Consider the following 139513-nt stretch of genomic DNA (forward strand, 5'->3'; position numbering starts at 1 on the left):
TGGCGCCTATATGGGATGCTGGTGCTGCAAGCAGCAGCTCTATCTGCTATGTCACAGTGCCAGCCCCCAAAAGATCTTTAAAAAGTTTGTTGAATATGCTTATTAAGAAAAAATCCTAAGGTGCAAAAAAAAAAAAAAACATATCTTCTAATTTGACTTTTTCCACTACTTGAAGTTCCCTCCTAGTTGACACAGATTATTAATCAGATCAGTCCTATCATTTGGAAGTCATGTGTTGATGTCCAGAAATTACTGGCGTGACTTCCTGTTTGCCACACTCCGCCTAATCGAATCCGTGGTGTCCTCGGATCTGAAACTGTCCTCTCTCCTGTCTCGGGAGTTCCCACCGCTCCAGCTGAGCCCCAGCTGCCCGGCTGAGCTCTAGGTCAGGGCCCCCGGGGAAGTCTCTCCCTGGCTCTCCGGATTGAGATCCCAGGAAGGTGGTAATGCCCACAGGCAGGTGCAGGGCTGCTGGACAGTACAGGGCAGCCACGGCTGGCTGCCTAGGCATCAGCTGACCCACCAGGGGTCCCTCCGCCCTTCCCTGGAAGGCTGGAGCCAGCTGCAGTGGCCAGGGGAGGCCTGGTGTTAAACAAAGGATAGTGGCTGTCTGGGTGCACTGGAGGGGGTGTCAGCAGCCCTGGGGGCCTAGGCGACCTCCTGCAGCAGTGGGGCCTCGTCCAGCCTCTGCCCTGGAGGCCGGGTCTCTGCCTCTCAGGTGTTACCCTCAGGCCGTCCTGGGTCCCCTTTGTTCCTCAAACACTCCTGCTGGGCCCTGCCTCAGGGCCTTTTCATCTCCCTAGGACCTAGGTGCCCACATTCTTGTGTGACTCACCCCATTCCCATCTCTGCTCAGCCAGGTCTACCTGGCAGCCCCATAACAACTCTCTCCAGGGGCCGAGGCATGGTGGGTAAAGCCGCTGCCTGCAATGCCAGCATCCCATTTGGGCCCCAGTCCTGGCTGCTCCTCTTCCAGTCCAGATCTCTGCTGTGGCCTGGGAGAGCAGTGGAGGATGGCCCAAGTGCTTGGGCCCTGGCAACCACAGGGGAGACCGGAAGAAGCTCCTGGCTCCTGGCTTTGGATGGGTGCGGCTCTGGCTGTTGCAGCCTTTGGGGGATTGAACCAGTGGATGGAAGACCTCTGTCTCTCTGTCTCTCCCTCTCTCTGTCTGTAACTCTGCCTCTCAAATAGATAAAGAAAACCCTTTAAAAAAATCCTCTCCACTTCCCCCACGCCAGTCACCCGATATCCACAGGCTGCTGAATCTCTGACAGCATTCATCTCTCCGGAAAGGTGTATTTTATCCAGAAAGGTATATTTTATGTTTACCTATGTCCTGTCATCCTGCCAGGGCTAACATGGCTGAAATACCAGAAGACAAACACTGTGGAAAGATAGAGAAAACTCCGCTTGAAAATTTGGAAGGAACAAGTCCTAGGACAAACGGCACAGGTTTGCTGTGTGGAATGTCGCTGTACAGTGGGATAAAAAATATCAAAGTTCCCAATGCGTCTCCGTGCCTGACAGCGTGGGATTCTGTGTCAATCGGGGGACGCTGAAAGAACGCATGGAGCCACCAGCGGCAGGAGGCGCCGGGAACCTGCATCCTGGACAGCAACTCATTCCTTCTACAAACACCGTGTTCGGGGGTAAAACTGTGTCCCTGTGACCACGGGAGGAGTTGCTAATGCGCCTGGGAAGACAGCCCAAGTGCTTGGGGCCCTGCCACCCAGGAGGGAGACCCGGATGGAGCTGCTGGCTCCTGGCTTCGGCCTGGCTCAGTCTTGGCTTCTATGGAGAGTGAATCAGTGGAAGAAAGATCTCTCTGTGTCTCTCTGTCCCTCCCTCTCTCACTCTGCCTTTCAAATAAATAAATCCTTAAAGGAAGGGAGGGAGGGAGGGACGGGGAGAGGGAGAGGGAGAGGGAGAGGCAGAGGCAGAGGCAGAGGCAGAGGCAGAGGCAGAGGGAGAGAGAAGAGAGGAAGGAAGAAGGAATGAACACAACAGGAAGGCTCCAGGAGTTGGAGACAGGAGGCCGCTGGCGCCAGGTGGCTCCATCCTCCACCTCCTACGCCAGCAGGAAGTGGGGCGGCAGTGCTAATGCAGTTGTAGACGTCGTGGGCGTAGTCATCTCATCAACACCAGTCGGTGCTATGGAGGGGGGTCATTATTGTCCTGGGGAGGGCAGGCGCGCAGGGCCTTTGTTCCCCCTAGGAGGCTGTTGCCCATCTGATAGAAAACGCTTCAAAGCCCTGTGGGCCTGCGGATGGGCTGGTTTCCTTTTAAACCAGGAGGGGAGTACTTCTGCGCTGACGTGGCTGCCAGTGGCAGCTGAGACTGACCGCTGCGTTTGTCCCTGGGGAGAAGGGCATCGCAGGAGGGCAGGGAGTGCTGGCTGCCTCCTCCTCGGATTTATGACGGCAGATGTCAAGTGGGCCCCTCAGGCTGGTGATTCAACGCTCTGGGTTCCAAGAGATGTCACACCTCCGACCTCTCCCCAAGCCTCCCACAGCCCTGCCCGCACCCCACTCTCAGCTGGAGACTTGCTCCCCACTTCCCTGGAGGCACTCAGAAGAAATCTTCCTCACGTCCCCACCCACACCCTCCCACCTGCTCTCCCTTCTTTCCTGGTTCTGCCACGGGTGCACTGTCTGCTTAGGGCCCATCCCACCGCCTCCCGCCAGCGCATGACAACCCGACGTTCTTCCCTCTCTCTGAGCGTTCATTTCCACCAGCTTGCAAACATCCCAAGCTGCAAGCTAAGGAACAAACCCAGACCAAGCAATGAAAGTCTCTCTTAACTTGACAACGCCTACCAGCACGGGGCCTCTGCTTCTGCTTGCAACAGGTCCATCCGTACTCTTCCAGCCTCCAGTCTCCTAGGCGTTCCGCCCCAACTGCCCACTGGGACCACTGGTGTCAAGGGCACTGGTGCCCCCGACGTCCACATCCCATGATCTTCCATTTGTTCCCAGGAGCACCCAAGTGGCTGGCGGTATCTTTGTCTGGCTTCTGGCACGCCAAGTGCACTGGTCCTCCTTCTACTTCAGGACAGCCATTCCTGGCCTCCTTTACTGCACCCTTCTCATTGGCTCCTACCCCTAGGTGCTGGTCTCAGTCCCCAGACCTTTTTCTTGATTGTCAGCCACACCCTTGGGGATCTTACCCAGACTCCTGACTCCCAAACTTATACCTCCTTACACAGATCTATTCAGCCCTAGGCAATACGCTCAGCATCTCCACTGGGATGTGCATCACTAATCTAAACGTAGCCCACACTGAACTCTTGCTTTCTTCCTCCGAATTCTATCAGACACCCACAACCGGATCTTCCAGTGTCAGCAAATGCCAGCTGCATTCTTTTTTTTCAAAGATTTATTTATTTGAAAGGCAGAGCCACAGAGAGAGAGAGAGTTCTCCCATCCACTGGCTCACTCCCAAATGACTGCAACAGCCAGAGATGCACCAATCCAAAGCCAGGAGCCAGAAGCTTCTTCAGGTCTCTCACTCAAGGGCCCAAGCACTTGGGCCATCTTCTACCGCTTTCCCGGGCCATAGCAGAGAGCTGGATCGGCAGTGGACCAGCTGGGACTTGAACCAGTGCCCATATAGGATGCCGGCACTGCAGGCAGCAGCTCTACCCGCTACGCCACAGCGCCAGCCCCGCCAGCTGCGTTCTTACAGCGGGTCAGACCCAAAGCTTCGCGATCATCTTTCACACCTCTCTTCCTGTATCAGCAAAGATCTTTGCATAAACGTATCCAGAAGCTGCCTCTCACCAGCAGCACCGCCACCACCCCAGCCCTGGACACGTCACTGCCCTCTGTGGGACAGCCCTGCTGCCCCTCGTGCTCCCTTCCACTTGTCACCCTCACACCCAGAGGCACCCTTCCAAATCCAAGCCGGATCCCGCCGCCCAACTCTGCGTCCCGCTCAGCAGATTACCTGCCATTCTTACCATCGTCTCCCGACCTGCCTCACGATCCGGCCCAGCTCCTCTCGGAGCTCAACTGCACTCCCTGCTACAGCTGCAACAGGACTGGGCATCCCAACTCAAGCTGACATTTAAACCCCAAAGTCATGGATTGATGGCACTCACAAGGTGGAGACTTGATCCAATTGTTTGGGGGTGGGTCTAGCGGGCGGTCCGCGGGTTGCTGGGGCCGTGCCTTTGCGAGGGGGTTCTTGCCAGCTGAGTCTGGCCCAGCTGCTCTCTGTCTGCTCAGTGTCCTCTGTGGAATCCTCCTTGTGCGTGGATTCCACCACCCACTCCTCGCACCAGACACCAGCCCAGCTCCGACTGTGAACCCACGAGACACGCGTGGAGACAAACTTTGTTCCTCCAAAACGGGCTCCTCTCAGACACTCGTAGCAGCAATGAGAAGCTGACCAACACGCTCCTCCCTGCTCAGGAAGGGAGGGCCACCTTCGCACTGGGAGTGCTGATCCCCCTGCATCGCAAGACGAACCCACTGCTCCGAACTCCTCTCGAACGTGAGAGGTGAATATCAGAGAGGTGACAGGATGCCACCCCACAACCTCCTAACCCATCTACTCGCTTCCTTTCTGTCCCGCTTTATTTTTCCAATCTCCTTCCCACCTGACATGTTTTATAATTATTTATTTACGGGCAGGTAAAGCAGAGCCGGGCCGGGCTCTGCTCCCAATTCTGGCTTCCTGACAATGTGCACCCTAGGGGGCAGCAGGTAATGGCTCACCTCACGTAGCTCTGTCCCTGCCACCCATGTGGGAGATCTGGGTGGAGTTCCTGCTTCCTGGCTTCAGCTTTGTCTAGCTTTTTGACGGAATAAAGCTCTTCATTTTAATCGAGTTCAACTTAATGATCTTTTCTTTCATGGGAAAACTTTTTATGCTTGTTTACAAAATCTATTCTCCCCAAGTCATAAAGATATTTATTTATGCTCCCCCCACCCAGACGCGCCATGGTTTTACCTATCACATGGAGGTCTATGATCCATTTGATTTAATTTTTGAGGATGGAGTGAGAAAGAGGTCAATAATCCTTTCACATGGATCTTCAATTACCCAGAATCAGTTACCGAAAAACTATCATTTCCCCACTCAATTTTAGTAGCATCTTGGTTGCTGAGCAGGTTATCTTACAGGTATTTGTGGGTCAATTTCTGGACTTTCTATTCAGCCCCATTGATTTTTTATTTGACAGATAGAGCTATAGACGTGAGAGAGACAAAGGTCTTCCTTCCATTGGTTCACCCCCCAAATGGTCGCTACGGCCAGCACACTGCACTGATCCGAAGCCAGGAGCCAGGTGCTTCCTCCTGGTCTCCCATGTGGGTGCAGGGCCCAAGGACTTGGGCCATCCTCCACTGCCCTCCCGGGCCACAGCAGAGAGCTGGCCTGGAAGAGGGGCAACTGGGACTAGAACCCGGCACTCACTTGGTTAATCCTCCACCTGCAGCACTGGCATCCCATATGGGTGCCAGGTTCTAGTCCCGGTTGCTCCTCTTCCAGTCCAGCTCTCTGCTGTGGCCCGAGAGGGCAGTGGAGGATGGCCCAAGTTCTTGGGCCCCTGCACCCGCATGGGAGACAGGAGGAAGCACCCGGCTCCTGGTTTCAGATCAGCACAGCACCGGCCGTGGTGGCCATTTGGGGGGTGAACCAGCGGAGGGAAGGCCTTTCTCTCTGTCTCTCTCTCACTGTCTATAACTCTACCTGTCAAAAAAAAAAAAAAAAGTCTATGTAGGATGGGTGTCACTTCTTTCGGCAGAAATTACAGCTCTGCCATTTGAGCTGGGGGGTTTCTTTCTGAGAATTTTTAATTCACGGAGGCAATGTTTTAAATAAAGGATTGTTCGGCTTTTCTGGTTCTTCTTGCATACCTTTTGATAACTTTTTTTTTTTTAAAGGAATGTCCCATTTCCTCTTTCCCAAACGTATTGGCCTAGGGTCGTTCACGACTTCCTCTTGCGATCTTTTACATAAATGTGCACGGTGTTTGTAGAGATCCACTGTCCTGATTCTGATGAACCTCGCTTTTCTCCTGCTCCGTCTCCAGCGGTTGCTGAATTTCTGAGCCTTTTCAAAGACCTAGTGTCAGTGTGTGGAGCCTCTCCACAGAATGTCATGTTGCTCTTTTCATTCCCTCCCTCCTGTTAGGTTCCCAGTTGAACCGTTCTCATTTTTCTGGGTCAAAGGTCCTCCCGGGACACCTGTCCTCAGCACCCACCCACACGGAAGCCCTCTCGCTCCCACTGGCCCGGCCATGCATCACCACTCCGCGTCCCGAGCGCGTCTTCTCCTTCCTTGTTTTTACCTTTTCCCTCCGCACCAGAACACAGTTTCCCCGAAGGCGGGGGCGCTGGTGGACCTCGGGCACCGCCGACTCCCCGGACTCAGCGTCCGCTCCCGAGTCACAGGGCAGGCGCGGTCAGCACCCAACACCTGAGGTGCTCCCTGGTAACGTCTGATGCTTACAGAGGGACACTGAGGCCAAGGCAGCAGGCGAGCCACGACTGGAAACCCAGGTCTCGTGGTCCCTCCGCAGAAGACGGAAGGGGGCGGCCGGCCAACCGGAAGGGCCAGAATCGTCCATCTTGAGCAGCGAGGGCCCTGCTGCACCGCCTTCCTCGCACCCGAACAAGCACGTGGGGCTGCCAGGGTCGGGCCGTGGGGCACGAGCGTGAACGAACACCCCGGCACTGGCGTCGCCCCATTGCTCTTCGGTTGGTTTCAGGGACCCAGACCAGGCAAGGCCGCTCGCTGGGACGGGCACGCGGGATCTGCGGCACGCGGCGGCTTCCGGCCGCGGGTGCCCGGAACCTAAAGTCGGAGGCGCGCGCTTCCGGGCGGAAGGTTCATCCCGACGGTCCCGGAAGCTGCGCTCGCTGCCTGGGTAACGGGCCCCGGCGGCGGCGGCGTGATGGACCTGGAGGAGGCGGTAAGGAGGCGGAGCGCCTGCCTGGCGGCCCCTGGAGCGCCGTGGCCGGAGGGCAGTGAGGCCGAGGAGGGCGGCGGGAGGACGGGGCCGGCTGCGCGGCCGGTGTGGGCCGGAGGGCGGGGCCGGCGCGCGGCTGGGGCAGCGGCTGGAGTCGGGATGGGGCCGCCGGGGGAGGAGGGTAGGCCGCTCCGGTTTGCGGGGCGGCCCCAGCCTGGCTCCTCGCTGCTGGACGGGGCCGCCCCCGGGGCCCCCTGGGTGCTGCAGGGCGGCGGGCAGAGCCCCGGGGCGCCCGGTCCAGGCGCCAGCACGGCGTCGCCGGAGACGTTGCCAAGTCGTCGACATAAATAGGGCCAAATCTGTCTGTCGTCTGACGCGCTCCTCGGAACGCCGGGTCGTTTGAGCGTGTGAAGGAGTGCTGGGTGTCCGGTCCGCGACACCTGGCGACAGGCTTTCTGGGAGGAGCGCGGGAGGTGCCCGCCGGCTGCCGGGGTCCCTTCTGTGCCGCCCCCAGCGCCCAGCGCCCACGGAAGCGCCCGCCGCGCCCAGAGCTGATACCGTTATACGGCCCGGTGAATAGGCAGAAACGTGAACGAGCTCGCACACAAACGTCTGGTTCCTGGGGCTGGCCTTGAGCACCGCCGAGACGTTGGTCCCCCTGCCGCCTGCACCCTGGGGACAGCGCGGTGGCACCCCTGCCACCCAGTGGGAGACCCAGGTTAAGTTCCGGGCTCCTGGCTTTGGCCGGGCCGAGCTTTTCTTCTTGTGGCCATTTGGGACGTGGACCAGGGGATGGGAGAATTCTGTCAGTCTATCTGCCGCGCAAATAAACATCTTTTACGAAATCTGGTTCCAGAGCTGGCGCTGTGGGTAGAGGGTTAAGTTTAAGCTTTCCCTGCGGTGTCAGTGCTGGGACAACGGTTCGAGTCCCGGCTGCTCCACTTCCGATCCAGCTCTCTGCCTGGGAAAGCCACGGAAGATGGCCCAAGTGCGTGGACCCCTGCACCTTGTGGGAGACCTGAAGAAGCTTCTGGCTCCTGGCTTTGGCCTGGCCCAGCCCTGGCTGTTGTAACCATTTGGGGAATAAACCAGCTCATGGAAGCTCTTTGTCTTCTTTCTGTATCTCTGCCTTTGAAATAAACAGATACATCTTAAGAAAGAAAGAAATCTGGTTCCTTGCGGTGAACGTGTGCTTTTAGTTTCCAGAGGAACTGTAAGTGGTATTTCTATACTAATGTGTTCTTACATTTGGTCATTTTTTTCTCACAGCACTGTTTCAAGGTGTTTTGTTTTGTTTTTAAATAATTATTTGAAAGACAGTTACAGAAAGAGGTAGAGAGAGAGAGAGATCTTCCATCTGCTGGTTCACTCCCCACATGGCCACAACGGCCGGAGCTACGCCCAGCCGAAGCCAGGAGCTAGGAACCTCCTCTGGGTCTCCCACGTGGATGCAGGGGCCCAAGCACTTGGGCCATCTTCTACTGCTTTCCCAGGCCACAGCAGAGAGCTGGATCAGCAGTGGAGCAGCCGGGACTAGAACCGGCTGTGGCATGTGGGCACTGCAGGGGTAGGTTTTTCCTGCAATGCCACCATGTCAGGCCCCTCAAGGGATTTTTTTTTTTTTAATAAAAACTCATCTTTTTTCCAGTTTACCACCACTACCTTTTTAACTTTTTTTCTTTCCCCTAACAGACTGTGTTTTAGTAATTGTTAACACTTTAATGCAGTTTCTCATACTCAGAAGACTGAATTGTCCTTGTTTGCAGTTATCTCCCCGATAGCTTTTCAGTGTCCCATACTTTTTATTTATCGGGTGAGATTGCCAGGGAAGCTCTGTGCGGAACCGCGCAGAAATGCAGGGTTTGCAGTGTTGGGTGTGTTTGCCGGTAATGCCTTTTCTCTCCTCTTGTGCAGAGAGAGTTTAAGGAGCGCTGTACTCAGTGTGCTGCTGTCTCGTGGGGTCTTACTGATGAGGGCAAATATTACTGCACGTCTTGCCACAATGTTACAGAGGTAAGTAACATATCCTTTATGAATGTGCTTGGGATTTAAAAATTGCTATTTTAGCCTGGCATGTACCCTGGCTTCCAAAGAACGATGTGTTTTTATCACTCGTGCAGTGCGCCCAGTTCCCAGAGGGATGACGGGAAGTCATCCAGTGCTCACACATGAGCCAAGGGTCTGTGAGTTAGACTGAGGATCGGTTTTTGAAATTACGTTGAGCTACATTTATCAGTGACTTCCTGATTCAGGGCTTACGGGAACGGAATTAGAATTGTACTGAGAAAGTGGTACATTTCTTTTTATTAGTTAATTCTTGACGGTTTTTAATGTGTGTGTCAGCTTAGAGATTTGGAAGATGGACTATTAGATCGGCGACTGTTGAGAGTATCAGAAATAAGTGTTACTAACATTTTCTCTTTCTGTAGTGCTTTACAGATCACCAGGCTTTCTTATTATTTATCTTGTTTTCTCATAACTGGCAGAGAAACACCGTTAGACCTATTTATGGGTGCAACAAGTGGGGCTCACCAGTTGAATGGGCTTGCCACAGTCGCTCAGTTATAAGGTGGAACCAGGACTTGAACCTGAGGCTTCTAACTCCAGTGTTCGTTTTATCCCGTCCGCTTGCTGCTGCTGCCAATGCCGCTTCTTCCTCTCCCCCTGCCCCCTCTTGGTTTACTTCCGTTTTATTGATGAGGAAACTACAACGCGGAGATTCCAATTATCAGTCCTTTAGGGCTTGATAGATTGGGGGCCCAGGATTCTTTTCAGATTGTAAGATTTCCACATGGGCTCCAAGACATCTCCTAACTAAGAGGCAGGTACATCTCTTCTGACCCAGAGCTGCCTTGCTGCTCTGGGCTGACAGCACTGAACGCCCCCCTCCTAAGGAGAGAAAGTCTCCATCCTAGATAAGCTGCCAGTGCTCTCGCTGGATAGCGTCTCCTGTTTCGTGTCTGCCTGGTAGATGGGAAGCATTGGCTGGCGCTTTCTGTGCAGCCCAGTGGAGGTGTTTCCAACGTGTGCCGGGACTTCTCCACACACCCATCCTTTCACAGGGTCACCTCCATTGAGATACAATGGTTTCCCTTTAAATCTGCCCTGGGTCTCTTCCTTTAATTAAAAGGATTTTTTTTTTAAATTAAGATAGAAGAGATTTCATGTATCCCAACATACCTGCTTCTTAAGATAGAGACTGTCACACTGTCCCAGTGAACCTGGGAGCGATGCTGCCTGCACACTGGGAGTGTCAGGCGGTAGTTCCTTATCAGGGACCACATCTTCAGAGCCGTGTGACCAAAGTAACGCAGGATGTGGACCGTCTGCTGCAGGACAGGCGCACCCTTCTCTGTAGGAAAGGGGTTCACTCGAAGTCTGCAGAGCCAGGAGGGAATAGTCCTTTCACCATACGGGATTAACAAGGCAGATTTGCAAATGAGAAAAGTGGTTGTGTAGATGTCTACTTCTGGACAAGGTAGAGGAGCAGGGAGCCTAATGCCACTGCCTCACTTCACGTTTGGAAGGCTGTCGGCCCACATGGAACAGCCTGTGAAGAATGTGGGCTTCTAGAAGGTGGGCAGCGTCTTTGTAAAGGCCCAGAGCGTAGCTCCCTGCCTGCCCTCTGTAGTAGGCAGGGCTGTGTGTTGAGTGTTTTCAGTGTTTCCTGTTGTGTCTGTGGCTGTCCACACATACTATTCACCTAGACTGCGACATAGTTGGTGTTCCCTTGAGTTGTGCAGTGTGGTGGTGGTGAAACCCAGTGGGAGGGGAGTGGCCAGTGAGACGGCAGTCCCACCAGAAGTGGAAGCCAGGGTGCAGCTTGTCTGGCTTTCCCGCCCCTTTCCTTGCCTACAGCCGACTCTGCAGTTCTCCAGGCCTTCCACTCTGCTTGGAGTCTAGTCAGTTTAGATAACAAATATTTTTGGTCAGTTTTTTATGGGCATTTAATAAAAGTATAGATTAGAATTGTGTGAGTTTAATAGTTTATAAAAGCAATGCATGTTTATTATAGAAAATTTGGGAATTGTGAAGATGAAAGGCAATATCATCGACAATACTCAACACACATTTCAGTAACTTCCTTTTAGTCTCTGTCTTTTTTTTTTTTTTTTTTTTAATTGTAGCACTAGTTTTGGATGTTTAGCTACTTCTAGTGTTTTACTGTTTCACATTTTATCAAGTCCAGATTTTACCTTTTTTTCTTGGCCACTTTTATAAGTTTTGCCTGTCTATACTAGATGAATGATTTAGTATTTATTTTGACATGTCTGTGTTCTCAGCGTGCAAACCTAGTACCCCAGAATTGCTTTGAATATGATGGTTGTCACTAGAGAGACTGCATTTCAAAAGTCTTGTTAGACACGTCTTTTTTTCTGTTCTAAATGAGAGTTGATAAATTTCATTCTAAATATCCAAATGCAGAAAATATGTATTAATGCCGTTTGTTGATTAAAAGCAGTCACTGTCTTCCAGCAGTAAGAGTCAATATTTTACTTTCGGTAAGTCAGAATCCTAGATGTCTGCCCTGAAGAACACTTGTAATTGAAGACTTGGTGTCAATTACACTAACCATTTAGTTATTCTAATTCTGTAAGTTTGATTAAAAATAGTACTTTTATAATTCAGAAATGAAAGTGATTTTAGAGTGTTATTCAGACATAGAAAAGTCGGGTGAAGCTAACCTGTATGTAGGTTAGACATTACCTGTTAACAGCAAATACAGAAATTGTTTTAATAGTTATGTATGTTTTGGCCGGCACCGTGGCTCAACAGGCTAATCCTCTGCCTTGCGGCGCCAGCACACCGGGTTCTAGTCCCAGTCGGGGCACCGGATTCTGTCCTGGTTGCCCCTCTTCCAGGCCAGCTCTCTGCCGTGGCCAGGGAGTGCAGTGGAGGATGGCCCAAGTGCTTGGGCCCTGCACCCCATGGGAGACCAGGAGAAGCACCTGGCTCCTGGCTTTGGATCAGCGCGGTGCGCCGGCCGCAGCGCGCTGGCTGCAGCGGCCATTGGAGGGTGAACCAACGGCAAAAGGAAGACCTTTCTCTCTGTCTCTCTCTCACTGTCCACTCTGCCTGTCAAAAATATAAAAAATAAAATTAAAAAAAAATTATGTATGTTTTACCTGGAGGAAAAAAGTGAGTAAATTTGACTCTTTGGTTTGGTTTGACTTGATTTGAAAAATTTACTTAAAAGTGTGACTTAAAAGTTTATTCATTTAACAGACAGTTAGTGGTTGCTGTGTTGCAGGCACTGTTTCAGGTACTCAGGTATGTGGAATGGAGAAGCAACAAAGATTCGCTTGAATGTACAGTTTATATCGTGTTCCTGAGATGCTACCATCATTGATCTTGGCACTGTTTCCTCACTAGACTTCCCAGAGCACACTCAGAGGCAGGGAAGGGAGATGTCGGCCCACCTTCCTAATTCCGAAGGCTTTTTCTTTCCTGCAGAGATCCAAGGAGGTAATAAATGCCGAGTCCATCCCTCATACCAAGATAAAAGCCATCGGCCGGGGGCTTAAAAGAAAAAGCAAGCTGGGTAAGCTCTTTCATCCCAGGTGCTTGACGTTATCCATTCACATCTTTCACCTTTGTGATTTGGGGCCATGGAATGGAATATAAATGGATTCTGGAGACAACGCCAGAGTGTCAGTCATATACCTGCGATGGAATCAAAGCTGGTGACTGCTGATGATAGATTGGAGGCAGATGTCTTGACGTCCGCCCTGTTCCTAGCCTGGTTATTGTCAGTGAGTTGTTTTTCCAGTGGAGCAACTCTTAGGCAGAAAACAGCCCTAGCGGGGGGCATGTGTTCTGTGCTATATCTGCTGTGGATTATGAATGTGTTATAGAAAATCTTGGCTCCTGAAATGATTCGGTGGTGGAACTGTCAGGTTAAGCTACTTAAGCACAGTGTTCAACCTTCAGCAATTCATTTCTCACAGTGAATTTTGAACACACCCTTTTAAAATAAGGAAGATTATTTTCCTTTAAAGTAGCCTCAGCATGGGTGTGCTTTGCAAGATAATCTATTTCGTTTATCCAGGGAGTACATATAATTAACCATGATTGACAAGGATCTGAGGTAAAGTCTACCTGATGCTTTTTATTTTTGTAACTAATTACCTAGGACCAGATTTTCAAGTTTGAAACCAGGCTAGTGATAACGGTTGACTTTTACATGAGGTAGCTCTAAGGATACATACACATGAAAAGTATGTACTTATACGTGTACACACATACATATACTGATATATGTTGATGAAATACTTTTGTGAGCCGGCGCCGTGGCTTAACAGGCTGATCCTCCGCCTTGCAGCGCTGGCACACCGGGTTCTAGTCCCGGTTGGGGTGCTGGATTCTATCCCGGTTGCCCCTCTTCCAGGCCAGCTCTCTGCTATGGCCTGGGAAGGCAATGGAGGATGGCCCAAGTCCTTGGGCCCTGCACCCCATGGGAGACCAGGAGAAGCACCTGGCTCCTGGCTTCGGATCAGCGCAATGCGCCGGCCACAGCGGCCATTGGAGGGTGAACCAACAGTAAAGGAAGACCTTTCTCTGTCTCTCTCTCTCACTATCCACTCTGCCTGTCAAAAATAATAAAATTAAAAAAAAAAATACTTTTGTGAAACACATTGACAATTACAGATGCATTACAGAGAGAAAGCCTAAGGTGCTAGCTTATGCTTCTATTTAACCTTTAATAGTGACTTTTTATTGGGCTAAAACCTGATTAATTTTCATTAAACTTAAGGACTGGCATCTTGACTGCCAGCATCCCCATCAGAGTGCTGGTCTGAGTCTTGGCTGCTTTGCCTCTGATCTGGTTCCCTGCTGATGTTCCTGGGTTCGCAGGGGAATGGGGCACGTGCTTGGGTCCCTGCCACCCACATGGGAGACCAAGATGGAGTTTCTGGCTCCAGGCTTCAACCTGGCCCAGCCGTAGCTGTTGTAGCCTTCTGGGGAATGAACCAGCGGATGGAAGATTGATCCATCTCACTCTTTCTCTCTCTGTCTTTCAAATAAATGTTGTTGTTAAAAAAAACTCACTAGGCTAATCCTCCGCCTTGCGGCGCCGGCACACCGGGTTCTGTCCTGGTTGCCCCTCTTCCAGGCCAGCTCTCTGCTGTGGCCAGGGAGTGCAGTGGAGGATAGCCCAAGTGCTTGGGCCCTGCACCCCATGGGAGACCAGGATAAGTACCTGGCTCCTGCCATCGGATCAACGCGGTGTGCTGGCCGCAGCGCACCGGCCGCGGCGGCCATTGGAGGGTGAACCAACGGCAAAAGGAAGACCTTTCTCTCTGTCTCTCTCTCTCACTGTCCACTCTGCCTGTCAAAAAAAAAAAAAAAAAAAAAAAAACAGTAAAACCTGATTTAGTCTTATTTAAATAAATATGCAGTTTAAACTTAAACTTTGGGTATTTCATTAGGTATTAGGTATCTTAGAGGCAAACATATCATCTTAGTTTCTTCAGCTATAAAATGAGAACAGTAATACTATTTATTACATGAAATAAAAACACTCGGGATTTATTTATTTATTTAGTAAAGATTTTATTTATTTATTTGAGAGGTAGAGTTACAGACAGGGGAGAGACAGAGAGAGAGGTTTCCCATCCGCTGGTTCACTCCTCACATGTCCACAGTGGCCAGAGCTGGGCCAGTCCTAAGCCAGGAGCCAGGAGCTTCTTCCGGGCCTCCCACACATTGCAGAGGCACAAGCATTTGGGCCATCTTCCACTACTTTCCCTGGCCGTAGGCAGAGAGCTAGATCAGAAGAGGAGTAGCCGGGACACTAACTGGCGTGGGGTGTCGGCACCACAGGCAGAGGCTTAGCCCATTATGCCACAGGGCCAGCCCCTCAGCATGTATTTTTGATTTATATTTCTCAGATGGACAGAGATGCACTCCTGTCTGCGGGTTCACTCTAAAGCCTGTAACGACCGAGGCTAGGCCGAGAGTGAGGCTGAAGCTGCGAACGCAATTCAGGTCTTCCACCTGGGTGTCAAGAACCTAATTCCTTAAGCCATGCCTGCTGCCTGCCAGGGTCTACATTAGTGGAAATTGGAGTCAGGAGCTGAATGCAGGCATTGAACCCAGACACCCTGATATGGGATGTGGGCATCCTAACCGGCCAAACTTCTGCCTCCGACTTTGAATTTAAAATACACCTCTACCAGTTTCTGAGAACACTGTGCAGGAGGAGGAGAGAGCACGTGTGTACGGCATGAGGAGCTTAAAGTGCTTCAACCTCTGGATCCAGTGGAACCCAGGCTCTCTCTGAGTGCCACTCGGGGAGGGTGCTGGGTTAGTGAGCAGGCTGGGGAAACTCTGTGACCGTCCAGTGTCCCTGCCATGTGCAGGGGAGGAGTTTCCTATAAACCGTGCTTGTAACATGCTTGTCGTCACGTTGTGACCGTGCTGTAACCAGTCCAGTGGTGAAGGCGAAACCCAGGCATCTGCAGAGTGTTTCCTTTTCTGTGCTGGTAGTGACAGGTGGACAGTGGCTCTGCTCTCACGGTGGCGGATTTCTTCCAGCCTCCCAGGGTGTTTTGGGGATTGGAGAAAGTAGCCTCCTGCAGTCCCCAGCGCATTGCTGGTGCCCGCAGGCAGGGAGTAGCAGTTTCCTTACTTGCAGTTCGTCCCTGAACCTGGAAGCCTCTCCAGAGAAGCACAACGCAGGGCCCGCTTTCTGCTTGAATGTTCTTACCGCCCCTGCTGCACTCCTGGGCTGTCAGGCTCACCAATCGCCATGTTTGCTTTGTGAACCGAAACAGAAAAGTGGAGGGAGCAGTGACTGCGTGTTTGCATTTGGGATTCTTCTTGGCATTGTTCAGTAAAATTTATGTCTGTATTTTAAAGCTTATCTCACTTCAATAAGTTCAATCCCCCCCCCCCCCCATTTGTGAGACAGAGAAAGAGAGGGAAAAAGAAAGAAGGCGCTCCCATCCTCTGGTTCACTCCCCAGATGTTCCCAACAGCTGCTGGCTGGGACCAAAGCTGGAAGCCAGGAACTCAGTCTGGGTCTCCCATGTGAGTGCCTGCTCCCTCCCAGGGTGAGCATTAGCAGGGAGCTGCAGTCGGAGTGGAGGTTGAACTCAGACCCAGGCACCCCGCTATGGGACGTGGACATCCCAAGCAGCCTCTTAACTGTTAGGCCAAATGCCCACCTCTTGCTTTTGTGTTTTCTTTCTTTCTTTCTTTCTTTCTTTTTTTTTTTTCACATGGTGACTTCATTTTTCTGCTTTTTAGGTTACTAATTCAGAAAAATGATAGGTAATTGATAATGTGTTAACTCTGATAAATTATACATAGTGTTTAGCTTTAGCATTTATTTATACATTTGCTTGATTGGAATGGAAACCCTATTTAGAGGTACAAAAAATTCAAGTTGCAACGTATAAAACATGAATTTTAGCTGTGTGGCAGCATCGCTGTTGGTGAGTTAGAAAGGTGAGTGTCTGAAACGTGTTATTTTTCGTTTAGAAAAAGGCTGGGATTGGTACGTGTGTGAAGGCTTTCAGTATATACTCTGTCAGCAAGCAGAAGCTCTGAAGACCCTTGGAGTAGGCCCGGAGCTAAAGGTGAGCCCGGCTGTGCTGCACGTTTGTCGGACGCTGAACTGCAAGAGTGCAGGTCGCCAGGGTTAGTGATAACACTAGGACTGCTGGAGGGATCGAGTTTCTCTTGTTTCTGCCTCAAACCATTTAGGAGGCCGCCAGTTCTCAGAGCGTGTTTTACAAGCTGGAAATAAGCAATACATCCAAAAGAAAATTTTTAGAAAGGTGTAGGTTTCAGATATTTAGGAAATGCTGGGTTAATAAGTAAAACAAGCAGCTTTGCAGACTTATTGATGCCTTCTGTTGGTTAATTTTTGTTGCTTAATAATTTCCAGGGACATGTGGTGTTCACCATGTAGAATGAAATGCTTTGGTGTGTGTTTGTGGCAGCTGTCAGGACTTGTGTTCCAGGGAATGCCGTCTGGGGGTGAACCATGACACCAGTGCTTCTCAGACTGAGAGTGCGTCTGCATCCCCCGAAGGTCTTGTGGAAGCACAGGTCGCCAGGCCCCACCCCAGAGTTTCTGAGCAGCAGGTCCAGGGGGGGGCCCACGAGTTTTCACTTAATTTTAAATTTGCAAAGCAAAAATTGTGAGGTAGTACTACAATGAATTCCCATACATCCCTCACCCCCTTTTCCCTGTTACCATTTCATGTTAGTGTATTTGTCATGATTAATGAACCACATCCAGCTTCTCCAGTTTATCCTTCTCCACTCCACCCAGCTTCTAGTAATCAACGTTCTGTGTTCAGATCGAGGGTTTTTGGTTTGTGTTTTAACTTTCAGCTCACACACAGAAGTGAGAATATGTAATGTTTGTCTTTCTGTGTCTGCCTTATTTTACTCAACATGATGCCCTCTAGTTATTTTGTTGCAGACGACAGGATTTCATTCATTTTATCGCTGAGTAATGTTCCATTACTTTATCCATTCATCTAATGATGGGCAGCTTGGTTGGTTCCGTATTTTGGCTATTGTGGACAATGCTGCTATAAACGTGGTGGAGCAGGTATCTCTGATACAATGGTGCTGGCAAGACTCCATGTATATGTAGAAGAATGAAATTAGATCCCTACCTCTCAAGGTGGATCAAAGACCTGAATTTAAGACCTGAAACTAGGAAGTTGCTGGGCTGAGTGGTGGACCTGACAACAGCTTTGCCCCTAGCCAGGAGTGTAGTCTTGTGTAAGTTTTCTTTTTCTGATGCTTCATCTACTTAATATGTCAAAGAGAGAGATTCAGCCAGGTGAGCTTCCGTGTCCTTTCCTCCTTGAAAGTCTTAGCTTACGAAGCGTTTGCTCAGTGTTTCTCCTGTTCCTCACACTACGGTTGTCCTCTTTAAGGGAATGTAGGTAGAAATATATGTGGATGGAAGGCAGTATGTGTGGTGTAGATGTGCCCACATATTTGTCATTGTAACCTGCGTTACCACTCATTTCTCTTTACCCTAGAATGAAGTTTTACATAATTTTTGGAAGCGCTATCTTCAGAAGAGCAAGCAGGCGTATTGTAAAAACCCGGTCTACACCAGTGGAAGGAAAGTTACAGTAAGTCTCAGTACCCCAGGGGGGAACTAAAGCCACGTCTTGAGAGACACAGTGATGAAGATGCTCGGAAGGACCAGGTCACTGACATAGACATGGGAACGAATTTTGGCTTCTTATTAGACTACTGGAAACATGAAGGAATTTGTAATGGTTAGTTTTCTAGATAGAAGCTTAAGAAATTTTTATCATTGCACTATTAGTGGCTTTTTGCATATATATATATATATATTTTAAAGATCTATTTATTTATTTGAAAGTCAGAATTACACAGGGGTGGGGGGGAGAGAGAGAGAGAGGTCTTCCATCCCCCAGTTCACTTCCCCAATTGGCCGCAATGGCTGGAGCTGCACCGATCTGAAGCCAGGAGCTTCCTTCGGATCTCCCATGCGGGTGCAGGGGCCCAAGGACTTGGGCCATCTTCTACTGCCTTCCCAGGCCATAGCAGAGAGCTGGATCAGAAGTGGAGCAGCCAGGCCCTGAACTGACGCCCATATGGGATGCTGGCGTTGCGTGTGGCGGCCTCCCCTGCTATGCCACAGCGCCGGCCCCTTTTTGCATTTATTAGTACCTACTCAAGATTCAGCTTAGTTGTCATTTCTTCTCAGAAGCCTTGATGTGAAGAAAAACACATCAGAGTGCCCTGTGCCTGCACATTCACCAGGGCGGCTGTGTGTCCTTTTAGCAGCTGGTTTACTGCTTCATCCGTGTGCCACGGCACGTTTCATCTGAGCTGAGGGTCAGTTCCGCTGCCAGTAACAGCAGGGTGGATCAGCGTTGATGTGGTCGACATGTGATCCTCTCCAGAGCTGAGAAGAGATTGTGAATCTGTCCAGTGTAGATTTGTGAAAAGCTTGGGAACTCAGCCCGGTGTTTCCGTGTTTGGCTGGGTCTTCATAGCTTCTCATACAGAGTTCAGTGACCCAGGACTGAGGATTGAAGTCTGGGGAAGGAAGAGGTGACAGGTGAGCCCGAGTGTCCTCACGTGGTGCTCCTCCTTGGAGTGAGACGTTCAGGGCAGTAATCATGCAAAATGCAGGGCTCAGAAATTCACTTGGGAAATGACAATTTAAGTAAACTCAATGGAAATAGTCTAAAAGATAATATTTACAATCACTGAATTAGGAAAAGCTATCCTATCTTGACATAGGAAACAGATAGTTCGCAAGAAAAGAAAAAGATGCTGTATAGTTTTTAGATGACACTTTGAAAAAAGAGAGAATTATCCAAACTAAGAACTTGATCTTAAATTTCACAGCTAAGATCATTGTTGGTTATATTTATGCACTGGGACTTTGCCTAGCATGTAGAAAATACGCATCAGAACCTGGGATGCTCTGTGGCATTTTAATATTTTTGGGTCAACTTAAGATTTTTTTAAAAATTTATTTGACAGGTAGAGATATAGAGAGAGACAGAGAGAAAGGTCTTCCTTTCGTTGGTTCACCCCCCAAAATGGCTGCTACGGCCGGCGCTGCACCTATCTGAAGCCAGGAGCCAGGCGCTTCCTCCCGGTCTCCCATGCGGGTGCCGGGCCCAAGCACCTGGGCCATCCTCCACTGCCTTCCCGGGCCACAGCAGAGAGCTGGACTGGAAGAGGAGCAACTGGGACTAGAACCTGGCGCCCATATGGGATGCCGGTGCTGCAGGCAGAGGATTAACCAAGTGAGCCATGGCGCCGACCCTGTTAACTTAAGATTTTTAAAGAAAGGTTTTGGTGTCTTTAGTAAATACCTGTGTAAAGCAGCATTAGTATCACCCTAAAGTGTGGTGAATAAAGAAGCAGTAAGTAAAATTCGTAGCTGACACATACATGGGTGATCTGTCATCAGTGCAGCTGTACTTCCATCTCTAATTCACTCTCCAAATACCTGCGGCAGCTAGGGCTGAGGCCAGGCCTAACCCAGGAGCCTGGAGTTCCGTCTGGGTCAGGGAGACAAGTAACTGAGCCATTACTTGCTACCTCAAGGATGTGCATTAGCGGGAAGCTGGATTTGAAGAGCAGGAGCTGGGACTTGAACCAGGCACTGCAAAATGAGATATGTGCCTGCCTCCGCTAGTAAACTTGGAGGCTGGAGCCCACAGGATAACCTGATGAACGGGTACAGATGTAGAGGCAGGAGTCAGCGATGACGCCAGGGTTGAAGGAGCTGCCGCCAGCTAAATCGGCAGGTGGAACAGGAAGACTGAACGTTTGGTTTTGGATGTGTCAAGGTCGAGACAGCTGTTAGACACCCTAGAGGGGATGTCAGGTGTGCAGTTAGGTATACACGGCTGTGGTTAAGGAGAGAGGCTGGCTGGAGATGTACATCTGAGAGCTGTCAGTCCACACTGTGCTCATTAGTCTAAAATGCCATTGTTGGTTCACACCATTATTGTAAGTACTCCCAGGCAAGAAAAGAGAGCTGCGAATTAAACTGTGATATGCCCCTGACTGTAAGATATATCCTGGTTTCAGGCATGTTACAATATCAGTGGTTGGGGGGAGGACTACATTTTAGAATTAAAATGTAGTAGCTAGTATTTAAAACCACAAGGCCATGGGATGGGTGTTGTGGTGCACGGATTGAAGCCATTGCTTGGGATGCCCACCTCAGTGTTGGTGCAAGTCCCAGCACCACCACCAGTCCAGCTTCCTGTGAATGCTCTGTGGGAGGCAGCAGGTGACGGCTCAAGTGCTTGGGCCTCTGCCACCCATGTGGGACACACAAGTAGTTCTGGGCTCCTGGCATCGCCCTGGTCCAGTCCTGGCTGTTGGGGGCATTTGGGGAGTGAGCCGTTGGATAGAAGATCTGTCTCGGTCTCTGCCTCTATCTCTTGCTCTACCTCTCAAGTAGATGAAAATAAATAAAATATTTTAAAAGGCCAGGTGACATCAGCAAGCTGTGAAGTCAGAGAAGAGAAGCGAGAATGAGCTCTGGGCCTCTCCAGGTTGATGTTACCAGCAAGGCAGTGTGAGGAACAGTGGTGTCGGGGGAGGACAGCTGAGAGCCATGGGTGGGGGTGCCTGGACACCAGGGCACGGTGTTCCAGAGGAGGAGTCAGCTCAGGAAGAGGGAGGGCTACGGGTGGAGACAGCAGCAGTGTGTCCCATACTATGGAGACTGAGGAGGGACTGGAGGCTGCGGGTCTGCATGGATCTGAAGTGGAGCAGCCAGGACTCGAACTGGTGCCCATATGGATGTCGTCACTGCAGGCGGTGGCTTTACCTGCCACCCCACAGCACCAGCCCTTGTTTTTTGTTTTTATGGTATTCATAATGGTCAGGATGGAAGTTTTCAGAAGTTGCATTTACAGCATCCGTGCGATCATTTTATTTGTGTTATTTCTCAAGCAGGTGTTAGAAGACCATCTGAGTCATTCAGACTGGACCAGTGATCCTGAGCTAAGTGATGCTCACTGTCTGTCCTTGGTCGAAAGCTGGGCAGAATCTCAGTCTGACGTCCAAAGTCGGAAGCCTTCCTCCAGTACCAGAGCATCGCATTCAGGTAGGGATGAGGATTTTAAAGCTGCTACTGCATCTTAGAAAATTTAGTTCAGTCTCCTGATAAGCTAGGAGGGGAACTTGGCTTAGCAAGGAGAATGACTTGCTGACTCCTACGGCTAAAAGAAGGGAAAACTAGGGACCAGCACTGTGGCGGAGCAGGTAAAGCCACTACATGCAGGGCTGGCATCCCACATGGGTGCCAGTTCGAGTCCAGGCTGCTCCACTGCTCCACTTCCGATCCAGCTCTCTGCTGTGGCCTGGGAAGGCAGTAGAAGATGGCCCAAGCGTTTGGGCCCCTGCACCCATGTGGGGGACTCGGGAAGAAACTCCTGGCTTCGGATCAGTTCAGCTCTGGCCGTTGCAGCCATGGGGAGTAAACCAATGGCTAGACCTCTGTCTTTCTTCCTATCCCTCCCTGTAACTGTGCCTTTCAAATAAAGAAAGAAAGAAAGGAAAACTAAATGAAATCTTAGCATAGTTGTTTTTTTAAAAAAGATTTATTTAGTTTTTGGGAGGCAGAGAATTATAGACAGAGAGGGAGAGACAGAGAGAGAGAGGTCTTGCATCTGCTGGTTCACTCTCCAGTGGCCGCAACGGCTGCAGCTGAGCCCATCTGAAGCGAGGAGCTTCTTCCAGTTCTCCCATGTGGGAGGAAGAGGAGCAGGGACATGAACCAGGGCCCATACGAGATTCTGGCACCCCAGGAGGAGGCTTAGCCCACTACACCACGGCACCAGCCCCTTAGCACAATTCTTAAAAAGGCACGTTGTCTCCGGGTGAGTATTTTTGTGTGATTTTAAACAGAGACAAGATTAAGTGGATTTAGGAAGATGGAGGTTAGACCCATATATAAGGGGTCTTCAAAAAGTTCCTGGGAGATGCACAATGTAAAAAAACTGCAAAGAATTCAAAGTTTTTGTACCAAAATAAACTTATTTTTAATTCCATTTTTTCACGAAGTTTTTGATGTTTGTGTGGGTTTAGAATTTTCAAAGAGAAACTGCGGTCGTAAAATGTTATAACTTAGCCAGGGGATTAGACACAATTCAGAGATGAGAGATAGGTCCAGTTTCTAAGCCTAAAGCTGAGTAAAATTTACCATATTACAGCTGTGTGTTTTCCTTTACCATTTAATGCCATTCACTTACAATAGATAATGGGTATCCTTAATCTTATATAGACCTTCTCTCTAAAGCATTTATTCATTGTAGTTGTTCCAACTCTGCATTTTTTTTTTTTTTTAAGATTTATTTATTTGGTAAAGTTACAGAAAGAGATAGAGAAATGGGTCTTCTATCCACTGGTTCACTCCCCAGATTGCCATAACGGCTGGAGCTGAGCCGATCAAAAGCCAGGAGCCAGGAGCTTCTTCTGAGTTTCTCACATGGGTGCAGGGGCCCAAGGACTTGGGCCACCCTCCGCTGCTTTCCCAGACACATTAACAGGGAGCTGGGTCGAAGTGGAGCAGCTGGGACTCCAGCTGACACCCATATGGATGCCAGTGCTGCAGGCTTGGGCTTCAACCCGCTGTGCCACAGTACCGGTCCCTACATTATTTTTTAAATCATGGTAGAGAACAGACCTTGAGAAAACAGACCAGGCTTTTATTATGGATTACAAGACTTGTGTGCTGATAGACTTACTTGGGAAAGAGCTTTTAAACCCTCTGGTGGTAAGGATCGTTTATTGAAATAAAGGTTAAGTGTGGTTATATAAAATTTTAAACAAAACGTTTTTTGTGTGGACTGTTTCTTTGCGAGCTCCTTGCCCTGCAAAGATTAAAACTTCTTTTTATCAGCATATCCGCATTTCTTGCTGGACTGCACAATGACACAGATGCCAGATAAGTTACGTTTTGTGTCCAGGGAAGCCCGATATTAGAATGACTGGGCAGCAACAAATTTCTGGAGTTTTCTCTTTTGTATTCTTGGGCAAATATGAACGCAAACACAATCTTAGGAGACTATGATTGTGAAACCATCCGGCGTTTTTAAAAAAAAGATGTTAATGCTTTTTAAAGTGTCATTATTGTTTACCTACATGAAGGGTTTTTGTTTTGCTTTTGTGTATTATTTCTAGAGCTTTCTTTTAGTTTTTACATTAAAAGTAATTGTTAATACAACTCAATATGAAACTGTAAAATGTAGATAGTCACAGAGAAAATAACTGGTTCATTGTGTCACCCAAAAATGAGCACTGTTGCTATAGTAGATCATTCCTGAAAGGTTTTTTTCATGTATGTGGAAAAAAGGAAAGGTTTATTGTTTTGTAAAATTTTTTTCATTCTTTAAATTTTTATTACATACATGTAATTCAGATAGTTCTGTAGTTTGTTTATGAAAAATTGTAAAAATGAAGTTGTAGTCCTTGAATGTCCTATTGCCAGTACATTTTGTAATTTCTATATGTTTATCTCAAGTGTCTGGTATTACACCTGGTTCCAGGTGGGAGGCATTAGCTGTTGATTTCCACTGTGGAAGGTGCACTGTCCCTGCATACGTCCCCCTGGCCTCCTCCCTGCATGGTCACCAGTACATGATTGTGTATTAACCATCTTCTGTCTTCCCAGTTTCTTTTTTGCTAGATGAATATTCAATGCTTAGCTCTTGTAAGTGTGTAAAGGCTGTTCAGAACTGAGCCATGCAAATTACTGTGGTTATTTCTGCTGTATATCTTTGGTTTTCTCAGAGTTGGTTTTTTTAGTATTTGTTTAGTTTTCTCTCTCTTTATTACTGATCTATAATTTATTATTCCTGTTTCTTCCCCATTTCCTCTTAGTTCCTAAAGCCTCCTGCCAGTACTGGGTGCTCTGCCTGTCTCATCAGAAGTGGTCTCTGGAGCTTCTGGCTTGCTCTGATCTTCGCTGACGTTTCTGGATCCATGGTCCAGCTCACTTTGAGGTCTTTTTTCACCACCATGCTGAGGTTCATCACCTTTCTTTTGGTGGATTTCTTTTTTTTTTTTTTTTAAGAGAATGTTCTTTTTTAAAAAGATTTATTTTTATTTGAAAGGCAAAGCTCCAGAGAGAGAGAAAAAGAGAGGGGTTGAGAGATATCTTCCATCCACTCATTCATTCCCCACGTGGCTGCAGTAGGCAAGGCTGGGCCAAGCTGAGGCCAGGAACCAGGTCTCCCAGAGGGATGGCAGGGGTGCAGGCACATGGGCCGTCAACCACTGCTTTTTCCAGGCCGTTAGTAGGGAGCTGAATCAGAGAAGTGGAGCAGCCAGCAGCCAGGACTCGAACTGGTGCCCATGTGAGATGGCAGCATCACAGGTGGAAGCTTTACCCACTATGCCACAATGCTGGCCCCAATGATAACGTCCTTTAACCCTCAAATATGGTGACTAGTTTTTCCCAATACCCTTAACTTTCTTTCTTTTTATTTAATTATTTGACAGGTAGAGTTACAGACAGAGAGAGAGAGAGACAGAGAGAAAGGTCTTCCTTCCGTTGGTTCACCCCCAAATGGCCACTATGGCTGGCTCTGCGCCAGTCCGAAGCCAGGAGCCAGGTGCTTCCTCCTGGTCTCCTATGTGGGTGCAGGGGCCCAAGCACCTGGGCCATCCTCCACTGCCCTCCCAGGCCATAGCAGAGAGCTGGACCAAAAGGAGCAGCCAGGACTAGAACCTGGCACCCATATGGGATGCTGGCGCCACAGGCGGAGGATCAACCAAGTGAGCCACGGCACTGGCCCCTCAATTGTTTTTAGTAGCTTTAGAAGAATTGGAATTAGTTCTTCTTTAAATGTCTGGTAGAGTTTAACAGTGAAGCCATCCAGTGCTGGGCTTTTCTTTTCTGGGAGGGTCTTTATTACTGATTGAATTTCTGTCATGGTTATTGGCCTATTTAGTTTTCTATGTCTTTATGGCTCATTTAGGTAGGTTGTATGTGTCCAGGAATCTATCCATTTTTTTCTAGGTTTCTTGTTTTGTTGGATATAGCTCTTTGTAATAATTTCTGATGGTTCTTTTTATTTCTGTGGTGTCTGTTGTTACATTTGCTTTTTTTTTTTGACAGGCAGAGTGGACAGTGAGAGAGAGAGAGATAGAGAGAAAGGTCTTCCTTTTTTTGCCGTTGGTTCACCCTCCAATGGCCGCCGCGGCTGGCGCGCTGCTGCCGGTGCACCGCGCTGATCCAATGGCAGGAGCCAGGTGCTTCTCCTGGTCTCCCATGGGATGCAGGGCCCAAGCACTTGGGCCATCCTCCCCTGCACTCCCTGGCCACAGCAGAGAGCTGGCCTGGAAGAGAGGCAACCGGGACAGGATCGGTGCCCTGACCGGGACTAGAACCCGGTGTGCCGGCGCCGCAAGTTCTCTGATTTTATTGATTTGGATCTTCTCCCTATTTATTTATTTATTTATTTATTTGAAAGACAGAGTTACATAGAGAGGTAGAGCCAGAGAGAGAGAGGTCTTCCATCCGCTGGTTCACTCCTCAAATGGCTGCAATGGCCAGAGCTGAGCTGATACAAAGCCAGGAGCCAGGAGCTTCTTCCAGGTCTACCACATGGGAGCAGAGGCCCAAGCACTTGGGCCATTATTCCACTGCTTTCCCAGGACATAGCCGAGAGCTAAATTGGAAGTGGAGCAGCCAGGACTCGAACCGGTGCCCATATGGGATGCTGGAGCCGCAGGCCAGGGCTTTAACCCACTTCACCACTGTGCTGGCCTCATCACTTTTGTTTATGTTTTCAAAAAACCCACTCTTCATTTCAGTGATCTTTTGTATTTTTTTTTCAATTGTGTTTATTTCTTCTCTAATTTTAATTATTTCTTTTCTCCTACTAGTTTTGGGTTTGGTTTGCTGTTGTTTTGCTAGGTTCTTGCAATGCATTGGTAGCTCATTTATTTGCTGTTTTTCCAATTTCTTGGTGCAGGCAACAATTGGTATAAACTTTCTTCTTAACACTTCTTTTGCTGTATCCCATAAGTTTTGATATGTTGCATTTCATTTGTTTTCAGAAATTTTTTGATTTCTCCAGTGACCCATTGTTCATTCAGGAGCATGTTGTTCAGTCTCCATGTGTTTGCATGTTTTAGAGATTCTTGATTTGTTGATTTCCAGCTTCATTCCTTGTGGTCCGAGAAGATGCATGTAGGATTTTACTTTTTCTTTATTAATTTGCTGGGACTTGCTCTATGGTCTCCCATGTGGTCTGTCCTAGGGAAAGGACCATGCACAGGTGAGGAGAATGCGCACTCTGCATCTGTAGGATGACAAGTTCTGTAGACAGCCGCTAGGTCCATTTGGTCAGTGGTGTCGATTACCTCTGTTGTTTCCTTGCTGATTTTCTGGCTCCTTGATCTGTCCGTTACTGAAGTGGAGTATTGAAGTCCCCCATTACTGTTGTATTGGAGTCTATGTCTCCTTTTAGATCCCTTAACATTTTTTTTTTAAGATTTATTTATTTAGGGGCCGGCACTGTGGCATAGCAAGTTAAAAGCTCTGGCCTGAGGCACTGGCATCCTACATGGGCCCGGTTCTAGTCCTGGCTGCTCGCTTTTCCAATCCAGCTCTCTGCTGTAGCCTGGGAAAGCAGTGGAAGATGACTCGAGTCCTTGGGCCCCTGCACCTGTGTGGGAGACCCAGAAGAAGCTCCTGGCTCCTGGCTTCGGATCGGCGCAGCTCCGGCTGTTGCAGCCAGCTGGGGAGTGAACCAGCAGATGGAAGCCCTTTCTCTCTCTGTCTCTACCTCAATCTGTAACACTGTTTTTCAAATAAATAAAAATTAAAAAAAAAAAAAAAAAAGATTTATTTATTTGAAAGTTAGGGTTACACAGAGAGAGGCAGAGGCGGAGAGAGATGAGAGGTCTTCCATCCGATGGTTCACTCCCCAGGTTCACTCTGAAGGCAGAAAATCTCCCAGTAAAAGCACAAGGGGATTCCAAAGGAAACAACAGGAATATTTATGGAAAAATGGCAGGGCCAAGTCGTTACTTATCAGTAGTCACCTTGAATATAAATGTAACTCTCCAGTTAAAAGACTGGCTGAATGGATTTAAAAAGAAAACCCATCTATTTGCTGCCTACAAGAAACACATCTCACCAACAAAGGTACACTTAGACAGAAACTGAACGGATGAAAAAAGATATTCCATGCTAACAGAAACCAAAAATGGGCAGGTGTATCCATCCTAATATCAGACAAGATAGACTTTAACACAAAAACTGTTGAGATGAAGAAGAGCACTATGTAAGGATTAAGGGATCAATTCAACAAGATGATGTATTATAAATGTATATGCACCTAATTAAGGGCATCTGGCTATTTAAAAGAAATGCTTGTATAGTGATGACCATGTTCCTGTGTGCAGCATATCCTTAAGCATCTTTTATAAGGCTGCATGAGTGGTGACAAATTCTTCCTTCGATTTCTGTTTGTTATGGAAGGTTGTGATTTCACCTTCATTCATATGTGAGAGTTTGCAGGGTACAGTATTCTGGGCTGACAATTTTTTTCTCTTAAGACTTCATTCTCTCCTAGCCTATAGGGGTTTCTTTCCTTTCCTTTTCTTTTTTTTTTTTTTTTCTTTTTTAAGATTTATTTATTTATTTGAAAGCCAGAGTTACAGAGTGAAGGAGAGGCAGAGAGAGGTCTTTCATCTGCTGGTTCACTCCCCTATTGGCCACAATGGCCAGAGTTGTGCCGATCCGAAGTTAGGAGCCAGGAGCTTCTTCTAGGTCTCCCATGTGGGGCCCAAGCACTTGGGCCATCTTCCACTGCTTTCCCAAGCCATAGCAGAGAACTGGATTAGAAGAGGAGCAGCCGGATCTTGAACTGGTGCCCTCATGGGATGCTGGCACTGCAGGCCATGGCTTATCCGCTATGTCACAGCGCTGGCCCCTGTAGGGTTTCTGATGAGACGTCTTCTCTGGGTCTAATTGGAGATCCTCTGAAAGTAATCTGGCGTTTCTGTGATTCACATTATACAATCTTTACTGTGGAGAGTCTGACCACAGTGTGTTTGCTGAAGATCTTTTCTGGTCATATCTGCTAGGAGTTCTGTGTGCTTCCTGTACTGGGATGTCCCTGTCTTTCTCCATATTAGGGAAATTTTCTGTAATTATTTCACTAGAAAGGTGTTCTAGGCCGCCGCCGTGGCTTAACAGGCTAATCCTCCACCTTGCAGCACCGGCACACCGGGTTCTAGTCCCGGTCAGGGCTCCGGATTCTATCCCGGTTGCCCCTCTTCCAGGCCAGCTCTCTGCTATGGCCCGGGAAGGCAGTGGAGGATGGCCCAAGTCCTTGGGCCCTGCACACGCATGGGAGACCAGGAGAAGCACCTGGCTCCTGGCTTTGGATCAGCACAATGCGCTGGCTGCAGCGGCCATTGGAGGGTGAACCAACGGCAAAAAGGAAGACCTTTCTCTCTGTCTCTCTCACACTGTCCACTCTGCCAGTCAAAAAAAAAAAAAAAAAAAAAAGAAAGGTGTTCTAATCCATTCTCTCTTTCCATGCCTTTAGGAACTCCTAAGACCTGTATGTTGGCTCATTTGATAGTATCCCATAAATCTCTGTTTTTTAATTTTATTTCTTCTTTTTTTTGTTCTGACTGTAAAATTTCAAGAGATTTATCTTCTAACTCGAATATTCTTTCTTTTACTTCACTGAGTCTGTAATTAAAGGCTTTCCACCATACTTTTTGTTTAACTGAATTCTTCATTTCCAATATTTCATTTTGATTTCTGTTTAAAATCTCAATTTTGTGGGAAAAATTTTCTTTCATGTCATGTATAGATTTCTTTAGTTCATGGATTTGCTTCTTATTTGGGCATTTCATCTGTCCATCTTTACATTCGAGTATTGAAGTGTTGTGTTCTTTTGAGGTGTTGTCTTCTTTATTTTTGTTTTGTGAATTGCTGTGTTTATTGTTAAAAACTTATTGGTTTGGGGCTGATGCTATGACGCAGCAGGTTAACGCCCTGGCCTGAAGTGCCGACATCCCATATGGGCACTGGTTCGAGACCTGGCTGCTCCATTCTGATCCAGCTCTCTGCTATGGCCTGGGAAATCAGTGGAAGATGGCCCAAGTGCTTGGGCCCCTGCACCCACGTGGGAGACACGGAAGAGGCTCCTGGCTCCTGGCTTTGGATCAGCACAGCTACGGCCGTTGCGGCTAATTGGGGAGTGAACCATTGGATGGAAGACCTCTCTCTCTGTCTGCCCTCCCTCTCTTTCTGCCTATCCTCTCTCTATGTAGCTCTGACTTTTAAATAAATAAATAAAATATATAATACATAAATTTTTAAATACATAAAATATAATAAAAATTCAAAAATAAATGAATAAAATCTAAAAAAATCACTTTTTTTTTTTTCCACTCTATGATGGCTTTTATCTTTAGGCTGTGCCTCTGTGCTTTCTGGGAGTTTCGGCTCTTCTTGCAAATGCCCAGAGGCGTGTGCTGGGTGTGGTCATGGTCATGGGGCTCTATGCAGTGCTCCAGGGTGAGCTGAATGTCTAAGGTGACACCCAAGTTGGGTGTGGTAAATCGCCTTTTTTTTTTTCTTTTATCAGAGGGGAGGTTGGTTTAGTTGGTGTAGCAGCTTTGTTGGTATAGTGTCACGCTCACCTCCTCTCCTCCAGGGAGACCAGTGCCTGGGTGCTATCCCCAGTGGGTACAGTTTTCACGAGAACCACATGAAGCATCCATGCAGTCCATGGTGTGAACATGGATCCTGAAGCAATGACCCTCACCAGGGAATCAGGGAGCCCCAAGTGTGTGGAGCCGCCCACAGTGACTGCCCAAAGTCCCAGCCACACCCTGCACCCTCCCATGAAGCCACAGTGCTTTCACAGTCCTGGCACACAAGGCTCCCACAGTCACGAGCTCCCAGCCCCCTGTCAGTTCTCCCAGCCAGACTCGGGCATCTCTTCTTGGCTGGTTGCTCGGAGCACAGATGTGAGCCGGCACAGCTGTTGCCTAGTTCCAGGATGCCGGTGCCAGGTGGTCTGGGAGAGAGAAATGTGCCCCCCACCTTTTCCCCCTAGATTGGTAGGTGCCCTGTCTCCCACAGGACTCCAGGCCTGTCTTCCTCAGGCTCTCCCCACAGCTTTATTGCCAGGGGCTCGGGCTGCTGCGGTGTGGTCTCTCACTCCAGAGCTGGTGCTGAGGCTCTTGGCTGCTGGGTCCTGAGCTGCATGTGTCCACACGCTGCACGTAGGTCCACGGCGTCCCTCGAAGTGTGCGGAGTTTCCTCTGCCATTTTTTCCCTAACCCCTCCCTGAGTGCACGCTGTCCACTTTTCTGGGTAGATTTCTTATTTCTTTTCCTATTTCATCTTCTTTCCTGATTTACTTCCTCATTTTTTTTGGAACATCTGATTGCAGAGGATGTTAGTAATATTTTTCCCCAATTTGCTTGGTTTGGCCTCTACTTTTTGTTTTATTATTTTATTTATTTGAAAGCCAGAGACAGATCTCTCATCCACTGTCCACTCTCCAAACACCTGTAACAGCTGGGGCTGAGCCAGGCTGAAGCCAGAAGCCGGGTACTCAGTATGGGTCTCCCACTGCGCAGAGGCCCAAGGACTGTCCAGGGTGTGCATTAGCAGGAGGCTGGAATTGGAGCGGAGCTGGGACTCAAACCCAGGCGCTTCTGTGTGGGATCCCGCATCTTACCTGTGTGCCGAACTACTGCTCCTGCTTTTTATTTTATTTCTTTTTTTTTTTTTTTTTTTTTTTTGACAGGCAGAGTTAGAGAGAGAGAGAGCCAGAGAGAAAGGTCTTCCTTTTTCCATTGGTTCACCCCCTAAATGGCTGCCATGGCCGGCGCACTGCGCCAATCCAAAGCCAAGAGCCAGGTGCTTCCTCCTGGTCTCCCATGGGGTGCAGGGCCCAAGCACTTGGGCCATCCTCCACTGCATTCCCGGGCCATAGCAGAGAGCTGGCCTGGAAGAGGGGCAACCAGGACAGAATCTGGTGCCCCAACTGGGACTAGAACTTGGGGTGCCGGTGCCACACGCGGAGGATTAGCCAAGTGAGCCGCGGTGCCGGACATTTTATTTCATTTTTAAAAAAGATTGGCCGGCGCCGCGGCTCACTAGGCTAATCCTCCACCTTGCGGCGCCGGCACACCGGGTTCTAGTCCCGGTCGGGGCACCGATCCTGTCCCGGTTGCCCCTCTTCCAGGCCAGCTCTCTGCTGTGGCCAGGGAGTGCAGTGGAGGATGGCCCAAGTGCTTGGGCCCTGCACCCCATGGGAGACCAGGAGAAGCACCTGGCTCCTGCCATCGGATCAGCACGTTGCGCCGGCCGCAGCGCGCCTACCGCGACGGCCATTGGAGGGTGAACCAACGGCAAAAGGAAGACCTTTCTCTCTGTCTCTCTCTCACTGTCCACTCTGCCTGTCAAAAATTAAAAAAAAAAAAAAAGATTGTATATATTTATTTGAGAAATAGAGTTACAGATAGAGAGGGGGGGACAAGGAGAAAGGTCTTCCATCTGCTGATTCACTCCCTAAATTGCCATAGCAGCCAGAGCTGAGCCAGTCTCAAGCCAGGAGCTTCTTCTGGGTCTCCCATGTGGGTGCAGGGGCCCAAGGACTTGGGCCATCTTCTGCTGCTTTCTCTGCCACAGCAGAGCAGGATCAGAAGAGGAGCAGCCAGGACATAAACTGGCGCCCATATGGAATGTTGGCACCACAGGTTGAGGCCAAATATACTGCACCACAGTGCCGGCCCTGCGCCTGCTTTTTATATTAGAGGTGTTCTTCAAATGTGTGGTGAAGCTAAGGTGCACACTCAGATGGAGACTAAAAATGTGATCAGAAGCTTTGTATCAGGGCTAGTGCTGTGGCGTAAAAGGTTAAGCCTCTGCCCTCAGTCCCGGCATCCCATATGGGTGACGATTTGAGTTCCAGCTGCTCCACTTCTGATCCAGCTTCCTGCCAATCCAGCTAGGTAAGCAATAGAATGTGGCCCAAGTCCTTGGGCTCCTGCACCCATGTAGAAGAAGCTCCTGGCTTCGGCCTGGACCAGCCCTGGGCGTTGGGACCATTTTGGGAGTGAACCAGAGGATGGAAGTGCTGTCTCTCTCTCTCTCTCTCTCCTTCTCTCCCTGTGTCTCTGCCTTTCAAATAAATAAATAAATCTTTGGGAAAAAAATAGAAAGTCTTTGTACCCATGGTGATTTTTATCAGCTCTGCTCTGTAGTCAAGGCTGATCCAGTGGGTTATTTTCTTCATGAACATTCAGCATTACTGTGTTGAAATCTTTTCCCCCCAGAGCTGGTCAGATCCCCCAGGGAAGTCTCCTGAGTCTTGGGTTGGGTGGGTGTCTGATCCTGGCTGTCAGCTCTGGGGACTGGGTGAGGAGGAGGAGGCCTGAGGGGGTGGGATTTGTCTCGCACTCTGGATGTGAACTCTCACTTAAGTCTGCTTTCAGTTCTCCGCTGGGCCAGCGCTGTCCTGCCCTGTTCTAGGGAACCTTCCCTGTACCCTCTCTGGAGGAGCGGCCAGTCTGCGGCCATGATTGGGGAGGGGCAGTCACTGGGCAGAGTGGGGTGGGAGGGAAGAACCTGACTGTTTCTTAATTAGACTTCTAAGCACTCCTCCTGGTGCTGTGTGCGCTGCCTTTGTCCGATTCCCAGGGCTCCCTGGGCTCACTGATTCCCAAGCCTTCTGTAGGGATATCCAGTGAAGTTGGCCTTTCCCACAGCGGGCTTTGGATCTGACTCTCAGTTCTGCCAAGGAAGTAACCACCTGTCCATATGTGTTCCAACTTCTAAATTTTATTGCTGCTGTCTGTGTTTCTGTGTTATTTGTTCTTAGATTTATGTGTTTTAAAGCTCCCTTTAATTGTGGCGAGAGAAAGCAGGCTCGTGTGTTTTCAATCTGCCACCTTAAAGTGGACTGTGTAAGAAAGTGTGTAGTGAATGTGTGTATGTGCAGTTTCAGTGTTTATAGAAACCTGTGTTCTTACACAGGCGTATTCTTTCAGGACAGTGATGCTCAATCTTGAGCATCCGTCGGAATCACCTAGAGGGCTGGGCTTGTGACACTACGGTAATTTACATTTCTGCCAGTTCTCAGGTGATGCTGACACTGCTGGTCCAGAAACTCCTCTGAGAAGCACTGATCTAAAGCATTATGGGAATTAGCAGGTGGTGCCCCGTTGCGTGGCATTCCCTATGCCTAATTAAGCTGCTGTTCTCGGATCCTTGGATGTTCTGAGTTGTTTTTCTGCTACAAACACTGCTGCGCACCATTCCTTGACCTTAAATCTTCGTATTTCCAAAAATCACTTCTTTCTGGTGAAATCTGAGAAGTAGCACTGTTGGGCTAGCAGGTCACTGAATGTGTGTTGTGTCTACTCTGGTGAGGACTGTTGGCACTGCGGACACCGCGTGGAGCCAGACTGCCTGCCTTCAAGGTGTTGGTGTTGTAGTGGGAGGAGGAAGATAATAAACGCACAATTAAAGAACATTTCTTTACTGATAAGTGCTCAGAAGAAAGGATTTACTGGATTTAGGACAAAGGATTTTGAGGAATGATTTTGAAGGTTAACGTCCAGAAAACGTGGCGTTTCTCACGTGCTGCCGGTCCTGCTGTGGTGTCGACTCGCACTCCTCTGGGGACGTCATCCAGTGCTGTGGCTGTCATCCACCAGCCGTGTCCTGCATATGAACGGCCCTCCTTCCTCTGCGCTGTCGATTCTTATATGCAACTGCTTACTCGGCATTTCCGTTGAGAGAGAGAGAATAAGCCTCACACTTAATGTGCGGTTCTGACATCTTGAACTCTTAGCAGACTTGTTCTTCGCCATCTTCCTGTTTCAGTAAACAGCACCTCCCTCGTTTTCCTTCTCTAAAGTTTTGACGCACACAGAATCTGTACACATCTGTGGGGTGCTCTGTCACTGGTAGAGGATTCGGGGGCGCGGTGGGCAGAAAGTTCTGGAGGCAGAGCTCTCAGAGGAGGGGGCGTGTGGGGTGAGTCTTGGGTCAGAGGAACTACACGTTTTCGCTATGCTTTGTAATGATTATCCTGATTTATTTATGTAAAAATCACTCGTGTTCGCTATTTGAAATTCAAACAGTTCAAGTCCCTTTTGGGAATGTCATCCGTCCTCACTCCCGGGTGACCCACCGTTGCCGTGTCGGCTGACGTCCTCTCTCCTCCATTGTAAGGCACGGTGATCGCAGCTGAGTTCTGAGTTACGTGTATTTCAGATGTCTCCGGATTGGTGGTGGTGGTGGTTTTTCCCTTGTTGTCCAGAATAGTTACTCAGGTATTCTAACGTCTTGATTTGTTCCCTAAGAAACAGCGTCGATCTGCTCGGGCTCTCTCGATGGGGTCGAGTACTCCCAGAGGAAGGAGAAGGGCGTCGTGAAGATGACTGTGCCCAGGACGCTGGCTTTCTGCTGTCTGTCCTTACTGTGGCAGAGGGAGGCCATCACTCTTTCAGACCTTCTGAGGTAAGTTGAAACCTTTGTATGACAAATCTGAATAAACTAGTGGACAGCCTTTGCAGAATTTGAATTTTACAGGAAGGCTTAATGAAGGGACTGGAAATGTGGAGTACCTTGGGTTGTAATTCTGAAATCTAATCCCCTGTGGGCTAGTAATTTTTCTCCTTGGTTTTCTTATTTTTAAAGATTTATTTATTTATTTGAAAGGCAGAGTTACAGAGAGGCAGGGGCAGAGAGAGAGAGAGAGAGAGAGAGAGAAATCTTCCATCTCCTGGTTTACTCCCCAGATGCCTGCAATGGCCAGAGGTGCACCGATCCAAGGGCAGGAGCCAGGAGCTTCTTCCAGTTCTCCCACGTGGATGCAGAGGCCCAAGGACCTGGCCCATCTTCTGCTGCTTTCCCAGGACATAACAGAGAGCTGAATCAGAAGTGGAGCAGCTGGGACTCAAACTGGTGCCCATATGGGAAGTCAACACTGCAGGCAGTGGCTTTACCTACTATGCCACAGTGCCAGCCTGGTTTTCTTATTTTGTAATGAAAATAATATGTACCTCACATAGGATATTGGAAAAATAATTATCTGTTGTGAATAAAATGTTTGGAAGAGAAAAGGTCACATTTAAATACCTGAGTAGTATCATTAGGTATTTTTCATTTCTAAGAAAAGATGGGGCCGGTGCCGTGGCTTAACAGGCTAATCCTCCGCCTAGCGGCGCCAGCACACCGGGTTCTAGTCCCGGTTGGGGCGCCGGATTCTGTCCCGGTTGCCCCTCTTCCAGGCCAGCTCTCTGCTGTGGCCAGGGAGTGCAGTGGAGGATGGCCCAAGTGCTTGGGCCCTGCACCCCATGGGAGACCAGGAGAAGCACCAGGCTCTTGCCATCGGATCGGCACGATGCACCGGCTGCAGTGGCCATTGGAGGGTGAACCAACGGCAAAAGGAAGACTTTTCTCTTTGTCCACTCTGCCTGTCAAAAAAAAAAAAAAGAAGAAGAAAGAAAGAAAGAAAGCAGTGGTAGATGGCCCAGGTCCTTGGGTCCCTGCACCTGCGTGGCAAGAACTAGAGGAAGCTCTTGGCTCCTGGCTTTGGATTGGTACAGCTCCAGCGTTGTGGCCAACTGGGGAGTGAACCAGCAGATGGAAGACCTCTCTCTCTCTGCCTCTCCTCCTTCTGTGTAACTCTGACTTTTGAATAAATGAATAAATCTTAAAAAAAAAATAGTTATACAGAAGCATGTGTTGGTATTCTAAGAGATAAAATATAGGTTGTCTTTATGGAAGAGTTGAAAGCAAAACTATTGGGAGAGTGTTATGCATATAGTAAGCATTTACATTTTTTAAGAGAATTTGATTGTATAATTAATGAGAAAATTGTGTGTAAGAAATTAGCATTGTGTGTAAGACATTCTCATTTAGCTATGCCCGAATCATTAAAGTGTAAAGGTTCTCCCCTTGCTTTGTATCTGCTCCACGTGACAACGTCCGGGTCTCTTCAGTGGCTGGGTGCTGTTAGGAGCACAGATTTGGACCCGCCAGTCCCGGGTTGGAGTCCCAGCTCTGCCACTTGTTTGTGACACGCCCTGAGGAAGTCATTCAACTTCTCTGCCTCTGTTTCCTCGTGGCGAAATGGCGCCCGTACTAATGACTCCTCTTCGGCTGGGAACTGCTTTCCATAATGAGCGCTGCGTGAGTGGCATGCCGTACCCTGGCCCTAGGAACTTGTGCTGGTCGTTATTCTTTTTTTTTCACCATTGCCATCATCATCGTTGCCCCTAGATCCTTTGATTAAATGAAGTGCCTTTGAATCTGGCCACATCAACCAAATAACAAGGCTTTTCTCAAGTGTGACTAACTCAGCGTGCAGATAGCCCGTGATTCAGTGGATTTTACTCTTGAGTTAAAACCTCATCTTCCTTTGTATGCCCTCACGGGGTGATCTCATCCTTTCCCAAGGCTTTAATTACCATCTGTGTGCTGATGACTCCAGCGTTTGTGTCTCTAGCCCAGACTTGTCTGCTAAGGCCAGGCGTGATATTCATATATACAGCTCACTGCTGGACACAGCTACTTAGATACTTTATGGTATCTCAGATCAGCGTGACTAAAAAGACGTTCACCGTCTGTTGCTTAAATCCAGCTCCTTCCCCAGCGTAAGGGCCATGTACCCTGTTGCAGCCTACCAGGAAACCTGGGATTCAACCCTGCTGTGTCTCCATGTGGCCATATTATGCTTCCATAATTACCCTCGGAGCCATTCCTCCCACTGCTCCGGGTGCCTCCGTCTGCCTGTGCTCTCCTGCACCACGCAGTCTCCCAGCCAGCTCCGTGTCTGCAGTTTTCTGGCATTCCTGCCTGTTTTCCTCCTGATAACCAGAGGGCTCTTGGAGAAACAAATCCAATCCTATCGTGAGAGCTGGGTAAAGGGGTTAGCCATCTTACCTGGGGCAGTCTATAAGAGGATGACAAAACTCCTAGAAATCTAACAATATGGCAAAATGTTTATCTGAAATCCTTCTCAGGCAGAATATTGTATGTGATTGACAGAATGGAGGCAAGACCCCAACTCTGCCCTTTGTCTCCCTCCCTCTTTCCTGCTCTTTCTTCATCAAGGGAAATTCTTAGATTCCTTCAAGAAGATTGGATCTGTTTAGCTGGAAGGCTTTGATTTTACTCTGTGGAGTTTGGGACAGAGCTGAGTTGCTTGGGGCGATAGGAGAAGAGGCCGCAGCCACCGTGGGTCTTCTGTCTCTGTTTTCCTCCCAGGAAGAGCTCTAAGTCACAGGTTCTCCGAGTGTGGCCTCCTGGTCAACAGCTTCAGCATCACCTGAGAGCTTGTTAGGCCCATTCTGGGTCTTCTGAGTCAGAAACTCTGGTATCCATCGGGAAGCTCAAGTTGGTGAACTACTGCCAGACGTAGAAAAAACAAATTAAAGAGCACTGATTTGTAGGGCGTGCATGGCTAGCCTGGCCAGAAAACCTGTGCGCCTTACACTGATGGCACAAGTCCTCCTCTGTCTGACTGTGCAGCAGCACCCCAGTCCTTAGGGTGAATCCATGCCTCTGAGCAGCCTGGGAAGGACCCTGTGACTGGGCCGTGACATAGCGATGGACAAAAACAGCCAAGGTTTCTCCACGCCAGACACCAACACTCAGGTGTTGTTCCAGAGCCTAGACCCTCGAGATGCACTTGGGAGCCACGTGGGTGAGGCCCCTGTGCTCACGAAGCTCAAAACTAGAGGGAGGAACAAATGAGCAAATGCATAAGGAAAGCAGGAGGTGCTCAGAAATAGGATGACGTGACAGAGAATGAATGACGCGATGGCTGCTGTAGACTGGGTGCTGGGGAAGGCCTCCCTGCAAAGGTGAAGGTCAAGCTACACTCTGAATGAACGTGGAGCCAGCTGCTACGGCCAGCGTACTAGCTAGCATTCCAGCCACAGCGCGGGTGCTAGCGCCAGGCCCTCAGCAGAGCAGGCTCAGTGTGACTGAGGAGGAGGAGGAGGAGGAGGGAGCGAGCACAGCGTGGCTGGGGAAGAGGGCAGAGAGGCGGAGGGTCAGCTGGGCTAGATGCAGGCCTCCGTGAACCAGCTCAGCCCTGCGGATTCCTTTACGTGAGAGCCAATGTTCATATCATACAGTTCACCCTTTACACTGCAGTTCAGTGTTTCTCCGTGAAGTCGTGTGGCCACCACTTGTATCTGCTTCCAGGACGTAGCCATCACTCCAAGAGGAAACCCCTTGCCCATCGGAACTTGGGGTGCTAAGTGTGACGGGAACCCCTGGACACTTGGCAGAGAGATGTGGTGGGATTGTTTTTAGAAGATGATTCCCACAGCTGTGTGCAGAGTGCATTCTGGGAAGGGAGGGTGAAAGGAGAGAGCCCAGGCAGGCTTCTGCTGTCTTCAGGCAGAAGGCGTGGTGTGGATTAAGGTATTGGTAGTGGAGGACAGGAGATGTGGTCTCCTTCAGGAGATGTGGAGGTGGAATGTGCCCACGAGTCGTCTTGACCTTTGACATGAGATTTTCAGTCACTCTGCTAAGCCAGTACATAGCTGTGATTGAAACTTTTTCTTTTTAAAATATAGATTTGTTGAAGAGGACCATATTCCATATGTAAATGCTTTTGAGCATTTTCCAGAAGAAATGAAACTGTATGGGCGTGACAAAGGAATCTTTGCTGTAGAGGTAACTGATTTTCCTTGCTACTTTGCCGTCACTAATAAGATACCAGAGTGGTGTGCTGACTTGTATTTCTTGCCAGACTCACTCTCTGATGTTGAAGTTTTTAAAATGCCATCTAGTTTTTGTTATATCCAAACAGAATGTAAGCCGTAATTTAATGAAGAACAGAATTATTTTCATTTTCCTCATGTGGCTTCTTCTGATTCTTTAGAGTATCCTCAGAATGCACCTGTGGTGTTATGTGTACACATTGCGGATAAGTATGTTGTTGGGACTGAACTTCAGAAGTTGTTTATGGGCAGCTTTAGATAATTGCGCTACAGGGGCAGGCATTTGGCGAAGCAGTGGGGAAGCCACTGGGACACTTACATCCCCTACCAGAATTCCTGGATTGGGTCCCAGTTCTGGTCCCAGTTCCAGCTCCCTGCTAATGTACACCCTGGGAGGCAGCAGGTAATGGGTCAAGAGTTGAGTTCCGGCCATCCACAGAGGAGGCCCGAATTGAGTTCACGGCTCCTGGCTTTGGCCTGGTGCAGTCTGAGCTGTTGCTGTTTGGGGAGTGAACCAGTGGATGGGAAATCTCGGTCTCTCTGCAGTTCTAGCTCTCTCTGCTGCTATTGCTCAAATAAGTAAAAGTTTTTAAAGATGTGTTTTTGTTGTTTATACACTATGTTGCTTTGGAGGAAAGAGAAAAAGTTACTAACTTATTTCAAAAGGTATTATTTTAAGTCCTTCACTTTGTTAGTTTATCTTTTTCTAGATCTGTTTCACATGTCTCCTGTGGAAGTGCTTCTGTCCTTTAATTAGGAATCTTTATCACTATTTCCCTTTGGTCTTCATCAGAAAGTTCCAGCATACTAAATACTAACATTACATATTTTCTTCATTTGCTCACTTAATGAATTATTTTCATAGAATTTTGTGACTTTCATTACCTTGATATTGTTTGCAGGTTTTTTGTTTTTTTTTTAAAGATTGTTTATTTGAAAAGCAGAATGGCAGGAGAGAGAGACAGACAGACAAGTAGGCAGAGAGAGAGAGAGAGAGGCAGGCAGGCAGGCAGGCAGGCAGGGAGACCTTCCATCTACCTGGTTCCCTCTTTGTATGGCTGCTATAGCTGGGGCTGCACCTGGCTGAAACGAGACCCAGGAACTTCATCCAGGTCTCTCACAGGGGGGCAGGAACTCAAGTACTTGAGCCATCGTCTGCTTCACAGGCTCGTTAGCAGGAAGCTTGATCAGAAGCGCAGTAGCCAGGACTTGAACCAGCAGCACTCTGATAGAGATGCAGGTGTCGCAAGCTATGTTTTAACTCACTGCGCCACGAAACCAGCCCCTGTTTGTGGCTTACGAGACGTCTGTTGAGTGTCTGATAGGTGCTCATGACATTAAATAATGTTTGTAGCAGTTTAATAAGAATAGCTTATTATGGTGAAATTGAGACTCAGAAAAGTTAAGTAACTTGCCCGTGGTCATATAATTGGCAAATTACAAAACCTGGATTTGGCCCCAAGGATTTCCAGTGAGGAAAGTCATTTTTTCTTGTCTGCCACAACATCATCTCTTCTGATAATAAAAACTACAGTCTGGAGGGGGTCGAGCTCCAGAGGTGGTCAATAGACTGCAAGTTCTCTCCCTCACAAATATAAAATTGGGCAAAATATCCCCCCAAAACCCTCCAAAACTCAGATCCTGGAACTGACTGAAGGCAACCAATTGGCACTTTGACCTAGGCCCGTTCCCCTGTACTCGCAGCTAGCGGGTGGTGGAGCTGCCTGGGTAGCTTCACTGTGGCAGGTCTGGCTTGATTGAGAGCAGAGAGCAAAAAATATCAGGACAAACAGAAAATTCTGCCAGAAACAGCCAGGGGAAGGCCACAGCCCCGTTAGCCTGAGACCAAGGTGTTGCTGGGAGACTAGCAGAGATTGAGCAGGGAGCCCAGAGGGCGGAGAGCACGGTGACCAAGGTGGCGTCGGAGACCTGGGCACGTGCCGCTGCAGGACCCGAGCCCCAGTAAAAGGCGAGGTTTCACTGCCGACAGTGAGGGTTCTGGGATAACGCCTGCAGCTTAGTGCAGGTAATGACTTGCATCTGAAATCTTGACGGGCTTTTCATTCTTACTGGTTTTTTACTGGTCAGTCTCTCGAAGGTCGGTGTATACTCTTCTTTAAAAACAGAATTTCAGACATTAAAAATAAACATATTGGGAAGCCGGAGTAATCTAACATTTCTTGTTATTCAAGCCAAGATGTTTTTACTTCTCAACTTGCTAAGTCTCTTATAAAATACTTCATCTTTGCTCTCTTAAAGGTAAATAAATTACTTGGGTAATTTACTGTTTGATACTACATGGTGGGGAGGGAGATCCTTTTTGTCGGTTTATATTGCTAAAAGGTTGGCTTTGGGATGAAAGGTATATCAGAAATATGTAATAGTGGCCTGACCTTGCAGATTGATGTCTATTCGTATATCCTTTGATGGTCAAGTTGATATTGGGGTTTGTTACTTCCCAGCCCAACAGTGTTGATATTGTGCAAATATAAAGTGAAATTACAAATTTTTTAGGAGTTCAGACATTTCGTTTGATGTTTGAAATTAGTGCAGGAAAAATGCTTGTGACTCTGCTGGCAGAGTGCAGTTGTCCCTCATCACCACCTTGTTTTCCGTAGTGTTTGGTCACCTGTGGTCCACCGCAGTCCAGAACTGGCCCCTGGAAAATGCTGAAAATAAGCAATTCATTAGTTTCAAATTGTATGCTGTTTTGAGAAGCATGGTGAAATTCTCCCGCAGTCCCCTGTAGCCCCATCCAGAGGTCTGGAAGGTGACTCGCTCCTTCATCCAGTGGCTCCATGCCGTCTGGGTCATCAGATCGACTGTGATGGCGTCACACTGCTTGTGTTCACGTAACCAGTATTTTACTTAATGGCCCCCAAGTACAAAAATAGTGAATCTGGCCGTCTGGATACAACAAAGGCAGGTGTGATGTTCTGTCTTTAAGTGAAAAGCTGAAGAAGTCCAAATATTTTGAGAGAGAGCGAGAGACCACGTTCACATCACTTTTATTATAGTGTATTATTAGATACTCTATTTTGTTATTATCTACTGTTACTCTCTTATTATACCTAATTTATAATTAAACTTTATCATAGGTATGTATGTAAAAGAAAAAATAGGGTTCAGCACTATCCAAGGCTTCAGGCGTCCTCTGGTGTCTTGGACGATGTCCCCCAAGATAAGGGGGGACTGCTGCAGTTAGCAGTGGAAGAAGGAATGAGAGCGACACAGCAGGTGCTTCAGGAGGGGAGACTGGAGCGGAAGATCAGCAGGGGTAGAGACCTTGGAAACTACAAAGTCAGAAACAGGGGAAAGATCCCATGTTGTTATTGTACAGTTTTGCTAGGAAAATTACGCTAAAAAGGGTATCAATGATTAATTCATCATTCTTTGTTAGGGGAATTTAGCAGATATAAGGTAAACTTACTGTGTGTGCTTTTTAGTTTTGTTCCTCAAATTAATGTCCCAATTAAAACCCTTTTCACTATTTATCAATAGATAAAATTCTGGCTTCTATTTTAAGTAGATTCACTTTGAGTGACTTTTACTGGCTTGAATTATCTTTGGATAATAACAAGATAGGGTATGAAAATTATTTCTCTGAAAATGATGCTATTACTTATTTTTTAAACAGTAATCTAGAATGTTTCATGTAAATAAAGATCCTTTACTAAATTATTTCCATTTTTAAAATTTTACCCACTATTCTTACTTTTCAACAGTTTTAAGTTATTACTTGACCCAACTATATCCTGAAAGTGCAGACTGTATATTTATGCTAATAAAATATATTGTTTGTGAGTTGTACTTTTGCACATGAAGGGGACAGAATATTCAGATATATAGGGCTTGATTTTATAGAACAGGTGCATTTCTGAAAAGCTCGATATAAAGACGTGGATTATATGTCTTTGTTTACATTCACTATAAAGTCAGAGACCTCAATCTGTTGTGCAAATGCAGTCAGGAATTAGAGTACATCTTTGGAATTACATGTTTCAGTCACTTTGTAAAAACCTGTGTACCCCTGCTATTCAAAGTAAGCATGAGTTGTAGACAGTATATTACAACTTAAAATACTGTCTTTACACCTGTTCTTGGCATCATATCCTCCCGTGCAACTTAATTTTTTTTTTAAGATATATTTATTTGAGAGGCAGAGCCACAGACAAAGAGGTCTTCCGTCTGCTGGTTCAGTCCCCAAATGGCCGCAATGGCCGCCGCTGGGCCCATCCAAAGGCAGGATCCAGGAGCTTCTTCAGAATCTCCCATTGGGTGCAGGGGCCCAAGCACTTGGGCCATCTTCCACTGCCTTCCCAGGCCATTAGCAGACAGCTGGATCGGAAGTGGAGCAGCCGGGGACACGAATCGGTGCCCATATGGGATGCCGGCACCGCAGGTGGAGGCTTAACCTACTATGCCACAGCACTGGCCCTGGACTTAATTTTTTTTGGGTGCTCAGGCCATCTTCCATCACTTTACCAGGCACATCAGCAGGGAGCTGGATTGGAAGTGGAGTAGCCAAGACTTGAACCGGGACCTGTATGGGATGCCGGTGCTGCAGATGGCAGCTTAACCTGCTGCGCCACAGCGCCGGCCCCGCCCCCGCCCCCCGCCCCCACCCCCCATGACTTGATTTTTAAAATGTTAGTTTCTTGTCTGTCTCTCCTACAGTAAATGTTTACAGTGATTCCTTCTCAGAAATTTCACCCAGTATGTGAACCCTTGTCAATGAGCGACATCAATGGCTCTGTATACTTGGGCTTTTAGAGTTGATAATGAGAAGAATCCATTTTACTCTGTGTGCCATTGCAGGTTCTGTTTGTTCTATTATAAACTCATGCAGTGTTTATGAAGTTCTTTTACCTGCATGGTCTCTGTGTGGTCCTTTCTATCCATGGCTAACACAGTTCAGCCATTTGCCCAGTTTCACAGACACACAGGCTCCTTGGGAAGGCAGAGTGAGATGCACAGGCTCCATGGGAAGGCAGAGTGAGGCTGGCTCAGACGTGGGGCGGCTGGCGGCCTTTCACTCAGGCGCTCCTCTAGTTTGTTTGCTGCTTTGTCCTTCTCATTACCCTGGCTTTTCAAAACACTCAAAGTAGGTTCTAGGAAGACAGCACGGAGGAGCCTGCAAACATGTTGTGTTGTAGCCAAGCTGCACATCACAACAGACTGGTCTGTTAACTTCATTTTTTTTTGTCAACTTTTTAAAGTATCTACGGAAGCGTTCATTGCAGTATGCGTCTATAAAGTACTTATTTTGAAATGTTAAGCCAGAAGGAAATGGGTGATTGGAAATACAGATTAACATGCTGTTACCATGTTGCATCTCAGGTTATTAAGTATCAGCAGTGTTTTGCACTGAGTTAGAATGTGGGTCGTTGTGAGTGGTTGATGCAGAACGTTAGATTTTCCAGCCAGCATTGGCTGCATCCTCAGAATAGCTTGTGTGGGTCAGTTCCAGTGGAGTTAGGACTGAGGGGGCAAGCTTGAAGGTGGGGTTCATTCCCCAGTCCCCCCAGGCAGCAAGCTGGGGCCGGGACATGCCTGTCTGGTGCCTGAAACTGTCTCTGTGGTTTGTGGTGAGGGTCAGTTCCTGTAGTAGTTAATCCTTAACAGGCAGAAACAAAGGTGTTCCAGATATTAACTATTAAACATTTTGAACGAGAATCAGTATTCATATGCTTTTTAGGGGAATGTTGCCTAAATAATTCTTTAAAGGATCTCATACGTCATTCTTAGATTTAAAAAGATATCTTGTAATCTGTATTCATGAATATTGTCCATAGTCTGATCTTCAGTTTCTCCCCCTGTAGAGGGACCATGTTGTTGTTGGAGGGTCATGGTTTTGTTTACACAAATTACTTGCCTTGGTTTAATCCCTTTTCTGGACCATTTTTCCTTTCTTTATTAATATTATTTTCATTGATAAGTCATAATTATATACAGCTATGGAATATAATGTGATGCTTTGATATATGTGTATTATGTGGAATGGTTAACTGGGACTAACATATCCATAATTTCATTTTGCCCATCAGATTTTTGTGGTGAGACATTTGAAATGTGTTCTTGTGGTTATTTTGAGGTATATGTTGTTATTGATTGTAGTCACCGGGCTGCACGGTGGATCTCAGAGCTCCGTAGTCACAGGGCACCACGGTGGATCTCAGAGCTCCGTAGTCACAGGGCACCACGGTGGATCTCAGAGCTCCGTAGTCACAGGGCACCACGGTGGATCTCAGAGCTCCGTAGTCACAGGGCACCACGGTGGATCTCAGAGCTCCGTAGTCACAGGGCACCACGGTGGATCTCAGAGCTCCGTAGTCACAGGGCACCACGGTGGACCTCAGAGCTCCGTAGTCACCGGGCCGCACGGTGGACCTCAGAGCTCCGTAGTCACAGGGCCGCACGGTGGATCTCAGAGCTCCGTAGTCACCGGGCCGCACGGTGGATCTCAGAGCTCCGTAGTCACCGGGCCGCACGGTGGATCTCAGAGCTCCGTAGTCACCGGGCCGCACGGTGGATCTCAGAGCTCCGTAGTCACCGGGCCGCACGGTGGATCTCAGAGCTCCGTAGTCACCGGGCCGCACGGTGGATCTCAGAGCTCCGTAGTCACCGGGCCGCACGGTGGATCTCAGAGCTCCGTAGTCACAGGGCACCACAGTGGATCTCAGAGCTCCGTAGTCACCGGGCCGCACGGTGGATCTCAGAGCTCCGTAGTCACAGGGCACCACAGTGGATCTCAGAGCTCCGTAGTCATCCAGTGTAACATATAAAAGATATATAAAAAATAACATGAAATTATGTCTCAGTAACAACCATTGCACTTTGTTCTTTTCAGTTTCATCTTGGAGACCTTTTTTTAAAATCAACACTTTTTTAAGATTTATTTATTTATTTGAAAGGCAGAGTTACAGAGAGGCAGAGGCAGAGAGAGAGGTTTTCCATCGCTGGTGCATTCCCCAGGTGGCTGCAATGGCCAGAGCTACACCAGGCTGAAACCAGGAGCCAGGAGATTCTTCTGGGTCTCCCACATGAGTACAAGGGCCCAAGGACTTGGGTCATCTTCCACTGCTTTCGCAGGCCACAGCAGAGAGCTAGACTGGCAGCTGGGACTTGAACTGGTGCCCATATGGGATGCCAGCATTGCAGGTGGCAGCTTTACCCACTACGCCACAGCACTGGCCTCGAAATCAACTTTATTTTGTAATTTTTCATTTATAGAAAAGTTGTACAACTAAAATTGTATAAAAAATTCAAAGACCGGCGCCGCGACTCAGTAGGCTAATCATCCGCCTAGCGGCACCAGCACACCGGGTTCTAGTCCTGGTCGGGCGCAGGATTCTGTCCCAGTTGCCCCTCTTCCAGGCCAGCTCTCTGCTGTGGCCCGGGAATGCAGTGGAGGATGGCCCAAGTGCTTGGGCCCTGCACCCCATGGGAGACCAGGAGAAGCACCTGGCTCCTGCCTTTGGGTCAGTGCGGTGCGCCAGCCGCAGCGCGCCAGCCGCGGCAGTCATTGGAGGGTGAACCAACGGCAAAGGAAGACCTTTCTCTCTGTCTCTCTCTCTCTCACTGTCCACTCTGCCTGTAAAAAAAAAAAATCCCCTTCATCCACAATCAGCTTGTTAACATTTTATTCCACTTGTTTTATCATTTGAGCCATTCTTCCTGTCTACCTGTGTATCTGTGTATTTCAGTTTCTGAGTTATTGAGGGTACTAAGTTACATCCATCATAACCTTTTATGCCTGAATAGTTTATTATATTTTTCTAGAGAGTGGGAATAGTTTCTTATATAACTGCAATTTAGTTATCAATTTTTTAATTCATTTTATAGGTGCGTAGTGTAGATATGCCACAATTTATTTAACTAGTTCTCTATTGACAGTTTTCTGTTTACAGAGAAAAGATTAAAGAAGGCAGCTAGAAGGTTAAAAAAAAAAAAGCAAAACTAGGAACAATCTAAATGCCTATGAAAAAGAAAATGGATAAAATGTGACATTCATATTGTGGTGTATTAAATAACTAGGAAAATAAATGAACTGCAGCTACAGGCAACATTAATGCATCTAGAGACACTGAGTGTCAAAGGCAAGACTAGAAAGATACAACTGTTTGAGGGCATCGCTTTTGCAATCAAGTCGGTGGTGAGCAAATTCAGGATAGGAGGATGGTGTTCCTGGGGGAGATGGGGCCGGGACAGGGCAGGGCCCTGGTGGATCCAGCAGTGCTGGGAGAAGCCGCTGCTTAAGTCCAGCAGTGGTGTTCATTTTACTATCAAGTGTCACACTTTACAGATACGTTAAATGCATTCCTTTGTCTTTTTCAAAATTTTAAAGACAGCTAGAGAGCGTTGTGTATGTAGTATTTCAGAAAGAGGAGAAGGCATCACGTCACGCATGGGTGTGTTTGTAAGGTGTAAGCCCCCTGAGAGTAGGGACCATATTTAGTGCTTTTATTTTATAATCCATGACGTAAGGTGGGTTTATGTACACAGTAAGGGCTCAGTTGTGTTTTCTGAATAAATGACTGAAACGCATCATTGTGAGGCAGAATAGTTTTAAACATTTATTTTCTGGAGATTGCAAATTTATCTGCTTAGAAGTTTTCATAGAAGTAGGAAATGGCCAGGTTGTTTCTGATGTGCTCATTATGTGATAGGTCAGACAGCTGTTCTGTCAGATCAGCATTCTGTTGGATTTAGTGGATACATGTGTAGTGGATGTAACTTCTGCTTAAATTTAAAAATGGGAGTTGTGGGTGTGCCGGCATCATGAAAATCCAAGCATGAGAGAAGTAGTCTCATCAGTGAATCGGCTTCTCACCAACAGAATGAAACCAACAGTGAAGCACTCGGTTTAGAAAATAGATCGGTGAGCCTACACTGATATTTCTTTTAGGAGAACCGTGCCTCTTCCTCCTGAGTGAGACTGATTCCAGGTGGATTGTCTCTGATTTAGTTTGATCCTGAGCCAGGACACCCGGTACTCAGCATGCCCAGCCCAGGGCTCCCTCACCTGCCCTTCCCAGAAGAGAGTGGGAGCTTGGTTCTGCACCAGCTTGAACAGAACCAAGGAGGGATGAAGGTGAGCTGCTGCAGACAACCACGGCACCCTTCCAAGTCAGACAGACATCGCTCGGGCACTGTCTGCTCTGCTGGCTACCATCTTTCCATCTCCTTGGGTGCAGATGTGAGAAGTGGCAGCCACGCAGCAGTCAGCAAAGCCTGTGCAAAACAGGCTTTAAGGAGAGCTTTTCCCCAACTCTGATCCTAGGGCCAAAACAAATTACTGTCTCCTGTGCACTTGGCAAGTCCTCACGGGTCACCAGCTCACATTTTGTGTGTGTTTGAAAGGTCTGCATTTGTCCATGCAGGTCGGCAGCATGTTTCGTAAAGGTCTCAGTCACCCTCAGCACGAGGACTGTGCCTCACAGAAAGTAACGCATTCACCAGCGACTTCAGAAGACTAGACCTGGGACATAGGAAAGCGTTTCTTGTTCTCACATGGTTGATTTACAACCCTAAAGATAATTCTGGCAAACTGAAAATACACAGTGAACTGTTTTACAAATCATGATACATAAATAATACATTACAGCCCTTTGTTATTCCTCCTGATAGTTCTAGTCCTTATTAATGTTCCTTTGTAATACACAGTCTTGTTAGAAGTGTGGATGAACAGGTGCACGTAGCATTAGCTTTTTCTCGGCTGAATCTTTGCTTCAAAACAACAATAAGAGTAAGTAAGGGTGAGGCGCTGGTCTCCTTTTCTTACTAGCTGAGTAGGAAGTTGGCTTCTGACAGGTATTGTAATCTGGTTTATCGCAGCTGTTGTGTAACAGAAACTCTGGCTTGTCCCTACCTGTCTCAGAGCATTGCTTCATGACGAAAATAAACTCCCTGGAATATTTGTGAAATTCAATAAAATGCTTTCCCAAGCACTCCATTTTTAATGCATGCTGGGACAATTTATTATAGCTTTGCGGTCTTTTAAAAAACGTATTAAACTTGTGATTTCTTACTATTGTAATTAAACGGCTCTGTATCACTCCAGAAGCCCTGTGTGTCATATTTAATAGCCTTTTAGACACATCTTCGGCCAAGGGTGGTGATAGTCTGTGGGCTCTCCCTTCTTCCCCCCTTTTTCAAGAAAAAGGGGAAGGTTTGGGATGCCTTCAGATGACTGTTTATTTAATCGACAGGCAGCTTTTCTTCATTGTGTGCTTTGCCTTTGCTCACAAAAGTGCATTCACTGTTCTGTAGTATGTTGAAACTTTTCAATGGAAACGGCTTTTCGTCCACAAAGGAAGCATTTTCTTCCCCTTCACGTCTTTGCTTTCCCTGCTACGTCTTGGCTTCTTCAGCAGCTGTGCCTCCACCAGAAACGACAAAAGCTCCAATTGTGCTGGAGATGGCCGTGAAGATAATGCTACTGGAGTTTTGTGTGTGGGCTGCTGGGGACGGTTTTTCTTCTGTGTTTGCTTTTGTTTTATTTTTGTTATTCTAGAAAGTAGAGCACACCTTAAAAAACAAACCCTGAAAAGAAAAGGAAAAGCGCGTTTAAAATCCTTCTCAAACCTTTACTTTGTGAGCTGTTCCTTCCACGAAGCTGTTGTGTTAGTATTAAGAGGTTTCTGTCCCAGTAATAACAAACCTGACAGCACTCCGCTGCAGCAGAGGGGAGTGGGACACCAGATGCAGGCTGCTCTCTGTCCAGGCAGGCCAGGCAGTTCCAGTCTTCCGCCATTCCTCAGTGCCAGAGCAGAGCGAGGAGAGGAGGTGGCTCCTGGCGCTCCTTCCTTTCGTTTACCTGCGTGTTGGATTTGGAGACAGCCCTTCCTCGTCGCCTGTGCCTTTCCTGCTGCGTTATTTTTCACTTGCGTTTCTGGAGTATGGTGCTGATTCGAAGCACCAGTGACTTGTAGCAGAAATCTTTCAGCGCATCTGGTAGAATAATCCAGAAACCTAGTCCCTTTCAGGAACACCACCCCTTCAGTCTTCCACATGATCGAGTCACTGAGTGAGCCAAGGTGCTGGGCCTGGATGCACCTGTCTCGCTAGAACGATTTATTTTGCCAGTGACGTAGCACAATGAGGCTATTTCTGTCTTGTTAGCCGTGATTTTCTTTGTATATTTTAAACGCACAGCCCAGGTTCTAAGTAGATAATATGTAATATGTAACGTGCTTGCTCTTCTGCCACACTCTTGGCAGTGTTTTAAACCTCTCAGGATCAGTCATTTCGTCATCGCTCACTAGAGAGGGGAGGAAGGGATCAAGAGGAGATGGGAAGTTCCTCCTGAAGCACATGCATCCCCAGCACTCTGCGTGTTGATAAACAACATTCTGATCTCTGAATGAGAGAAGAGAAAAAGAGGCAAGGCTGGTTCAGCCAACCCACCCGAGGCACTCTGCCAGGATGATTCATGGTGCCGGAAGCCGGCTCACACCCTTTGTGAAACTGGGTCCCTTTAGTTGAGGGAGGAGAGCAGCTTCTCCAGCGCTGTCGTCACCACCTGAGTCCCGGCAGACAGAGGTCTCACTGGGTTAGTGCACCCTGTTCTCCCTGCAGACGGAGGTCTCACTGGGTTGGTGCACCCTGTTCTCCCTGCAGACGGAGGTCTCACTGGGTTGGTGCACCCTGTTCTCCCGGCAGACGGAGGTCTCACTGGGTTAGTGCACCCTGGCTCTCCCGGCAGACGGAGGTCTCACTGGGTTAGTGCACCCTGGCTCTCCCGGCAGACGGAGATCTCACTGGGTTGGTGCACCCTGTTCTCCCGGCAGACGGAGGTCTCACTGGGTTAGTGCACCCTGTTCTCCCAGCTCTACCCCAGGCCCGCTCACTGTCCTACTGGGTAGGCCTCAGGCAGCCCGTGGCATTGTTTGTGCAATCTTTGTTAGGATAATAACCTGGCAGTTTAAAATCTACCTGAGGGAAGTTAAGGTGAGTGTTAGGGTAGCAGGTGTCCCCAGTCCCCTCAGTCCCACTCCTCCCTTCTGGAATTATGGGCAGCCTGCGCGAGGAGCTGATGGGTTTTGTTCCCGCACCCCACGCTGTCCTGGCCATCCCTGGAATGTGCGTGTGCACCTCCATTTTCATGCTCTGGAGAACAACCCTTGGAGGGTGTCCTCCACTCTGCAAGAGAAATGATGGGCTGCCTCTGCCTTCTCGTTCTCACTTTCCGTAGCTGGCCTGTTCTGTTGATTAGGGGTCCACAGCCATTTCATCGACCGCTGGAGATTCTCAGGCTTCAGTCTGCGTGAGAATTGTCTGAACTGCAGGTTCTGAGGCCAGTGTCAGGGATTGGCTCAGGAAGCCTGCTGGATAAGCACCTTACGGGGCTAGCGCTGTGGCGTAGCAGGTGAAGCCCCGGCCTGCAAGGCTGGCATCCCATATGAGTCCCAGCTGCTTCACTTCCGATCCAGCTCCCTGCTAATGCACCTGGGAAAGCAACAGAAGGTGGCCCAAGTGCTTGGGTCCCTGTACCCACGTGGGAGACCCCAAAGAAGCTCCTGGCTTCAGCCTGGCCCAGCCCCAGCCATTGTAGCCATTTGGAATGGAAAATCTGTACCCCCCCCCCCATCTCTCCCTCTCTCTGTGTAACTCTGGCTTTCAAATAAATAAAATAAAATAAAATAAAATAAAAAAGCACCTTGCAAGTGCTTCTGACCAAACCAGTGCTCCGAGCAGTGCCGTGAGTCTTGTTGCTCTGCCTCGGTCTCCCTTTGTCTTTGCACCTGGTCCCTCCAACAGCTTGAGGTGGAAGCAGACTCATTCATAACCAGAGGGCTGAGATAAAACACCTTGCTGAACACACCACGTTTTAAACGTGGTTCTGCTAATCCTCTTATTCTACGTGATGTAGCAGAGACTCCACACGCCTAGTGAAAACTCAGGCCCCATGAGAGCACTGGAGGTGTTTTGCAGATAACTGCGTTTGGTTTCTTTTCTTTTTAAGATTTATTTCTTTGAAAGGCAGAGTGACAGAAGGAGAAAAGGGAGAGAGGGAAACAGACATCTTCCATCCGCTGTTTCAGTCCCTAAATGGCCACAGTGGCGGATGCTGAGCCAGCGGCAGCCAGGAGCCTCAGCTCCATCCAGCTCTCCCCTGCTGGTGCAGGGTCCCAGGTCAGCAGCTGCTGCTGCACCAGGTGCGTTTGCTGAGTGCAGAGCGGCAGGGTCTTGAACCAGCACTCCGTTGTGGGATGCTGGTATCGCAGGCAGTGGCTTAACCCGCTGGGTCGCAACACCAGTCCCCAGTGCGCTTTCTACAAGTCAGAATAAGACTGTCTACCAGTTAGTGTTTACTTATTATATATAGTTACCCATGTTTTAGAATCTTGTCCAAATGAAAGACTGACTCCCTTCTCTGGGCTAAGGACAATGGGACAGAGACAAAAACGCTTCATTGCCTCTCTCTCTCTCTTAAAACCATGCTAAGTCGCAGTGTGCCCGCCTTTAGCCAAATGTCAGATACTTTGCGGATCAGCAGAGCAGGGCCCTGAGGAGCCTGGCTCAGCTGGACTGGGAGCAGATGTGGGTGGGGTGGGCACAGGGGTGTACATGGCCAAGCCTACAGGTGCAGTCGGGCCACTGCCTCCTGTGATGATGGTGGCAGGAGGTAGCAGTGCTGCTGTCCCCTTGTAACGCTTACCTCATTTGAGGCAGTACACAGAAGATTCCCGAGTCTTACACTGGAATCATTAACTAGTAATCCAGCGTGGTTTCCAGGCACAGGAGCCCTGAGCTTCAGATCCTACAGATGATATAGTTTCTTTTTGCTCAGTATATATTGTCCCCTGGAAGGGCATACCATATATATATTGGTATTACATGTTTAATAGTTACTGTTTAGTAACTGTATCTCTCCCCACTCCATATGATTCCTTTGCCAAAATTTAATGTAAGATAAAGGTAGTAGGGGCTGGTGTTGTGGCGGAGCAGATAAAACCACCTCCGGCAGCGCTGGAGTCCCATACAAGTGCCAGCTGTGTCCCGGCTGCTTCACTTCCTGTCCAGCTCCCTGCTGATGGCCTGGGAAAAGCAGCGGGAGGTGGCCCCAGTGGCTGGGCCCTTGCTACCCGCATGGAAGATGCAGATGAAGTTCCTGGCTTCTGACTTCTGCCCAGCTCAAGCCCTGGCCATTGCAGCCACTTGGGGAGTGAACCAGCAGACAGAAGATCTCTGTGTGTGTCTCCCTCTGTCTCTGTAACTCTGACTTTCACATAAATAAATAAATCTTTTAGAATATATATGTGATAAAGGTGGATATAATCGAGTAGTATAGATTTTGAATGTAGATTTTATATATTTTGATTTTTTTTAACTTTTCAGTTTAATTATGACCTCTTTAATATGTTGTTTTTCTCCCCTTTAGATGGGTGTTAGGTTTTTTTTATGCTTTATAAAACTCATGTGCATAGGTTTGCATTTGGACAGTTTCCAAGGGCGCGGTTCAGTGGCATCAGGTGTGTCCACACTGTTGCCCAGCCCTCAGCCCCTCTGTCTCCAGACCTTTTTCATCTTCCCAATTCTGTATCCATTAAATATTTTTTTAAATGTGCTCGAGAGAAACACCAGATTACTTTCTTTTCTTTTTTTAAAGATTCATTTATTTCTTTGAAAGAGTTACAGAGAGGCAGAGGCAGAGATAGAAGTCTTCCATCTGCTGGTTCACTCCCCAGATCGCCACAACCCCTGGAGCTGCACCAATCTGAAGCCAGGAGCCAGGAGCTTCCTCCTAGTCTTCCACGTGGGTGCAGGGGCTCAAGGACTTGGGCCATCTTCTACTGCTTTCCCGGGCTATAGCAGAGAGCAGGATCAGAAGAGGAGCAGCCAGGACTTGAACCAGTGTCCACATGGGATGCCAGTACCACACGTGGCAGTTTACCTGCTGTGCCACAGCACTGACCCTGTGTAGCCATTAAATTTTTTAAATTTATTTTTTATTTTTTCCATTAAATATTAACTTCCCATTCCCCACTTGCCCCAACCCCAGCAAATATCATTCTCCTTTCTGTCTCTGAAGGTGACTGTGTAAGTCAGGCTGTGCAGTGTTTGTCCTGTGTGTCAGGCTTACTTGGCACCAGGTCTTTAAGGATCGTCCATGTTGGAGCTTAGCTCAGAATTTCATTCTTTTTAAAGGATGAATGCTACTCCATGGTATGGAGAAACCACATTTGCTTGTTTCCACCTTTTAGCTATTGTGCTGTGTCTTGCTTTTTAAAACTCATATTGTACTAATGAGTATTTCCCTAAGTCACTGAACAGCCTAAGAAAGCACATTTTATTGTTTGTTTTTATAAATTTGCTTTATTTATTTGAAAGAATCACATACACATACACACACACACACATACAAACACAGAGAGAGGGGGAGGGAGGGAGAAGGAGAGAGAGGCAGAGGGAGATTCCAAATCCATTGGTTCATTCCCCAAATGTCCATGATGGTCAGGCTGGGCCAGGCTGAAGCCAGGAGCTCCATCTGGGTCTCCCATGTGGGTGGTAGAGGCCCAAGTACTTGAGCTATCTTGCGTTGCCTTCCCAGGCACATTAGCAGGGAGCCAGATTGGAAGCAGAGCAGCTGGGACTTGAACCTGCACTCCAGATAGGATGCTGACATAGAGTAGAATGCTGCACCGTAACACCAACCCCGGACAACAAATTTCAGTTGCTGCTCAATATGATGCGTGTAATTTATGTCTAACAAGGAAAGATGGATTCATAGAAGGGAATGTTTTCCAGTCATGCAAAATGATGTTTTCACAAGCTATCTCAAAATATTAGAAAATTCTCACAAAATAAAATCTTAGGTAGAAATTTGGGAGCTGAAACCTAATTAAGCTTGTACGAAACTCTCAGAGTGGAGCTTAGCCTAAGAGCAATGTAAATATTAGAGGGATTTCAGTAGGGGAGGGACGTATCAGGTTTGCATTCTAACATCTCTCTGTGGCTATGCATTGCCAAGGGCAAACACAGGTTTAAGGCTGCTGTCAGGAGGTTGGTCATTCTGGGTGGGAGGGGATGGAAGTAGAAAAGGAAAGAAATATTTATATTGCTATCCTATATATGCCACAGTGCCAGCCCCATTTTTTAGAAATGTGTCTATTAGGGTAGCATTGCATTGTTCGGGCAGATTTGCTGTATGTCATCGTGAGACAGGCTCCGTGGCAGTCTTCTGTACTCATACCCATACCCTTACCCTGTACCTTTGTTAGGGGTTTTTCCCTATGCCTTGTCATTGCACAATGGCTGCATTTAACCAAGTGAAATTTCCGAGAGAAATATTCATCCCTTCAATTGGTTCCCCACACCTTCATGTGTTAGAAGATGGGTGAGATGTAACAACTCGGGATTTCAATGCCTACATGCTCAAAGTGGGAAACAGATTTTTGCAAAGACTAAGGAAGAACATTTTAACAAGTAGGCACATTAAAAATAGCATGACTGCCTTCCGAGAAGGTGTTGGGCTCCCATTGCTGGAGGTTTCCAAGAAGGACCAGACATCCTCTTGCTAGGAATTCCAGTCACTTCAGGACTTCCTGTCTGCATGGGCTGGTCACTGTTTCTTCCATGCTGGTGAGGTTTGAACAGCTCTGCTACATGAAGTAGTTCACTTAACTGCTGTTATCTTTCCCTTCTTTTTTTCTTTTTCTCTTCTTTTTACACGTTTTATGTAGGTAAAATAGACATCATATATACAGCCGGACAGATGTTCCCGGTCACAGTCGCACCCCAGCTGTGCTGGGAGCAGCGTTGCCAGCCCCTCTTCCCGTCGCCGCCCACCCACCCTGGGCGTAACTGCTGTCCTGATTTGTGATGGCACGGGAGGTGCCGGGTGCTGTACTTTTGGTGAATGGGAGCATTCCGGGCCCCAGCTTCTTCGAAGGTTACATCTGAGGATTCACTCATATTGCCGCAGATGGCGCATAGCTCTCATTGCTCACTGGCATTCCATTGTGACAGTATGTGAAATTTTGCATCTCTCCTTTATCTTTAATGGATATTTGAGTAGTTACCAGCGTGGGGCTTTCACAGATGGTATTGTTGGGAACATTCTAGTACCTGTCCAGCACCTGTGGACAGGCATACACATTTCTGTGGGGTCTACGTAGGCAGGAATAAATTGCTTTGTTATAGAGTGTGTATGTGTTCAACTTATTAGACTGCCAAGTGGGTTTGCAAATGTTTGTGTGTAGGGCTGGTTTTAACGGGATCCTACGATATCAGACATGGTCTCTTCTCTGAACTCCTGTGAGTTTTTGTCTTTGTCTCCCTGTGGGACTTGGTAATTTGCTGTTTTGTGCTGTGGCTTTTATGTGTGCCTCATCTCCCTTTCCAGGTTGTAAACCCCTTGCAGGATTTGTCTCATTCATCTTTATACTTCCTAATACTCCAACCTGATGTTTCTGCGAATAGATGAATAAATGAGGCAACAATACATATAGTATTAATATTTGAAATATTTATAAATTGCAGAAGTACAAATAATATACACCAAAAACTGCAAAAACAATCTTGAAGCACTGGACAGAATTAACATATTGATAGATATTCAGAAAAAATGGATTTTTCAAAATTTTGCAAGAGAATCTTACATTCTGTAAAATTAGGAAGATGCGGTGTGAAGTAGATTTTCAGTGTGTAGACAGCCCGGCAGTGCCTGTCACAGATACACGTGCGTGTTAGATACCCGTGGTTTGTGGGTGCAGGGGAGGCTGGGTATCTGAGTAGCTCTTCGGGGTCTCAGCTCTGTCCTTTCCTTCAGATTCTTCCAAGGCAAGAAACGATGACTTGTCTGTATTGTGGGCAAGGCCAGTAAATATTGTGTGAGCCAAGTAAAATCGTGGTGGCTTTCAGATTTAGTGTGATGATTTAAAATTGCTGTGTTAGATTAGTCAGGACTCACAGATATCCCCCCCCTCATTTTTATTCCTTATTCTAGATTTTATTCAATAAATATGTATTATTTTTAAAGTGAGAAAATATTGTTAACAATAAATTATGTTGTGTGAACCATTGCCCTGATTACCTCTTTTATTTCAGTCATGGCCTGACTATGAAGATATCTACAAAAAGATGATTGAAATTGCCATATTCTTAGATTTGCCTCGTTTTCCAGACATAACCGAGGACTGCTACCTCCACCCCAACATCTTGGTCACGAAGTACCTGATGGAAGTCAATCTCCCTGGTGAGTGAGTGGTGTGACGTGCGCAGACGGCTGCAGCCTGGAGCTTTGTCGCACAGTCCTCCCTTAAAGGAATTCAGATCGTTGAGTGGCTAAAGGCACACTGTTCAGGGTCAGATTCTATTTTGGCAGGAGATTTATGCCTGAGAAGACAGGTTTGGCTTTTGTAGCAAATGTGCTGAGTGCAGTAAAGTGGCAGATGTTTCGGTGTGTGTTGTTAGTGACCTAATCCGCCCCACCCAGAGCAAAGCACCAGCGGTGTTATTACATAATGAGCCTGAAGAGAGAAAATGCCAGCCACTGCTCTGGTGACATTTTTGTTGGGTAGTAACGTACGCTACCTCCAATCCCTAAGACAAATGGAGAGGCAGCCTGGTCGGAGAAGAGCAGACTCTGTAGGGCAAGGAGACAGCGTGGAGACAGCCTCGCCATACCTGTCACGGTGGTGCCGATGGAATTTATGATGGAATCCAGTCCAGAATTCTTGCTGGACGAGAAAAGTGAGCTCAGGACTTTATTCTCAGGAGAAGACACAGCAGGATATGACTGTGTCATCGCTAAAGCAACACCAAGTATGTGGTTGTACTCTTAATAGGAGAAGAAAGGCATACTTACCTGTGACGTGAAAAAGCAAATACAAAGTTGTGTACATGAACTGTAACATAAATAGAAATATATAGTAATGTACAAATATAAATATCAAATCCATAATTTTAAAAGCTTTTGGGGCTGGCACTGTGGCACAGCACTGGTTAAAACCCTGGTTAAAGCCCTGGCCTGAAGCACCAGAATCTCATCTGGGCACTGGTTCTAGTCCTGACTGTTCTTCTGAGCCAGCTCTCTGCTGTGGCCTGGGACAGCAGTAGAAGATGGCACAAGTCGGCCCTTGCACCAGCTGGGAGACCCGGAGGAAGCTCCTGGCTCCTGACTTCGGATCGGCTCAGCTCCAGCCATTGTGGCCATTTTGAGAGTGGACCAGCGAATAGAAGACCTCTCTGTCTCTGCCTCCCTGTAACTCTTTTTTTCTTTTTTTAAAAAGATTTATTTTATTTATTTGAAAGTCAGAGCTATACAGAGAGAGATCTTCCATCCACTGGTTCACTCCCCAGTTGGCCGCAACGGCCAGAGCTGCGCTGATCCGGAGCCAGGAGCCAGGAGCCAGGAGCTTCTTCCAGGTCTCCCATGCAGGTGCAGGGGCCCAAGCACTTGGGCCATCTTCTACTGCTTTCCCAGGCCATAGCAGAGAGCTGGATCGGAAGAGGAGCAGCTGGGACTAGAACTGGTGCCACATGGAATGCTGGCGCTTCAGACCAGGGCATTAACCCACTGCGCCACAGCACCGGTCCCTCTGTAACTCTTTCAAATAAATAAAAATCTTTAAAAAAAAAAAAAAGAGCTTATTTTAAAACAAAAAAATTTAAACTTTTCAAATTATTTAGTATCATTTAAAAAACAAAGGAATGTATGTTTTTTGAGAGTTCAGATGTCACTAATTAAGATTCCGAAATTTGGAAGATCTTGTTTCTGTATTTTGACTATTGGATAGATGAGAATTAATTGTTTTGGATTTATTTTTAAAAATTTGCTGCTTTGATGGTTCTCTCAAGTGTGGGATATTTCTGTGTTCTGTCATTCCAAAATCCTGAACAGAGAAAGAATGCTGGATTGTGTAACTGATGCAGTCCGGTTAATAGCAAGTGGGTATGTATGGGACAGAGAGGGGCTAGTGTTACTTTCTGAACAGTGTGTGTATATAACATGTCATAGGGGCTGGCACTGTGGCACAGGGGGTTAAGCCACCATCTGCAGTGCTAGCATCCCGTATGGGCACCAGTTCAATTCCCAGCTGCACCACTTCTGATCCAGCTCCCTGCTAACGTGCCTGGGAAAGCAGTGGCCCAAGTCCTTGGGCCTCTGCACCCGCATGGGAGACCCGGAAGAAGCTCCTGGCTCCTAGCTTTGTAATTAGCACAGCTCTGGCTGTTGTGGCCATCTGGGGAGTGAACCAGTGGATGGAAGACCTCTCTCTCTCTCTCTCTCTCTCTCTCTCTCTCTCTCTCTCTCTTCTTCTCTCTGTGTAATCTGATTTTCAAATAAATAAATAAACCTTTAAAAAAAAAAGAAATTGAATTTTGGGCCCAGTGCTGTGGTGTAGAAGGTTAAACCTCCACCTGCAGTGTCGGCATCCAATATGGGCATTGGTTCAAGTCCCAGCTGTTCCGCTTCTGATCCAGCTCCCTGCTGATGTGCCTGGGAAAGCAACAGCAGATGGCCCAAGTGCTTGGGCCCTTGCACCCACGTGGGAGACCTGGAAGAAGCCTCTGACTCCTGGCTTTGGCCTGGCCAAGCCGCAGCCATTGCTACCATTTGGGGATTGAACCAGCAGGTGAAAGATCTCTCTTCCCCTTCCTCTCTGTCTGCCTCTGGTTCTCCTTCTCTGTAGCTCTTTCAAATAAATAAATAAATGTTTAAAAAAAAAAAAAAAGAAATTTTAACTTTTACCCAGGGTTTTCACAGTATATTCACTTACTCTTATCTCACCTCAGTTTATCCTCACCATAAGCCCATTTTACAAGTGAAGGAACTAGTTAAGTGGCTGTAATCCAGAATTACAAAGCTACTGATTGGGAACCTAAATATAGATTCAGCCGGCGCCGTGGCTCAACAGGCTAATCCTCCGCCTTGCGGCGCCGGCACACCGGGTTCTAGTCCCGGTCGGGGCACCGATCCTGTCCCGGTTGCCCCTCTTCCAGGCCAGCTCTCTGCTGTGGCCAGGGAGTGCAGTGGAGGATGGCCCAAGTCCTTGGGCCCTGCACCCCATGGGAGACCAGGAGAAGCACCTGGCTCCTGCCATCGGAACAGCGCGGTGCGCCGGCCGCAGCGCGCTACCGCGGCGGCCATTGGAGGGTGAACCAACGGCAAAAGGAAGACCTTTCTCTCTGTCTCTGTCTCTCACTGTCCACTCTGCCTGTCAAAAAAATAAATAAATAAATAAATAAATCTTATTAAATATAGATTCAAGGTCTCCTGGTTCCAAGACCCCAGGTGGTCTGTCTTGAGTGACAGCTGCATGTCATTCCTAAGAAGCAGTTCCTGTGGTTAAACACAGGGTGAGGGCCTCGGGCTGCTGGCCAAGGTGCCAGCTAATGTGTGTGCATTCCACGAGTGGCACTTGGCCTTCCAGGAAAGCCAGTTTCAGGAAAGGGCAGCTTGTTGTAGAAACACAGACAAGAGAACACTGCTAGATAACGCCTGTTGGTTAAGGGTGTGTCCTGCAAACAGTAGATGTTTAGAAGTCAAAACTGGAAAAGGTATGCCTTGCCAAGGTTCTACCATTCATTTTTCTACTCAAACAGCATTTTGAGGTTTAGTTTATTCACAAATGTGTGTCTCCAGGTTCTATGGTGTCTTTTTAAAAGATATTTATTTATTTATTTGAAAGGCAGAGTTACAGAGGCAGAGGAAGGAAGAGAGGTCTTTTATCCGCTGGTTCACTCCCCCGATGGCTGCAAAGGCTGGAGCTGCACCCATCTGAAGCCAGGAGCTTCTTCTGGGTCTCCCACACGGGTGCAGGGACCCAAGGACTTGGGCCATCTTCCACTGCTTTCCCAGGCCATAGTAGAGAGCTGGATTGGAAGTGGAGCAGCTGGGACTCGAACCAGCACCCATATGGGATGCCAGCACTGCAGGCGGCGGCTTTACCCACTACCCACTGTGCCAATAGCGCCAGCCCCTAGAGTGTCATATTTTAAGATAAAAGTTATGGTATAGAGGCCGGCACTGTGGCGCAGCAAGTTAAAGTCCTGTCCTGAAGCGCTGGCATCCCTTATGGGTGCCAGTTCTAGTCCCGGCTGCTCTGCTTCCGATCCAGCTCTCTGCTGTGGCCTGGGAAAGCAGTGGAAGATGGCCCAAGTCCTTGGGTCCCTGCACCCATGTGGGAGACCCGGAAGAAGCTCCTGGCTCCTGGCTTCAGATCGGCGTGGCTCTGGCCATTGCAGCCATCTAGAGAGTGAACCAGTGGATGGAAGACCTTTCTCTCTCTGCCTCTCTCTGTAACTCTTTCAAATAGATCTTTAAGAAAAAAAGTTATGGTATATACATTGATGTGGTCTAATTAGCCAAAAAATTTAATGTAAGTCTTACTGTTTTGTTCTACAACAGATGAAATGCAGGGTTTAACCTGCCAAGTAGTGAAGATGACTGGAATAGGAGAAGTGGATTTCCTGACGTTTGATCCTATCGCTAAAATGGCGAAGACTGTTAAATATGATGTGCAAGCTGTGGCTGTCATTGTGGTGGCACTGAAACTGCTCTTTTTATTGGATGACAATGTGGAATGGTGAGTGGGTGTTAATTTCACAAGTAATACTTTTCTGTGGTGATCTTGATTTTTAATAAAAGATACGGAAAAAGCTTTTTTGTTGCTTTTACCTAATTGTTTAGAGTAAAGGAATGCATATGGCGTCCACACAGGAAGTGGAGCCACTCCGTAGTCACGGGACATTGACTGGTACTCTGTGGTAACAATTATTCTTACACAGTCTTTGACTCAGCTTGGTGTTGGTTGTTGGATCCTGTTTTATTCCTGTTATTCTGAAGGTAGCAGTATTTCTCATTGTTCCACTGATTCCTGAACTTTAAAATATCCCCTGAGCTTTGAGGATCACTTAGCACTTATGTCGTATGCCTGTAGACCGATGGCACTGTGTGTGTCTCAGAGATCATGGAAATTAAAGGAATCTAAGCTGTTGTCCCTCCCCAGTGTCAGCACAGAGTGACGCTGTTTGCGGCGTCCGTGCTTGTTCTCCTCTAAAACTTGACACCAGTTTCAAGTACTGTTTTGTACTTCTCTTTCAGAGGCTTTCAGAATTTACCCAAATACATGGTTTCTACATAGATTGACTTGGGGCCGGCGCCGTGGCTCACTTGGTTAATCCTCTGCCTGCAGTGCCAGCATCCCATATGGGCGCTGCTTCTAGTCCCGGTTGCTCCTCTTCCAGGCCAGCTCTCTGCTGTGGCCCGGGAGGGTGGTGGAGGATGGCCCAGTGCTTGAGCCCCTGCGCCCGCATGGGAGGCCAGGAGGAGGCACCTGGCTCCTGGCTTCGGATTGGCGCAGCACTGGCCATGGTGGCCATTTGGAGGTGAACTAATGGAAGGAAGACCTTTCTCTGTCTCTCTCTCACTGTCTAACTCGATCTGTCAATAAATAAATAAATAAATAAATACATTGACTCACTCATTGTTGTCTCCAGGTCTTTGTCTGATCTTGCTGAAGACTATAATGAAGACCACCAAGGTACTTAATTTTCATCAATCAGATTCAAAGAGACTGTAAATGATAAATTAAAAGATACAGTAAATTCGGGGGGTGGGGAAAATCTGCACTTACACATACACATATGCAAGTGCACAACTCATACCTTATGCCAGGGTTACCTCGTTATTTCTCTAGGCTGCTAAGAAACTTGAGTGCCTTCAGCTGTGTGGAGAGCAGCCTGCGTGTCGTTCTCAGCCCTGCTGGCCAAGCGCACTAGGCCGTGGGCCTGCTGTTGGCGGCTCTGTGGCCGTCCTGCCTGTCCTGATGCTTCAGTGCGCTCCTGCCTGGCCCTCTGTCTGAAGTGCTGTCTCCCTCTTAGCTCCCACTCCCCTTCACTCCTCAAGAGGGAGCATAAACATCACTCTGCACACCCACCCGCTAGGCCCTGCTTCCCCTCTTCCTAAATCAGAACAAGCACTGTGGCCACCAGCACTCCTGTCCAGACTTCTGCTGCTCAGTGTTGAGTCGCGGCCTAGGTGTCACTCTGCCTATTAGATCGCTAATTTTCCTAAAGTGCGTAGAAGAATCTGGTGCACAGTAAGTGCCTGACGCTGATGGGAGGTGGTGAGGAGCCAGCGGGGAAGGCCGCATCTTTGTTTTTAAGTGCATCTTCAGGGTCTAGCGTAGTAACTGGCCCGAGAACCACGAGTGAAGTTTGCAAACAGCTGAAGTCTTACATTCAATTCCAGTTGCTTAATCCTCGCTAGGATCTCACGGTCATTGGATTTAGGGTCTTAAGTTTCATGGTGAGAACCATTTTGCTTGTTCTTTCCAGAATATGTGCAAATAAAACACTTCTCCCTGCAGATTGCTCACACTGGCCTCTGTGTAAGGGTGAGAGGTGGAACCGAGTGCCTGTCCCTTCTGGTGCTGCAGGATCACCCTGCCCGGCACACTGCTGCGGCTCCCCCAGAGGCCGCAGAGTGGCTGTGCTGGTACGGGCCGGGCTTGCGGTCTGCAGTCTCTGCCTCCCCCCACCCGGCCCCCACCTCACTGATGAGGGGCTCGAGCGTAGTCCAGGCCAGAGAACCTCGAGTTTCTCATTCTAGTTTTGCCCTAGTGATGTCCTTATCCTTCTTTGGTGGTCTCCTCCCTCCAGTGGCTGTGTGCTTTACACACCTGTTTTGGGTTAGGTGATGAGTATATTGACCAGCTGAAAAAAATTGTTAATTAGACATTGAAGGGGCAGTTTTTATTAGCGAATAATTCCCTTTGTACTTGAGTGCTTTCAGTGCCGTTGTCTCCATAACCTCTGCATCATGAACACACACTCACCCCACCCGTGATCTTTGGGCTAGGGTTAGGAAGAACAGGATAGGCGCTGGCAGGACTGAGAGGCTGGGTGGGTGCAGCTGCTCCTGTCCATTCCACAGTTGCAGGTCGTCGTCTGGTATGTTTGCAGACATGTTGGCACCACCGCAGGCCGGGCCATACTGCCGAGTGTTAGGGAGGAGGAGGCCTACTTGTATGTTGAAAAAGTCTGTTTCTAGGAGACACCGATTCCTGGATTAAAAAGGTGGCTTCAGGATAACAAGGTGGAACCACCCTATAGGGAGGAAACTTAGACAAGGGAGTGTGACAGGTGCTTGGGAGAATCATGAGTGTGGAGACAGCGACTCGCTCATCATGTCCAAGAGCTGTTATGTAAACATCAGTTATAGGAATGAACGAAAATTCAAACGAACCACGTTTATTATGTTTATTGGCTAATCACAGGTTCCATTTCTTTCAGATAAGCCGTGGTTTGATTTCAGAAAGTGGTACCAAGTTATGAAGAAAACCGTTGATGAGAAAAAACAAAAATGGGAGGAAGCCAGGGCAAAGTAAGTGACGCGTCCTGCCTCGCGGGTCTGCCTGGCTTTACCTGGGCAAGCGGGGCCGCGCCAGCAGACGGCTTCTCCAGGAAGAGGGGCCCGACTTCTCATTGGTTTTTCTTTTTGTTAGTATGAACTGTTAACTAATATTAGTTACTATTATTAACTATTATCTAACCTCTGCATTTGATTTGGGTTGTGCCAGTGTCTCTGTTCCAGGATCCAATCCAGGGTACAAATTTAACAAATTTGACTTTAAATGCAAATTTAACATAATTTGCACAAGTCTTGCCTGGATTTCTGGTACTCCTGCCTCCTTCCCTTTCTCAGCATCATTTGGTCGTTTCCCATCTATGCGTCCTAATATCACAAAGATTACAAATGTCACATATGTAGTCTTTGGGTATGTCATCAGAATGTTTCCCACTCCCCAAACAAAGGTCCTGTGGCCATCAGAACAGAGGAGCAGACGGTGAGTGTGTGTGATGCCCTCGGCCCCTCCGACCTCCTCTGGCTGCAGGGGGCTCCACCGCAGCAGCCGGGGAAGACAGAGCTTGGGGGCAGGCAGGGCTGGGCTTGAATCCTGGCTGTGTTTCCCATTAGGCTGACTTCGCCCCTTAGCCTTAGTGAGCAGAAGCTGAGTTAACTTGAAATTTTTAAACACCGTATCTTATATAATACAGAATATATTTCCATTGATTTCTGATTAGAACAGTTTTATTCTCAGAGTTTTGAGTCTCCATGCAATTTTGAAGAAGTTAACAACTATTTCATGTAAATTTTCTAATTTAATAATACCAATTTGGGCTGGCGCCGTGGCTTAACAGGCTAATCCTCCGCCTTGCGGCGCCGGCACACTGGGTTCTAGTCACGGTTGGGGTGCCGGATTTTATCCCGGTTGCCCCTCTTCCAGGCCAGCTCTCTGCTGTGGCCCGGGAAGGCAGTGGAGGATGGCCCAAGTGCTTGGGCCCTGCACCCGCATGGGAGACCAGGAGAAGCACCTGGCTCCTGGCTTCGGATCAGAGCGATACGCCGGCCGCAGCGGCCATTGGAGAGTGAACCAATGGCAAAAAAGGAAGACCTTCTCTCTGTCTCTCTCTCTCTCATTATCCACTCTGCCTGTCAAAAAAAAAAAAAAAAAGAACTAGGCTTACTAACTTACTAACTTTTCCCCTAAAGTAAGGGGAGACGTTAGAAACCGCAGAAAGTCTAGTTATGAAGTGGCATTTTCCAAGGAAGCCTGCTGCAGACCAATGTACAAACAAGTGTAAGTCACTGCCCACTCTTTTTTTTTTTTTTTTTAATTTGAAAGACAGTTACAGAAAGAGGTAGAGACAGAGAGAGAGAGAGATCTTCCATCCGCTGGTTCACTCCCCACATGGCCACAACGACCAGAGCTGCGCCGAGCCGAAGCCAGGAGCTAGGAACCTCCTCCAGGTCTCCCACGTGGATGCAGGGGCCCAAGCACTTGGGCCATCTTCTACTGTTTCCCATGCCATAGCAGAGAGCTGGATCGGAAGAGAGGCAGCCGGGTCTAGAACTGACGTCCAAATGGGACGCTGGCGCTTTAGGCCAGGGCTTTAACCCAGTGTGCCACAGCACCAGCCCCACTGCCCATTCTTAACCACAAAGCCCTTGTGTGTGCTCTTCACCTGCCATTTCACCCTACCCCACCCCCATTTTGCCTCTAGTTTCTTGTTTTTCTCTTTAGATATCGTCTTCCATGTGGTCAGATAAAAATCATTAAGACATTTTCTGTAGCTCTGGCTTACTATGCATGAGATCATGGAAAATCACTAATGAACAGTAGCTGAAACCCTGAAAACGCCGTCAGAGGCTGCTTTAACGACTTCTATTTGTTATTGAAAATGTTGAGAAGAGCATGGAAGTAAATTAAAAAGCATATGCAGAAAAGCCCTGGGGCCAGCGCCGTGGCACAAAGGGTAAAAGCCACTACCTGCAGCACCAGCACCCCATATGGGCACTGGTTCGAGTCCTGGCTGCTCCACTTCTGATCCAGCTCCCAGCTAATGCACATGGGGAAGCAGCTATAGGTGGCCCAAAGTAGCAAGAACCTCCTGGCTCCTGTCTTTGGATAGGCCTGGCTCTGGCCGTTGCAGCCATTTGGGGAGTGAACCAGCAGATGGAAAGTTTGTCTTTCTGTCTCTCCCTTTCTCTCTCTCTCTCTCTCTCTAACTCTGCCTTTCAAATAAAAAATAAATAAATCTTTAAAAAGAAAAATCCCAGCCATCTTTTGGCTTAGGCAAGCATTTCTGGAATATGATCCCAAAAGCGTGATCAATAAAAGAAAATTGACTTCATGAGGTGTAAGAACCTCTGCTCCTCAAAAGACACTTAAGGGAATAAGAAGCCGCAGGCTGGGAGAAATTATGACAAGTCACATTCTGATAAGAGATCTGTGATGAGGATATATAAAAAATTCTCGTACAATGAGAAAGCAACTCAATTTTGTCAAATGGACAAAAGATTTATTAGACCAAAGATTTATATGTAGATGGCACACAAAAGTTGCTTGACATTATTAGTAAAGAATGCAAATTAAATCCACAGTGAGAAATCGTTACACATCAATTAGAATGCCTTAAAACAAAACCAAACAAAAGCAGAAATTGGCCATACCAAGTATGGGGACGAAAGTTAGGCAGTTTATTCTCATAAAGTTAGAAATGCACTTACTATAGTAGCCAGCGATTTCCACTCCTAGGTATTTACTCAAGTGAAGTGAAAAATCAAATTCACATAAAATTCACATGGAGATGTTTATAGTGACTTCATTCCTAATTGCCTAAAACAAGCAGCAGCCTAGACATCCTTCCGCTGGGAACGGGTAAGCTTCAGCCTGACGCTGAGGTAGAATACCATGCAACAACGCAGAGAAACAAACCTGTGACACACACAGCAGTGGGAGTGAGTCCAGTACCTCTGCTAAGTACCCGACTCGGGAAGTCCCATTTGTCTATTCCATTTGTGTTACACTCTGGAAGACTGAGCTTAGAGAGGCAGAGAAAGAGCAGCGGTTGTCTGGGACAAGGCTATGGAGGGGAATCGACTTTCACAGTGTGGGGCAGGTTTTCCAGAATAAAGAGCTGTTCTGTATGTCATGATGGTGATCACAAGCTGGATGTGTTTGTCAGCACTGGCAGAGCACTGACAATGGTGACTTCTACATGGACATTGTGCCTCAGCTTTTTAAAAGATTCATCTATTTATTTGAAAGGCAAAGTTAAGAGAAATTGATCTTCCATCCACTGTTCACTCCCCAATGGTTGCAATGACCAGGGCTGGGCTGGACCAGAGCCAGGAGCCAGGAGCCTCATGCAGGGTCTCCCACATGGTGGCAGAGGCCCAAGCATTTGGACCATCCTCCACTGCCCTCCCAGGCACACTAGCAGGGAGCGGAATTGGGAGTGGAGCAGCTGGGATTGAGCTGGCTCCCATAGGAGAGGCTTGGAGGCAGCAGCCTGACCAGGTGCACTACCACACTGGCCCCTCGACTTTTTGTTAAATGAGGAATCAAATGATGTAGAGACAGGGAAAATATACAGATAACTTGAAGCCAGAAAACAGGCGTGTGGCCTGTCCCTGTAGCTTTATGTAATTAGAAGAGATGGGCCGGCCAGCACCATGGCTCACTAGGCTAATCCTCCGCCTGCGGCGCCGGCACCCCAGGTTCTAGTCCCGGTCGGGGCACCAGATTCTGTCCCTGCTGCTCCTCTTCCAGGCCAGCTCTCTGCTGTGGCCCGGGAGTGCAGTGGAGGATGGCCCAAGTGCTTGGGCCCTGCACCCCATGGGAGACCAGGAGAAGTACCTGGCTCCTGGCTTTGGATCGGCGCAGCACACCAGCTGTAGCAGCCATTTGGGGGGTGAACCAACAGAAGGAAGACCATTCTCTCTGTCTCTCTGTCTCTCTCACTGTCTAACTCTGCCTGTCAAAAAGAAGAGGTGGGCCAAACACAGGACGTTTGTGAAGAACCCTTAGCTTCAGAAGGGCATCTGCACGGTTGAGTGTTGTTTCCAGTCCCCTTTCCCATCCTGTGGGCGGAGGACGTTAGGAAGTGGCAGTGCAGCCTCCTGATGCTCGCGGGGCTCCCATTGGTGTGGGTGTTCGTTGGTTACAGACAGGAGCTGACTTGGGAACCCAGGAGGAGTGTGTCAGGTGGCTGTGCCCGGAGACTGGGGCAGACTGCTTTAGGGGAGTTATTGTTGGTGATTCTGTTACTCTAAGTGTTTAGGAGAGAGGTTTTAAAGAATTGCAGACTCGTTTACCACAGGATTAGATGGTAAACTTTCTGATAGACTACATGTGGTTTGGTTCATTACCGTTTCATTTATATGATGATTAGAGAGTACTGCATTGCTGTTCTTAACTGTGGGAATTCAGAGTAAAGAGTTTGTGTCTCTTTTATGCATAGTCATTATTTTACTGATTTAAGTAGTTATGAAATCCTTAGGTCTCAATTCCTAAATTACTAAAATGCTGTCATAAAATTGCTAATATCTCCTTTTATATACATTTTCTTCTCAGCATGAAAAATAATGTGGAAAATTACCCATTATAGAATACTGTGGGTTAAAAAATATAATTCCTATCATCTTCTTTTCTGGAAAATCCACAGATAATTGAGTGTCTCCTATCCAAGCACTTGTCAAGTGCCGGATAATTTATTCTAGTAATTATGTAGGTTCAAAGACGCCGCATTTACTTCACCCTAATTATTCCTTACAACAGTCTTGTAAAGGTAGAAAACAGGTTTGGAGAGGCGGAATTCTCTTGTTCATCCGTTAGTTCTTCAGCCTCTTTCACGGGCTCCTCTTGTGCGCCGCTGCTCCCAACGCGAGGGACACAGAGGACAGGAGCCATTCCTGACTTGGAGAACCTCGGTGCTGTGTCACTCACGGTGATCCCGCCGGGCAGTGGCAGGCCAGCTCCCCTCCCTCAGTGCGCTCTCCCATCGCCGGATTGTCTCTCTGAGGGAGGATCCAGAGGAGGTAGATTCACTTTTACTAGAAGTTGTGAAAGTCCTTAATCTAGGGAACTCAGAAGTCACGGAAATGAGATTGAGGATGAACACTGGTGTCTGTTCCAATGTCAGCACCAGAACATTGCCCCACCTCTGGGCCCGAGTCCGGGGCTGGTGACGCTCATCTGTAGGAACCTCTGAGGGCTCTTAGTCTTTGCCTGGAGGGCGCCGGGGCCGGGTGACTGCACGACCCCCATGGTACAGTGGCGCCTCCCTGGCCGGCCTTTTCTAGGACTGTGCGATGCTGGAATCTAGACCTCCCCCTCGCCTTCCTGCCAGAAATGGGAGCGACGTCCCGGCGTTCAGCGCTAGAGGGCCTGGCTCAGGGGCCCCGTGTTTGAGCAGAATTGGAAGTGCCCCTCCCCTGCAGCCAGGGCACTGAGGCTAAGGAGAGAACAGTCACTTGTGGGGAGGCTGCATCGTAGGCAGATGGTGGCGCGGGGGGTTCGTGGTAAGGGAAGCCGTGTCCACCTCACTGTGTGTGGTTCACAGCTTCAGGATCTTAACTGCTTGTGGCCGTGCTGCTGGCCGGCTCGCTCGGGGCTTCCTAAGACTGCAGACCGGGTGGACCCACGCCGGTCAGCACGCGGAGCCATGCTGAGCCACGCTGCTAAACAGTGTCGGGTAACGGCTGCTACTTCAGAGAGACGTTCTCTGAAACGCGTTTAGGTCCATTTCTTCTCCATCCCACTCCAGCTGTGTTTTTTTGCCTTGTACAGGTACCTGTGGAAAAGTGAAAAGCCACTCTACCACTCGTACATTGACAAGCCGGTGGTGTATAAAAGACGAGGTGAGTCTGTTTGTGACGGTGCCAGCCAGCAGCACAGTTGCAGCAAAGCTAAGGCCCTGGCTTGCACAAGGAATGCTCAGGTAGCTTTGCACTTTTGAAGCAAGTGTTCCAGGCGAGACGTGTGTTCCGCGGAGCATCGGCCCCGCAGGAATTCTCCGTGGGGTCTGTCTCCGGGACTCGCCGGGACTCGGGGCTGAGCCTGCGTTGCCATCAGCCCTTTGTCTCTGTAACTCAGAATTCTCTGGAGGATTACATTTGGATGGTCCTGTGCGTTCTTTTTCTTTCCTGTACTTCGTGACGGTGACCACCCTGCTCACTCTCTGCAGTGCCCCGTCCTCCTCCTCCCGGCGGTCCTTCTTGGTGCCGCGGTTCGCCGCTCAGTGCCGCCGCGGCACCATGCACTGGCGTCAGCTCACCCAGTCACTGGACTTAACGTGCGTTTGACTGTGTTGCTTTCCTTCTGCTTGCATTCCAGAAATGGTGGTAAATCTCCAAAAGCAATTTGGCGCACTGGTTGATTCCAGCCCAACTCCTGGGGGGAGAAAACCTTCAAGCTTTCAGTTCAACTGGACTGAGAAAGGCACCGACGGGCCGTGCTTCCACGGACATAGCCTGCGGGGCGTCCTCAGTAAGAAAGGCCAATCCCTGGTCATCAAGAACTCGTTGTACTGGCTCAGCACCCAGAAATTCTGCAGAAGGTATGTGAGGCTTTTAGAAAGCAGCGTGAGCCATGGTGGAGTCTCCGGTTTGGCCCGAGATGTATTATGATTTTCTGATTTTTTTTTAAAAGTCACGTACATAATAAGAGTCTGATTGTTTCTGAGTAGAATTAGATCTCAGACACGTGTGAAGTCGTGTGTCAGTCTGAGGGAAGCCGGGGGGACAGGCAGGAGGGTGTCGCCCGCGTGCTGGGGACGCCCCGAGCGAGGGGAAGAGCCGCACTGTCGTAGCCACGGGTGTCGGTCACAAACACCGTGCTCCTTCTCCTGGTGCTTCCGGGGGTATCTCCTGAGAGGAAGGGTCTTCCCGTAATAACCGCAGCACAGTGGGCCGGAGCCTGGCCCAAGCAGGGCCTCACTGAGGGTCGGTTGAATGAATTAATGGAAAATAGGAGCTGCCCCAGGTCTTTGTGAGGGTTGAATGGGATATTTGGAGTCTGTCAGTACTCAGTAAATGATAACTATGACCATTGCTATTTTAAACAAAACTTACTTTCTGTTAAAGACATTCGCTCTTGAGTTGGCATAATCAAAGGTAAATGAAATGAAATTGCAATAGGTGATGATAAGATGAAGTCGTCCTCATTCAGACCTGCTGCCTGGAAGAACACAGGTCAGCTGCGTCGCCAGCGATGGAGGGGCAGCGCTCGCCCGATCGCAGGGACCGGGCAGGGCCAGGATGGCGCCCTGGGAGGCGATGCGTTCCTGTGTGGGGGCCGCAGTGCCTTGCCGGGTGTCAAGGTTCCTTCAGGAGGAGGAGACAAGGTGGCAGTGCTGGTAGTGAGGGCGCTGTGGAGAGCCCACATCAGGCAGCGGGTGCTGGGGCTGGTGTGGCTGTCGCCTCGGCCTGGGCTCCTCCGACACCTTTGGGCTCTCTTCCGCGGGGCACACAGTGGACCTTCCTAGGCTGAATACCATACTGTGTCACGTGGGCTGTGAGCACACCTGACGGTCCGATGAACCAGAGCGGCACAGCCGTAGATGGGATGTCAGTGCTGCCGTAACAGGACCCAGGTTAGCTGTCAGTGCTGCCGTAACAGGACCCAGGTTAGCTGTCAGCCTCGCCTCGCCTGCTTCATTTTATTCATTCCAAGGGCAGAGCCAGAGAAGTCTTCCATCCACTAAATCATTCCCCAAACGCCCACGACAGCTGGGACTGGACCAGACCAAACTAGGAGCCCAGAACGCCACCCAGATTTTCCCCGTGGGTGACACAGAACCCACCACGTGCGCCCTCACTGCTGCCCACGGGGGCGCACATCAGCAGGAAGCTGGAATGGGAGCAGAGCCAGACTTGAACCCAGGCCCTCTGACATGGAGTCTTAACCAGCTCACCAAACGCCTGCCCCGAGGCAGCCTAGAGCCCGGGAGCAGACAAGCACCCAGGTTGCAGGAGCCTCGGTCCCGCGTGGCTGTACTCCCCAGCAGTGGGGTCTGCCTCCCCCAGCCGTGTTCCCGCGCCGTGTGGTCTCGGTGGCTCTGCCTAGCCGTGCTGTAGAGTGTGCCCACGGCAGCAATGGCAGCTCGTCCTGGGAGAGTCCCGGAGACCAGCAGCGCTGCGGAGCTTTGTCTAAGACAGCGCGTACTGCACACTGAGGTGTTCAGATTTCCTCCCGCAGTGGGTCCAGGGAAATGCTGCAGATGCTTAGAGAGCAGAGCTTCAGCCACGCCCGCGATGTTCTGGTGCCGCGGGACTCTTTTTCGAGGTGTCAGAAAAGACCGTCAGTTACGACAGAGCTGTGAGAGCGCGCAGAGCTCGGGAGCTGAGCAGAGAAAGCCGCAGTGGGAGGCGTGGCGGCTCTGTACCCCTCCTCCCTGAGCTGGAGCACACACTCTCAGGCTCCCTCTCGTCTCGGGAAACCTCTGTCAGGAGCCCAGAACCACAGCTGGCTGCCGTGGGTGCCGGCCCTGATCCGCCTGTGAGAGCCAGACGGCTCACCTGTCCCGGCACGGGAAGAGGTAGATCAACGGCTCTCTATCCCCAGGTGCTGGGGCTGTCCCACGAAACTTGGACCTGAATTTGTCAAAGTTAATTTTTTTTTTTTTTTTTTTTGGACAGGCAGAGTGGATAGTGAGAGAGAGAGACAGAGAGAAAGGGCTTCCTTTTGCTGTTGGTTCACCCTCCAATGGCTGCTGTGGCCGGCGCATCGCGCTGATCTGAAGCCAGGAGCCAGGTGCTTCTCCTGGTCTCCCATGCGGGTGCAGGGCCCAAGCACTTGGGCCATCCTCCACTGCCTTCCCGGGCCATAGCAGAGAGCTGGCCTGGAAGAGGGGCAACCGGGACAGGATCGGTGCCCCAACCGGGACTAGAACCCGGTGTGCCGGCGCCACAAGGCGGAGGATTAGCCTGTTAAGCCATGGCGCCGGCCTTGTCAAAGTTAATTTTGTAACTATTTTTGAAACGATGCCGAGACACATCACAGGCCACCCAGCTGCCGACTTGGCCAGCAGCTTCACTTTTGAGAGACCATGCCTTTGGCATACGCAGCACCTTTTGAACCTAAAGTTCATGGAAAGTGTGTTTTAGGAAAAAATTCAGTGTGGATTTCAAAATGTTTTGCAGCAAAATACATTTGTCTTTTAGTTCGGTGTTTGCATGAGCCTTTCGAGTGCCCTCATGAAGGGCCGCTGTGAGGAGGCTGTGTCCTTGTGCTGTGCCCACTGGCGCCCTGGGCCTCGCGCGCTCCCCCGGAGCTGACCCCGCGACAGGCGTTGGCGTGGGCACAGCATCGTGTGGTAGACGCGGCTCCGTCTCGTAGACGCTTTGTAAAGAACGTAATCCACGCTAAGATGGCAGGGATTCCACTTAGAAGTACCAGTTGTGGGGCAGGCATGCTGGTGCAGCAGGTGAAGCCGCCCCCGTGTCGGAGCCCTGCCTCTCTTCCCGTCCAGCTTCCTGCTGCTGGGTCTCAGAGGCACCGGTACTCGGCCCCTGCCGCCTGTGGGAGACCCCAGCTGGAGTCCTGGCACCTGACCGTGGCCAGCCCTGGCTGCTGTGGGCATTTGGGGCGTGAACCAGCAGAATACATCCTCTTCTTGTGTAGAAATAGAGCTGTCCTTGTGGTCTTTGTGTAAGAGAATACACCTGTTCCTTTTGTGACAGCTTTTTATCTGAAAGATTCTCAATAAAGCTGACATTTAGAAAAAGTTAGAAAGATGACCAAGAAGCTGCCATATTGGCAGAATGCTGTATAAATGGCTATTAAGCCAATGAGTGAAGAGACATCTGAGGCTTTACATTTCCCACTAGTGACACGGTGTGGGGTAGTAGCTTTATTACTGAAATAGCCTTAGGATTTTAAGTGAAAACAAACCAAAAAATCAATTTTAAAGGAGTATCGGGAGGAGACCATTTTTGAGCTCTTACTGTGTGCCAAGCATTGGGTTAAGTGCTTACTCTATATTCTTATTAAAAAAAAAATTTATTTGAAAAGCAGAGTTACAGGGGAGAGAGAGGGGGAGAGAGGGGGAGAGGGAGAGAGAAAGAGAGAGAGATCCTCCATTTGCTGGTTCACTCCCCAAATGGTCACAATGGCCAGAGCTGAGCTAGACTGAAGCCAGGAGCCAGGAGCTTCTTCTGGGTCTCCCCCGTGGGTGCAGGGCCCAAGAACTTGAGCCGTCTGCTGCTGCCTTCCCAGGCGCATTAGAGGTGGCCTTTGTGAACGATACACTTAAGGAGTGGTCAGCCACTGGCAGGAGCCGGGCCTTATTTGAGTTCTGAGATGAACGCCTTAAATAGATGACGTGACGGCTGTGTGCGCCCACGCACTGACGCACGCTTCATCACGTTAAGGATCGGAGTAGAGCGGCCAGGGCTTGAACCAGTGCCTGTGTGGGATGCCCGCCACCACGCGGCCCTCTATATTCTTATTTAATCCTTTGTCAGCCCGTTGAGAGGTGAGTCCTGGTGTTTTCCTGCTCACCTGTGAGAGAGCCAGGAGCAGTCGTCCCATGGTCCTAGCTGACACGTGCAGAGCTCTGTGGTGCAGACGTAAACATTCGGGAACTTAGGACCGTGTGTGCTCGTCAGTGTCTGAATTTACAGGCTCAGTGGGAACCCAGAAGTAGAAGGACGGGCCCAGCGCCCCCCCTCCAGCACAGCTGGGTCTGCTCCACCCAGGCCTTCCTGCCTGCACTGCCTCACTGTTTGGAAGCCGATCAAACACCAGAGTACTTTTTTTGATCAAACTGTGATACATCTGATCAGATCTAAAAAGGTAGTAGTTCCTTAACATTATCAAACACGCAGTCAGTGCTTGGGGGAGAGGGGGGGTCTCACAGCCGTCACGTGATGTGTTTAAGGCGATCAACTCAGAGTTCAAATAAGGCCCATCTGCTGTGAGTGGCTGACCGCTCCTTAAGTGTTAGTCATAAAGGCCACCTCTTTTTTTTTAATTATTATTTTTTAATTTGTTAGACAGAGAGAGAGAGAAAGGTCTTCCTTCCATTGGTTCACCCCCCAAATGGCCGTGCTGCGCCAATCTGAAGCCAGGAGCCAGGTGCTTCTCCTGGTCTCCCGTGCAGGTGCAGGGCCCAAGCACTTGGGCCATCCTCCACTGCCTTCCCGGGCCACAGCAGAGAGCTGGCCTGGAAGAGGGGCGACCGGGACAGGATCGGTGCCCATATGGGATGCCAGCACTAAAGGCAGAGGATTAGCCAAGTGAGCCATGGCGCCGGCCCCTCTTTTTTTTTTTTTTTTTTTTTAAGGTTTATTTATTTATTTGAAAGGCCGAGTTACAAAGAGGCACAGAGACAGAGATAAGGCCACCTCGTAATCTCTTCTTTACCCCTAATTTTTGCTCGCTGAGTTACCTAGGTCAGGTGTCCTGTGGGGTTCTCCGTAACCTGGGTCTTGCCGACTGCGGCCACGTGATGGCATTTAGCCTGCTTCTCTGTCCCTGGGCTGCCTGCGCTTTGACGTAGATAGAGGCTGCTGGCTCGCGCTGGGCGGAGGTTTGGTGCGAGATTCCATCAGAGCCAGGTTCTGCTGTTGGGAACGGGGACACTTCTCAGCCAGCTCCCCCACGGTGCGCAGGCGCAGTGTGAAGTCTGGTGTCGTGGGCGGCGTCCCGGATCGAGTCTGGCTCGGCCGTGTGTCCAGTCCTCCCCACCTGCTTCTCTGCCTGGAGCGTGCTCAGAAAGCGGGCAGCGTCCTGTCGGGGCGGGAAGGCCTGGCTCCGTCCACCGCGTCCCCGTGCGCAGTCTCCAGAGACAATGCAGACCTTTTTCTTGTGTAAATTAAGGAGTTTTCTTCATTGTTCGGAGTTTCCTTCTAAGCTGTCTGGGAGATGTTCCAGGGTGGACACTGCATTTCCAGCTGAGCTCCAGGATAACGTCCTCATTTTTCTCCCCTTCCAGCTACTGTAAACATGTGACAACCTATGAAGAATCGAATTTTTCTCTGAGTTACCAGTTTGTATTAAATCTCTTCTCCTTCCTGCTGAGAATAAAGGCCTCCTTGCTCCATGAAGAAGTGAGCTTAATTGAAAAGAAACTTTTTAAAAGAAAATACATGAGTTCAGACGAAGCTTCCAGGTCCAGAAGAGTGAGAAGACGTTGAAAACAATGGCAGAGACTTGGAAGATGTTCTAGTGGTGCTAAGCGGTGTCAGATTGTAGTGCCACCTCGCAGAGGACTGTGGAAAGTGTATGTTGTCACATGTGCACACACACACACACAGAGGTGTCAAATGTGTTCATAACGTTGTTTGCTGTGGGGGCTGGTGTCGGCGTGCAGGGGGTTAAGCCGGCAGTGGGACACCAGGGCCCAGGTCCCTGGCATCAGCCTGACTCCGGGGACCATTTGGAGCGCGCGCCCGAGGGTGGACAAGATCTCTCCACGTGCCCTCCCTCTGCCTTTCACATAATGAGTCTTTTCTGAAAGTGAATGCTATACGACATGTAAACTTTTTTTTAATTAATATGAATGTTTTTGAGAAAATTAAAACAATACATTTATAAATGGTATCTAGAAATTTGTGTTTGTTGTATTTAAAATTAAATTTGCTGTTTTGAACTAGACTGCTTCCTTACTCTTTACTCCCCAAAACGAATCCCAGGGGGATTAGCGGTCTGAGCAGTGCTCCCCTGTGTGTGCACGTGGGAGAGTAATAGAACAAAACCAGAGTGACTTTCAGGGACCCGGGAGTGGGGAAGGACTCAGCGCCTCAGACCAGACGCCAGGAGGGAGAGACTGACCCAGGACTGCAGGTTCCAAAGCAGGGAAACTGCACGCGGAGGACACAGGGCGGATTTCTTCGGTGTCTCTTAAGTTCTCGCAAAGCAGTAGAGACCGAGCAGGGAAAAAAAGCAGGAAGGCAAAGGCCAAGCCGAGAACCGTGATGGAATAATGCACTCCACTCGCTCATGGAACGGCAATTGGAAAGATGCACCTCCCACCTAATGGCTTAGCGAAGATTGTGCAGGTTTACAGTGACTGTTGAGAATATTGGAAAATCAGGCGTCTGTCAGAGCCCATCTACTGAGCAACGCGCAAGGGGACCAGGAGTGCAGCCCTCGGCCGGACCCCTGCCGGGAAGGACCCGTGTGCGACCTGAGTGGGAGCAGTTGGTAAACATGGACTGCAGTGAGGGGAGGCTGGGGGCGGCTGAGGGAGGCTGGGGGAGGCTGGGGGAGGCTGAGGGAGGCTGAGGGAGGCTGGGGGAGGCTGGGGGAGGCTGGGGGAGGGCCCTCTGGGGAGGGGACATGTGACCGGAGACCAACTGCAGGGCCAGCCGTGAAGCTGGCTGCCGTGTGCGAAGACCCAGGAATTGTTCAGGTGTGGCAGGAGTGTTGGGTTCGAGGAGAGAGGTAGCAGGTGCAACAGGAGAGGCCCTGTGAGTCAGGGTTGTGATGGTCAGAACTTCGGCTTTTACCCTGAGTGTGCCCCAGGAAGCCAGGGGGAATGTGAAGCTAAAGTCTGATGTGACCCAGCCTAGGTTAGAAAAGTGTCCCTGTGACCACTCCGTGGGAGTAGCTGGGGCGTGTGGGCAGGGAGACTGGAGACTACTGGCTAACTGGAATAAGGGAGGCTGGGGCAGTGGTCGGGTGTGGCTGTGGGAAACCAAGGCTCCGAGGGTTTTCTCCGGAGCGGTTCAGGTTCCCCGTCCCTGACGAGGCTGTTGGCTTCACCTCCTGTTGCCCGTGGCACAGAGCGGAGTTGTTCCGTGCTGAGGCTGTGCAGATGGCGCGGCACAAGGCTCCTTGTGCTCGAGGCCACAGTGAACATCAGTTACCGAGAGGCTGCGAGGCGTCACCAGGGCGGGGGTGTCCCCTGGTCCCTGCAGCTGGATGTGATAGGCTTGTTTGAGTAATTGTGCAGGCTGGCTCTGTTGATGAGGAGTCTGGTTTGGTTAGGTCTTATCCCAAAGAGGAGTGGCCTGGGGCCTTGCAGCTGGGCCATTCAAGGCCCCTGTGGGTCCACTGGACATCAAGCCAGCACCTAGGAGGAACCCAGAGGAGAGGTGGGCTGGGAGCTCGGGTCTGCTCAGGCACCTGCGTCTGAGATGCCTTGAGAGAGACAGCGGGGAAACCCAGCATGCAGCGGCCTGGGGTGGGGACCTGCTGTGGGTCTTCAGAACGTGGGTGGTGTGTACAGCTGTGAGTAGGTGGGACCTCAGCGAGGGGGTGTGTGCATAGGAAGGGGCCTTCGGAGGCGCTGCCTCGGGCTGCTCCTCGCTGGACGTCTAAGGACTAAAAAGCCAGCTCTCCACCAGTGCTTCTAGGAAGTAAACACGGGAGAGGAATGCCTCGCAACTGGTTCTGTGATGCCAGCACGGCCGACTCTGACACCAGATACAGGAACCACGGACAAGGAAGCTGCAGAACATTCCTCACGACGTCGGATGCAGAAACCCTCACGACACTTCAGCAGCTCCGAGTCAGCACATGTAGGGACATAAGAGACCGAACAAGTGGGGTTGATCCGAGGAAGGCAAGGCCGGCCTCACCTTCGAGACTCAGTCCGTGTGATCTGCCGCCTGTACCCACTGGAAGAGAAGCCGCTCGGTCGTAGACGCAGGCAAAGCATTTGGGGAAAAACTGAGCAAACTCAGAATAGGCTTGTCTCTGTGAGGGCTGGCTTCCCTGGCCTCCGTCCTCCCGGGCAGGGGCGGAGGGCGGCAAGGAGGGCCAGGCTCCGCCTCGAATCTTCCATCTACCCCCTTCAGACACCCGAGTCTGCTCCAGGTCAAAGCAGACACTCGGGCAGATAAACAGTGAGGCTGCCACTCGGGGTGAGATGCGTTGTCTGCGCCTCCTCTCGGTTCCCGCCGGCCCTCAGCTGCACGCTGCCTTCCGTACTCCCCCGGGAGCGCGGAGCTGTGTCTAGACCCCTGCCACAGGGCCGCCCACCTCAGCACGGGGACACCCCGCAGGTGGTCTCCAAGCCTCCGCTCTCTCTAAACTGCAGGTACACAGGAGATGGGTGCCCGGGCTCGAGTCCCAACTCTGCTTCTGATAACAGCCTGCTGGTGATGTGCCCCCGGGAAGCAGCACCTGATGGTTCGAGTGCCTGGGTCCCTGCTACGCTCGTCGGGCACCGGACGGACTGCTGGGCTCCTGGCTGCAACCTGGCCCAAGCCTGGCTGGTGCCCTGCTCCCTCCCCACCAGGAGCAGACAAACCATATCTCCTTTCGGGGGGTGCAACCGGTGACGTAGTTGGGCACTACAGCGACTCCTCTGTCCAGTGGAATCTCTTTTATGAGCAAACGTTGTTTGTTTCCAAGTCAGACTCCTCTGGGCTGCAATGAAGTGTGATTTCGTGATTGTGGCTGCCACTCCTAAGGAAAAGCCACGCGAGCTCCCCGGGGCCTGAGCACCTGCCAGGAGGGAGACGGGTGCAGCCCACACTGTGGGAAAAGCCCTCAGGCCGTTTCCTCTCCCTCGGTGCTCAGTCTGCGCCCACAGCCGTACCCGACGGAGCGCACCTGCTGGAACCGAGTCAAGTGCGTGGTGTGGGAGCCAGCGTTGTGCAGCGGATTAAGCCGCCGCCTGCAATGCCAGGATCCTGGGGCCCCAGCTCCATTCCCACCTGCTCGGCTTCCAGTCCAGCTCCCTGCTATGCGCCTGCGAAGCAGCAGCCGGGGGCCCAGGCACCGGGTCATCAGCGTTGTTGGGGGAGTGCAACAGGGTTCCTGGCAGACGACCCAGGGTGCCCTGCCTCCCTGAAGGTTAGCTTCTCTCTCTGGGCATGTAGCAGGCCTACCTATCATTGCCACCCAAAAGTGGAGCCACGGGCTCGGTGCTGTATTGCAGTAGGTTAAATAAACCACGGCATGCAGGCGCTCACATCCCACATGGATGCCAGTTTGAGTCCCGGCTGCTCCATCCCAATCCAGCTCCCTGCTAATGGCCTGGGAAAGCAGTGGACGATGGCTCCTGGCTCCTGGCTCCTGGCTTCAGACCAGCCCAGCTCTGGCCATTGTGGCCATTTGGGTAGTGGACCAGTGGATGGAAGATCTATCTGTGTCTCACCCTCTCTCTGTAACTGTCTCTGAAATAAATAAATAATTCTTAAAAAAAAAAAAAAAAAAGAAGAAGAAGAAGAAGAAGACGTGGTGGAGGCGCCTTGGTCCGTAGCAGGGAGGGAGAGCCCAGGGCCTGGCACAAAGCCGCCCAGGGAGAAACATGGAGATGATTCTACTCTGTTTACACCAAAGACGTCGTGCTGAGAAGGCAGGGAGGAGCCTCCCTCCCTGAGTCCCCGGAAACAAAGCGAGGTGACAAGAGTATTGTGCAGTGCATGCTGGTCCCAGTACGTAGTTATTTTTAAAAGGTTTGTTTATTTACTTGAAAGGCAGAGTTACAGAGAAAGAGAGGGAGAGACAGAAAGAGGTCTTCATCCGCTGGTTCATTTCCCCAGATGACCCCAATGGGCAAGGCCAGGCCAGGCGGAAGCCAGGAGCCAGGAGCTTCCCCAAGGCCTCCCACGTGGGTGCAGGGGCACAAGCGCTTGGGCCACCTTCTCCTGCTTCCCCAGGCCATAGCAGGGAGCTGGATCGGAAGAGGAGCGGCCAGGACTGGAACCACGGGCGATACGGGACACCAGCGTCACAGGCGGCGGCTCTACCCGCTGCGCCACCGCGCGGGCCCTCACGGGGTGTGCTGCTAGTGGCTCCAAAGACTGCCATGCTGCTGTGCTCCTGTGAGTGCGTGTGCACCTGGGGAGGGCGCCGGGGCCTGACGCCGCCCCTCGCCGGGGAGAGCTCAGGGGCCCAGCGGACTGCTGCCTCCGCGGCCCTGGCCCGTGCTCCTCTGGATCAGTCACCCTGGAACACTGAGTGCATGTCTGTGGATCTGGCGGAGCTCGGCGACTCAGATGCTCACCAAGGAGTTTCTGTTAGAACCTCTGAAATGGTGCCGCCTTCCCCACCATCGTAGTCCACGTTCATTTAAATTAAATAGCTGGGGCCTGCGCTCTGGCACAGCGGGTAAAGCCGCCGCCAGCAGCGCTGGCCTCCCATATGGCCGCCGGTTCAAGTCCCGGCTGCTCCACTTCCGATCCAGCTCTCTGCTATGGCCTGGGAAAGCAGTAGAAGATGGCCCAAGTGCTTGGGCCCCTGCACCCACGTGGGAGACCTGGAAGAAGCTCCTGGCTCCTGGCTTCAGCTCCGCCCAGCTCCGGTCATTGCAGCCATCTTGGGAGTGAGCCAGTGGATGGAAGACCTCTCTCTCTCTCTCTCTCTCTCTGTCTCTCTATCTCTGTCTCTGTCTCTCTCTGCCTCTACCTCTCTGTGGCTCTGCCTTTCAAATAATAAATCTTCAAAAAGTTAATTAAATGACTATTACATAAAATGAGAAAAGGTTGTCTCTAAATTATAAAAACTCCCAAGGTTAAAATGGGAAACTGTGTTTTTTAAAAAAGACTTATTTTATTTATTTGAAACTTAGAGGTGCAGAGAGAAAGACAGAGAGGTCTTCCCATCTGCTGGTTCACTCCCAGATGGCCACAATAGAGATGGGCCAATCCAAAGCCAGTAACCAGGAGCTCCTTCCTGGTCTCCCATGTGGGTGCAGGGGCCCAAGTACTTGGGCCATCCCCTGCTGCTTTCCCAGGAGCATTAGCAGGGAGCTAGGTTGGAAGTGGAGCAGCCGGGACTCAAACCGGTGCGCATGTAGGATGCCAGTGCTGCAGGCAGTACCTTAACCTGCTACGCCAGTGTCAGTCCCAGAAAATGTGTCCTTTGCCATAGTAGATAATAGAAAAACATTTTTTAAAAGATTTATTTATTTGAAAGGCAGGGTTACAGAGAGAGAGAGAGAGAGAGAGAGAGAGGGCTTCTATCCACTGGTTCACTCTTCAAATGGCGAAAACAGCTATAGCTGGGCCAGGCTGAAGCCAGGAGCCAAGAGCTTCATCCGGGTCTCCCACGCTGGTGCAGGGGCCCAAGCACTTGGGCCATCTTTTGCTGCTTTTCCAGGCGCATTAGTAGGGAGCTAGATCAGAAGTGGAGCAGCAGGGACTCGAACTGGTGCCCACATGGGATACCAGCACAACAGACCATGGGTTTACCCACTACACACAGCACCACCCGGAAAAAACATTTTAAAATGGGCTTCCTTGGTTTTACCTTCTTTTTTAAGGATTATTTATTTATTTGAAAGGCTGGGTGACAGGGGGAAGAGAGAAAGAGAGAAAGAATCTTCCACCCACTGTTCAATTCCCAAATGGGTGTAACAGCAGGGTCTGGGCCAGGCTGAAGCCAAGAGCCAGGAATCCTGATCTCCCACATGGGTGCAGGGGCCCAAGCACTTGGGCCATCCTCTGCTGCTTTCCCAGGTGCAGTAGCAGGGAGCTGGACCGGAAGTGGAGCAGCCGGGACTGGAACCAGTGCTGGGATATGGATGCTGGCACCACAGTGCCCGCCCCGTATCTTAAATTCATGCCAGAATAAACGTCTCCCTTCAGCCCGCCCCCACCCTCAGAGCCGCAGCAGGCAGTGGGGGACTGGGGCCTGCTCCCCGCAGCCCGGCACAGCCCAGCTGCGGGGCCAAAGCCTGCCTGGTCACCTGCCCTCCCAGGGCTGCTGCTGTGCGCCCTGCTCTGAGTCTGGTGTTCCCCACCGGCGCTGGTCGGGGTGAGGGAGGGGAGGCGGCCCCTGAGAACCTGCCCCTCCCCAGCTGCTCCCCATGCGCCACGCCCCTTGGTCCCTGGGCGCCTCTGGCTTCAGGCACCCTCACTGGCTGGGGCCCTCTGCCCCGGCCCCTGGAGGAACCCTGGATCCCAGAGAGGTGGTTGAACGATGCCAGTCGTGGGGGCAGAAAGGGGCGGCTCACCCGGAGCTGCCGGGTCCCCAGCAGTCCCCAGGGCCAGTTCCAGGGGCCGGCTCAAGAAGACCTGTTAAGGCCGCAGGGAGGAAAGTGGCTGTAACCTCGCCTCCCTTCATCCTGTCCGTGCTGTGTGGGCTCACGGGCCTGCCCACGGGAGGCTCCAGGGGCTGGGCTCTGCCAGTCCCCAGAGGCCTCAACCTCTGGTGTCGGCTTGGAATCCAGGGCCCCAAGTGCTGCTGGGCTGGCTCTTCCCCCCATCCTGGCTTCCTCTGGGTCCCTGTCTCCCAGTCACTGCACCACTCACCTAATGGCCCAGGCCATAAACCGCCAGCCCCTCCCCGCCCGACGCGGTCACTGCCTTGCTCAGACCTCCTCGCCTCCCGCCGACTGGGGGTTGCACAACCTCTGGGCTCTGCAAGCATTTATCACTCCTGAGCCAGTTGTTTTCCAAGAATAGGTTTAATAGCACTCGGGGACTCACGCCGCTCCGACGGCTCCTCGTTGTCTAGGGCCGAGTGGCTGGGCCTGGGGGACAACCACGTGTCTCCCACACAACCTCTCCTGTCTGCGCGAAGCAGGCAAGCCTCGGCAGCTCCCGCCCCAGGGCCTTTGCATGTGCTGGATTTGCTATCAGATGGGTCCTTCCTCCTCTCTCAGAAGAATGCGTGTGATCTCCTTAGGACCCTGCTCTAGGGCCCACATCTCCCCCAGGCAGAACACAGCCCTCCGCCACGGCCCACGTGGCACGGTGCCCCCACGTGAGCCACAGGAGCCGGCTGTGCAGTGTACTGCCTTCCCTACCCGTGCCTGGTTGAGGTTAAAAAACGTGAGACCAGGGCTGGCCTGTGGCGTAGTAGGTAAAGCCGGCGCCTGCAGTGCCAGCATCCCATGTGGGCGCTGGTTCGAGTCCCGGCTGCTCCTCTTCTGATCCAGCTCTCTGCTGTGGCCTGGGAAGGCAGTGGAGGATGGTCCAAGTCCTTGGGCCCCTGCACCCACGTGGGAGACCTGGAAGAAGCTCCTGGCTCCTGGCTTTGGATCAGCACAGCTCCGGCTGTTGCGGCCATTTGGGAGTGAACCAGCAGATGGAAGACCTCTCTCTCTGCCTCTGCCTCTCTGTAGTTCTGCCTTTTAGATAGATAGATAGATGATAGATAGATAGATAGATAGATAGATAGATAGATAGATAGATAGATGATAGATAGATAGAAACGTGAGGCCTTCTGTGAAAACGGTTCACCAGGACCGTCTGGGTGGCAGCACGCCTCAGAGAAGCCAGCGAGGCCACGGGACACATCCTGTTGCCAAGATCGATTTCTGCCTGACTCCCGTCCGCCCCCACGATACCCGGCAGCTGCAGGGCCGCTGCTCCGGGGGCCGCCGGTGAGGCACTGGCTGGCAGGTTCACTTCCTGCGGACTCATTCACTCCGCCCCCAGCGCTCGGTGGCCCTCGGGAATTCTCGCGATTGCCCCACCCTCCTTTGCTTAGCCCCCACTTCTTCCTCCGTCTGATCCTCACAGGTCCCAGGGCTCACGGATTCCAAGGGAGGGAGTCCTCCACCTGCACACACCACGTGTGTGAACCGTCCGCTTCAGACACATGACCTAGCCCCTCCTGGCTGGCTCCCTGCCTGGGGGCGGAGCCTACAGGGGCTCCAGGGATTCTAAGTGGGCTTTATCTTAAGCTAAGGATGTTCGGCCCGGGAGCCCTTTCTTCAAGGGCAACTTAAATTTCATATTTACATGACCTGCTGCAGGCTTCACTGTGGTCAGTCTGGGACTGGAGCAGACACCTTGTTCTGGAATCCCACAGGATTAGCCTGAGACCCCCAGGACACAGCAGCCTGCACACAGGCTGTGGCGCAGCAGGCAAAGCCACCGCCTGCAGTGCTGGCATCCCATGTGGGCGCCAGCTCAAGTCCCGGCTGCTCCTCTTCCGATCCAGCTCTCTGCTGTGGCCTGGGAGGGCAGTGGAGGATGGCCCAAGTCCTTGGGCCCCTGCACCCATGTGGGAGACCAGGAGGAAGCTCCTGGCTCCTGGCTTCAGCTCTGCCACGTGCCCAGGCCCTCAGTCGCCAACAAGCAGGAGCCGGGACTCTGCCATGTGGAGTGTGTGCAGGCTGCTGGACGCTGCGGGCCCTGGGCTGACCCCGGCATGCTGGCTGGCTCACACATGTGGGCAGTCCCGCCACGCTCGGAAAGGAGATTGGGATTCGGGAGCAGGGTGCCTGGGTCCGAGTCCCAAACTTATCGGCCTGAAGCTTGGGACGTGTCATTTGTTCTCCACGGACCTCACACCTCTGTCCACAAGGTAGGCTTAGCCTTGTGTAGCTCAAGGGTTGTTTTAAGAATTAAATGAGGCCGGCGCCACGGCTCACTAGGCTAATCCTCCGCCTTGCGGCGCCGGCACACAGGGTTCTAGTCCCGGTCGGGGCACCGGATTCTGTCCTGGTTGCTCCTCTTCCAGGCCAGCTCTCTGCTATGGCCCGGGAAGGCAGTGGAGGATGGCCCAGGTCCTCGGGCCCTGCACCCACATGGGAGACCAGGAGAAGCACCTGGCTCCTGGCTTCGGATCAGTGCAGTGCACCGGTCGCAGCGTGCCGGCCGCGGCGGTCATTGGAGGGTGAACCAACAGTAAAGGAAGACCTTTCTCTCTCTGTCTCTCTCTCTCACTGTCCACTCTGCCTGTCAAAAAATTAAAAAATAAATTAAAAAAAAAAAAAAAGAATTAAATGAGCTTGGGTGCAGGGTCGTCTCGAACACCGAACTCCGCCCGAGAAAGGCCCAGACGGCGGCAGCAGGTGCCGTCCCTGGGGTGTGCTGGGCTCCGTGCGGGGAACGAGGGACGCCGGGATGAGGCATAGTTTCTGTTTCCTACACAGCTGATGACTGAGGGAGTGATGGGAACTTCAATATCTCCTGGGTTCCCTGCAGCGCCGCCATCTCATAGGAGCCCCCTCATGTCCTGGCTGCTGCCCTTCCCACACGGCTCCCGCTGTGGCCTGGGAAAGCAGCAGCAGACGGCCCAGGGGCTTGGGCCCCTGCACCCGCGTGAGTCCCGGATGAAGCTCCTGGCTCCTGGCTTTGGCTGAGCCCTGCCCTGGCCATTTTTACTATCTGAGGAGTGAAGCAGTGGATGGAAGATTCTCTCTCTCTCTCTCTCTGCCTTTCAAATAAATAGATCTTTAAAACAAACACAGAAAACCCCAGTGATGGGACTGATCACCCCACATTGCGCAGCTGGGGAAACCGAGGCTCAGGGCTTGGAGAACTTTCCTGAGTCGCAGAGCGGGAGGCGAGGTGGAGGCTGCGTCACCTTCCTTCCGCCCGCGGGCGGGCTGTGCACAGGCTGCGGCGGACGGCTGGGTGTCAGGGCCTGGAGCTCAGCCAGCTCGGCCCTGCACTGCAGGTGGTTTTTCAGGGCGCCCCCCCCCCACCCCAAGCACAGGGAGCCCTGCTAAGGCGGCTGTGAGGTCGCATGGGGCCAGGGCTCCTGCCGCCTGGTGCCACCGAAGCAGTGCCACCCGCGCCAGGGCGCCAGGGCCTGGGTGGGATTCTTCAAGAACCTCATCCCAGGAAACCCCAGCACTGTCTGTGCCGTTCTCCTGTTCTACAGATGGGAATCCGAGGCCTGACCATGAACCCACACATGCCCCGCGGGGCTCACATCAGGGGTGCTGAGCGCGGGGCAGCTGAGTCCACGGCCTGGAGACCAGGGCTGCAAGGTGGAGAGAGGGCTGGCGTAGGCCATGCTGGAGGCCTGGGACTCTGGCGAGCTCAGGAGACACCGTGACAGGTGCAGGGGGCTCTGGCCTGGGAATTGGGTGCTGGGGCAAATGCCGAAGGGCCGGGGAACAGGGGCTCCGCCCGTGTGGCCGTCGGAGCACCTGACATTCTTGCAGCCAGGGGACAGTGGCGCGGGAGGGAACCAGGGGACCTGTCCGGCTGTCGCCTTCCCTGGGGCCCACAGAGAAGGGACTCTGCTGGCTCACTCTCAGCCCCCACCCCCGGCTCACGGCTCCCACAAGTGGCAGAGGTGTGAGAGCTGCGGCCACACACCCCTTTTCCCCAACTCCATCTGCAGGAATTTACCCAATGGTTACACAAGGGCATTTTAAAGAATCTGTGTAAAAATGGAATGAAAAGTTAAGCTTGTTTTGGTGCAAAACGATTTTGAAATTCTATATACAAAGCATATGCATGGAGTTTGTAAAAAAATGCGTATTATGAAGAAACTACACATGGATTCCAAAATTTTTAAATTTTTTTTAGAGATTTATTTGAAAGGCAGAGTTAGACAGAGGCAGAGAGAGAGAGAGAGAGAGAGAGAGAGAGAGAGAGGTCTTCCATCTGCTGATTCACTCCCAAATGGCCACAATGGCTGGAGCTGAGCCGATCCAAAGCCAGGGGCCAGGAGCTTCTTCTGGGTCTCCCACACGGGTGCAGGGGCCCAAGCACTTGGGCCATCTTCTACTGCTTTCCCAGGCCATGGCAAGGAGCTAGATCAGAAGTGGAGCACCCATATGGGATGCCGGCACTGCAAGCGGATGCTTAGCCTACTATGCCACAGCACTGGCCTGGGACCCTCATTTAATTTTTTTTTTTTTGACAGGTAGAGTGGACAGTGAGAGAAAGGTCTTCCTTTACCATTGGTTCATCCTGCAATGGCCACTGCGGCCGGCGTACTGCGGCTGTTGCACCACGCTGATCTGAAGCCAGGAGCCAGGTGCTTCTCCTGGCCTCCCATGGGGTGCAGGGCCCGAGGACCTGGGCCATCCTCCATTGCACTCCTGGGCCACAGCAGAGAGCTGGCCTGGAAGAGGGGCAACTGGGACAGAATCCAGCGCCCCGACCGGGACTAGAACCCGGTGTGCTGGCACTGCAGGTGGAGGATTAGCCTAGTGAGCCATGGCGCCGGCCTCATTTAATTCTTAAAACAACCCCTTGAGATAGAAAGGGTTATTGTACATCCCAAGAAATAATATGCAGTGCCCCCCTTCTTTAAAAGAAGAGATGTGTAAGAGAAAATGAGCCATCCGCGGGGGACCGTGCACCTGTGTGAGGAGACGCGGTTCAGTGTGCTTGGCTGCCGGCGCGGAAGGCGTTTGCGCTCTGGTCCCTTCCCTTTGGCTTAACTGTCTTCTTTCTTTCCTTATCCCTTTTTTGCTTAAAAAAAAAAAAAAAGGCCGGCACCGCGGCACAATAGGCTAATCCTCCGCCTGCGGCGTCAGCACACCGGGTTCTAGTCCCGGTCGGGGCGCCGGATTCTGTCCCGGTTGCTCCACTTCCAGGCCAGCTCTCTGCTGTGGCCTGGGAGGTCTGTGGAGGATGGCCCAAGTGCTTGGGCCCTGCACCCGCATGGGAGACCAGGAGAAGCACCTGGCTCCTGGTTTCGGATCAGCGCAGTGCGCCGGCCGCAGCGCGCCAGCCGCGGCGGCCATTGGAGGGTGAACCAACGGCAAAGGAAGATCTTTCTCTCTGTCTCTCTCTCACTGTCCACTCTGCCTGTCAAAAACACACACACACACAAGAACAACACAAAAACCATGAGCATGGATTCTTAAACAATAGTAATAACACAACAGAAGGCGGCACTGCCAAGAATTCACTGACCAGATTTTCCTTTTTTAAAAAAGGTCCTCTGGGAGGGCCATGGAGCTCAGCCCCAGGAGTGAAACACAGGGCGGACAACAGAGCAGTGGGGCTGTGGCCCTGGGGACACCAAACCGCACACGGCACGATCCCTGCTCTCGCTGGGAAAGTGCATGCCATCGGGGGACAGACACCCAGGAATGTGCACACATCCTGTGGCACGTGGCACTGGCCACAGGGGCCACCTCGCCCAGCCTAGGCCAGGCAGGCCCCTGGAGGGGCCGGGAGCGGGGGCTGTGTCAGGAGCGAGCCTGGTGGGAGAGCGCGGGATCGGGGAGAGGAGGCTGCATGAGGCGCCTGGGATGTGAGAGGAAGGGAGTGAGGTGCATGGCGGGCGGTGGGAAGGTCAGAGCTGTGGCCAGGGGCCCACGCCGTCAGCTCAGCCGCGCTAAAGATCTGCGCTGTCTACGCACCACCCACACTTTTACTTACTCTCTCAAATGAGCTCACTTTTAAAACATCATTTGTTTAAACAGCAGACATGGGAGTCAGGCCTGGGAGACCAGAGCAGGACAGGGCAGTAAGAAACAGGCCCCCGGCCACCGGTCTCAGTCCCCGGGGGCTCAGCGTCCACTGGCCCTGGACAAAATGAGGAGCTGCAGGAGCGAGTGGCCAGCGGACTGCCCCTGCCTCAACCTGCACACTTGCATTCCCCCCTCAGCGTGGACCTGCACGCCACCCCCTCCACTGGTCCCCTCCAGCCCGGCACATCGGGATCCAGCCTGGCCCCACCACTGCTCCCCGCTCTCCGCAGAGAAGGCCCTGGCCAAGGCTCCCAAGGCCACCCATGGGCGTGGCGGTGGGTCACGATGCTGGGGAAGGCTGTGGCGGGCCACACCACAGTGCCCACCCAGTAGCTGGCCCTGGCTCCCTGACTCTGGGAGGCAGCAGCCATGGCTCAAGTGCTTGGGTTCCTGCCACCCACACGGGGGACCCGGATGAGCCCCTGGTTTCTGGCTTTGACGTCAGCCCAGTTCCAGTCATTGCAGACACGTGGGGGCGGCAGACGGGAACTCTGGGTCTGTCTCTGAAACAAATACAGAAAGATTTTTTAAAATGAGCCTGTATTCTTTTTTCAAAAAAATTCTTTGGAAGGCAGAATTATAGAACGAGAAGGAAGGAGAAAGAAAAAAAGAGAGAGAGAGAGAGAGACTTCCTCTCCCTGGTTCACTCCTCAGAGAGAGAGAAAGAAAGAGAAGTCTTCCACCCACTGGTTCACTCCACAAATGGCTGCATCAGGCAGGCCTGGGCCGGGCTAAGGCAGGAGCAGAGCCGGCCTCGCAGGGGGAGCCGGCGCTGTCCCCTGTCCCGGGCGGCTGTGGAACCGGGGCCACAGCGATGCTGGAAGTAGGTGCACCTGATGCGTGCGCACCGGGACCGGCCACAGGGGCTCCCCGCGCTGTCCACACCCGCTGCTCCCGGGGGCCTCCGGCCCTGTCGCAGCCCGCAGCCCCTTCCCAGGACACCCCGTCGGCGCTGCGTCCGCAGCCGACCCCGGGTCCACTCCGCCCGCCGTCGCCGGCTTTCCGGCCGCCTCCAAACCCCGCGTGCGCTCGGCCCCGGCCCCGGCTTCCCTCCTCGGGGCCAAGGCTGCGGTCCTCGCGGCCCCGCGCCCCCCGGGGGCACACCTGTCGCCCCAGGCCGCTCCCAGGCTCCCGGAGCCCCCAGCCTCGCACCGCACCCCACCTCCCACCTGCTTGAGTCCTGCGCGGACCGCGCCACTCCCCAACCTACCGCAGGACCTGTCTGCGGCGGTCCCTAACCGCAAACGGAACGCAGCGGCGCCGCGGGCCGCCCGAGCCAGGGGCGCGGGGGCACAGGGGCGCGGGGGAGGGCGACGGGGGCGCCGGCGGAGGCGGGCAGCGGGGGTGGGTAGCGGGGGCGCGGGCGCGGAGACGCGGGGGCGGGCAGTGGGGGCAGCAGCGGGCGGCGGGGGACGCGGGGCGGCTGGGGGCGCGGGGGCGCGGGGGCGCGGGGGCGCGGGGGCGCGGGGGCGCGGGGGCGCCGGGCGCCAGCGGCCGGCAGCGGGGGCAGCAGCGGCCGCGCCACGCGGAGCGCGCAGGCCCCGCCCCGCCGCCCGCCCGTCGGCCCCGCCCCCGCCCCGCGCGCCCGCCAATCGCACGGCGCGGCCGGCCTGCGGCCCCCGAGGCCCCGCCCCGAGCCGGCGCGCCGCCAGCCAATGAGCCGCCGAGCCCGGCGCCCAGTGCGCGCAGCCCGCGCGGAGCCGGCTCAGAGCGAGAAAAGCGAACCCAACCCGTCGGGGCCGCCGCTCCGGACCCGCCGCCTCCCCCCGGATCGGGTGTACTGTCCCAACCCGAAAGTCCAGTTCTGCGGCCCGCAGCGGCGAGCGAGCGCGATGACACAGGACTACGACAAGTGAGTGAGGCGCGGGCGCTGCGGGGCCCGGCCGGGGCCGCGGCTGCGGGGCCCGGGCCGGGCGCTCCCCGCACCCCTCGCGGACCCTCGGCCCTCCCCGCGGCCTTGTTCGCTCGGAGCCCGCCGCCGACACCCCTGGCCCGGGGAGCCGGCCGGCCCGGGCCGCAGACCCCGCGCGCGCCCGCCGGACGCTGCCACCGCGGCCCAGGTAACGCGGCGCGGCCGGCCCGGACCCCCGGCCGGGGCTGGGGCAGGTCGGAGCGCCCGGCGCCCGGCTGGCCGCGCGGGGGCGGGGGCGGGGGCGGGGGCTGCGGTGGGGGTGCGCTCGGCGCGCGCAGCACGGGGCAGCCAGGTGCGGGGGTCGCACCTGCGGGGCCGCGGCGGCGCTGACAGGTGTCGGGGAGCCCGGCCGGGGCGTGCCCGGCTGTTCCTGCGGGGCCCCCCGGGAAGTGACAGGCGGCTGCGCGGGCAGCCGGGCAGGTGTCCCCGGCGGGCAGACGGAGCTGTGCGGAGTGCGCGCTGGCCCACCTGGGCGCAGGTCGTGCGGCCGCGCAGGGCAGAGCCCCGCGCAGCGCCGGGGGCCGCCGGCTGCGCGTCTGCGTCTGGACTAAGAGCCGAGATAAGGCCGAGTTTCCAGAGCGGACATTCTGGCCCGAGGCACGCGGTGGGAATACGAAACACCTTCAGGGTGATCACACACTTAAAGCCGTTTGGGAAATATTTATTTTCTGTTGCTCGCGGAAGCTTGGGGTGGGGGTGGGAGAGGGAGGGGGCAGCGGGTCTCCCCGGGGCCCCGTCCTCGCCGTCCTGAAGGCGGAGACCTGTGTGAGCCTCTTCCGCCCTGCGCGCCCCGAGCAGCCGTTGTGTCTGTGCCGTGTTGAAGCGTGGGCTCCGGGACTGTGCGCCCTGGCAGGAGGGAACCGCCGACGGAGCGGTTGGGGTCTGCGCCCCCAGCCTCGCCCAGAGGTGCTCTCCTTTTAAGAAATCGGGATCTGTTTTTAAAGGGCCTGGGTGGCTGCCAACCCCTAAGCTTTGTTGATCACTGGAAAAGATAATCGATCTTTCCCCATTCGGCTGGGAGTCGGTCGGTCGCCTCCGGGCCATTTACATATTTCATTTGTGTGTCGCAATGCGAGCGGAGCTTGCACCGCCTGCTACAATAGCGAGGACTCGCGGTTGTTCCAGACATCTGGCTTCAAGTCGCTAGAGTGTTTCCTCTTCTCGGTGTGGACTCACTGAGCAGCCCCGCTGCGCTGTTTACGCATCAGGTTTTGGGATCCCCTGCGTGTGCCTGAATCTTTTGAGTGAGGTCTGTAAGACGGGGCACTGCCACCTGTGTCTGAGTTTTTCCCACCGGCTCGGCGTGAGGAGGAAGCGCTGCAGATACTAACCAGTAAAGATTTTAAAAACCAGATTTCCCCCCACTTGTTATTTTTCAAATCTCTTCTTGTCCAGTGGCTTCATTTATTGTTGAAGATTTTTTTTTCAGTGTTTATCTTTAAGATAAACAGTTAACGCCCAGGCCAGAAAATTATGCCTCTTTATTGATTTACAGTCCCCTGGCCACATTCCACGCTCAGCCTGCTGGCGACCTGCGACTCTCCGGCTTTCTGTTCCCCCGAGCACGCACTCACGTCCCTTTGCTGCCTGCCCCCCTCCGGCAGTAGTAGGGCAATTTCTGCTGCCAGTGCCAGCGTCAGCGAGACACTGGGGAGTAAGATGGGGTGCAGGGTGCTGAATGTGGGTTCCAAGAGGAGGAACCTTCTGGTTTGGCTGCCTTTGTCCTCGTGTTTGTTTATGCTGAGTGTTTGAATAGCCTGGCATTTTCTTGGGGTGTTTTTTTTTTTTTTTCTCTCTCTCTCTTTGGCCAAAGAGCACATCCTGGGATCCCTGTGTAGGTTAACTCCAGCTGCCCCCGGGCCTGAATACCTCGGCTCTCTGGGTCTGCATGTACATGGGGTGCCCTCATTTGATGTGCCCCAGCAGTGGGGACACCTGTTGTGGGAGTGTAAAGGAATTCCTTGTTGGGTTCTTTACACTCAGCTGTGGGCGTTGCAGCACAACAGGCTAAGCTGCCACCTGCAGCGCCAGCATCCCGCAGGGGCACCAGTCTGAGTCCGGGTTGCTCAGCTCCGGTCCAGCTCCCTGCTATGGCCTGGGAAAGCAGCAGAGGATGGCCCAAGTCCTTGGGCCCCTGCACCCACATGGGAGACCTGGAAGAGGCTCCTGGCTCCTGGCCTCAGCCTGGCCCCGCCCCAGCCGCTGTGGCCATTTGGGGAATTAATCTTTTTGTTAAAATTAGCTTATTAGCTGTGATGCCTCACAGTAGAAAACGATGGTAAGTTTTTTTTTGTTTTTATTTCTTTGAAGCAAACGACCAGTGTTAGTTCTTCAGAATGAAGCCCTCTATCCCCAGCGGCGGCCCTACACCAGCGAGGACGAAGCCTGGAAGTCCTTCCTGGAAAACCCCCTCACTGCGGCCACCAAAGCCATGATGAGCATCAACGGGGATGAGGACAGCGCCGCGGCGCTCGGGCTGCTCTACGACTACTACAAGGTGGGCGCGGCCACCGGGGTGTGGTGCAGCCTCCAGGGGGTGGGGTACGGCCGCAGTGGGATGGGGTACTGCAGCCGTGGGGTGGGGTACGGCCGCCGTGGGGTGGGGTACAGCCGCCGTGGGGTGGAGTATGGCCACTGTGGGGTGGGGTACGGCCGCCGTGGGGTGGGGTACGGCCACTGCGGTGTGGGGTGTGGGTGCTGCGGAGTGCTGTGGGGTGGGCCACGGCTGATGCTGGTGGGGTATGGCCACTGTGGGGGTGGAGTACGGCTGTTGCGGCTGCTGTGGGTGGGGTACGGCGGCTGCGCGTGGGTTCTCCCGCGTTGACGGTCTTGGAGGTGCTCATTCAGCTCCCGGGAAGCAGTCGCTCCCTCTGAAGGCAGAGTGGCCGCCTCTGTAGTGACTATAAATAGCTTAACGAGCACCTTGCCTGGCCAAGGCTCAAAGCCCAAAGCCTGGGTCACAGGAATCAAAGGCCTGCGTTACAGGCATGAGGCGGCGCCGTGGGCTCTGGGTCGGACGCTGGGGGGGCCGTCTGCCTGTGCGCTCACCTGTGTCCCCGTGTGGCCCGCGTTCCTCCTCTCGGTGCGACGCAGAGCCCTTGGCACTGCGTCTTCCAGTCGAGGTCCTCTGCCCTCGGCGTGTGGTTTGCTGTCTGTTTGTAGGGATTTGGCTTGGCTTAGTCCGCAGGAAACAGCCCCTGTTGCCTGCAGGGCGATGCGGTTTTCACCAGCTGGAGGCGACAGCATGGCTGCCGTCCTGGTGTCCTGGTGACCCTGGCTGTCCATCACTGACGCCCCCACCAGCCTCGGTGTCACTTTTGCTCGGACCCTGCAGGTGGGCCGGGGCCGGGGCCCCGCCCCGCGTCTGTGCTCACCTTGGCATGCAGACAAAATACATTATCCCGTCTCCAGGGCTGGCACAGGAATGTAGAGTAGAATTCTCACCTTGGAGACCCTTCCAAAAGTCTGAGCGATGCTGGAGTGACGTGGGCCTCCTTGGCAAGGAAATGAAGAGTCCAGACGGGAACAGAGCTGCCTGGGTTACCCCGTCCTGGGAGCCCCAGGACATACAGGCGTCCATATATCCCACGCCGGCTCTGGCTCTGGGAGGAGACGGGCTGTTGCCGCGTCAGCAGTGTTGGGTCCTGCCTGGGGAAGGCAGATGGGCAGAGTACTGCCCACTGCAGGCAGCGTCGTCTGAGCATGGCCGTTCACTCAGGGCTCAGCGTCCCGCGACCCCTGAGCTCTGATGAAGGGGAGCCCACCGTAGCCACCTTAGAACACAGGGACTGGGAGCTGGAGGCAGGCGGGGTTCTCCAGCCGGGCAGGGAGCTGCGGGAGAGGGGAGCTGGTGCCGGCGGCTGGCGCCCCTCCCACAGCCCCCTTCTCTAAAGCTTTGACTTCCTGGACTCGTTTCAAAGCCGATTCTCTCACGGGTCCACACGGGTTACGCGGACCCCCGCCCCTTCAGACTGGAACATGTCACTCTCCTGTGTTTTAGGGAAACGGCTTTTTTTTTTTTATCTAACAGCCACGGTCAGTGAGGGCCTCCCATGTCTTCGGCCATCCCAAATGCTATTTCCTTATCTCGTTAGGATAAATAAGCCCCACCTCAGTTCATTTAAATATTGATAAATGTTAGATGTTTTCTTTGGGGGGAAAAAAAATCATGGAGACAAGTAGGTGACACCAAGTCAGAGGTCTCTCTGTCTCTCTTTTCAAAATTTGTTTATTTGGAAGGCAGAGTTAGAAATAGAGAGGACTTCCCTCCGCTGGTTCATTCCCCCAGTAGCCACAACGGCCGGGGCTGGGCAGGCCACAGCCAGGAGCCAGGAGCTTTTCCGGGTCTCCCACATGGGTGCAGGGGCCCAAGTGTTTGGGCCATTCCCTGCTGCTTTCCCAGGCGCATCAGGGGAGAGCTGGATTGGAAGTGGACCTGTGGGATGCTGATGCTACAGGTGGTGGCCTCACCGCCACGGCCACAGCGCCAGCCCAGAGGTATTTCTTTTTCTTTTTCTTTTTTTTTTTTTTAATTTTTTTTTTTTTTTTTTTTTGACAGGCAGAGTGGATAGTGAGAGAGAGACAGAGAGAAAGGTCTTCCTTTTTGCCGCTGGTTCACCCTCCAATGGCCGCTGCGGCCAGCGCATCTCGCTGATCTGAAGCCAGGAGCCAGGTGCTTCCTCCTGGTCTCCCATGCGGATGCAGGGCCCAAGGACTTGGGCCATCCTCCACTGCCTTCCCGGGCCATAGCAGAGAGCTGGCCTGGAAGAGGGGCAACCGGGATAGAATCCGGTGCCCCGACCGGGACTAGAACCTGGTGTGCCGGCGCCACAAGGCGGAGGATTAGCCTGTTAAGCCACGGCGCCGGCGGTATTTCTTTTTAAGAGATGAAATCCAGCTCCAGCGATGACAGATTGAATTGGTTGCTTTCTACCTATCAAGCTGGTGAGCACGTGGCGAGCTCCCGGGGGGCAGGCACTGTCTCGTTCTTGGCATGGCCCAGAGCCGGGCGCCGCGCGTCCTAGGGGAGAACTGGGAAGGCCGTGTGTTTGGTGAACTGAACTCCCTGGTGAGGGGCTGAGTCCTTTTCGTCTGCGTTGACATTCAGGTTCCCAGAGAGAGGAGGTCTTCTGCCGCGAAGCCAGAGGCCGAGCACGCGGAGCCGGATCCCAGCAAGAGGTGAGGCCGGCAGACGCCGCGGGCCGCCCAGGGGGTGGGGAGGCCGGGAGCCCCGCTCTCCTGTGGTGCTCCTGACGCTCTGGGCGTTGTGGGTTCCTGCAGGCTGCGCTTGCCTGCTCCCCGAGGGGACGCTGGAATGGTGGCTCCCACGAAGGCTGTGTTCGTGTCCGAGGTCTCCAAGGAGGCCGCTGCCATGGGACGGGCGTCCCTGGAAGAGAAATGGGTGCCGGGTGACTGCCTGCGCAACGCCTAATAAACCACACTGTGGTCCCGGTCTGTCGACGATTTGAGACGGAGGATTAAACTGTAAAGCCTTGGAAGGCTTCCTTAAAGTGACCCTGAGGTCCCCCAGTTTCCTGACAGATGGCGTGAAGCCTGTGGAAAGACACAGTGGGGCCGTGCAGCCCTACCCTGAGGCCTGTGGGTGCCCGTGGTCCCCGTGGCCCACGTGGCCAGAGCTACGTGTGCTCACACAGGGCTTGGCAGTGCACTTTGCACTACTTGGTTTGTTTCCCAAGACTTTCCTGTGTTGCTCTTTTCATCTTCAGCGTTATCCTTGGGAGAGAGCCGTGGGGTTCCCGTCTTTACTTTCTGTCCTGGGGTTTTTCAAACCTAACAAAATAGAGAACTGGTAGAAGCCCGGTGGATCCCCGAGCTGCGGACACCAGCGCCAGGGGAGCCGATGTTCTCTCGCCTTCTGTTTGTAAATTAGTTTTCTCTTTTGAGGCAAACTAAACAACCTTATTGTGTGTATCTAGTTTTTTCACTAATATAAAACCTTTTCAATGAACAGCTTTCTAGATAGGCTTCCGTCTTTTCCCTGTCTTTACTATAAATTCCTGGGAGTAAATTTATGGTTCAATGTTCAAACAATTGTATTGACCTCAAAAATTACAGTATACCAATTTGCTTTTTTTTTTTTAAAGATTTTATTTATTTATTTGAGAGGTAGAGTTACAGACAGTGAGAGGGAGAGACAGAGAGAAAGGTCTTCCATCTGCTGGTTCACTCCCCAAATGGCCACAACCAGGAGCCAGGAGCTTCATCCGGGTCTCCCATGGGGTGCAGGGGCCCAAGGACTTGGAACATCCTCCACTGCTTTCCCAGGCCACAGCAGAGAGCTGGATCGGAAGAGGAGCAGCCGGGACTAGAACCAGTGCCCATATGGGATGCCGGTGCTGCACGGGGAGGATTAGCCCACTGTGCCACGGCGCCGGCCCCCAGTGTGCTTTTTTTCTTCAAGTTTTGTGCCTCTGTGACTTCAAGGGGCTCTGAAAATTCACTCGTCTTCCCCATTAGCAATCATCTTACATTGCTCAGAATACTTATTAAATAGAACTGACCTGTGCGTGTGCTGGTACGGGGTGATAATGGAGAAAGCCACGCTGGCGGGAGGACTGCGTCTGGTGCAGCAGTTAACATGCTGCCTGGGATGCCTGCATCCCAGCCCTGACCTGATTCCAGCTCCCTGCTGACCCACGACCTTAGAGGCAGCAGCTGATGGCTCAGGTCCTTGGCCCCTGCCGCCCACATGGGAGACCTGGACTGGGCCCCTGCCGCCCACATGGGAGACCTGGACTGGGCCCCTGGCTCCCACATGGGAGACCTGGACTGGGCCCCTGCCACCCACGTGGGAGACCTGGACTGGGCCCCTGCCACCCACGTGGGAGACCTGGACTGGGCCCCTGCCACCCACATGGGAGACCTGGACTGGGCCCCTGGCTCCCACGTGGGAGACCTGGACTGGGCCCCTGCCGCCCACGTGGGAGACCTGGACTGGGCCCCTGCCGCCCACATGGGAGACCTGGACTGGGCCCCTGCCGCCCACATGGGAGACCTGGACTGGGCCCCTGCCGCCCACATGGGAGACCTGGACTGGGCCCCTGCCGCCCACATGGGAGACCTGGACTGGGCCCCTGCCGCCCACGTGGGAGACCTGGACTGGGCCCCTGCCGCCCACGTGGGAGACCTGGACTGGGCCCCTGCCGCCCACGTGGGAGACCTGGACTGGGCCCCTGCCACCCACATGGGAGACCTGGACTGGGCCCCTGGCTCCCACGTGGGAGACCTGGACTGGGCCCCTGGCTCCCACGTGGGAGACCTGGACTGGGCCCCTGCCGCCCACGTGGGAGACCTGGACTGGGCCCCTGCCGCCCACATGGGAGACCTGGATTGGGCTCCTGCCACCCACATGGGAGACCTGGACTGGGCCCCTGCCACCCACATGGGAGACCTGGACTGGGCTCCTGGCTCCCCGCCTTGGGAAGTGAACCAGCAGATGGGGACTCTGTCTCTCTCCCCCTCTTTCTCTCTGTGCCTCCAGGAAAAATACTTAATTTTAAAAAATACATGATTTAACTTAACACATTTTAAAAAGAGAGGAGAGAGAAAGCTAAAGTCTTAGGTGGCCGAATGGTAAGAGCTGGCACTGAGCACTGGTGTGCCCGGCCTTGATCTGTGCCTGTTGGCACCTTCATCGGGGGACAAGGCTGTGTGTCCCCCCCCGAGTCACTCCGAGAGCAGCGTGGCTGGGGGCAGCCGGCTCCCACGCCTGCACTGCACCTGCTGACCTGGTTCCCTCTGTAGCTGAGCGCTTTGTGAGGATTACTGAGGAGCTGTGGGCCCTCAGCCTCTCAGTGGAGCTGTCTGCAGTGCTTTGGGGTTTGCGTGGCTGGGGGTGTGGAGTCGGCCCTGCTGCAGCCACGTGTCCTGTGGGTCTGGCCTTGACCCGAGGCCTGAGGCCTGGTTACTGCACGGAGCCCACCAGCCCAGGGCCAGAAGGAAAAGCAAGCTTGTCAAAGAGCCCTTGTCGTCTGGGAGCTGGGACAGTGTTGTCTTGTCTTCCTTGAAGGAGCAGCGTGCCGAGCATGGCCGAACAGCCCCTCGTCCCCGCGGGGGAGAGCCGGGTGCAGGTGCTGAAGAACGTGCCCTTCAACATCGTCCTCCCCCACGGCAGCCAGCTGGGCAGTGACAAGAGGAGCCACCTGCCGGCGCCCGACACCACCGTCACCGTCTCCATAGCGACCATGCCCACCCACCCCATCAAGACGGAGATCCAGCCCCATGGTTTTGCCGTGGGCGTCCCGCCGGCCGTGTACCACCCTGAGCCCGCCGAGCGCGTGGTGGTGTTTGACCGGAGCCTGAGCTCCGACCAGTTCGGCTCGGCCGCCGCCGCTCAGCCGAACGCCCAGCGCCGCACCCCGGACTCCACCTTCTCGGAGACCTTCAAGGAGGGCGTGCAGGAGGTACGCGGCCGAGCCCTCCCCGGTTACGTAAGCCTGAAACCCAGCCTCAGAGGAGCGGATTAGGAAGAAAGGATGTTTTTATTTTTTTTTTAAAAGAAAAGGCCCATGGCTGTAATTTGTAAACTGACCCTATAAAGCCAGGAATTATTATCAGGGGCCGGGGCTCATGTTTCTAGTAGCTGAGTTAGCGATCATGATTCCCGCGCTGGGGCCGCTGTGGGGAGAGAGCCCAGGCGGGGAGAGAGCCCGGCGCGCTCTGCCCCTCGCTCGGGGAGCTCGGGCCCCGCTCCCTGCGGTGGCTTCCGGGGAAGTGACGCCTCGCGTGCTGGCTCAGTGGTCCGGGGACACAGGTCCCGAGTGCTGTGTGTGAAGTGTCCACGTTAACTTGTGACAGTTCTGAGAGCGTTAGGACGATGAGCTGCGCGTGTAGGTCACAGTTAGAGACCCAAGGGGCTGGAAAGCCTGCTCTGACGCGCGGGGGCAGCCGGCATGCCCTCTGCGGAGCCGTGGAGCTAGGGGAGCTGTAGCAGCCACCCGCCCGCCCGCCGTGCCACCCCCGAGCCCACGTCCTAGCCCGGCCCCGCGCCTTGGCGGCTCCTGGAAGCCGGCACGTTCGCTCACAGTCCTGGAGCTTGTGGGAAAGGCAGACGGGGGACCCTGGATCCTGGGTGTCTTGTGGGAGCCACGGAGACAGTCTCCCTCGATTCCAGCGTCGTGTGAAAGTGGGTATCTTGTCCTCCACGTTCTGGGCTGTCTGGTCAGCGTCCCGCTGCACCGCACCGGACGCCGGGGCCGAGCCCGGTGTGGGGCCGGCTAAGTGGTGTGGCCTGGTGTTGCAGGTGCTCTTCCCCTCGGACCTCAGCCTGCGGATGCCCGGCATGGCCTCAGACGACTTTGTGTTTGACAGTGTCGCTGGGTAACAGTCGCCCTTCGGTTTGATTTTTACCTTCCGGCCCTGGCGCCTTTCTTGCTGGCGCGGCTGTGGGTGCGTCTGCGGTGGCTCCCTCAGCTCTGCTTCCTCTCGCTGGTGGAGGCCCTGGCTTCAGCGCGCTGAGTCTCGGGCTCTTTGGACTGCACCTCGGTTTCCCCTGGTTCCTGGTGTTGGTGCTTTCTCTCGGGTGCCTGTGTGTGGCGGTGGATGGGGACAAATGAGGGGCCGAACCCTGAGCTCCCTTCTGCTCCTGAAAACCAACAGTCGGCGAGGGCTCGGGATGAGCAAGTACGGGGAGGCTTTTACTTGATTTTTCAAATTTTTTATTTATTTATTTGAAGGGGAGATTTACAGAGCTGGGGGGAGACAGATTCACTCCCAGATGACCACAGTGGTCTGCCTAGGGCAGGGCCAGGCCAAAGCCGGGAGCTTCATCCAGGTCTCCCACGTGGGTGCAGGGGCCCGAGCACCTGGGCCATCCTCCGCTGCTTTCCCGGGTGCATTAGCAGGGAGCTGGATGGGAAGTGGAGCAGCGGGACTGGAAGCCGTGCTCTTGGGGTGCGGGCAGTGGCTTAACCCGCCGTGGCACCATCGACCCCGAGGCTCGTAGTTTGGGGTTTGATCGGCTTCATTACAGCCAGCGCACGTGAGGTCGGCTGCTCTTCTGACCTGCAGCTTCTATTTTAACCTCGTCGTAGTGTTTGCCACTCTGGGGACAGGCGTATTGTCCTCATGAATAAGGAGCCTAGAAGCTTTTAAAAAGGCGTCTTGGCTTTCACTCTGTAATCCTGTTTTACGTGTTGTATTTTACAGTGAAAAAGTTGTGGGTTGTTTTGTTTGAAGTCTAGGATTTTATGGACTTGAGTGAACTTCCTGACAGGCCTGCCACGAGGTATGGGAGTCACAGACTTGGACGCCCTAGGATTTGGGTGGGAGTTGGCTCAGTCTTCCCGGAAAAGGTCAGAGAATGTTTGCCCAGCCCTGCTACCGTGGTGCAGAAGCAGCCACAGGTGACACGCGTGACACGCGCATGTGTGGCGTGGCCGTGTTCTCACACAGCTCTACACACACCAGTAGGTGTGGTTTGCTGACCTCTGAGTGGGAAGGTTCTGCAGTAGCGTAGGGCGCGTAAGGTCGGGAGAGGTGGAGAATCGTGCGGGCCCCCGAGAGGCGTAAGTAGAAACAGCCCACCCGAGGCGGAGGCCTGCCAGCCAGCTGCTCACAGCCCCCGCCGGATACAGGCCAGGCTGGCAGCGTGCCGGTGTGGTTTCCCGGCAGGCTGCACTCGGCAGGTCTCCAGGGGTCTCGTGGACATCCCATTGTAGACTTCCCAGCAGGCGTGTTTAGTCCCAGAGCTGCGAGATGGGAGGATGTCTGGCTGCTGGGTGCTCTTGTGGAAGGTCTGGTGCGCAGTGAGCAAGGGAGCAGATGCTGTGGTCAGCGGGGTGCTCGCCAGCGGTCTCCCTGCCCTCGCGGCCAGGCTGGGGCTGAGAGCCGTGCTCTGTCTCTCAGGAACAACTTCGAGTATACCCTGGAGGCGTCCAAGTCTCTGCGACAGAAGCCGGGGGACAGCACGATGACCTACCTGAACAAAGGCCAGTTCTACCCCATCACCTTGAAGGAGGTGAGCAGCAGCGAAGGCCTCCACCACCCCATCAGCAAAGTCCGCGTGAGTTCCGCCCTCCTTCCGTCCTCCAGGGAAGCGGGTCGGGCCGACGCCGGTCGGACGGAGGGTGTGTGGCTGTGGCGTGCAGCCGGAGCTGCAAAACCGGGCACGGAGTGAGTTCCCCCGGGGCTCGCCCGCCGCCGCGCGTGGTGCTGACTCCTCCTCGTCCACAGAGCGTGATCATGGTGGTGTTCGCCGAGGACAAGAGCAGGGACGACCAGCTGCGGCACTGGAAGTACTGGCACTCCCGGCAGCACACGGCCAAGCAGAGGTGCATTGACATAGGTACGGCGCGAGGGCCGCTCCGTTCCCGCGGCGCCAGCGTCCGGTTTGCTGGTCCAGTTGTCTTTGGCAGAGGGCAGTCCCTCTGCCAGCTACGGAGCCCGCCGGGCGCCGTCCTGGGCCTCCTGCAGGCCGCGCTCTCCACTGCTCCCTCACACGGACCCGGGCCCAGGCGGCGGCTCTGCCTGGCAGCTGGCAGAGCGGCGCCCACTTTGAGACTACCGAGGTTTTTGAGGGGTAGTGACTTCCCTAAGAGCTCTGACTGGGTGGGAGGTGGTGGGAAGGCAGGGGAAGCAGGCGACAGAAGAAAGCACCAGTGCCGGGCAGGCGCCGGCACCTGCGGGAGCGTGCTCGCCTGTCCCGGGCCTCCCTGGGCGCGAAGCGTTCCCACAGGCCTCTGCTCACGGGGTGTGCACATCACCTGTAGTGTGACTGTGCCAGACCCTCGACACCACGGCCGACGGCTGTTCCCGTGGGATGGCGCACGTCCTCTAGAGGCGTCAGGAGACAGCAGAGCTCTGGTTCGGGTTCTGTGGGACTGGTCTGCACCCTGGGGACTGTTATTATTTAGACCTCACATTTCCCAGTTTTGACCCTTTGAGGTTTAAATGTAGCAGAGTCTGTCTCTGTTAAAAAAATTCAGTAATTTCTTTTGATTTTTTGAGCTTCCAACCCAACGAGAGCAGTGAGCTGTGATCTCAGGCTGAAGCTGAGAACCATGGTTTCTCTCTTTTTTCCGTCTTTGGCTTAGCTGACTACAAAGAAAGCTTCAACACCATCAGCAACATCGAGGAGATCGCTTACAACGCCATCTCCTTCACCTGGGACATCAACGACGAGGCCAAGGTGGGTTGCGCCGGGCCGGGCTGCTGCACTTCCCGCCGACGGAGCGTAGGAGGGCGTGCTGGCCTGACAGCTGAGAGGCAGAGTTAGACAGAGGGACAGACAGAGAGGTCGTCCATCCGCTGGTTCGCTCCCCAAGTGGCCACAACAGCCAGAGCTGGGCCAATCCGAAACCAGGAGCCAGGAGCTTCTTCCAGGTCTCCCACGCGGGTGCAGGGCCCAAGCACTTGGGCCATCTTCTGCTGCCTTCCCAGGCCATAGCAGAGAGCTGGATCGGAAGAGGAACAGCCGGGTCACAAACCAGCGCCCATGTGCAGTACGCCCATTAACCTACTGCACCCCTGCATCAGCCCAAACTGATGGATTCTTGCAGTTGTAGGGGTTTCTGCTCCCAGGCACCCTGGACCCATCTTCCTCCCCTCTCTGTCCTCCTCTTCCTCCCTCAGGAGGAAGCAGTTTTGTTGACTCCTTCATGCAGAATCCTGCATGTGGACCCTCGGGATGGCCAGGGCCCACTGGCTGAACCCTGTCCTGTCCCTGGTGCCCTGGGCTCCCTTTCCTGGTTTGCAGGGGGAGTGGCTGCACCACTCTCGTCTTGGGTGGTGTCAGAGTCAGCGGAGCAGTGCCCGCTGAGCTGCAGGAGGCTCTCGGAGCAAGGCTGTGCGGTCCCAGCCAGCGTCGGCAGTGCCGTGCCGGTGCCGCTGCTCGGCGCAGCCCTGCCCCGGTCCTGGGAGTTCATGGTCGGAAAATCGTCTCCCATCCACAAGGCCGTTTGCACAGGTGGAATGAGAGTCGTTAGTGCCTAGGGCTCCAGTATATTTCTAAACACTGGCAGCTCAAGAAACTGAAAAGTACACGTGATTTCTGCCAGCTGTGAACTAGATTGGCCCTCAGCTCTGCTAGGTGTTAGGAGCTCTGTTTCCCGGCGACACAGTGCAGAGTCCCTCGCCTCCTTCCTGCTTTTTCCTGTATTGATTTCATCAGTGAGGGAGGGGCCGCGTTAGGTACGGAACGCTGGGGCTCCTTTTACAAAGCTGCCTGCCCGAGATATGCGCAGGGCAGTGCGGCCGGGTTCCTGGCAGCTGCGCAGCTGGTGTTGTGCTTGCTTGGCTACTGCACTCGTTATGCCCAGGGCACAGTGGTGTCTCTGAGGTGCAGGGCGGCGTTAGTCGGGTCCGCCAGTCTGCAGGGCGCCCAGCAGGCTGCTCTATCCAGGGTGGGCCAGGGGGAGGTAGCCTGCGCGTCATGTACTTGCCTGGCCCTAGGAGCACCTGCAGGAAGGGCTGGCCGGTGCCCCGCCGGGCGGCGGGAGAGGTGCTGGGAGTGTGGCGGAGCCGGTGCGGGAGCGTGCCCTGCCTTCCTGTTCTGACGCAGGCTGCCATTTATCCCCCTGGAAGAGTGAAGAGACCTGGTGGCCGGCTCTCCTTGGCTGGGGAGCGGTCCCGGCTGACAGGCCCGCGTCGGGCGGGTGCCTGCTCTGTGGGATGTGTCACTGCAGGGTGGGAGGTAGGATGATGGCGGTTTCGTTCTGAGGCCTACGGTGTGTTTGTGCTAGAGGGAGGGGCTGCTGGAGGGATGTCTTAAGTCGCTGTAATCACCGCCGCTAATTGCTGGAGGTGAGGCTGGTTTCCCTTCTCTTCCCTTCCCTTCCCTTCCCTCCCCTCCCCTCCCCTCCCCTCCCCTCCCCTCCCCGGGCCCCACCGCTCCTGGTGCTGCTGCCGGCAGAGGCCGCTGATTTTAAACCTGAGATGGTGAGAGCCCCCGGGCAGCTGGCGTGGACTAGAGACACACACGAGTGCCCCGGACAGCTGGCGTGCACTGGAGACACACGAGCGCTGCGTGGTCTGTCTTGCTCTCACGGCGTACCCTTGCCCACTTGGCTGCTCTGTGGAGAGACCCTCGCACTGCCCTGAGGCTGTCTGCCCCCAGCTCCGGGATTCTGCCCCGGCTCTGAGCTGCCGTGTCCTCTCACTTCCGAGGCAGCTGTTTGGAGGACGTAGCAGGTTGCACCTTGAATGTCCAGGCTCATGTCCCACTTAGGGCACCACTGCCCACGCCGGGACTCCCCCGTGCCATCCATGCCGCAGCCAGCAGCCGAGCACAGACCTGCGTTCACTATAGGGAAGCGCTCAGCTGGTGTGATGCCCATAGACATCACCGGTTTTCAAAGTCGAGGGGAAGAAAGAAGTGCTGCGGCCATCTCGGGGCGGCTCCTCCGCGCCTGTGCCGTCCTGTCCCGTCCATTGCATCGCCCTCACACAGCACCGGGGCTCTGTGCGTGTGCTCAGGCGTCGTTGTTAAAGAGCCAGACGTCCCTGGGCAGGTTCAGGTTCATCTGGCATCCTCACGTCCTGACTGAGGGAGGTTGCTTCCCTCCTGTGTGCAGTGGAGGTCACCTGGGCAGGAGCAGGAGGAGGTGGCAGCCCGGTAAGGGCTGAAGTTCACGTGACGGGCGGCTGTGAGGGCACAGGTCACCAGGAAGGGAGCAGAGCAGTGAGGAGGGGGCACTCATGGGGGTCGGAGGCAGAGAGATGGGAACTCGGTGCGCTCAGGGCTCCCCAGCATCTCCTCCCCACTGAGGGAACCCAGCCCCCCGACACCAGCACCGTAGTCCAAGGTGGGCTGGAGCTTCAGAGGGCTTTTGTGGGGCAGCTGGGATCCTAAAGACGACCTCGCGATTTCCAGGGAAGAGCACGTGTGTGGGACGCAGGGCCTGGGAGCTGGGGCCGCCCCCTTCCTTCCCTGCGTGGCCTGGGCCTGCTGTCTTGCCCAGGCTGTGCCACCATGCTGACTGCATTAGTGCCGCTCAGCCTGAGGATCTAAATCGATAGTGGGGAAGGGGGCTCGGGAGAGAGAGCAGCCGTGAGTGCTTGTTGGGTGCCAGGCACTGGTGGGCACCCGGCTGCCTTCGCCGTGTCCCCGGGAGGAGGCCTCCGAGGCCCACGGGGCAGACCCTGGCCCAGACGGGAGGAGCAGCCGTGTGGACTCTGGCTTGAACCCTGTGCCAAGGCAGGGTTTCTCTGCTTGTTGGGTGAGTGCTGCCTAACTGCCGAGGCCTGGACAGTCAGCCAACGCCCAGCACGCCCGGAGCCCAAGGCACCCTGACGCAGGGCGTCTGGGGTCCTGGGTGGAGGCTGTGGTGCGAAGCCAGGCCCAGGACTTCTCCCAGGGAGGAGGGGTCTTCCTGAGCACTAGCAGATTAACGAGCTGCAGGGAAACAACATAGCAACTGGGTGTTTTCTGCTGGTGATATCGAAACCCTTTAGCTACAAGGTGGGTTGTGCGGTCACCGCCATTCATGGGTTAAAAACTAGGACCAGCAAAGAACTGAAGTCAGACGCGTGCCACGCCCCTGCCGCAGCAGTGGGAAGACGCCAACCTGGCCTTGTTCACGGTGGTGGGTCGCCGTGGGCCTCTGTCCACCAGCTGCATCGGCCCTGGGGGCTGCAGCTCTCTCCTGGTGGCACGATCCCCTCTCAGGGTGAGATGTGTGACAGAGCAAGTGCCACCACTTCTCTTCTCCTGCCAGTTCGGTCCTGCCCATCTCCTACCTCCAGTTGGGAGGCTGGGAGAGGGGAGTGGGCAGTCAGGGAGCAGAGCAAGCCCCAGCCTCCTGTCCCGTGGGGAGGGAAGACTCCATTGTTGTCGGCCGCGGTGGAGCCAAGGCCCCTGTCGCTGAGGTAAGAGGACCAAATAGACCGGGGGGCCGACCTGGGTGCCGGGGGGAGCCGACCTGGGTGCCCGGCTGGGCCTCTGGCCTCCCCTCCACCCCTCGTCCCAGCGGGGCCATGGAGCTCCTGCTGGGGATGATGGGACTCGCCGAGCTCGGTCTGTCACGGAGGGGCGTAGCCGCTTGGCACCGTGGACTGAAGAATTTCTGTGTGTGCTTGTGGGATGCACAGTTGTTGTTTTGGCTCAGCGTAATATTTGGGATTCATTGTGAGAGTAAGTTTTAATTTGTTTGGCCTGCACTCACGCCTGCATTTACAGGGATTCCATTCTGCTGAAGCACCCTTGGAGTGCATTAAGACAGGTGTGGCCGTGTGTGGTTGCAGTGAGCAGGGACAGGTTGGGTTGGTTTCACCACGTAAGTTTCCAGTGTGAATGGAGGGAGGAGGCAGGAGGGTGGTGAGTCAGGAATCTGACTTGGGATTGCGCTTGAATGAGGGCCGGAGGTTGAAAACTCGAGAGGCCGAAACCGAAGAAGCCGGAGAGCACTGTTCCCACGCGGGACTCCCAGCATCCAGCAGGCCCAGAGCTGACCCCCTGGACAGGCTGTCCACGTCCTCTCCCAGGCCAGGAAAGCTCCAAGGGGCCATGCAGGCTCCTGAGCTGAGGTTCCTTCGGCCCCAGGGACTTCATGCGTCTGACCGTGCACAGCTGTGAGCGTCAGGCTGTTAGTCCCGGAGCGAGTCCTGTTTGCTTATGGGGAAGTGAGTTGTCTTCATTGCTGTAGTTGATCAGTGTTGGAAATAACAACATCTTCTCGATTGCTGGGAAGGCTTCCGTCAGCAGACACAAAGCGCGCTCTCTTGGGGGGAGACCACTCTGGGCGTGACCCTGGGGCGGGGGTGGGGCAGAGGGGCCGTGGGATTTTTTTCTTTTTTTTTTGAGCTGAGCCTGTTGGACCTGCTTGGAAGCACTCAGAGGCGTGTGCCCTGTGCTGTCTGAGCCACAGGCTCTGTCCAGAGGTAAAACGCCCTGAATCGGGGCAGCTTTGGGATCCTTGGGTAACAATGGCACACGTTTGTGAGAGCACGGCCGGAGGCGCCCGGCACAAGCTGTGTCTGATTGGCCCAGAGAGACTTGGCCGTGGAAGAAAGCCGGGGTTTGCGGTGAAACCTGGAGGTTGTGAAACGGGTTCCCAGCACCGTGTCTGCTGAGCTGTCATTCACGCTGTCCCTCGGTCGGCTTTCCATTCTCTCCTCACGCACTTTTTTTTTTTTTTTTTTTTTTTTTTTTTATCCTGCCGCTGTAGGAAACAGTAAGGTTCTCTGTGAAGCTCCTTTCTGACAGCTTTGTCACCTTGACCCTCTTCCCCCAGGCCCTACAGGAAATCTCATCTGTGGTGGCTTTTTATTTTATTTATTTTTTAAAAGATTTTTTAAAAGATTTATTTATTTATTTGAAAGGCAGCTAGAGAGGGAGAGGCACAGAGGGAGAGGGAGAAAGGTCTTCCATCCGCTGATTCACTCCCCAGTTGGCTGCAGCGTTGAGAGCTGTTCTGATCCGAAGCCAGGAGCCAGGAGCTTCTTCCGGGTCTCCCTCGCAGGTGCAGGGGCCCAAGGACCTGCGCCATCTTCTACTGCTTTCCCAGGGCACAGCAGAGAGCTGGATCGGAAGTGGAGTGGCCAGGACTCGAACCGGCTTCCATATGGGATGGCGGCACTGTGGACAGCTTTACCTGCAACGCCACAGCGCCGGCCCCTGTGGTTGTTTTTTAAATCTGTTGTCTCTGCCCGAGAGCCAGGCCTCCGGCTGAGGTTTTGGGTGAACTGAAGGGACGAGAACAGAGATGGCAAAGTGGTTTGGGCCTGGAGGCTGGGTTCCTCTCCTGTGGCAGCCCTGCCCCAGCAGCTCCTAGTCCCTTGGCAGACACAGAGGCCTCTCCGCGTTGATCTGGAATCTTTTTAAGTGGGAGGCACTTTGTCATTAGAGCTTCCAGTTGTCATCTTGCTGGCCGAGCACCCCGGGGACCCGCGCTGTCCTGGTGGAGCCAGAAGGTGCTCCGTGTTTGCTGTGGGTCAGAGCTGCACCAGCTCCACATGCTTCAGAACAAACCTGCGTATTTGGGACAGCAGGTGCCAAATGACCGTGTCTGCCAAGTGACCCGACGTTCACCGGGTGCTGGCTCTGGACGTCACCGGGAGCAGCGTCTCCCCGGCGTTCCCGTCCCTGCTCTCCGTTTGTGCTAGTGCCCTCCTCCCTGGCTGCCTGCACCCTGCGGAAACTTGGAGGCCGCGTGGGTGGCGTGGGCAGGCGGCGCTGTGGCCGCAGCCCAGCTGCTCACCAGGCCTGTTTTCTCTCCCGGGAGACGCCCTGCCAGACGTGGGAAGACGGCAAGTCGGAGCCTCTCTCTTCCCACGGCCCTTCCTCCGCCCCTCCCCTTTTTTCATCTGCAGCTCCCAGCGGTGGGACACGGTCCCTACCTCCCCCAACCCCCTGCCAGATGCCCCGCCTCCCGGTAGCTAGGAAGTCTGACGCCCCCCAGGTCACCCTGAGAATCTTGTGGAACTGGGTCCTGTGTGGAGCACATGACTCAGCCCGGGCCTCCCTCCTGGGCAGTGTGGACAAGCTGGGCCCGCACATGCGATCAGGGCAGGAGGAGCTGGGAGGCGGGCGGGATCGGCTGATCTGGATGAGGGGTCTGCTGTGTGACCCTCAGCCAGCCAGGCTTCAGCCACGAACCACAGCCGCTTCTTAGCCTCCACTCCACTGGCTTCTGGTGACTTGTATAGTTGTATAGTTTTGTGGTTTTTATTTTATTTTTTTTTTAAACTTATGTATTTGAAAGAGAAAGGGAGAGAGGATGGTTTTCCATCTGCTGGCTCCTTCCCCAAGTGGCCATAGTAGCTGAGCCGGGCCATGCCGAAGCCAGGAGACACCGTCCGGGTCTCCACGTGGGTGGCAGGGGTTCCAGGGCTTGGTTGCCTTCCACAGCTTTCCCAGGTGCACTATCAGGGAGCTGCATCAGAAGTGGAGCAAGCGGGACTGGAACCGGCGCTCGTGTGGGATGCCGGCGTTGTAGGCGGTGGCTTAGCCAGCTACACCACAACACCGCCTCCCACACACGCTGACGTTTTAAACTCCATGTAAACATATTATAAAAACAAGTGATTTCTTCTCTTTAATGAGCGCGAGTGGACCTGGGGCGGGGATAAACTACGCTGTTGACCTCAGGTTTCCGAGAGCTGCTTGGAGCTGTCTTAGTGCCGTGGTTTTGACCGGTTTAGAGGAGAACTAACTTGGAGTAATCTGGGGTCTCTGCCTGTAGCCCAGCAGACGCGTGGCATCCTAGCTGGACGTTACGGGTGTTGTGCCTGTGTTTGGCCTGGTTGGATTTTAACACGAGAAGGGGTTTCAGGACGGCGAGTCCTGCAGCAGCTGGGACTGCGTCCTGGGTGGCTGTGGCTGCCCCCCCGGAGCTGCCCCTCCGGCGCTGTGCCGTGACTTCTGTGAAGCAAGTGGGAGGTGTGCGAGCCCGAGCTGTGTGGTGTGCGGTAGGGGACCTTTACTGTGTCAAACCTGCTCGGCCCCCATCAGGGTCACTTTTCCCCTGAGTGGCCCAGCAGGTCTTCCACGTGCCAGAGTGGTTTCTACAAAGGAGCATCAGGGTTGGAGGCAGGAGCACCGGCCCGGCCGGGGCCCTGCCCCAGTCACTGTGTCTTGAAGTCTGAGCCGCAGCCACCGCCTGATGCCAGCCGTCTGGAATGAAAAGACACAGACAGCCAGGGCTGGGGACTGTGAGAGCCACGGGGACGGGGACGGGTGCGTCCTCGGACGCCGGGCTCTGCTGCTCTGGCTTTCTGAAGCAGCTCTGTAGCTAAGGCACCCCCGCTCCTCGTCCTTTTCTGCCCGCTGACAGATCTTCTCTTGGTCTGTTTCCCCAGGCACTTAGACCTCGCCTGAGCTTTCTAGCTGTGGGTCAGGACGCAGGCGACAGTGTGTAGCCCGGCCCAGGCGAGCAGGCGCTGTCGGCTCTGTGGGCTGACGCTGTCCCAGGAGGCTGACCCACAGGAGCAGGACCGCTCTTCCTGACGCTTGGCCTTTTCCTTCTCTCTTCATGGCCCAACTTGACTCATTTCTAACGTCCTTCTAGGAAATTCCGGGCAGGGTAATTAGTCTGCTGCGACTGCTCCGTGGACAGACTGGCTCAGGGAGTCCTGTTCTGGAGAGTCCGGTTCCCTGACCGTCTGTCCGCTTGCTCAGATCCTTCTTACAGCCCACAGCCGGTGAGGGATTCCCAGGGAAAGCGCTCCCGGCCAGGAGTTCCGGGAGGCAGTGCTGTGCCTGCGGCAGCTTCGGCAGGCTGTTCTGGGCCTTTCCCTACGCTCCCCTCGCCCCTCCACACACACACACACACACACACACAGCTTCGGCAGGCTGTTCTGGGCCTTTCCCTACGCTCCCCTCGCCCCTCCACACACACACACACACACACACAGCTTCGGCAGGCTGTTCTCGGCCTTTCCCTGCGCTCCCCTCGCCCCTCCACACACACACACACACACACACAGCTTCGGCAGGCTGTTCTGGGCCTTTCCCTACGCTCCCCTCGCCCCTCCACACACACAGGAGCCGTGGCGAGTTCCAGTGGACCCGAGGCGGTGGGAGCAGCCGGCGTGGAAGGCCGGGATCTGAGCCGGTGCCACCGGTCTCGGCGCTGCTGTCCCCACGTCTGCAGAGGCAGCCGAAGCTGCCAGCGAGGGGGCCCTGCGCATTTCGTTACGGAGTCGAGAAAGGCTTCTTAGGTACCCGAGTTCATAGCAGAAAGGAGCTCTCCGCTAGCACGTGGCCGCATGGCAGTGAACACACAGGAAACGTGTGGTGGCCCTGTGTATCCCGGTGGGTCTGGGGGAGCCTCCGGGCGCCCCTCTCTGCCCCACAGAGGCAGGTTAGCTGTCCGCTCAGTGGAGCTTGAACATCCAGGATGTAAAAACCTGATTGACCGCTGGGCGCTGCAGGAGGTTAGGCCGGCTTGGAGGAGACAGAAGCACGGCGACGTGAATCTAGGCAACAGGTCACCTGACCACCGAGCCGTGGGTGGCACAGTGTCCCTTCGTCATTCTTCCTCCCTCCCTCCCTCCCTCCCTCCTTCCTTCCTTCCTTCTCTTTTTAAAAATATTTTATTTATTGGAGACATAGAGTTACAGGTAGAGATAGGGAGAGACAAAAGGAGTTCCATCTGCTGGGTCACTCCCGAAATGGCTGCAATGGCCAGAGCTTGGCTAGGCTAAAGCCAGGAGCAGGAACTTAGTCTGGATCTCCTGCGTGGGTGCAGGGCTGAAGCACTTGGGCCATCTTCCACAGGGAGCTGGATGGGAAATGGAGCAGCCAGGACTCGAACCAGCACCCAAATGGGATGTCAACACCACAGGTCGAGGGTTTGCCTTCTATGCCACAGTGCCAGCCCTACTTTCTTTCTTTTCTTTTGTTTGTTTATTTGAAGGTCACTCAGGGAGATCTTCTGTCCACTGGTTCACTCTACAGATGGCAACAGTGGCCAGCACTGGGCCAGGTGCAAGTCAGGAGCTTCTTCCAGGTCTCCCACGTGGGTGCAGGGCTCAAGCATTTGAGCCACCCTCTGCTGCTCTTCCCCGGCCATTGGCAGGGAGCTGGACAGGAGGTGGAGCAGCTGAGACACAAAGAGGTACCCATGTGGGAGGCTCAAGTGGTGGCTTTACCGACTGTGCCACAGCGCCGGCCCCAGTACCACTTTTGTCAATTGGTCTTGAGCGTTAAAGGTCAGGTCAGGGCTGGCGCTGTGGTGTAGCGGGTAAAATCACCACTTAAGACTCCAGCATTCCACATGGGCACCAGTTCGAGTCCCTGCTGCTCCACTTCCTGTCCAGCTTCCTGCTGATGTGTCTGGGCAGGCAGCAGAAGGTGGCTCAAAAGTTCCTGGGCCCCTGCCATCCTCATGCGACCTGGAAGAAGCTCCTGGCTCCTGACTTCGGCCTGGCCCAGCCTTGGCCAGTGTGGGCATTTGGTGAGTGAACCAGTGGATGGAAGGTCAGTCTCTCTGCCTCTCCCTCTTTCTCTAACTCTGCCTTTCAGGTAAATAAATCAGTCTTTAATAAACAGGAGTCGGGTCCGCTGTAAGAGGGGGATGTGTGTGGCTCCCGTGTCACAGCGATGTCCAGCTTTGTCAGACTGGACTGTGGGAGTCTGGGGTCAGCCCTCAGTGAGGGGCACAGCCACCATGGTCTGAGGACACAGTTCTCGCAAAATTCAAGAGTCCCAGGGGGGCGGGCGTCACCACGCTGCTCCCCACAGCGGTACACGTAGGCCCCTGGGCGGGGAAGCCCCAGCACAGAGGGTCGGGGGACCTGTGGGTGGAGGAACCAGCCAGGTGCCCCAGGGCAGGCCTGTGTGCACACAGAGCTGAGCGGCTGAACAGGAAGGACCCCCTGTGCCCACCCCGGGCGTCTGTGGGGTTAGGGGCCCTTTGCGGATTTCTGGTGTCGCGTTTTCAGTCCGGTGATCAGACGTTAAAATCAGAGAGGCACCTGGGTGCTGTGGAGTCCCAGACGGCTTGGGCGCCAGTGTTTGTGGTCAGGTGTCGGGTCGGGCAGGCCGGGGCACATGGGGCAGAGATGTTTCTCAGGCCGGGGTCTGGACACACGGTTAGGGGCAGTGTGTGCGGCGGTCCCCTCTCCACAGCCCCGGTCATGCTCGGGCAGCCCAGTGCAGAGGTGGCTTCTATCACAGTGGTCGTCGGTCCACGTCCTTACTGCCTGTTGACGTCTTGCTGTGCCTGACGTGGAAACTTTACCCCAGGTGTGCAAGCAGGGGAACACCTCTGGAGCCTTCGGCACTCCCCGGGTCTCAGGACGACTCTGCCAAGGGTCAGGGGCTGCGCTGTGACGTGTGGCTGCTCTCGTGGTGGGAATGCAGCCAGAAAGGAAGATCGGAGTCCCCGGGCAGCGTCTTGGAAGCTGAGAGGTTCCCTCCTCGTCCCAGGCACAGACGGCTCAGCTGTTGACAGTTCCCCACTGAGCACAAAGCACTAGATTCTGTATGACCTTGGCGTTTGTCCCTGGCCTGCTAGTGTATGCGCTCCAGTTCACCGCCTGATCCGAGCTGTTCTGGGTTCTGTGTGATATTGGCGTTTGTCCCTGGCCTGCTAGTGCGCGCGCTCCAGTTCACCGCCTGATCCGAGCTGTTTGGTTGTTGAGGGTCCTTTGCTGGAGCCTGGGAGGGGGAGGGGTCAACTTGTGTGACTGTTTCAGCTGTGTGTTTGCTTTTCTAAATCAAGAGTTGTTGTTTTTCTAAGATTTATTTGGAAGGCAGAGTGAGAGGAAGGTGGAGAGAGAGCTTCTCCTAACGCTGGTTCACTGCCCAGGTGGCTGCTACACCTGGGAGGGGGCAGGTGGGAGCCAGGAGCCAGGACCCATCGGGCTCTGCACCCACCAGGCGCGTTAGCCGACAGCTGGGCTGGAAGTGGAGCAGCTGGGCCTGAAACCAGCACTTGGAGCGGCGAGCCAGCGCGCAGGCCGTGGCCCCATCGCCGTGACCCAGCGCTAGCCCCTGCTTTTGTTTATTGCTCAAAGTTTTCTGAGGATTTGAGACTTAGGAAGACACGATTTGGATGTAGCATGTAGGTTTTTGCATACCTGTGGTTTTTCTGTCTCGTGACCAGCACATAACGCATTCCCGCAGGAGTGACAGTTCACCCTGAACCCTGGAAGAAAGTTAAACAGCGTAGTCCCTGCCCCCGAAGACTGAGGGTGCTCACTGCGGTGTGGAGTGACAGCAGAGGTGCCAGCTCTCCCTGGTCCCTGTCCGGGACCCAGCTCTCCCTCGTCCCTGTCCACGACCCAGGAGTTGCCCTCGACCTCCGTCCTGAGAGCACCGGGAAGTGGCTGTCAAACCTTGCATCTGGCCTTGCGGGGTTGACGGTGGCGAGAGAGGCCGTGGGCCGCTTTCCCCCGGGCAGGAAGGGCGTCTCCACCTGGGACGGACAGGGCTCTTCCTGCAGCTGGCAAGGCCACGTGGGCCGCCAGTAGCTCTCGTTCTCCTCTGTGGTTGGCCCAGGCATTGCGATGGTGCCACGCAGGCCAGATGGCCAAGCCCCCACGACCTCACGCTGCCTCTTACGGGCAGAACGCCTTGTCGCTCAGTTTTCATTTCACACTCAGATCCCTTTAAAAGAAAACTGTATTTAAAAAAAGAGCCTGAGGCCAGCGTCGTGGTTAAGCTGCTGCTTGTGATGCCGGCAGCCCGTGTGAGCACCAGTTTGAGTCCCGGCTGCTCCACTTGTGATCCAGCTCCCCGCAGTGCACCTGGGAAAGCAGCAGGTGACGGCCAAGTGCTTGAGCCCCTGCTGTCAGAGAGTGAGCAGATGGAAGATCTCTCTCATCTCTCTCTCTTTCTCCCATTCTTCCACCCCCCCCCCCAAAAAAAAAAAAGATGTTTGAAAGAGAGAGTGAGGGGGAGGACAGGGATGGGGGGTGAGGAGTGAGAGATCTGTCCATTGGTTCACTTCCCAAATGGCTGCAACAGCCACTGCTGGGCCAGGCTGGAGTCAGGAGCCAGGAACTCCATCCGCCTTGCCCACGTAGGTGGCAGGGACCAAGCACCTGATCCTGATCTGTGGCTTCCCAGCTGCGTGAGCAGGAAGCAGGATTGGAAGCGGCATCACAAACCCGGTGCCCAGGAGCGGCCTTCTGTGTGGTTCGTGGAAGCCCCCGGGGGCCGTGGGCTCGCGCTGCTCACTTCCGTCACTTGGCTTCTGACCGCTGTCAGTGCTCTCCTGTGGGTTAGACGGCGGGAGGAGATGTTTCTGTGCCTCCCCAGATGAAATCTGCTTGTTGAGTTGGCGTCTGGCTGCCCCCTGCAGCCCGGACGGTTGGCGGGTTCTGCCGGACCTGCGCCCCGGGCCGAGGGGCCACGGGGGTCACTCCCACGTCGGCTGCAGGGAGGGCTCCTTGGGTGGGGGCTCTGCTGTGAGCGTCGTCCCCTGTCTCTCTTCCCCCTGCTGACCACATGGCTGGTGCAGTGCGGCTCCCGCGCCGCTCCCTGGGAAGCTCAGGACGTGCGGCTTCTGCTCCTGTGCCTGCTGGCGCTGGGGATGACAGCCCACAGGGTCACCCTCCGCTGAGGCCCGTGCCTCTGCTGCCTTCCCCTTGGGTTCCTGGAGACCGAGGCGCTCTCGTGGACCCGGGCAGCCGGCACTCTCACTGTGGCTGGGTCTTTTTGTTTCCTGGTAACCTCAGGGGGAGCATTGGTGCCGTCTTCTGATGTTCATTCACGCGGTCTGACTGTGTGAACAGCAGTGCCCCTGTCCTTGAAGTAAGCAGCCAGGCAGCATGAAGACAGAGAGGCTGTCGTCTGCATCTGACGGCTCCACTCGGGTCGTCTGGGGCCCTTCTGGCTCCAGGAGATGCCGGGTGATGGATTTAGAAAACTGTACACTTTGGGAAGATTGGTTTTTTTTTATTGAAATGAAATATTATTTGAGAGGCAGAGTTACAGAAAGGGAGAGACAGAGAGAAAGGTCTTCCATCCGCTGGTTTATTCCCCAAATGGCTGCAACGGCTGGAGCTGTGCTGATCCGAAGCCAGGAGCCAGGAGCTTCCTCCAGGTCTCCCACATGGGTTCAGGGGCCTAAGGACTTGGCCCATCTTCCACTGCTTTCCCAGGCCATAGCAGAGAGCTGGATGGGAAGTGGAGCAGCTGGGACTAGAACTGGCGCCCATATGGGACGCCAGAGCCTCAGACGGAGGCCCCACATACTACGCCACAGCATCAGCGCCAAAGGATGGATTTTTTAAGAACAGGAGAAAAGTGCACTGAAGTGGGAGGTTCTGAGCGCCACGCGGGCCCAGGCCCGGGGTTCGGCTCCTGCTTCTCTCTGCCCTGCATCGGGTCCTGAGCCTGAGAAGGGAGGGGGTTCCGGGTCAGGGTTGGACTACCACGAAGTCCTCTCGTGAAGGGCCCATTGCTGGGGATAAAGCGTGGAGTGTGACTTGCTGGGGGTTGGGGATGGAGCCCCACGGCCTGGAATAACCGGGAGGAGTCCGATCGCTCACCGAGCTGCCTGCCGCCTGCTTCCCATGCCCGCTGTGTACTGCAGACCGCCTGCTCGCCGTGTACGCGTGTGTACAGACCGCCTGTTCGCCGTGTGCACGTGTGTGCAGACCGCCTGCTCGCCGTGTGTGTGTGTGCAGACCGCCTGCTCGCCGTGTGCGTGTGTGTGCAGACCGCTTGCTCGCCATGTGCACGTGTGTGCAGACTGCCTGCTCGCCATGTACGTGTGTGCAGACCGCCTGCTCGCCGTGTGCACGTGTGTGCAGACCGCCTGCTCGCCGTGTGCACGTGTGTACAGACCGCCTGCTCGCCGTGTGCGCGTGTGTGCGGACCGCCTGCTCGCCGTGTGTGCAGACCTCCTGCTCACCGTGTGCACATGTGTACAGACCGCCTGCTCGCCGTGTGTGCGTGTGTGCGGACCGCCTGCTCGCCGTGTGTGCGTGTGTGCAGACTGCCTGCTCACTGTGTGCGTGTGTGTACAGACCACCAGCTCGCTGTGTGTGCAGACCGCCTGCTCGCCGTGTGTGCGTGTGTGCAGACCGCCTGCTCACCGTGTGCGCGTGTGTACAGACCGCCTGCTCGCCGTGTGTGCGGACCTCCTGCTCGCCGTGTGCACGTGTGTACAGACCGCCTGCTCGCCGTGTGCACATGTGTACAGACCGCCTGCTCGCCGTGTGTGCGTGTGTGCAGACTGCCTGCTCACCGTATGCGTGTGTGTACAGACCGCCTGCTCGCCGTGTGCGCGTGTGTACAGACCGCCTGCTCGCCGTGTGTACAGACCGCCTGCTCGCCGTGTGTGCGTGTGTGCAGACCGCCTGCTCGCCGTGTGCGCGTGTGTACAGACCGCCTGCTCGCCGTGTGTACAGACCGCCTGCTCGCCGTGTGCGCGTGTGTGCAGACCGCCTGCTCACCGTGTGCGCGTGTGTACAGACCGCCTGCTCGCCGTGTGTGCAGACCGCCTGCTCACCGTGTGCGCGTGTGTGCAGACCGCCTGCTCGCCGTGTGTGCGTGTGTGCAGACTGCCTGCTCACCGTGTGTGCGGACCGCCTGCTCGCCGTGTGTGCGGACCTCCTGCTCGCCGTGTGCACGTGTGTACAGACCGCCTGCTCGCCGTGTGCGCGTGTGTGCAGACCGCCTGCTCGCCGTGTGTGCGTGTGTACAGACCGCCTGCTCGCCGTGTGTGCGTGTGTACAGACCGCCTGCTCGCCGTGTGTGCGGACCGCCTGCTCGCCGTGTGCACGTGTGTACAGACCGCCTGCTCGCCGTGTGTGCGTGTGTGCAGACCGCCTGCTCGCCGTGTGTGCGTGTGTGCAGACCGCCTGCTCGCCGTGTGCACATGTGTACAGACCGCCTGCTCGCCGTGTGTACAGACCGCCTGCTCGCCGTGTGTGCGTGTGTGCAGACCTCCTGCTCACCGTGTGCACATGTGTACAGACCGCCTGCTCGCCGTGTGTGCGTGTGTGCAGACCGCCTGCTCGCCGTGTGTGCGTGTGTACAGACCGCCTGCTCGCCGTGTACGTGTGTGTACAGACCGCCTGCTCGCCGTATGTGCAGACCGCCTGCTCGCCGTGTGTACAGACCGCCTGCTCGCCGTGTGTGTGTGTGTGCAGACCGCCTGCTCGCCGTATGTGCAGACCGCCTGCTCGCCGTGTGTACAGACCGCCTGCTCGCCGTGTACGTGTGTGTGCAGACCGCCTGCTCGCCGTGTGTACAGACCGCCTGCTCGCCGTGTACGCGTGTGTACAGACCGCCTGCTCGCCGTGTGCGCGTGTGTGCAGACCGCCTGCTCGCCGTGTGTGCAGACCGCCTGCTCGCCGTGTGTGCGTGTGTACAGACCGTCTGCTCGCCGTGTGTGCGTGTGTACAGACCGCCTGCTCGCCGTGTACGTGTGTGTGCAGACCGCCTGCTCGCCGTGTGTACAGACCGCCTGCTCGCCGTGTGTGCGTGTGTACAGACCGCCTGCTCGCCGTGTATGTGTGTGTGCAGACCGCCTGCTCGCCGTGTGTGCGTGTGTACAGACCGCCTGCTCGCCGTGTGTGCAGACCGCCTCCTTGCTGCGCGTGGGTGGCCTGGATTGTCCTGGATCCTTTCATAAAAATACTCAAGATGGGGCCGGAGCTATGCCACAGTAGCACAGCAGGTTAAAGCCTCAGCCTGCAGCACCAGCATCCTGTATGGGCGCCAGTTCAAGTCCCGGCTGCTCCATTTCTGACCTAAAACTCCCTGCCAATGGCCTGGGAAAGCAGCAGAGGATGGCTCAAGCGTGTGGGTCCCTGCACCCACGTGGGAGACCTGGAGGAAGCTCCTGGCTCCTGGCTTCGGCCTGGCCCACGCAGCCCAGGTGTTGTGGCCATCCGGGGAGGGAACCAGCGGATGGAAGATTCTCTCTCTCGCCTTCTAATTCTGCATTTCAATAAATACATCTTTTTAAAACATATGTAAGAAAAGACGCCCCCACACAAGTTCTCTGTGGTGTGGTTGGACTTCCGATTTGCCGCTTTTTGCCTGTGTGTCTTTAAAAGTTATTCATTGGAGAGGAATTCAGTGGAAGGCACAGGCAATGTCGCAGGCAGGATGGGCTGCCCTGGGGAAGGGGCGGGGCCTGGCCACAGCTCCGCCCCCTGAGCTTGGGGAGGAGCCAGGGAAGTAAAGTGCCATGCAGCCCTGAGAGGAGTTGTCCCAGGGAGCCGACAGCCCGGGCTAGCCGAACAGTGGTGGGGCTTGCGGTGAGGCTTGTGGTGAGAATGACCGGGCTGGAGGGACGTCCTCCTGGGAGCCCCTGGTCATTTGCCACTGTCTTGGCAAGATGAGTGTCAAGTGTTGGAGGCCCAGCACGGGGCCTGGCACGTCCTGAGCGGTGCCCGGGCAGGAGTCTGGATGGGGTGGGGACGCCGGACCTCAGGCCGGGCGAGGCAGGAGCAGCCAGGTGCAGTGGGACCGGAGGTGAGGCAGGACAAGGGTTCAGAGAGGCTCCAGGGATGGTGACACCAGTCTCGGGGGTGGGTTGTGAGGGCACAGGATGAAAGACGGCTTGGACATGTTCTCAGCACCAGACTGCAGGCTAGGACGAGGGTGAAGTCCCGGCTCCATATCCTGTGTCTGGAGCGGAGTCCTGCTGGTCCTGCTGGTCCTGCACGGCTCCCCCCACGCCCCTTCTTCTGTCAGCTTCATGTCCTCACAGCCTTCCCCTTCCAGAACTCAGACCTGCGCCTCTCTGTGTCTTAGTGTGACCAGGGACTCCATGCTGCCAGCTGACCTGTTGCTGGTTAGGGCCGTTGGTGGACTGCGGGGCATCGTCTCCGGCCCTAGGATCTGCCGGTCTGAAATGCGCCCAGGTTTACCCTACAGGCTGCAGACCCAATACTGTCCACTAAGTGGTGCTCACGCACCAGAAGTGAATTCTAAAGCCAGAAGACAGGGAGCCCCGAGCAGTGTAACCGCATCGCAGAAGTGGTGGAGGGGCTGCACCTGTTCGCTTTCTTTCTTTCAACATTTATTTATTTGTTTATTTGAGAGGCAGACTTGCAGAGAGAAAGGGGGAGAGAGAGATCCTCCATTCACTGATTCATTCCCCAGATGGCCAAAGCCAGGAGCCTGGAACTCCACCCAGGTCTCCCACGTGGGGGACAGGGGCTCGAGTACTTGGGCCATCTTCTGTCGCTTTCCCAGGCACATTATCAGGGAGCTGGACCAGACGTGGAGCAGCCAGGAACCGAAGCGGTGCCATATGGGACGCTGGCATCCTACGTGCCCCTGCTGCCCCCACTTCCAATCCAGCTCCCTGCTAATGCACCTGGCTCCTGGCTTTGCCTGGCCCAGCCCTGGCTATTGTGGCCATTTGGGGAGTGAGCCAGCAGATGGAGGATCTCTCTCTCTCCCTTTCAAATAAGTGAAATCTTAAAAAAAGAAGAGGTGACGCCATCCAGCAGCACCTCGGTGCGCATCTGGCTTTACTGTGACGCGTGAGGCAGCTCGCGGGAGACAGCGGCCGGGCGGGTGTGGCGCCCCCACTTCCTCTTTGACAGGGAAGGGCGCTGGCCCACCACCCCTTGCTGGCTACAGCGTGAGCACTTGGGAAGCTGAGCCATGAGACACGAAGGCTGGCTCGGCACTGCCGTCCCCCCGCGGCCGTCTGTGGGGCGGTGGGGTGAAGGCTGGCTCGGCACCGCCGTCCCCCCGCGGCCGTCTGTGGGGCGGTGGGGTGAAGGCTGGCTCGGCGCCGCCGTCCCCCCGCGGCCGTCTGTGGGGCGGTGGGGTGAAGGCTGGCTCGGCGCCGCCGTCCCCCCGCGGCCGTCTGTGGGGCGGTGGGGTGAAGGCTGGCTCGGCACTGCCGTTCCCCCGTGGCCGTCTGTGGGGCGGTGGGGCGACGGGGAGCCCACGCCCCGGCTTGAGGACCGCAGTGTCCAGCAGCCGGCGCCTTGGCCATCTCCGTGGAGCTTCCTTGAACAAAGACCGCAGCAGTGTTTGGCAATCCTGAAGGCTCGGCAGATAGGAGTCCAGATTACATTTATCTGGTGCGTGCCTAAGCCTTGGGCGGGGACACTGCCCAAGAGGAGGCGTGGGGGTCACCGGGAAGGGTGAGCGCTGCCCTGAGCCCTCGACCCTCAGGGACTCCTGACCAGGAGTCCAGCAAGAGCAAACGGGAAGCAATGCAGGCCTTGACAGGCGGCGCTGGCGTCTCAGGGAGCTTGGGGCTTGTAAGTTCCAAAGACTCGCCCGTGGTGTCGGGACTGGGCCAGCGGATAGAGGCAGACCCCAGAGAGCGGCCTAAGCCCTGAGCAGCTGCACGAGCCGCGCTCTGGTGACGCCGGAGTGACAGCAGCAGGGACCGCGGGGCACTCGTCCCCGCCAGGGCGAGCGGCACTGCCGTCCACCTGCCCTCTGAATGTCCGGGTCCTGGGGCTGGCGTTGTGGGGCGGCCGGTGACCTGCATCCCATATGGGTGCCTGTTCGAGTCCCGGCTGCTCCACTTGTGATCCAGCTCCCCGCTAATGCACCTGGGAAAGCTGAGAAGATGGCCCCAATGTGTGGGTCCCTGGACCACGTGGGAGACCTGGATAGAGTTCCAGACTTTGGCTTTGGCCATTTGGGGAGTGAAGCAGTGGATGGAAGATCTCTCCCCCTCCCTCTCCCCCTCCCCCTCCCCCTCCCCCTCCTTCTCCCTCTCTCTCTGCAACTGTGCCTTTTCAAATAACTAAATGTTAAAATCTGCCATCCTGGGACCAAACATGGGTTTAAAGCAATGCCTGTGTGACTTCTGAAATGTAAATCCTCTTGGGGCGCTTGGCGTGCGGCTGCCCTGACGGCGCCCGTCTCCCGGCAGGTCTTCATCTCCGTGAACTGCCTGAGCACCGACTTCTCCTCCCAGAAGGGCGTGAAGGGCCTGCCGCTCAACATTCAGATCGACACCTACAGCTACAGCAGCCGCAGCAACAAGCCGGTGCACCGCGCCTGCTGCCAGATAAAGGTCTTCTGTGACAAGGTCAGCGGGGAGGAAAACGGGGTGTCGCTGGGAGGCGTCCGCGAGGGCCCCCCTGGGCTCCGCACCTTCTCTTCCCCGGGGCGGGGAAGCGGCCGGGCTGAGAGGACACGCGGTATCCTTGAGGACAGGGAGCGGACCCACAGTGAGGAAGACCGACGTGGGCACTGCCCCCTTCATCCTGGGGAGACACTGGAAGGGGCTGGGTGACGGGAGCGTCTACTGTCCTGGCTTTGGGGTACAGGAGCGTGGTGGTGACCGGGGAGGGCGGCTGAGACCCCAGCTGCGCGTGTGCTGAGCACGTCCCAGGCCGCTGGTAGCGTGCCGCAAACAGCCGCTCAGAGCAGCCCCAATTCACGGTCCTCCCGGCCGCGGGTCCGCAGCCTGATGCTGGCCTCCCTGGGTGGGACAGGGACGGTCCGTGTCCTCTCCTCGTCCCCTCGAGAGGCCCCACCTGCTTGGCCTGGCTCCATCTGCCGTCTTCAGCTCCCGTGTCCTCGCGTCCACCCTGACCTGCTCTGGGGACCTGCGGCCACCTCGGGCTCCGGTCAGCACCTGCCTCGCCCCCCCCATGGAGCCCCACCCTCTGCGGGTGCAGGTGCTCCCTCCTGCTGACCACGGCGGGCAGGGGATGAAGCCGAGGAGCCACAGCTGCGCCGGTTCAGCTGCGAGCACCGCTTTCACATCTGACGCTCCGCATGGGCCGCAGGGACAGTTCCCGAGCGTGGCGTTCAGTTGTCAGCGCCCGGCAGCGGTTTGTCCCAGTGGCCCTGTCCACAAGTGCCTGAGGGGGCCCCGCCTGAGCCGGGAGCGGCCCGTGGTCTCCTGTGGGGGGGCCACTTCTGCCGAACCTCAGGGCACTGCTAGGACAGGGCGTGGCGCAGCCAACAGCCACAGGAGCCACAGGCTGGGGTTCCGTTCCTACTTTGTATCACTCTGTGTTGTTTGCGTCAGCAGAAATAAACCCTCCCTGGGTTTCCGAGGTCTTTCCCGGGCCCCGCAGCTGTGGCCGATCCTGGCCGCCGATCACGCTCCATCCTCCGGGGGTGGCGTCTCCCAGGGCGTGCACGGGAGCAGGCGGGAGCTGGGCTTCTCCACACCACGGGGCAAGAATCGTAAGTGCAGGTTGAGAAGGAGCCCGAGACAGGTTCAGAGTTAGAGGTGTGGCTTTGCGAGGCCTCCTCCTGTGAACCAGAGCGCCCGAGAGGTCGTGTGCCTTGTCGGAAGTGCAGGCCCGACCCCCAGTCTCTGCGGTGGGAGAGCGAAAGCCTGCCCGTCGGTGTTGTGTGCGGAGAACGTGGTGTGGAAGGCGCACGCTCCCGAGCTGCGTGCTGCCCGCACCTCTGTGCGTTTGCTCACGGGCATCGCCCGGGGTGTGTTGAGCGTGCCCAGTGCAGGCCCATGTCGGTGCCGGCTCTGCCTTGCTCGGTGGAGACAGGGCGGCGGGAATAGGGCAGCACACAGCGGCGCTCTGGGGCGCCGGGCACCAGATGCTCCCGGCGAGCGTGGTGAAGCCCTGCCACATACTCATGACGACGTCCCCTACCCGCTGGAGCCTGTGATCTGGAGACGCACAGATGAAAGCAGCCCTGGACCCCGTCTTCTGCCCTCGCGGCACTCGGAGGGGGTGATGTGTGCTAATAGCAGGGTACTTAGGGCAATTACACACTGGTTCCCAGCCCAGCTTCTAATCGCGGGCCATTACGGGGCGGTGTAAAGTCCTCTGTGGGGAGAAGATGCCGTGTGTCATTAATTTTCAAAGCCCTTGGCCTTGCAAGCACGGGAAGCCCTGCGCGACCTCGCACCCACGCCCGGGGCTCATGGGTCTGGCTGTGGCTTTCCTGTCACCCCTGAGAGCTGCCGGTGCTGCTGCCAGTCTAGGTTTGCCCTGCACCCTCTTCTCTGGAAAACCCACCCACCCCTGGGTTCTGATTCACCTCTCCCTCTGCTGAGTTTAACACGCTCCTGTGCTGTGCATCTGGGCTACACTGGCAGTGGGGAACTGGAAATAGCACGTCTTCCCACATCCTCCCAAGAACGCGCTCGGCGTCTTAAGAGCTGCATGTAACCGGTGGACTTGATCCTGCACGGGAGCCAGCCCCAATGCTCCGTCAGAAAACGCCGGTGGAAATGGCGTCCCCTGGTGGCCAGGGTCTGTCCTTGGCGCGTCTGCATAGAGGACGCCTGGCGGGGCAGCCTAGTGTCCTGGGTGTGGACGGAGAGTGAGCCCAAGCAGCAGGAGGGTCTCCTGCAACGTTTCTTGTGGGCTCGCGAGGGTCTGAACGTCTCGCTCACCGCCTGTCTGCGGTGCCGCCACCATCCTGGCTGGTGCTGTCTGGGATGGGCTGTCTGCGGCCACCCTCGGCCCTGCCCCTCCGCACAGCCCGGCCTGGGCCACGAGCTCAGTGCGGCTGGTTTGACCAGTGTGGTCACGCCGGGCCTCATCGTGGTGTGTGCGGAGTTCCCCGAGCTGGACTCCACCGAGGACCTGCAGGTCCCTGGTTTTCATGCAGTTTGGAACTTGGCCAGCTGCTGTCTTCACATGTGTCCCCCTCCCCTCTGGAAGACCCCAGGTGCGCCTGTGTCAGGTGCTGATGCGCACAGTGTCTCCCGTAGCCGCCACCCGTGTTTGCTGCGCACCTTGTGGCTCCATCCCTGGAGGCTCACCGTGAGCTCTCACGTCCGGTCTTTCCCACCAGCGTAGCTTTTTGAACATATGCAATGTAGCTGCGATAACTTTTTAAAATAACTTTTTGTGTATTTATTTTCATTTTATTTGAAAGGCAGAGACAGAGACCTTCTAACCAGTTTCACTACCCAGATGCCCATAACAGCCAGGGCTGGGGCAGGCCGCAGCCTGGAGCCCAGAACTCCGTCCAGGCCTCCCGCGTGTGTGGCCGGGACCCAGGCACTTGAGTCGTCTCCCGCTGCCTCCCCCAGTGCGCAGGAGCTGGAAGCTGGAAGTGGAGGTGGAGCCAGAGCTCTGCCCCAGGCATTCCCATGCGGGACGCGGGATTCTAAACGGCATTTTAACCACCGCACCAAGTGCCCGTCTCTATATTATTATTATTATTTTGCTGTTGTTGTTTAATGATTTATCTACTCAGATGAAAGGCAGAGCAATAAAGAATTTCACTGTTTCACTCCCTGATTGGCCACAACAACCAGGTCTGGGCCCGGCTGAAGCCAGGACCCATCTGGGTCTCCCCCATGTGTGCCAGGGGCCTGAGTGCCCGGGTCCTCCTCCACGGCCTCTCCAGGTGTGTCAGCAGGGGAGCGGCCAGGACTGGTCTCCCAAGTGGCAACTGAACCCTCTGCCTCTCTACTCTGGCTTTGTTTTTTTTTTGTTTTGTTTTTTTTTTGACAGGCAGAGTGGACAGAGAGACAGAGAGAAAGGTCTTCCTTTGCCGTTGGTTCACCCTCCAATGGCCGCCGTGGCTGGCGCACCACACTAATCCGAAGCCAGGAGCCAGGTGCTTCTCCTGGTCTCCCATGGGGTGCAGGGCCCAAGCACTTGGGCCATCCTCCATTGCACTCCCTGGCCACAGCAGAGAGCTGGCCTGGAAGAGGGGCAACCGGGACAGAATCCGGCGCCCTGACCGGGACTAGAACCCAGTGTGCCGGTGCCGCTAGGCTGAGGATTAGCCTGTTGAGCCACGGCACCAGCCTCTACTCTGGCTTTAAAATGTAGCCCCTGTTGACTCATTAGCCAAGACGAGTGGGGTGACTTTCCATTGCGCATCTCTGCTGTCGGGGAATCTGTGTAAGAGAAGGGACCGCTGGGCGACTGGACACCTTGGTGAGGACACGTGTGCCGTGCACTTACTGCAGTGGGCAGACGAGCTGATGCAGTGTGTGACTCTGGCCGTGCGCCGTCTCTGGCAGGTGGGGTGGGCTCCGTCGCGTGGCACTGCTGTGTGTCTCTGTCTGGTGAGTCCCCCAGGTGGGCGCCCTTGTCGTGGGACTCAGAGCACACGTGTTCTCTGCTCAGTGACACTGCAGGTGTCTTGTCGCCTCTTGGCTTAGGTGAGCTACAGTTGGCCGTGTCTGTCACTCAGCTGATGCCAGCTCCTTGGGCAGAGCCCCGCTCTCAGAGATGAGGTGGCCCGGAGGAGCGAGTGCACTTGGAGGTGGGGTCCCCTGGGGATTGTGCCTCGTTTTCTTTTCCTGCTGGACCAAGGGAGGCACGCGTGTCCTTGCAGGCCGGGAGCTGCATGGGCAGGTTTGCCCGGCTTCCGTCCACCACCAGGAGGGCCTTCACTCTCGGTTTGTTCGGACACGTGGTCGTTCCCTGCGATTCTAGTCCGCGCCGCATCACCGAGGGGCTCTGGGGAGGCCCACGAGGTAGCAGGTGGTGGGGTTCGTTCCCCACGGCCGTCGGGGTGCGAGCCCGTCTTCCAGAGGTCGGCTCTGCTGAGTGCCCCCCCCCTCTTGCCCCACAGGGAGCTGAGCGGAAAATCAGGGACGAAGAGCGGAAGCAGAGCAAGAGGAAAGGCAAGTGTCCCGGCCCCGGCCAGGGCAGCGCCTGTGAGTGGACCGTTCCGTCCTCGAGGGGGGCGGCCGGGGCGCGGTGCGGGCCTGGCTACAGGGGGGGGGGTCCCTCAGCCAGGCAACCGCAGGCGGGGCTGGGTCCCAGCTCTGCCGCCAGCAGCCCCGGCGGTGCGGGAGCTGCTCTGGGCTCCTTGTGGCTGGCGCCCGTCCCGGAGCAGCTGTGGAAATGGAGACTTGTGTGGGTTTACGGGCTAGTGGGGTGCCCTGGGGAATGTAGGGTATCCTCGTTCTTGACTGTCCCAGCTGGCACGTTCTGGGGTGCTCGGACAGGTCCCCTGGAAGGCTTCCTGCGTTTTCTGAGGTGCTCCATGTCCTGTCCACAAGTCCCATGTGAGAAGGTCACCAGGACGGAGGCCTTTCCTGTGCCCGTAGAGGCCCGTCTGCGGTTTGGGGGCCGGGCCTCTGGCGTGTTCTCCTGCGGGCAGCGCGTTGGTCAGGAGTCTGCCTGTGTCCCTCGGCGGGCAGCCCCCAGCCGAGGACACCGACAGGGCCAGGCTGACGGCAGACGGAAGCTGTGCTTTTATCCACCAGCTGGAGAATTGGACGGGCGGCGTCTGGTGTGGCAGTCAGGCCACTCGGACTCGGGGCGCACACCCCAGGTGCTCGGTCTGAGCCCTGGCTCCTCTACTCCCAGTCCGGCTTGTGCAGTACGCACCCCGGGAGGCAGCAGGCGACGGTCAAGTCCTCGGGTCTCTGCCACCCACGTGGGAGACCTGGCCGGAGCTCCAGGCTCCTGGCTTCGGCCTGGGGGGCAATGGATCAGCAGGTGGAAGATCTCTGTGTCTCCATCTCGCCACTTTTCAAAAATAAAATAAAAATAATTAAAAATTGGACAAAATTAAGTTTTAGACAATGGTGTTCACGAACTCTAGCTGCATGTTGAGTTTCTTGATATATTCTAAAGTCAAAGGTACATTGCTGTCAGAATGGAAATGCCGGGGAGGAATTACTTCCAAGTTGTGCTCATACATGCAGCTGTTCCGATGAAAAAAGCCAAAGGCTTTGCCTCCCGTGTGTGTTCAGAGACGCCTTTTCCTCCCCGGCGTCGATGGGTGTCCCGGGGCCCCGTGCGCGAGCACGCAGGCCCTGTGATTCCCTTCCTTAGGGCCCTGGCCTGTAGCTTGGGGGCCCTGTGCTGTAAGCGTCGTGGGCGGGAGCCCACACTGCGCCAGCGCCCGTCCCTCTGTGTGTGTCTGACCGGGCGTCTGTCGGTCGTTTGCAGTCTCGGACGTGAAGGTGCCGCTGCTGCCCTCCCACAAGCGGACCGACAGCACAGTGTTCAAGCCCTTCCTGGACCTCGACACGCAGCCCGTGCTCTTCATTCCCGACGTGCACTTCGCCAGCCTGCAGCGGGGCGCTCACGTGGGTACCCGGCGCCCCGGGGCGCAGCCCCTACCCAGAGGAACTCGGGCATGGTTCACCGTTCTTGGAGGCCAAGCGCCCATGACCTCTGACCAGTTGGAATATTCGGTTCATTCACTGAACTCCGTTTAAGACGGTGGACTTGGAAGCGCAGTGCAGGCCTGTGGCCTCAGTCCTGTGTTTCCCCGTCCACTCACTCATACCTCGCTCACTGAGAAGATTCTAGAGTAGTGATGTTATTCGCAGTGTGGTCGCCGATGTTAGCAACTTAAGGTGGCCGTGGTAGCACAAAGGACAGAGGAAGACCATCTTCCTAGTCCGAGCTCCTGGCCCGTCCCTGGCACAGCCCTGTCACGCGGCCCATGCCAAGTCCTGCCGGTCGCGGCAGCCTGCTCGCTGGCAAAGGCCTCCTGCCGGGGGCTGCAGGCCATGGGCAATGGTCGGTTTCTGCGGAGAAACTTCCTGGTGAGGGAAGTGAGTGACAGGCGCGGCTTGGCCCGGAGCTGGGCCCCCGGCCGTGCTCGCCAGCCTCTGTGTGAGAGCAGTTCACGGTGCCTATCAGAGCTGGCTTAGGAAGGCGGCCGGGGTCTCGTCCCCGGTCCGCCACGTCGGAAGCTGCTCCCGCTTTGTGCCGAGTGGGACTTTGTGGTCTGAGACGTTTTGAGCGCATGTTTGAAACACACCCTGTCTTTTGGTCTTAGGTCCTACCCATGACCTCGGAGGAGCTGGAGGGCGAAGGGTAAGATTTGTGTTTCGTTTCGCTTTATTAAATTCAGTCTGTTTGGAATGATTCCGACTCCCAGGTGCCCTGCAGACGAGGGCGCCTGCCACATCCCCACGGGTACTCACCCGTGCGTTAGTGCCACACTGTCCTCTTGAACCACCTTCATTCTGGAACATTCTCCGGCTCCCCTGACTCTCCTGGCCACCAGCTGTATCCCTTAGCTTGGGTTCGGCTGCGGCATCTGGGCAGGAGCCTCTGGAGGTGACGTTTTCCCCTCCTCGCGCGTCCCGTCGGAAGCCCAGTTCACGCCAGCCCTGACTGTGCTGTTTGCTTGCTTTCTTGGTTAAGGTGGCCGCTGCCGGGCTTCTCAGCTGTTTCTCTTTCTCCTCTTTTGGTTTAGTGTTTGGGGGAGGAACTTCTGCTTCGTAAAATGTCCTGCCTCATCAAGCTCTCCACTTGTCATTTTTTTTTTTTTTTCATTTATTTGAAAGGTAGAGCTATAGACAGTGAGACAGAAAGGTCTTCCTTCCGTTGGTTCACTCCCCAAATGGCCACAACGGCCGGAGCTATGCCAGTCCAAAGCCAGGAGCCAGGTGCTTCCTCCTGGTCTCCCATGGGGTGCAGGGCCCAAGCACTTGGGCCATCCTCCACTGCACTCCCGGGCCATAGCAGAGAGCTGGACTGGAAGAGAGCAACCGGGACAGAACCGGTGCCCCAACCGGGACTAGAACCCGGCGCCCACATGGGATGCTGGCGCCGCAGGCGGAGGATTAACCAAGTGAGCCACGGCGCTGGCTGGAAGCTGGGCCGGATGAGAAATGAACACTATGTAAAATACAAAATTCAGCCTAAAGTGGCCTAACGTGCTTGAAGACGGAATGTAATGAATATTATGTGTTTTTATCCAGTCTGTCTCTGTCATTTGATAATGATTTACATATAGTGATTTTATTAATTTAATAAATGTATTATTAAAATCTAAAAAAAAATTGGAATTCCTTGACTGACCCTGCAGCTGGCTTTGCTCAGCTAACGTTTAACAGCTTAAGCTAACGTTGCCCTCGGGGTGTTTGGGTCGCCCACAGCTCTGCCCTGAAGAGGGGGCCGTTTGGCGTGGAAGATGACTTCGTCGTCCCGCCTCCTGGCAAACTGGCGCGAGTGGAAGAACCCAAGAGAGGTGAGCTGGCGGCCGTGGCGTGGCGGGCGTTCGAAGTGAGCAGCGCGCCCGGGGTTTGCAGCGCTGCCCAAGTGCGTGTGTCCGCTCCCACTAGATGGCTCGCACCCGTGCCTTGGTGTGAAGGCGTCCTTTGCTTGTGGCCCGCACCCATGATCCGTGTCCACTGTAGCCTGTGTGAACTGACGGCAGCCTTTCTCTCCTCCTTCCTCCCTCTGCCGCCTCACTGCCGGCCGGCACCAGTGCTGCTCTACGTCCGAAAGGAGTCTGAAGAAGTCTTCGACGCCCTCATGCTCAAGACCCCGTCTCTGAAGGGCCTGATGGAGGCTGTGAGTGGACACGCGCCGTCATCGCTTCTGAAAGATGGGTGCCAGGGAGCGCTGCGGCGCCAGCATCCCACCTGAGCAGTGGCTCCAGTCCTGGGCTGCTCCACTTCCAATCCAGCTCCCTGCTCATGCGCCTGGGCAATTGCTCGGGCCCCGGCACCCACCTGGGAGACCAGAATGGAGTTCCTGGCTCCTGACTTTGGCCTGGCCCCTCCCTGGCTGTTGGAGCCATTGGGGAGTGAACCCAATGTGGAAGTCCTAGGTCTCCTGCTCTGTCCGTCACTGCCTTGGAAATAAGTAACTCCTTTTTTAAAACACGGATGCCAGCTTCGAAGCCCACTGAAACAGACGATCCAAGTGCCTGGGGAGAGCTGGAGCGTGACACCCCCAGGCTCCGGGCTGCCCTGCCTGCAGCCCAGCCACAGATTTGTTTGTGTATCTGTCTTTTCCGCCAGAGAACCTACCCCGCCGCTCCTGGCACTTGGGTCGGTAGGTGGGAGTCACCCAGACAGGAATGTTCCGTTTTCTTGAAGACATTTGTGAGGGCCTACGAGTACTTTAATTTTTACTTACTTGGCGAAAGGGAGATTACCATGTAACAAAGTGTTTAGGAGCTAATGAAAGCTTATTTTTAGGATTTATTTACTTATTTATTTGGAAGGCAGAGTAACAGGGAGAGACAAAAAGAGATGTGTTCATCCATTTGGTTCACTCCCCAAATGCCCACCATGCCTGGGGCTGGGCCAAGCCAAAGTCAAGATCCCAGAGCTCTAGAGGTCTCCCGCCGTGGGTGGCAGGAGCCCAAGCGTTTGGGCCATCATCTGATGCCTTCCCAGGCACATGAGCAGGGAGCTGGGTCTGAAGTGGAATGGCCGCACCCAGGGTGCACGCGAGCAGTGAGGCAGAATAAAGCAGGTGAGGGGCAGGGTTTGGGGAGCAGCTGTGCCGTCTCCTGGAGTTCACGGCCTCACTCGGGTGTCCCTCTCGCCTCCACCTCCACCAGCACCACCTTCCGCACTGGCACTTCCTGCTGCCTGCAGTTTCTCTTCAGTTTCTCTGTGCCATATCCTTTGGTGGCCCCTCATTATTTATTTATTTATTTATTTATTGAAGATTTATTTATTTGAAAGGCAGAGTTACAGAGAGGCAGAGGCAGAGAGAGAGGTCTTGCATCCACTGGTTCACTCCCCAGGTGGCTGCAACAGCCAGAGCTGGGCTGATCTGAAGCCAGGAGCTTCCTCTGGGTCTCCCGTGCAGGTGCAGGGGCCCAAGGACTTGGGCCATCCTCCACTGCTGTCCCAGGCCACAGCAGAGAGCTGAATGGGAAGTGGAGCAGCTGGGACTCAAACCAGCGTCCATTTGGGATGCTGGCACTGCAGGCGGCAGCCTTACCTGCTACGCCACAGCGCCGGCCCCCACCCCCTCATTATTTCTTAAGAGCCATGGAAGCCCTTGATAGGGAGAGAGAGGAGAGCGTGGGAAAGACGGGAAACCTCCGGACCGAGAGCCCATTCGCAGCTCACACGGAATGCCTGAGGGTGCTCACACCTCTGGAGCTGGGTCGTATGAACAAACCAGGTGTCACCACGCAGTGGTACAGGAAAGAAGTGGACTCGCGTGAAGGGGAGAGCACTGAGCTTGGGTTTGCCCTGCAAGGCACCCAGTGTGCAGCTTCCACACGAGGGGCTCAGCCGGCTGCTTGTCCACAATGTTTGAAAGCAGCCGTCTGCGGCTGTGTACACGCACGTACGTTGTGCTGGGGTTGTGAGTAACCTGGAGGTAGTTTGAGTGCAGGTTACGTGCAGGCAGCACCCCATTTTATGTGGGGGACTTGAGCATCCTCGGGTTTCTACATCCCTGAGGGCCCCAGAACCAGTCCCCAGAGGACACCGAGGCACAGCAAGCGGAAGGCTGGGCTGCGAGGCCTCGTTCCTCCACGTGCCTTGGCTGGGCGCATCCCAGTTGAGAGGGATCTGGACGGCAGTCCTAGATCACGCGTGTGACGAGGGCAGCATTCGCTGCGTGTCCTTGGAGCAGTTCATCTTTCCTTGTAGAAGGCACCTTTGTGCCCTGGAAGGAAGACATCTGAAGTGTACGTGGCCGTGATAACGCTGGTGGGCGGGCCCCCATCGCCCGTTGCAGAGGGCGCTGGGGGCCACTGAGCACCGCGGCAGCTGTGCCGAGCCACAGCCTTGGCGATTGTGCCGGATTCTTTCCTGTTTTGTGGAGAGGCTCTGGGCAGAGCCAGCAGGGACAGAGTTCTCAGTGTGTGATTTGGGACTTTGCTGTGTCTTCCGGGCTACAAGATATGTATTTTTAATTTTTAAAAAAATTTAAATTGTATTTATTTGAAGAGTAGACATTTGGCACAGTGGTTAAGGCACTGCTCGGGATTCCCGCATCCCATATTGGAGTGCCTAGGTTCAAGTCCTGCTGCACTTCCTACCCTGGCTTCCTGCTAATGTGCCCTGGGAGGCAGCAAGTGGTGGCCCAAGTTGCTTGGGAGCCCAGGAGCCCAGGGGTTTCCAGCTCCGGGCTTCAGCTGCAGCCCAGCTCTGCTTGTTACGAGCATGTGGTTGTTAGTGGCATTCCAACTAGCAAATGGAGGGGAGAGATTTCTCTCACTCCCTCTCTCACCCTCCTTACCCACTCAGTCTTGCTCTGCATTTCAAATAAAATTAAACAGAGAGGGTCCAGTCCTGTAGCCTAGTGAGTAAAGTTGCTGCCTGCAGTGCCAGCATCCCATGTGGGTGCTGGTTCAAGTCCCAGCTGCTCCACTTCTATCCAGCACTAGAAGACAGCCCAAGACCTTGGGCTGCTGCGCCCACGTGGGAGACCTGGAAGAAGCTCCTAGCTCCTGGCTTTGGATCGGCTCAGGGCCGGCTTTTGTGGCCATCTGGGGAGTGAACCAGCAGGTGGAAGACCTCTCTATGCCTCTGCCTCTCTGTAACTCTGCCTTTGAAATAAATAAATAAATCTCTTTTTTTATTATTTGACATGTAGAGTCAGACAGTGAGAGAGACAGAGAGAAAGGTCTTCCTTCCGTTGGTTCACTCCCCAAATGGCTGCTACAGCCGGAACTACGCTGATCCGAAGCCAGGAGCCAGGTGCTTCTTCCTGGTCTCCCACACGGGTGCAGGGCCCAAGCACTTGGGCCATCCTCTACTGCCCTCCCAGGCCACAGCAGAGAGCTGGACTGGAAGAGGAGCAACTGGGACTAGAACGTGGTGCCCATTTGAGATGCTGGCACCTCAGGCAGAGGATTAACCAAGTGAGCCATGGCGCCGGCCCCTGAATAAATAAATCTTTTAAAAATAAATAAATTAAATGAAACAGAGAAGTTCCCACCCACTGACTTGCTCTCCCAAAATGCCTGCTATGACCAGGGGCTCATTCAGGCCAGAGTCGGAAGCTCAGAACTCAGTCTGGGCCTGCCATGGGAGCAGCAGGGACCCAGTCCCTGAGTCATTACTGCTGCCTCCTACAGTTGGGTCAACGGCATGCTGGAATCATAAGCATAGCCGAGAGTCAGACGCAGGTCCTCCGATGTGTGCGCAGGTGTCCCGGCTGTCGTCTGAACTGCTGGGCCAGAGTATTAAATGTGTCTTCCTGTGATTCTGTGTCTAAAGTGATAGCGCTGGCCTGTGGCAGACACATGGATCTCATGACAATTCTGTGACAAATGAGGTGAGGGAAGACTCAGGGCCGGTAAGGGCCCCAACAGATGGACGCCATTGCACGGGTTTCCCTCCCAAGCGAGGGTTGTATCCATTTGATCAGAATCCTGAGGCCCCGTGAACACGTTGTCATACATGTGTCACACCCGCGGCTCACATACGTCATGAGGCGTGTGACCCCTGGGTGCTGACTGTGGACTTGAGCTGATGGCACTGAGCAGCGTCCGCTCACCAGGGGTGACCCGCCCAGCACTGGCGCTGGTGTGGATAATGGGGAGGTGCACGGAGCTCTGTGCTTTCTGCTCACTTATTCTGTAAACTAAAGCTGCTCTATAAAAGTCTGCTCATTTTTTTAAAGAAAGCTGTGACCCGGAAGTAGACTCGCCAAGTCCCAGCCCAGGATTTTTTCCAGTCGTTGGGTATTCGCAGCTGGGACGCGTGTTCCCCTCCTGCTCGGCACAGGCTGGGTCTCTGCTCTTCTCTGGGTGCGATTTTGCAGGAGCACAGCACTGAGCGCCCACCTGCTGCTTGCGCTGTAGGCTGTGAAAACAGCCTTCTGTAATTATTTCTCTTTGTTCTTTTAGATCTCGGACAAATACGATGTTCCTCAAGACAAGATCGGGAAAATATTCAAGAAGTGCAAGAAAGGGTGAGCAGTGACCGGCACCTCGGTGCCTGTGGTGGGGACGGTGCCGTGTGTGGCGCAGGTGCAAAGCGCTCATCAATACCCACCCAGAGACCAGCGCCACAGTGGGCTGTGTCTCAGTAAACTACGGTCAGAAGATGTGGGTGGGGTTGTTCCCTCAAGTGAACACGTGTTTGCCTTCCCACGCGTGACGGGGACTGTGGCTGCAGATTCCAGGGTGCGTGGCCAGGCCTGGGGCCAGGTGTGCCACGGGCCCCACGTGGTCTCTCTGAGATGAGAATCACCACATGCTGTCTGTGGGCGGGGCAGCCAGGCTCAGCACGCTGAGACTTGACCAGGGTCCCAAGTTTCTTCCCTCCTCCCTCCCTCCCCCCCCTCCCCTTCCCCATTCTCTTCCTTCTTCCCTCCTCCTTCCCTCCCCCCTTCCCCTCCCCCCTGCCCTTCCTTCTTCGCTTCTTTAGAATTACAGAAAGAGTAGGAGAGACAGAGAGGTATCCTTCATCTGCTGGTTCACTCCCCAAATGGCCACTACGGCCGGGGCTGGGCCAGGCTGAAGCCAGGAACCAGGAGCTTCTTCAAGGTCTCCCACAGGGTGCAGTACCTGCCTTCCCAGGCACATCAACAGGGAGCTGGATTGGAAGTGGAGCAGCCAGGACTCAAAACCGGCACCCATATGGGATGGCAGCACCACAAGCAGTGGCCTTACCCAGTGCGCCCCAGCACCAGCCCCCTGGAGTTTCCTGGTGGTGGACTGGTGGACCCTGGTGTGGAATTGGCCCCAAGCGGCTCTGAAGCCTGCGTTTTTCTCCTTTACTGCCCTGCACCCTGTAGGTCGTGTTCTCAGGTGACAAAGCGCTGCTGCTTTGTCTGGAGATAATATTTTAGATCAGTTTTACATAGTGCCTGTGCTGTGCGGCTGTTTGGGTAGAGGGGGCATGGCATGAGAGTTTGGGCTGAATTCTTTTTTTTTTTTTTTTAAGATTTATTTTAGGCTGGTGCCGTGGCTCAGTAGGCTAATCCTCCGCCTTGCGGTGCCAGCACACCAGGTTCTAGTCCCGGTTGGGGCGCCAGATTCTGTCCCGATTGCCCCTCTTCCAGGCCAGCTCTCTGCTATGGCCCGGGAGTGCAGTGGAGGATGGCCCAAGTGCTTGGGCCCTGCACCCCATGGGAGACCGGGAGAAGCACCTGGCTCCTGGCTTCGGATCAGCGCGATGCGCCAGCCATAGCGGCCATTGGAGGGTGAACCAACAGCAAAAGGAAGACCTTTCTCCCTGTCTCTCTCTCTCACTGTCCACTCTGCCTGTCAAAAAAATATATATATATATTATTTTATTTACTTGAAAGAGTTACAGAAAGAGGTAGAGACAGAGAGGTTGTCCATCTTCTGGTTCACTCCCCAGATGGCCGCAATGGCCGGATCTGCTCTGATCCGGAGCCAGGAGCTTCCTCCGGGTCTCCCATGTGGGTGCAGAGGCCAAGCTCTTGGGCCATCCTCCACTGCTTTTCCAGGCCATAGCAGAGAGCTGGATGGGAAGAGGAGCAGCCGGGACCAGAACCGGCTCCCATGTGGGATGCCGGTGCTTCAGGCCAGAGCTTTAACCTGCTGCGCCATAGCGCCAGGCCCAGGGGCTGAATTCTGAACCTGGAATGGAATTTTCTAGATGGGTGCAGTGGAAGGGTGGAGCTGAGTAGCCATTCGTGTAGACCAGGCGTGAGGAACCTTTCTTCCGCCCAGAGCCATCACAATTATCAGCTTGAAAATGAGTGCTGTAGATCTGTGGGGTCTCAGTGCTGGCTGCGGCTGCCCGGGCAGGGCCAGACTGGGTGATTGCACTGGCCGTGTTTAAACTTTAGGGGGGCTCTCGGGGAAGTCGGGTCTCAGGGAGCCGTGGCCTCAGGCCCCCGGCTCCATCTGGTCGCTGAGCTTCCTGAGGGGCCGGGCGGCAGCACGCGGCCCTCCACGCCGCCCGGGGGTGACGGCGCCCCTCTGCCCCCAGGATCCTGGTGAACATGGACGACAACATCGTGAAGCATTACTCCAACGAGGACACCTTCCAGCTGCAGATCGAGGAAGCCGGCGGCGCCTACAAGCTGACCCTGACGGAGATCTGAGGGCGCCGAGCCCCTCCGGAGGCGGAGGCCGAGCTGCGCATGCGTGGAGACGGCGCGGCGGTTTCCACGTGACAAATCCATGTATCGTCACGTTTGAATTTTCTCATTTATCTAGGATTGAAGGTATAAAAACTTTTTCTGAGACTCAGCAGACACTCTGGGAGCCTTGAGCTTATCTGCTACACTGCTCATCAAAATGCCGGGCGTCGCCGTGTCGCTCCAGCGCCGGCGGCGGGGGCGGGGCGAGCTCGCTCCTGAGGTGTCCACGTGCCCGCCCTGACCTGGCCGCGTGTCCACCCCGAGGTGTCCCCGCTCCCGCCCCGAGGTGACCGCGTGCCCGCCCTGAGGTGTCTGCGCGCCCTCCCTGACATGGCCACGTGTCCGCCCTGACCTGGCCGCGTGTCCGCCCTGAGGTGTCCACGTGCCCACCCTGATGTGCCCACCCTGAGGTGGCCGCGTGCCCGCCGTGACGTGTCCGCGTGCCCGCCCTGAGGTGGCCACTTGCCTGCCGTGACGTGTCCACGTGCCCGCCCTGAGATGGCCGCCCTGAGGTGGCCGCGTGCCCGCCCTGAGGTGGCCACGTGTCCGCGGGCCGCGCACTCCCGAGGCCTGGCCGGCGACTTGGCGGGCCTGACCGCCCCTCTCGGAAGAACGTGGGCGGGCCACGCCAGGAAGTCAGTTCGGGGAAAGCCGCCGTGTATATAAGTGCAATATGTGTGTGCAGGTCCGTGTAAATGTGTACATACATGTCTATATAAATAGGTAATATATAAACGTGGCGCCTGCGCAGTGAGGCCGAGGTGGGGTCCCTCGTGCCCACCCCGCGGGGAGCCCAGAGGACACAGGCCGTGGGCTGTGCACCTGCCGGGCGCCCATGGGGGCCGCTGCGGTCTCAGCCTCGGATTCACCAGAAGGTATCCTGTGGCGGGAACATTCTGTACACATGTCTAAATATACAGAAATAGCGAAAAATGTGATTTTATACCAGAGTCACAGGTGGCGCTAGGTCCTGGGAGCTAGCTTAGGTCGTTTGTGTGAGGAGCCTGGTAGCTGGGTTCTTAGGTTAAGATACTCTAATGAAGTACATGAGCTAGATCGCTGGCTTTCTAAGATAAGATTTCGTGGGACACGGGTCATATAACAATATTTTATATCATTTTGTGAAATTGATTTTGTCTTGTCATTTTTGATTGTATCATTGAATGTGTATTTTAAGCCAAAGGGATTAAATTTTATATGTCCATTTCGTAACATGTTATTTTTTTGTTACTCACTTTTATGTTATCCTTCCATTACTCAAACAAAATTTGAGATTTTAAAATATTAGGGCAAAAAATATATATTAGGGCCAAGAACCATCTCCTGGCTAGCACTCTGTCGTTTCCCCCAGCGCCTGCTGGGGTGCCTCCTGGGGTTGAGTGTTCGTTTTTCCTGATGCGATCCACGCGATGGTAGGATGAGAGAGGCCTGAAGGAAGTTTTCGATTCTTTTGAAAGACAGAGATCTTCCGTGTGCTGGTTCACTCCCCAAATGGCTGCAACGTCCGGGCCTGGCCGGTCCGGATCCAGGAGCCTTGCGTCTCCCACGGGTGGCAGGGGCCCCGGCATTAGCAGGGAACTGGCTCGGCAGTGGAGCAGCCGGGGCTCGAGTCGGCCCTCCACGGGAAGCCGGCCTCGCGGGCGGCGGCTTAACCTATGCCACGTTCTCAACGCGTGCCAACGTGTAGCTGCTCAAGGTGACGATAAACACTTCGCTGCCTGAAATCTTAGCGTTCGTAGTTTTTGAAAGCCTAACAAAATGTTTAGTTTAAAAATCTACCAGTAATGTTTTAATTCCTGAGAATCTCCAGTGCCCGAGTGTCTTCAGGTAATCCCAGGCCTCAGTGGCAGAGACACTGAGATAGGCTTTTATGGATGCGTGTTCAGATGACGCAGTAAAATGGGTTTTTATGGACGCGTGATCAGGTGGGCGATGCAGACTCCCTGGTGGATTTCCTTGGCGGCGGTGCCGAAGCCCGGATTCATCTGCTCAGCCACGGCCCAAGCACCCAGCAGCCACAGAGCACTGCCCAGCCCAGGGCCCAGGGGCTGGGCTGGCAGGCAGCTTCCCCCAGGGGCCCTCCCTCTGCCCGGCCTGGCCACTACCCCGGCGCCTTGCTGCCTTGTGACATAGCTCTGGC

The 139513-nt window shown here is 53.8% G+C and overlaps 2 protein-coding genes across 4 annotated transcripts; both read left to right on the forward strand.

Moving 5' to 3' along the window:
- Nucleotides 1-6848: 6848 nt before the first annotated feature.
- TAF1B (TATA-box binding protein associated factor, RNA polymerase I subunit B) lies at nt 6849-77008 on the forward strand. Of its 3 annotated transcripts, none has more exons than XM_062208950.1 (15): nt 6849-6920; nt 8832-8930; nt 12372-12459; nt 16404-16501; nt 17930-18025; nt 21357-21510; nt 34770-34926; nt 39003-39102; nt 57204-57351; nt 61510-61687; nt 62601-62644; nt 64398-64488; nt 70241-70311; nt 70787-71009; nt 76389-77007. In XM_062208950.1, exons 1-15 carry the CDS (start codon nt 6903-6905, stop codon nt 76588-76590), a joined length of 1767 nt encoding a protein of 588 aa, XP_062064934.1. In that variant the 5' UTR covers nt 6849-6902; the 3' UTR covers nt 76591-77007. The 3 variants fall into 3 exon arrangements, with proteins under 3 accessions (XP_062064934.1, XP_062064935.1, XP_062064936.1); XM_062208951.1 differs by having other exon boundaries at nt 21360-21510; XM_062208952.1 differs by lacking the exons at nt 6849-6920; nt 8832-8930; nt 12372-12459; nt 16404-16501 and adding an exon at nt 19419-19687 and having other exon boundaries at nt 17939-18025; nt 21360-21510; nt 76389-77008.
- A 14232-nt stretch (nt 77009-91240) lies between these two features.
- GRHL1 (grainyhead like transcription factor 1) lies at nt 91241-137530 on the forward strand. Its single transcript, XM_062210128.1, has 16 exons — nt 91241-91326; nt 93697-93883; nt 96494-96564; nt 99416-99809; nt 100649-100725; nt 102253-102409; nt 102580-102691; nt 103440-103534; nt 122607-122765; nt 127205-127256; nt 128536-128675; nt 129377-129414; nt 130485-130576; nt 130817-130902; nt 135161-135225; nt 137220-137530. The coding sequence occupies exons 1-16, from the start codon at nt 91307-91309 to the stop codon at nt 137332-137334; spliced, it is 1860 nt and encodes a 619-aa protein (XP_062066112.1). The 5' UTR covers nt 91241-91306; the 3' UTR covers nt 137335-137530.
- Nucleotides 137531-139513: the final 1983 nt, after the last annotated feature.

Source organism: Lepus europaeus, chromosome 13 (genome assembly GCF_033115175.1).
Source record: "Lepus europaeus isolate LE1 chromosome 13, mLepTim1.pri, whole genome shotgun sequence".
Taxonomy (NCBI): domain Eukaryota; kingdom Metazoa; phylum Chordata; class Mammalia; order Lagomorpha; family Leporidae; genus Lepus; species Lepus europaeus.

What these genes read in the sequence shown, in the direction of transcription:
- GRHL1 (XM_062210128.1), top strand. Translation starts at nt 91,307, where the DNA reads ATGACACAGGACTACGACAA. An exon ending in ACCCCATCAGCAAAGTCCGC is followed by an intron (nt 102,410 to 102,579) that starts GTGAGTTCCGCC and finishes CCTCGTCCACAG; the next exon opens with AGCGTGATCATGGTGGTGTT. An exon ending in TTCAAGAAGTGCAAGAAAGG is followed by an intron (nt 135,226 to 137,219) that starts GTGAGCAGTGAC and finishes CTCTGCCCCCAG; the next exon opens with GATCCTGGTGAACATGGACG.
- TAF1B (XM_062208950.1), top strand. An exon ending in ACTCTTTCAGACCTTCTGAG is followed by an intron (nt 34,927 to 39,002) that starts GTAAGTTGAAAC and finishes TTTAAAATATAG; the next exon opens with ATTTGTTGAAGAGGACCATA. An exon ending in GGTGGTGTATAAAAGACGAG is followed by an intron (nt 70,312 to 70,786) that starts GTGAGTCTGTTT and finishes CTTGCATTCCAG; the next exon opens with AAATGGTGGTAAATCTCCAA.